This window comes from Mytilus trossulus, chromosome 11, assembly GCF_036588685.1.
Source record: "Mytilus trossulus isolate FHL-02 chromosome 11, PNRI_Mtr1.1.1.hap1, whole genome shotgun sequence".
NCBI lineage: Eukaryota > Metazoa > Mollusca > Bivalvia > Mytilida > Mytilidae > Mytilus > Mytilus trossulus.
In genome coordinates, this window is record NC_086383.1 from 12,160,205 (window position 1) to 12,304,383 (window position 144,179).

The 144,179-nt window shown below is 31.9% G+C and overlaps 5 protein-coding genes and 2 long non-coding RNA genes across 9 annotated transcripts; 6 read left to right on the forward strand and 1 right to left on the reverse strand.

Annotated features, from left to right (window-relative positions):
- The first annotated feature begins 278 nt into the window (after positions 1-278).
- LOC134690736 (PHD finger protein 20-like protein 1) lies at positions 279-24,137 on the forward strand. 3 transcript variants are annotated; one of them, XM_063550784.1, is made up of 18 exons: positions 279-389; positions 7,768-8,129; positions 8,458-8,623; positions 9,206-9,290; positions 9,527-9,615; positions 10,679-10,868; positions 11,621-11,653; positions 12,889-13,097; positions 13,435-13,603; positions 14,712-14,837; positions 15,167-15,373; positions 15,697-15,804; positions 16,326-16,495; positions 17,094-17,193; positions 18,003-18,201; positions 18,646-19,129; positions 19,995-20,124; positions 20,910-24,137. In XM_063550784.1, exons 2-18 carry the CDS (start codon positions 7,780-7,782, stop codon positions 21,038-21,040), a joined length of 2,946 nt encoding a protein of 981 aa, XP_063406854.1. In that variant the 5' UTR covers positions 279-389; positions 7,768-7,779; the 3' UTR covers positions 21,041-24,137. The 3 variants fall into 3 exon arrangements, with proteins under 3 accessions (XP_063406854.1, XP_063406853.1, XP_063406855.1); XM_063550783.1 differs by having other exon boundaries at positions 336-454; XM_063550785.1 differs by lacking the exon at positions 11,621-11,653 and having other exon boundaries at positions 338-454.
- A 1,230-nt stretch (positions 24,138-25,367) lies between these two features.
- Positions 25,368-32,813, reverse strand: LOC134690739 (stromal cell-derived factor 2-like). Its single transcript, XM_063550788.1, has 6 exons — positions 32,697-32,813; positions 29,360-29,475; positions 28,809-28,891; positions 27,859-27,998; positions 27,418-27,499; positions 25,368-27,026 (listed from the first exon to the last, which is right to left on the reverse strand). The coding sequence occupies exons 1-6, from the start codon at positions 32,761-32,763 to the stop codon at positions 26,852-26,854; spliced, it is 663 nt and encodes a 220-aa protein (XP_063406858.1). The 5' UTR covers positions 32,764-32,813; the 3' UTR covers positions 25,368-26,851.
- A 5,698-nt stretch (positions 32,814-38,511) lies between these two features.
- On the forward strand, positions 38,512-56,354 carry LOC134690737 (neurogenic locus notch homolog protein 3-like). The gene is made up of 10 exons (XM_063550786.1): positions 38,512-38,858; positions 39,791-39,871; positions 40,735-40,842; positions 43,935-44,042; positions 46,042-46,149; positions 47,798-47,905; positions 48,821-48,909; positions 51,702-51,795; positions 53,230-53,446; positions 55,009-56,354. Exons 1-10 carry the CDS (start codon positions 38,555-38,557, stop codon positions 55,016-55,018), a joined length of 1,227 nt encoding a protein of 408 aa, XP_063406856.1. The 5' UTR covers positions 38,512-38,554; the 3' UTR covers positions 55,019-56,354.
- A 6,444-nt stretch (positions 56,355-62,798) lies between these two features.
- LOC134689730 (adhesive plaque matrix protein 2-like) lies at positions 62,799-73,552 on the forward strand. The gene is made up of 9 exons (XM_063549697.1): positions 62,799-63,339; positions 66,840-66,947; positions 68,093-68,200; positions 69,722-69,829; positions 70,116-70,223; positions 70,677-70,712; positions 71,856-71,963; positions 72,750-72,887; positions 73,440-73,552. The coding sequence occupies exons 1-9, from the start codon at positions 62,853-62,855 to the stop codon at positions 73,550-73,552; spliced, it is 1,314 nt and encodes a 437-aa protein (XP_063405767.1). The 5' UTR covers positions 62,799-62,852.
- A 2,242-nt stretch (positions 73,553-75,794) lies between these two features.
- LOC134690741 (uncharacterized) lies at positions 75,795-79,584 on the forward strand. Its single transcript, XR_010102004.1, has 2 exons — positions 75,795-76,005; positions 76,634-79,584. It is a non-coding gene; the product is annotated as an uncharacterized LOC134690741 (long non-coding RNA).
- Positions 79,585-94,343: 14,759 nt separating this feature from the next.
- On the forward strand, positions 94,344-97,660 carry LOC134689731 (perlucin-like). Its single transcript, XM_063549698.1, has 4 exons — positions 94,344-94,421; positions 95,366-95,473; positions 96,842-96,935; positions 97,428-97,660. Exons 1-4 carry the CDS (start codon positions 94,344-94,346, stop codon positions 97,658-97,660), a joined length of 513 nt encoding a protein of 170 aa, XP_063405768.1.
- Positions 97,661-137,718: 40,058 nt separating this feature from the next.
- On the forward strand, positions 137,719-139,440 carry LOC134690742 (uncharacterized). Its single transcript, XR_010102005.1, has 3 exons — positions 137,719-137,810; positions 138,777-138,884; positions 139,408-139,440. It is a non-coding gene; the product is annotated as an uncharacterized LOC134690742 (long non-coding RNA).
- Positions 139,441-144,179: the final 4,739 nt, after the last annotated feature.

Consider the following 144,179-nt stretch of genomic DNA (forward strand, 5'->3'; position numbering starts at 1 on the left):
AAAAAGTCAAAATTTCGAGTTTAAAGTCGAAATTATTATAAATTTCAATTTTTCGATTTTTTAAATTCGAAATTTCGAATTGAAGTCGAAATTTTCAGATTTTGAAATTAGAAATTTCGAATTGAAGTCGAAATTTTCAGATTTTAAATGTCTTATATCGACTTAGAAAAAAGTTTAAAGACAATTTTATTTTTACCATGTCCTAATACGCTTCCGTATCTTTTCGATGGTACGTTGCAACTCATAACTCGTGTTATATTCGTTCGGTAATTAGTTACATTACTTACAGGGATATTCCGAATGATGTTTACAAAACACAAAATGGAGAAAAATGCGTCAAATGTTTGCAGCTAGTGAATTGCTGTTAATGTGAACAACTCATATGCTTGGTAAATATAAACTGATAATTACAATTAGAAATTAGTGTTTTACAGAACTGGAGACATTCAAAGAGGTGACACAGTTGTATTTTATCCTGTCACCAGTTCGACCACGCCGACGCATGGCGGCATGACATGATGTTTTTGTTTACATAAGTCATGTCTCATTTGTATCTAAAGGAGGAAAAGATAATACATAAAAATAAAAATGTATTTATAATTTAAATAATTTGAATGGTAATCGTTCTTCCTGTATTTCTTTTATAATATTTATAAACTAAAAGATGATGAAAATAAAGAAAGGTTGACAGGGGAAGTAACTCATGATCTTTAAAGGGAAATTCCGCGATTTTTTACTTATCATCTAATTATGTTCATCTTAACTTAAAAAACACATTTGCAAAGTTTTAAATTTATATTCCTTCTAATAACGGAGTAAATCAAGTATTTGTAACTTTTTTGGATGAATTCTAGAGTGGGTCGTGACGTATTAACCCGATTTGTTGAATTCTGGGAAAACATAAAATCTGTTTAACTCTTATAGCTTATCAACAATATATGTAATTAAAAGCGCACAGCTGACGAATGGTCGTAGTTATTAACCACAATATAAGAATGAACGAAAATGAATATGCATATACCATTTTGTATTGATTGAATTAAACTCCTATAAAATTATCTCTAGCTAAATGTTTTCGAATAAATTTCATTAATTATTGTTGAGATTTTTTTCATAAAATATTTATTGAACATTTTATGATATTGAACTGAAAATATTTCAGTTCTATTTACCGTTATTGTTTTGATAATCATTTCAATGCAACTAATGTGTGAGCAAAGTGTGTATATTATTTTTAAAGGTCACCGTATATTTCTCGGCTTGAGGTCTATTCGTTTACCTTGTAGCTATTTAGCCGCAGGTGTGAGTTCAAGCGTACACAGGTATAAATGTTGTTATTTGGAAAGGATAAACAGAAAGGATTAGAAAGAGTATGATGTGGTAATCCACTAAGATGTAATACACGATGAGAATAAAGATACAATAATTAAATTGTGTAAATTAATTGAAAGTAAAATTCATATTCTTAATTCCGAAAGCGTATAAAAATAACAGGAAACAATTTTGGATTACTTTCTTAGCGGCAATTGGCGTAAAGATTCAAATATGAAGTAAAAAATAGTAGTTTTAATCTTTAATAAAACTGAATGCAATATTACCCAATTTGATATACCATTGCACATCTGTTTGATATTAGTGACTTTACCGGAATTTTTAACTTGTATTCAAATCTTAAGCTAAGGCATTACTTATTTTGGAGTTTTGTACATTTAAAAAAAAAATTCTATGATAATATTTGTGAATTGTTGAACATGATAGCCGTCATTAATCCAAATAAGTAATACAGTAGTTGTAATAAAACTTATATTTTAGACATGCATAACTGATATTGACGAATTTAGAATAGTTCGTCCCTACATCATTGTTCTTGAAACAATCATTATTAGTATACATGTAAGTTTCCTGACGTATAAGCGCCATTGAGGATGAGCTCCAGGGAAAGCAGACTAGTAGCGTTTCGTTAGTTTATTTGTTAGGAAAGGAGAGGAAATGCAACCACTTGTATAGATAAACGACAGAATTACCATACAAGCATTTATAGTCAACAAAACCAGAAAGAGTTCCCATCATTGGACGGGGAATATGCAGGCTTCCAAGAAGGAACAAGTGACATGTCTTACTCTGAACAGTTAGAAAACAGACTATCGACATCGACCGCTTGTTCTGAAACTGCATGCATATATACGTATACATTTATAGTGATGAGATCTTGCGTCTGACAAAAACTTAATTCCTTCATGGTTATATCTTGCCATACGTTTTTATTGGTTTGTAAGGAAATTACTCATAATCGTTATTCGAAAATCCTGTTTGTGAAATGTAGATTCATTTCAATACAGAAATTTCGTCTGTATGTTAAGTTTCACAAGTGTATAACACGGAGAAGCTCTGAAGGTACATTACTCCCATTTTGTTTGGGTGTGAACCATCGATGTTTACAGCAATATCAAAGAATAAGATGATGATGGTAGAAAGAACTATGGGCGTCATTTGCCAATATTACATGCATATCGGACTAGGATTTGTCAATCTGTATGAAAAGATTTCAAATACAACCATATCATTGAGAAGAAATGTTTACAGGCTATACTCTCGTACTAGTATTACAGGGTTCTTGTGGCGTTCACCTTACACACACAACTTTTTAACGATATTTAAAAAAAAAACAGAACCAATTTAATGTCATATTTCCCTATTTTTTAAATATAACTAAGTCTTTTATCTGACAAGAACACCCCTATTTAGCGGACAAGTAATTCATTCTTTTTTCTGTTATCGAATACCAAGAAAGAAAATAAATCCTGAAACTAATTTGAAACTTTGATATTTAATAGTTTCCCAGCAAAATATTCCCGTCCTTTAGGGATAATGAGTGTTCGTCCAGTGGCATATATAACAATTGTGATGACGAATTCCTTCCTTTGTTCGAGAACAATCTTATTGAAATGTAAATCTGTGATTTTACTATGTCCACAACTTCGATTAACCAAAGCAAGTTATACATCGACCTGTACTTAAATCAAATTGGTTCTCTTATTCTTCTTCTTCTTCTTCTGGTATACAATAGTCTATCTACATTCGATGATTACATATACTGTTGGCATACGTGGACTAGTCTATTTACAAAACTTTTACCCCAATTTATTCGAAATATATTTTTTTCTTATGTTCAATGTATACATGTATATATTTTAAATTGCGCTATAGTTCCGAAACTTTTTACCCAGTGGAATAAACGAATCGTCGACAAGTGCATACATTTTTTTAAATCATTTTGTTCTGGTATGTTCCAATCTGTCCTTAACTATTGACAATGAGTATATTTTTACATTTTCCAAATTTCACCCTTGAAAAATATTTAATTAGATTTTAATTTCAACAAATCTTATTTTTTTGGTATCATTTTTATTTTTATGAATAATATTCTTTACACCAGATATGTTATTTATAAACAAGCGTATGAGTTTAGTAATGACAAGTAAGACAGTTGTATATGGACCATAATTTGCTATTGGGCTCCGTTTCCTATAACTATAGAAAAGTGATAAAATGTGAATTACTGTAAGAAAAGTTGCAACTACATCTAAAGATGCCATTATTTTTATCAACATACAAGTGTATGCTACTCTGCCCTAGAAAAAAAATTAAAATATACGAATTTCAAAGATTCTACAACCGTATTTTTGTGTCGTTTCTCGCGTTACTTTTTGCTTCCGAAGAGCATAACGCTGACTGATTTATAGATAATCGTCACCGGCAAATTCGTAACTTTTGCTTTCAAATAACAAAGAACATCGACCAATAAGAATAGTGAGAAGAAAATGCTGAGAACTATAAGTATTTATGTAGCAGATGTAAGAACAGTCATGACAGTGGCGTGATTTTTGTGTCCGATTTCGTAACGCAATTTTAAGATGATGTAATCTGCTTTGTTGTAATAGAATTCTTTAAAACAATATGCAAATATGAACTCTCGCGAGATGTTCAAACAGGTAAATCCGAGATGATTTACATTCTTGTTTTGATCTTCGTAATAATTAAGTAAGAAAATTACGTTGTCGTTATGCGTTACATTTCACACGAAACAGAAGTCCAGTTATTTATTAAAATTGTTTTTGTTCTTAAGTTCTAACCATTTCCGGTCATACGTGAAACATGTGACTAACATGTGATAACGCCATTATGGCCGGATGTACGAAATACTAGGTCTAAACATTGTTTTTGTTTCCAACGGGATGTTAGCAAACATAATCTGTAGACTTGTTTCGTCTTGTTTAAAAGAGGAAAATACAATTGTCAAAGAGATTGCGCCGGTGGTCTGTTATTTTTCCTATGTGCATAATGTTACATACGATCCTGTGTGAAAATAAATGCCCAATGACTTGACAAAATCGATTTCATATTTGACAGACGTTAGAACACACTTCGTTTCCCGATAATGACGTGAAAGGTCCTTGGAAAAATCAATCGAAATTACGTCTCTTATCATTGTACCAATGCTCGTTGGATTGATTTAACTTCAGCAGTAAATATTACTGGATATTTTAGGTGAATAAATATAATTTAATAACAAATACATGTTAATATACCGTTACACTTAGAATGTACAAAGTTGGAATCTTTGTCACAGTTTTTAATTAATATTTTTTATTTATGTTCTGCAAACACTTATCAGAAACGCAATAAACTTGTCAAAAGAGAAGTAAACTTTTACCATGCATGACTTGAAAGGAAGTACTTTATTGATTTTAGCCCACTAAAGTAGGTTAAAATGTGAAACAATGTAGATGGTGTACTGCAGGTCACAAGTATCACATTGTGCCTATTTTAAAGATTTTAATTCCAAGTTAAAAGTTTTTTTCTTTACTGGGTTTAAAGAATGTTACGTATACATTGCCAATGATTTGGAATAAATTGTATATAACTGGAATATCAAAACCAAATATAAATACATTTTTTTTGCTTAAACATCAAGATACAACGATTATGGTATCCTGTATCAATGAAGAAAATATGGAAAATTCTGAATAAATTGTACTAATTGTTTTCAAACCAAGCACATATTTAGGAGTTTTATAATACTGTTACTCTTAAGATGGATTTTAAGAAAAAGTATACTGTTCAGATTATTTTAAGCAGATTTTGCAATAAAATAAAACTAAAAAAATGCTTTCGGTTTCTTATGGTTTCCTGTCAGGTTTAAATTTTTTTTTAATATAACATTGAAAATAGATTTTAAATATTAACATGAAGCAAGTAACACTAGTAATGGTGTTTATTTATGCCTTTTGAATTATATTGTGCAAAATAAAGAAAATAAAGATTGGTTTCCTGTTTGGTTTCATGTCACGTAAACGGTGAATCAAAATTATTAATTTTTTCTCGAAAAACTCAATTGTTCCATTCATACTATTCTAACATCAACACAACCCACAAAATAAAAGTTAAAATTTTAGAACTTATAAAAAAGGATACAAAAAGAAACCAAAGGCCGAATACCAAATTATGGTCCATATTATACATTTGATAATTCAAAATGGAAATTTATAAGTTATCGGCCGTGTACACTGATCAATACCTGCAGAAGTGAACCGATGCATGAACTTGCAAGCCCGACAGGAAATCGCTTGAATACCTGGACGTGTCACCTCACACCCCTCACAATACCTTTGGAAGTAATACCTTTAGTCATGCTGGTGATCAGATGAGGGAAGATAAGAATTTATTTGAATAAAAATTATTACTTTAAAGTATTATGAACAAATAAGATTTTCGAAAACAATTTTCACAGAACATTTATTTATGATTTCAACTTTGACTTTCTACCTAATTCCAATATAATTAACAGTATAAAAACAACAGACCACAGTAATTTAAAAAAAGATAAGAATATGTTCCGTATCAAGTTAGTTATAGTCGGATAAAACAACCGTACGATTGACAAGATATCGACACGCAATTACGCCTACATCGGTTACTGTAGTTTTGTTTCTTTGTGGTTTATAGACATATCGGTGTTATAAATCGGGAAAGAAAACAAAATGGCTGAACGAAGAGAATTGATACTCTAAATTTAAAATAGATGGTGATCGCTTATCTAGCGGAATAAAACTTAAATATCAATGAATTTGAGCATTTTTATACAGAACAAACATAATATCAATTTTTTATTTTTTTGAGAAGTTTCCTTTTAATATGAGGCAGGCATAACCTGTGAATGGGGACAAAGTCACAGGGACTCGGTTAGCAGATTAAAATTTTGTAAATCAATGTTTTTAATTCATTTTTTATTATTTTCTGTCTATTTGCATTACTATATTAACGTATTTAAAGTTGCCATCACTATTTCTTTGTTTTCTGGCAATGTGCAGTTTACTATCCATATCTTTATACTGAAAAAACCTAAAGGGATCTAAGTCGCCATCTTGGATTGCCTTCCCTACCTTAGATAAAAAATAATAAAAATATTAATAAATTACTATATACCTTACAACAGCCTCATTTTCTTCCAAAATTCTTCTTCTATCACATGCATATTTTGATTTGTGGATTAACAGAACCCTTATGCAGTTTCAGTTGCATTCGTGTCAGAATATTCATATTTCCTGACAAAAGCAACGTATCATTCGGAAACTTTCGGGTTGATGCGTTTACTACAACAATAAATCCTTATAAACTTATGTCCCTGTGGACAAAGTCTGTATGTATTATTTTTTTTAATTCAATCATGTTGATAAAAGAAACCGAAATACCGTACGTAATGTTCCCGATTCCCTGTTCTGTTGGTAGGGAATTAGCTGTGATGTTCTTTAAGTCATGTAATTTATGACGTCATATTCGATGTAAACAAAAGGAACGCTTTCATCAACGTTTTTTCATATCAAACAATTATTAAAATTGAATTTGTATTGAGATCCAATCTTATATTTTACTAGACTGATAAATATAAAAAAAAATCAAAGTCTCATGCAAATGAGACAGATATTTGCGCAAATGCGGAGAAACTTGAACAGGAAGTAGATCTGAAAATAAAAGTTAACGATTTTGAGTTCATTAGTAGAATGAAAAATTCGGGAAATTTTCCCGATTTTTTTTTTATAGATTTTTCTACCATAATTGGGGACTTCGTCCCCATATAATTACATATATTTTGTTATTTGAACAATATATATATGTGATGGACTGTGAAACTCAGTTCAGGAGATTGGGAAATTTTGGTTTGGGGTAAAGATCTCAGATCAAGAATGTTTTATATCAACATCGATTTTTATTTTAAATGCATTGAAATGCAACTCCCTCCAGAGTCGTATACTTAGCGTATTCGCCTGACGATATTGGGATATGTGTATTTAGTCAGACCTTTACGGGAAGTTGGGATTATATATAGAAAAACCGACACTGATAAAAATGATAAAAAATGTCAAAATGTTCAGACGTTTATAAAATCTGTGTTTTGGTCATGTTGATAAGTTGATGTTATATAACTGTGTCAACACGTTAATTATGAGCTTAAGAAAAATCTGTAAATTTCTGTCAAACAGAACTTTTTTCACTTCAGCAACATACAAAGAAAGATAACTTGTGTTTGCAATGTTTTGAAGTGAGAAATACAAAAGATGTATGCTACTCCCAGCAAATTGGTACCCATTGTCAGCTGTCTTGGGTTCGTAGGCTAAAGTATTTATTTTTGATATGTCACTCTGTAAATCTAAGATTTATTTAAAATCATTGTTCTACAATTATGTATAGATTTTATTCATTTCTTAGTGTATTTAAGCCATGGAAGGTGAAATTGAAAACCCAATAGAAGTACCAAGCTCACCCTCACACCCAATTACACCATCTAAAACAACAAAAAACAGAATGGAAGAATTTCCCAGTAGAGCCTCATCAGAATGTAGCAGTAATAAAAGTAGCTCAGAGAAAACTCCACCTCTCAAACATTGTTATGAACCTCGTAGCTCTGTTGTGACTGGAGACCTGTTCCATGATAATGCTAGTACCTGTTCCAGTTCATCCTCAACAACCACCTCGTCTGTACCCCCACTTAATAAGAGGTTCCCAAGCAGACAGGGCATTGTATGGAGAAAAGGCGAGAAAATAGAGGCAATGGATTTTATTGAAAAATGGTAATTTGGGCATAAATTTCAAATATGTATATCATGTAAATATATATTGATTTAACCTTTATAATGAACTTGAAAAATAAACTAGTTCGAAAATGATTTTTTATTGTATTGCAAACCATGCATGAAATGTTTATGACAATAAATATTAAAAAAAAAAATTTGGTGGCTTTACATACTGAAGGTTCACAGAACCATATTTCTTTTAAAGTTTGTTAGGTGTTTTGTTATTGATTGTTTTCTCATTGATATCTACGTACCCTGTATCAACTTTAATTCATGCACCATTTTCATGATTTGTTAATTAAATCTATCTGACAATCTAATTCAGGTACCCAGCAAAGATTATAGAAATTGATGAAGATGATATCGCTGTACTTGTACATTTTGAAGGCTGGAATCAACGCTATGACCAGTGGATGGACATGAGCAGTGAAAAGATACGACCTAAAGCAAGGCATTCTGGGAGAAAAGAAAAGAGAAAATCACTTAATAATGTAGGATTTTTAAAATCAATGTTATTTTTGGTTTAATAAACATGTATATAACATGTATAATGAAAATATTAACAAGAACATTTTCTAAACTAATACGTGTCTGAAGAGATTCGAAAGATACCAAAGGCATGAAAGGGACATTTAGACTTATGACTGAATAATAAACCTCATGGCTTAAAAAAAGACAAACTGCAGACAGAGTGCAAGTGCACAAAACTCAACATTAAAAATTAGTTCTGATCATAATCAACAAGAACTACACCAAAAAACTGGGGTGATCTCAGGTTCCCCGGAAGGGTAAGCAGATCCTGGTCAACATATGGCACATTATCAGTTGATGTAATGAAAAGGATACACTGTGGATTTATGTAATTTCTTGAGTACTTATTTTCCTAGATTCTGGGCAACTTGCATTTACTACAATACTTCCATTCATGGTTTTCGTGTTCAAGACGATGAGATATTTGTATTTTATTGAAAATTTATTAATTCATTTTTCAATTACATGTATACAGATGATACCCATGAAAAATTTGAATCTCGTATATGTATTTTTCCAACATTGTTATGAATTAATTTCAGGAATTTAAAGTTGGAGATCAGGTGTATGCTAGATGGACAGATTGTAAAATGTATCCAGCAAAAATAACAGCCATACCAGCTGAAGGTAATAGTCATATTTCAATACTATAGAAAACGTTGTGAAAAAAGTTTAAGAAATTGAGGATTGGCAATATCACTGTAATGATTAATGGAACATCTAGATTTTAATCTCATTCTATGCAATTTGAATAACATTAGCGATATATGGGGTGTATCTGCTTTATTTTCATTATAAGATGTTTTTTTTTAAGGACAATAGTATGATGTTTCAATGTTAAATGTACTTAAATCTTGTTATAGATACCTTTGAGGTTATTTTCTACGATGGTTTCAAGAAAATTGTACAAGGGATGAACGTAAAGCCAATGCCACCTGAGCTGAAACAACAGGTAAGAGAAAGAGATGCAGTACTGTTTGCTCACCTGGTCTGTAAGAGTATTGGTATTTATTCACCTGGTCTGTAGGGGTATTGGTATTTGCTCACCTGGTCTGTAGGGTTTTGGTATTTGCTCACCTGGTCTGTAGGGCATTGGTATTTGCTCACCTGGTCTGTAGGGCATTGGTATTTGCTCACCTGGTCTGTAGGGCATTGGTATTTGCTCACCTGGTCTGTAGGGCATTGGTATTTGCTCACCTGGTCTGTAGGGCATTGGTATTTGTTCACCTGGTTTCTAAGAGCATTTGTAATTAAGGCTGCCATCTTCATTGTTTTATTTTAAACCCAATTTTTTTTTTCAGATCCTGATCTGGAAATAAAAAAAATAAAAAAAATGATTTGATATCAGTATTTAGGAAAAAGTTTGCGCTATGTTCTCACTAGGTTAAAAAGTTTTAACACAATTATTACATTTAGAATAAAGAAATGTTTACTTTATCCAGGCAACAGAAAGGAATTAACATTAATCCAGAATCAGCTGTTAAATGTATGAACAATTGCACTGGAGAATTTAATTTTAATTTTTTTAAAACTTGCATGGCAAACAATGTCTTAACATGTTTTTTGCGTATCTGATATTAAAAGATAGATTTATATTACATATTTTTGTAAAAAGCAAACCTAATAGTGTGAATTCATTTATTTTCATGGGTACAAATTTTCTTGGATAATTGATAGCATGGTTTTACCAAAGTTGGCACATAATCCTAAAGATAATTGTAATGTGTTGAGCATTTGAATTCATGGTTAACATACATGTACCCACTTAAATTGGTATCCCTGGAATAATAAGGAAACAAATAAAACCACAAAAAATACTGAACTCTGAGGAAAATTAAAAAAGGAAAGCAAATGACAATATCAAAAGCTCAAACACATAACAACTATCAAATTCCTGACTTGGTGAAGAAATTTTCTTATGTTGAAAACGGTAGATTAAACCTGGTTACATAGCTAGCTAAACCTCTCACTTGTGAATAGGCAGTCATTAAGTACAATTTTTATTTGTTTGTCAGAAAATAGAAATAGTCCATGTGTTGCCCAAAGATACGAGAAAGCGATCATCAACAGACAATGAAGAGGGCAGGAAGAGACTTTCAACAGAAAGTGAAGATGGTAAACACAGACTGTCAATGGAGGGCGAAGAAAAACCACTACCAACAGACATTGGAGACTTTAAAATAGAACCTCTGACAGAAAGTGAAGGTATGTTTGTTAATCTGTATCTTCCTCCTTTTATTAGGAGCACCACCATGTAAAGATAGACATTTAACACACTGTATTGATACAGGTTTAATGTGAACAGTTGCCTATCCAGCATGTCCAGTTTCCCAGCCTGGCTGTGACCGGTCTTACTACCAGAAAGTTAACCTTCTAAAAGGTACACATACAAAAAAGGATTTAGATTAACAAAGGGTATTGATCCTTAAAAAAGAAATTGTGATGCACTCTGGGAAATGGGAATGTTACAGTTTTGAAAATTCTGATGGGTTCAGATTAAAATTTACCAGACTTCAACTTAATTTTCAATGACCACATGTATGTTTATTTATTTAAAAAAAAAAGAAGTGGTATTATTGCCAATGAGACAACTTTCCACAAAAGGATGACACAAAAATTACAAACTATAGGTCACTGTACGGCCTTCAACAATGAGCAAAGCAATAACTCTGTTAGTTCTATTGTCCAATTTAGTTGTTTAATCCTCTCACTTTAATACACCAGTATACTCACGAGTTGTTAAGTTTCCTTAATTTATGTTTTTGAAGATTAATCCGATAGTAGTGCAAGACTACAGTTTCTGTTTTAATGTAGTATCTTACAAATAATAAGCCTGTCTGATGCAAAGCTGCAATTACAAAGTCAACGCTTTTATTAATTTCTAACTTCTGGGGAGATATTTCTGACTTAAAATAAATAATCTTTTTGTTCCTTATTTCTTCTTTTACTTTTTAAAGGAAGGAAAAAGAGGTGTTATCAAAGTGAGGAAGGTAACCTAAGGAAGAATTTTTAATACACTTTACTCTGATTCTTTATTATTCGTAAAATGCTTGCCGCCGATTCTTTATTGTTCGTAAATTGCTTGCCTATTGTACTGTGGATAGATAGTAGTATGATATTCAAGAGTTTTCCTATTGTTCTTTGTATAGTTGTATTTTATTCAAGAGTTTTCCTATTGTTCTTTGTATAGTTGTATTTTATTCAAGATTTTTCTACACTGGATTTTAAGCAACCAACAATCAATCAATCAATCAATCAAGATTTTGCCTTTATATTACTACATGCATAGTATTGTTGTATCCTTACAGAAAATTGACATTTTGAAATTAAAATTCCAGGATATGTTATTATTCTGGATGACGTTTTTAAAGTACATTTATATTAAAGCTCAAATTGTTACATTTTTGTATAAATATTCTAATGGCATAAAAAAGAGAGAAAAAGCACTCTGCAGAAATTATGTATGCTTAGGCAACAATTTATACATGATTGTTTTCTGTAGAATCGACTTGTGTGAAAGATGATTATTTTCAAGATTTTGAAAAAAGCAAATTAATTTAAAAAAAATTCAAAAAAATCCCTGCCCCCTTTTATTATGTCAGGAGACAGGAAACAGACTTATATAAAAAAAGAAGATGTGGTATGATTGCCAATGAGACAAATTTCCACATGTACCATGTGTACCATGTGTACCAGAAACCAAATGACACACACAATTAACATATATAGATGACTGTACGACCTTCAGCAATACATAAAGCACATACAACCATGACAACATAGTCAGATATAAAAGTCTCTGAAATGACAAATGCTCTGTTGTTTGATTAAGTTTCCAAATCTAGCAATTGTTGTCATTCACATAAAGCTTGTGAAATGAGTTATACATGGTTATTCATAATTTGCAATTAAATGATTGATAAAAAATTAGATATTGCTAAATATATTTGCTGTAATTGAGAAAAATAATTGCTTTACTTTTTGTTTTATTTCTTAATTGGCCTCTACATTTTTATTTTTGATGAAGTGCTTTGAAAGTTTTGGTTTGACAGATTTATCTCTTTGGATGAGGGCTAGGGAGAATATATACTGAAAATGATAGTATACTGGATTGTTCATGATTTACAACCAATCATAGTCGTAAGTTTTTTTGTGAAACCAACTCCTGCATTATACATGTAATTAGTGAATGAAATTGATTTTTTTTTAATATTCTTCCTTTTAGCTGCACCCTCTGGATTTGAAATTGAAGCTGCTCCTGTTGTTCCTTTGGCAGAAGGACCAGTGGCTAAAAGAGCTAAGAGAGAAAGAAATCCTGAAACCAGGAGAAAAGCTATGGCCAAGAAAAGACAAAGGATGTTTATATCAGGGTCATTATTTGTCAGCAGACGGCGACCTAAACCTAAGCCAAAGAAGTCACCCGTTAAACGAGGGGTAAATCATAAATAGAAGTTCCTCATAAAACATGGGGTTAAGAGACCCGACTAACTAAAACATGCTTAGATGTGGGGTAAATTATAATAAGATGTTATTCGTAAAACCAGGGTTAAAGAGACCATACCAACTAAAACTGTTGATGTCCACCATGTTTGTTATATAGTTGTAGAGGGCGCCCTTAAGATTCAATATTAATGTCAACTGATACGTATCAAAATCAAAAGCTTCTTTACAAATCTCTTATTTCTTTTGCACCTGTAAACAAGGTAAATAGACGTAGTATTATGAGAAACTTCAAACTTCAAAATTTTAATCTACACATATTTTTTTGCAGGTACTGGCAAGGCAGAATTTACCTGTGGGAACACCCATTTCTTCACCTAGTGTTCCCGGTATATCTTCTACTCCTAACATTCCTATAGCATCGTCATCTAAAATCACAAGTTTGGCTGGACACTTCCCATCAACACCCTCATCATTATCTCCAGTTACATTAATATCAGGTGAGTTATGTCCCTTTTTACTATAGAGACTAAAATTACTTTCCAAGCAACATGTGAATACGGAAGTGAGTTGTGTCCCTTGTAAAAATAAAGCTGAATTTGAACTTGCACAGTTACATCTGTATCTTGTAGTGAGTTGTGTCCCTTGTAACCACAGTGGCTTAATTAAAAATTTTCACAGTTGAATTTGTATCATGAAGTTAGGGACAACATCAAAAGTTCAATGTAGGATAAAAAACTTAATTTACATAGTTTTTTCACTGACCCCCTACCCCTCTCCTAACTTAATTTGGGAAAAAATGATTACCTTTAGGGATATATGTAAAATCAATTTTAAATTAACAAAACTTGCAGCAATGTTAACCCCTCACCCCCAAACTATTTGATTTAAGTTTTACATCCTACATCGATCTTTTGATTTCGTCCCTTAGGTGTGTTCCATTAAACTACAGAAGCTTTATTAGTAAATTTCCCAGTTTCATTAACTGGGTACAGATGCGCATTAGTTTCTCCATAGGCCGTAATAGTAACTTTTTCTTCTGTTGCTCAGTCCATATCGTTAACTTTGATATGTGTGATGGATCGTTAAGAAGCTGAGACATTTTGACATATGTGGTTAAATTTTCGGGGTACAAAATGAGATTACTTTTTCCGTAAATTAGCACACCCCGAGTATCCTTTTGTGATGCGGCTCCCCATGGTAAATAATCCAATTTTTAACACAATAAGTTCTTTGAAAATTTAATACTTTGAACACATTTAATAGCTCCATAGATTTTACACATTTATTCTGTGTTCCCCTACTTTCTAAATAAACTCAAATGGTTAAGCTCAGTCACTTGTTTATCATAGAAAAGTGTCAAATATCACTACACAGAGAATTTTTGTTTACACATGACTTTTGAGTTCCTCGTTTCAAGGCGGATTAGGGATGTTGTCCCAACTGAGTTGTGTCCCTTGTTACCACAGAAGCTAAATTAAATAAAAATACAAATAACATCTGTACCATCATGATGTGGTTCAAAAAATGAAAAAAACAAATATTTAAAACATTGTTACTGTATCTAAAAACTATTTGATTTATAAAAAATCTCCTTGTTTTTTATAGCTGAAAAGAAGAATAAGAAGAGAATTTTATCCCCAGCAATTTCAGAGACCAGCAGTGAATCTCAGTCAGAGGATCACATGGCTAGAGCCAGACGTAGGAGTCGATCATCTACAGCCGAAGATAGAGGTAACAAATACTGTGTAATGTCATGTTTTTGTTTGTCAGAAGTAATCAGAAGTAGCCAAACTGACTACTTTAAAGACTTGTGAACTACTCCTAGATAATGTAGTTCTTACATTTGAATATTAATTTTAGTAATATTCTATTGAAATTTTGATAAGCCACTTAAATGAAAAGTGACTGAATGTTAATTGACAATTCAAACGAATTCAATATCATAATGAAAATGGTATCACAAACACTGCTGGGTGTATGAAAATATAAAAACAAATCTACCTGAGATATCAGTTTGCACAGGACTAATACCATTTTAAATAAATTGATGTATTTTGTAGCTGCTGTGATGTATACTCCTCCTACTATAGGACTACCACCAAAAGGTTTTGTCGTGGAGCAGGACCACAATCATTTTAAGTGTATGTTTGAAGGATGTAACAAAGGATTCCGTAAGGAACAACTCCTTGATTCTCACATCAAGTATTATCATATGGACTTTATACGGCCAAGTCTTATACGCAAAAGACGGAAAACATCAAGTATTTGTAAGTATGACATTGTCTGTCTGGAAATGATTTGCCTAAGTTCCTTTGTGACATAAATGTCATATTCAATATTTATAGGTTGACCCTTTTTAACGATTTGTAATTTTTGATAGGCCATATTAATTTTGGAAAGATTTAAACAATTGTTTCAAGTCTTTCCTAAGGCACCATCCCCATAAACAAGAAGTAGCACAGATTAGCTACTAAATTTACAAAAGGTTTTTAACACTGAAATATAGGTACCTGTAATTATCATGACTGAGTACATGTACAAATATATGAACTGACATATTTGGGTTATATCATAGCACTTTATTTTATAGGTTCCACTGACTCCGATACATCACAGGTTGATATAAAGAAAAGACACATGTCAGCTGACAGTGCTCTACAAACAATCAACCAAGAACATGAGGAGGTTGATGTAGATGGTTTGTATTTATACCCATGTCAAAAAAGATGTTATGGTAGAATAGTTATAAAAATTTATGTGTCATAGCTGTCCTGCCTTTTATTTTCTATTAATGGCATACAGATTCTTGGTCCTGTAGAAATTGATATTGAAATGCCTGGTCTCTCTCAATTTTTAAAACATGTGATTTCTTCAATTTGTCTTTGTTTGGATTTACAAGTTTTGAAAAAAGGCAATTAACTACCGACCCCTTTATTGACTAAGGGTTTGAATGAATACTGCAAAAACTAACAAAACACATATCTCTTACAAATTTGTAGTTATTTTAGACATGCATAAAGCAGAACATAGAGAGGAGGCCATTGTTGAAACAGAACCTAAACAGGATGATAGAGATAAACGAGGGGAGAAACAGTATTGATCTTAAGCTTTCTTTTTTTTTTTTTGCTACTTAACTAAAGGGCAAATCAATAAATATAACAGATTGCTGTTTGACACCCGATTTATTTATACAACATACAAATTTTGTTATAATTTTAGACATGCATAAGGCAGAACATAGAGAAGAGGCCATTGTTGAAACAGAACCTAAACAGGAAGTTGCTGCCATGGTAATGGACGAGTCCATTGAAACAGAGGATGAATTAAGCAAGGATGAGGTGGTTAATTGTATTTGTATGGTCAATGAAGAAAATGGCTTGATGATTCAGGTAAACTTAGATATAAATAAACTATTGCCTTAAACTCTGCTGAAGTGAGGATAACTAATGATATAATTGAGAATGGTAATAGGAAATATGTCGAAAAGACAACAACCTGACCAAAGAACAGAAAACACCCAAAGGCCACCCAAATGGGTCTTCAAAACAGCAAAATCTAGTACCAATAGGCATGCTTCAGCTGGCCTTCAAACAAAGTGTACTAGTTTAGTGATAATGGAGTCATACTAAACTCGGAAATATATAAATGACGTTTGTTTGTGTGTATGAATGAACTATCAAACCAACAATACAAAAAAAAAAGCAACACTTAAATGTTACCCTACTGCCTTTCTAACAAACAATGAGTGGCTTGATTCTATGCCATTAAACTGAGAATGGAAATGGAGAATGTGTCAAAATGACAAAACAACCCGACCAAAGAATAAAAAAATAAACACAGCAGAAGGCCACCTGACCTACGGGTCTATATCTAATATTTAGGTATTGCATTATGTAATAGTAAGACTGTAATCAATTATTAGAAGGCTTTAGTTGTTTTCAACAAATCCATTTATGTTGTGATGATAATGTTTGCTTTATATTTTAGTGTGAAGTATGCCTGTGCTGGCAGCATGCTCTGTGCTTTGATTTAACAGAGGAGACATTACCTAGAAAATACATTTGTTTTGTGTGTAAAGATCCACCTGGTAAGTCTATAGACTGGTGCCTTGTTTAGAAATTGTTAAAAGTATAACAAGGGAAGTAATTCAGTATCTGTTAAACATTAACTGTTCAGCTTCTGGAGGGATGCCGCCATGACCCCTTTCTTTCAATTTCTTTTCATGCGGAAAATCACTGACAATAATTTATTATTTTTGTTGCAACTCAAAGTGATACCTTTTAATCTTGAATAAACAGCAAAACTATAAATTTAAGAATTAGTTTTTTTCCAAACTCCTATGTGAAATATAAAAGGAGAGCACTGGAAGGACAAAGAGGTCATAAAAATGAACCTATTCAATGATGAGGGGGGATAGGAGGGGTCCTGATCCCGAAATCCCGGACTTAAAAAAACAAAATCCAGAGGTCCCGAAATTTAAATAAAGTAAATCCAGACGTCCAGAAATCCGAAAAAAAGGATTCCCGGATCCCGAAAAGAGTCAATTCTGAAATCCCGAGCTTAAAAACACCCAATCCTGGAGTCCCCATAAAGGTCCTATCCCCCTTCAATGATAATTGGCATGTTCTTTCAACTTTAATGGTGTTACACAGGATTCATTATTATCCCTGGGATATCAATTTTCTTTGTTTCATGGGTACAAGGGAACCAAAAATTTAGATGTTCAATGAATGATAAATTCTGTTAAGGTTTGTATGCACAATTTGACAAAACCACAAAATTAAATATCTACAAAAAAGAAAGTCTTCCTCAGTTCACCAAAATATGGTACATGTACAAATGAAAATAAATGAATCCAAGTTTTTGGTCAAATAAGTATTTATTTCTATATTCCAGCTGTGAGAGACAGTTGTAGGTATATCCATGATCAGGATTGGTTAAAGACAGGAGAGTTGGCTCAGTTTAACTTTTTACCACATAAGATGAGAGATGACAATAAGTGCCGGACAAATCAGGCAACTCACAGCCTCGTAGCTGACACGCTTAACATCAGTAGTGTGATGCATGGTGTGAAACAGAAAATACTGGCTTTGGAGTAAGTATGACACACTTAACATGCTTAACATTAGTAGTGTAATACATGCATGGTGTGAATGGTGTGAAATAGAAATACTGGCTTGAGAGAATAGAGTAGAGATGCTTAACACCAGAAGTGTAATACATGCATGGTGTGAATGGTGTGAAATAGAAATACTGGCTTGAGAGAATAGAGTAGAGATGCTTAACACCAGAAGTGTGATACATGGTGTGAAATAAAAATACTGACTTGAGAGTATAGAGTAGAGATGCTTAACACCAAAAGTGTGATACATGGTGTTAAATGGATAATACTAAGTGATTTCTAACTTCTCGACCTCTGGATGATTTATACCCGTTATTATGTGGATTTATTTCTTCATAATAAAATAAAAGTTTGAATAATTTAATTTTGTATCTTTATTTACTTGTGATAAAGATTAAAAAATCTTAATATTTGTAGAGACAAAAATCATCCAGAATATAAATTATGGAAGAAAAACTGGGATGAAGAGCCTGAAGACATAATAGCAGACGAACATGAAAGTGTTACCATGGAAATGGATGATGAAAAATGTGAAAATCTGGATCATTTAGAAAGTGCTGCAATGATGAACTCTGAACGAGGCAAAACATCAGAAAACTCTATAAAGCCTGGCTGTCCAAGGGATAAAAGTGCTGAGGTCAGAGGTGATAAGCATGGCAACAAGCATGGCGACAAGCATGACGATGAAAATTTGATTCATGATTCTATGGACCATGGAGCTCAAAGTGAGGAGGAGGCTGGAAAGGACAGTTCAGGTGAAAGTTCAGTGAATGCTGATAGTGAATCTACATTGTCTGCACCAGAGGCCATTGCTCATCAAAACATGCAGGATCATGAAGCCTCCATGGCTGAAGAGAGCATTCAAGGGGAGATAATTGAAGAAAAAATGGAAATTGAAGAGGTCAGTAGAAATTTGTAGTTTAAAGGGATTACATAGTTTTAAAAGTTGATCCAGTACTTATATCAAGCATTTATTCCAATACATGATCTTCCAATGGTTGTTTTTTTCCAAGTAAAAACTAGACATCACAAAAGAACCATCTTTAGATCAAAATGTTTGTTAATGCCTTTTTGTCAAAACATGATTACTGTGGATTCATTATTATTCGTTGGATACAAGTTTTCGTGGGTTTCGTTGGTACAGATGAACCATGAATTCAAATGTTCAACGAATATCATATTTTCAAAAGACTGTATACAGATTGATAAAACTGTGAAATCAAATACCCACAAATATGGAAATTTTCCGAAAATCCTTGAAAATTGATACCCACGAAAATAAATTAATCCACAGTATAATGATAAAACATGATGTGGTATGATTGCCAATGTACACCAGAATAAAATTGAGAATGGAAATCCTGGATATGTCAAAGAGACAACATCCCCGACCAAAGAGGAAATAACAGCTGAAGGCCACTAAATGGTCTTCAAAGAAGCCAGACACATTTATAATTATTGCTACTTTGTCAATTTTGTTTTTTCTTCTTGTGTAAACACATCAGCAATGAAATGCATAAAAATGACATCCTTCTACAATGAGACAAATACCAACCAAAGTCTAAATGACATAAATGTAAGCAATATCACTGTACAACCTTCAACAATGAGACAAATCTACATGACATGGATGTAAGCAAATATATCTGAAATTAATCAGATTTTTAGGATTTTGAATGTTTAAACATGAAACCTTTTTGTGGATATTGTTACCTCAGTTGCTTTTGTCTGAAAATCTTGAAATATGTACTATTTATCTGTTACAGGTCGAAGAAAATGTTAACGTTGAAAATGTGGATCCGTACGTGAACTGTGAGAAGAATCTGTTACATCACATTATAAAGATGCAGTCTGTGTTAGATGAAAGGCTTGACTTGATAGAGGAACAAGTTTCAGGTAAAAAATATGGGAAAAACACCAACTGACACACTGGGGAACCAGAAAAAAACCTGTTGTATTAAGCAGGCTATCCAAATACTCAGGTATTTTCTGCAAGGATAGGTGAATTTTGGGACCAGAAAAATGTGTCTGTTAAGCAGGATCTTGGGATACTCAGGTGCTGAAAAAACATATGAAAAAGTGAAGAACAGCATGTAAAAAGCATAATAATAGCAAATTTTAAAGTATTTGATTGATATTTTTGATATTTTTAGGTTGCATAACTTCCACTATTAAAGTGGCATTAACTGCCAAATTTATTTTAAGCTAATTATATAATAGGCCTTTTCACAGTTAATGCTGCCCTTTTGAAACGGGGTAGATTTTCATTGTAGAGGTGAAAATTCTTTGAAATATATGGGTAAACAACATTGAAACAGAAAAGTTGCTTGTAAACATACATAGGATTTCCCTTATTTCTTACTATTCCCACCTCCGTCAATAAAATCTACCCGCTTTTCAATATGGCTGCATAACCATGAAATGGCCTGTAGACTTAAATATGCAAATCTGATTAATAATATACATAAATGCCTTCTAAGGTCAACTTAATGTCTTGCAATTCAATAATGAATCGGCAATGTGATTCAACTTATTTGGAAAAATTGAAACCAAACTGACTGTTTTTGACATATAATTTAAAAATGTAATGCCTAATCAAAGAAAAAAAGGAGAAAAAGTTTTAAAAAAATATTGATGGTATATATAGTTACATTGTATATTATACTTTTTTCTACTTTCAGCTTTGGAAAGTACTGATACTGAAGATCAACCGTCCGACATATTATCAGACCTGCCATCAATCAAGAAATCACTACACATGTTACAGAACGATCTCGTCAAAGTTAGCAGGATGGCCGCTTATCATAGATGATACGATATTACTACACATGTACAAAACAGTCTCGTTAAAGTTAGCAGGATGGCTGCTAATCATAGATAATATGATATTACTACACATGTACAAAACAATCACATTAAAGAATGAAGAATGGCCACTTATCATAGATGATAAGATATCACTACACATGTACAGAACAATTTCCTCAAAGTATAAAGGATGGCCACTAATCATTGATGATACAATAACATTACAAATATACAGAACAACCTCGTCAAAGTAGGAAAGATGACTGCTTATCATAGATAATACAATAACACTACACTTGTTCTAAATTGATCTGGTCAAAGTATGAAGAATGGCTGTTTATCATAGATGATACAGTAATACTACATGTGTTATAAATTAAATTGTCAAAGTAGGAAGGTTCGCTGCTATTCATGATGATACAAAAAACTTACACATGTTACAGAATAATCTGGTCAAAATAAGAAGGTTGGCCGCTTATCATAGATGATACAATATTAATTATGTTATAAGGAGATATAGAGATAATCATATACAAACTTGTGTAGGAATGCCTATGCTTGCAGTGTAAAGTTAGGGGAATGACACATATTTCAGGATGTTAGATATATGGGGTAGAAAACTGGGATGTGAAATACATGTATAGGGGGTAAACAAGGTTGGGATTTGAAATTTGGAAACAGTGGGTATGTTGGATATAGGTGGTAAAAAGTGTGATATGGGACATACCAGGGTATGAATAAAAAAAAAGGTGAGAATTGGGAAATAAGCATACCTGTGAGACCCCCTCCTAAGGTAAAGAGGATTTATTTACTTTTTGGGGTGGTAATTTGACAAATTGTGATTTAAAATGTCAGCAGAAAAAAAGAATTTTATACTATATTGTATATTGTCATGTTTGTTATCACTATGGAATAGAAATTTAAAAAGATACAGAACCTTGTATTAAATTCAATAGACAAGCAAGTTGGACTAGTTACAGGGAGAATCGAAAACTATTTGGATCATTGATGTACAAGATGTTTTTATATAATATTTATACATGTATTACATTGCTAAAATCCAGGTCATTTTTGACTCTGTTTAATTGTAACTGTTGTCTCATTGGTAATCATACCACATCTCCTTACAGATCATTATTATTTAAATAGTGCTATTTTTATTTCTACAAGCATTACAACAGTTTCAAATTTTCAATATTTTGTAATATGTACATTGTGTCTGATCTGCATAATCAGTTTTGATTTGATAAATTGTTATTTTTTAGTATTAATGTATTTTCACATCACAGAGCCTGAAATTGTATATTTATTGTATGATCATGTTGTAAGAGGCCTGCCATAATACATGAGATTAACATTGTACCGTCAATTTGTTATTTGTTTGTTTTTTCTCACTTTTCTTCACATTTTCATCTTTACACATTTATATTCATAATGTTTGGGTGCATTTATTTATGAACAAAAGGCAGCAAGCTCCATTTAATTTCATTATTGAAATATTGTATATATATTACTGTTATCCCTTTCCTCCATAATGATGCCTTTCGATGCTAGCCCTTTACTCCATAATGACGCCTTTTGACGCCTGTGTAGTGCCTCAGTAGAAATGTTTTGCCAACGAAAAATCTGTATCAGACTTAATAATATTTGTATCTAATATAAAAAGCATATTCATGTGAATATCTGACTGGAATTTCATTGATTAAACATTCGTTTTCACAATGCATTTATACTTTAAACCTAATAAAAAAAAATATTGAAAAAATTCTATGCGAATCAATCATGTAAAAATAAAATCCAAGGAGGGAAAGGGTTAAATGTTCATGCATTTATGATTTTTATTTGGGGGGATTGGGAGGAGTAGAGGCCCAGTACAATAGTGCTAAGATACTTTGTGTTCCACTGTATTATACATGCAATTTTGTTTTTTTGTAGTTTTAGGAAATAATATTAAAATGTTCGTCATTCCAAGCATACAATTGTACTGTAAAAATTTCAAACATGCAATTTTGGATAAAATAAGAATTGCATTTTACAAATTCTTTTAGTCTAACACAAAATTTTGTTATACATATGACCATCTGAATTTGACAAAAAATGTTTATATCTCTATAAAGTTTTGAGTTTTAAGTCTTGAATATAGAATATGATAATTAAGAAATATATTATAATGAGTGATAGCAAAACAAATTTATGTAACGAGTTAAAGCAGTGAATTCACTAATTATTCTTATATTTTCATCTGATCTGGCATGGCTGTCTTAAGGTGGTACCTAACACTTTCACTAAAATTAATTTGGCTCGTTTAATTTTCATAAAATTTTGACAAAGTATTTACTTTGATCCTTTAACAATAATATAAAAAGAATCACTAATTTTGAACCAACCGTTTTGCCAGAAAATTACACTGGTTATATAGCAGTTTGACAAACACCAATTTTGATCATTGAGAAGCTTAATATTCCCTTTACAACACAACATAATTAAAACGTTTAGCTGATTTTACAGCGTTATCTCCCTGTAGTGTTAGGTACCACCTTAATTTCTAAATTTATTGTTTATACTAAATATAATTTATTCATCTTATATACTATAATATGTTTTATCTGGTATCTTGAAATACTATCAAGTAATTATTTTTTCACTAACATAATGAACATGCTAGTCTGCAATTTTAATTTTTTTAATTAGCTAGCTTCCAATGTTATTAACTTTTGGAAATACAAAAATTAACTTTTACTGTTTCAAACTAATACAATCTGTCCTCGTACAAAGCACCCTATAATCTACCTCGTAACAGTCATGCCAGTTCAGGTAGAAGTATTTCTGTAACACATTCAATATGAATATCTGCACGCTGTCTTGTTTAATAAGACAGCTTTTCTAAATATTTCCATAACACATTAAGTAAGAATTTCTGCATTTTGTATTGTTTAACCCAGCTTTTGAGCTAAGTTTTATTAGCATTTATGTAAATTGTAGAATCTTAACTTACATATTATTGTACAATGAATTTTGTACCTGTTACCCTTATATTGTTAACTGTTTGTGTTGTTGTATAAAGATGTCTGTTGATTATGAATTAAAATTCTTACAAGCTGTTTTCTAATTCTTTGTATGCATGCCAAGGTTTTAGTCATTTTATTGTTTGAATATTGAAAAGTAATTAAATTTCACACAAATTTGCTTATGAACACGCTAGATCAGAAGGATTATGCTTTTCCCTTCCCTACTTGCAAAAACTAAGCAGAAGTTTCAGAGTTGTCTCCCTTTCCTGGATTGTCTGATTTGAAGCTGAAGGGATAGTTCTTTATACAGGATATTATTAATGCGATATATGTGTGAATCCTGCTTTGTACTAGATCAACATGCATTTGCTAAGCCAGATTTTTGACATGTCACCCTGTCTGGCACATATTATTCTGTCTTCAAGTCCATCTGTATTTGCCCCTTTCTCCTTAATGCCACATGCTAAATATACCACACACAAAAAAAGTGGCATAGGCTATGTAGGCTTTAAAGTTTTTACCCCATTTACTGGTCCAGGTCTTGTCATTGCAACTCCTCTGTAACAAGACACCAGAATTTCATGGAACTTTTTGATAATAAAGACATACTATGAAGATGTGCATCTCGACAGGATTTATGAATTATTTTTCATTTACAAGTTATACCCCTTTGAACATAGCATATCAGCCTAAATATACTACTGCTACAGTTAGTTGTCACAACTCCATTAAAACCACACAACAGAATTTCATTAAACTTTGAAGTTAATAAGGACATAAGATGTAGATGTGCATATACACAAGAAATTTGTATTAGTTGACTTTTGTAGGAGTTATTAGTGATTGAACTTAGGAATTTGGTGAGATTTTGTTAGCTCAGTGAATATATGGGGGCACAGGCATGAGTGATAGCTCACAAATATCCTCTAATAGAATCAGAAGCAAATTCTGATTTTAAAGTCTTTGGTTTTACACATCTAAGGATCTAACCTGTTACCTCCTATACTCTTAAAGAGGGACAGTCAAACAGAAAATAAACTGGCAATGCCATGGCTAAAAAACCCCAGACAAAACAGACAAATGATAGTACACAAGACACAACATAGAAAACTAAAGACCAAGTGAGCACAAGACAATTGAGGCAGTAAAATGAAATTTCCAGAGAAAACAAATGAAATGTACAGAAACCCTGAATGCAGCTTCTACAAAAACTTTGACTATTTAAATCTGTGAATATATGTGAAATGGTCATTCCATAACAGTCAACCAACTCATGATGGTGTCTGTATTCAAACCAAAATTATTAAGCATATGAAAAGCAAGTTTATATATAAAATAGTTTATTTAAATTATTAGTATAATTTATAAGTAAGACACATACAATCTGACACACAATAACCTATTCATTCATACCCTCATTTGAACTTGTTCAAAAGAATTCTCTTAACAAAAACATGACAGAGTATTTATATTCTAAAAAAATACTACCAAATTTTAGACAGTAAAATTGAAACATTTTTTTGTTTCACGAATGGTTTTCTTCAATTGAAACTCTAACAAACAATACAACATTATATGTCCATTCATTTATAGATTCAATCATGTTTTAATCTGACAATAGATTCTAAGAATTCCCACATTTGATTTTGCACTACAACATGTTAAGCATATGATTTACATTAAAAAATATGGTAAAAAAACATTCAAATACAAATATATCCCATACAAATATAATATCCCTCTCTGGTAATTAGACAAGCAAGACAACACATTGCAGTATGAAATATTGTAAATCAACTAATGTTCAGGAGCATTATATTTTCACAATTTTGCCATTACTAGTACTTTTTTTGGGGGATAAAAGGTCAATTTCTATCCAATAGAGCTCATATGCAAAGTTTGTACCAAAGTTTTAAAATTAAAGAAACATAATTTATCAAAATTATAAAGTTTAATCAAACAAGTATTAAAAAGTTCATACCTGTAGCCAGGGGGGTTCGGGTGGTTTGGACAACCCCCCCCCCCTCCCCCCCCTTGAAAACAAATAAGCACTGTTAAAGTCAATGTTCTGTTCGAATTGTGACTGTTAAAGTCAAGTTTGTGAGTCCAACGAACCCCCCTTTGGAAATTCCTGGCTATGGGCCTGAAGTTGTACCCATATTGTTCAAATGCAATGTACTTGGCTCCAATTATACAACCATTCACACTTTTTACATGAGTTACATCCCCTTAATCAAATTTTTCTAGTACATCTATAACATGAAGTTAAAATGTCAGTTCTCTCTGTAAATTTTCTACATATTTTTTTTATTCCATTCTTGCTATTTGACCTTTTGAGAAAGTCATGTAAATCTGTCTGACCAACATTCAACTGACCACTGCTTCTTTGCAGGTCAGTTGACAAAAGCCATGTGGGGGATATTACTTTTTTAACAGGACCAAACATTCAGGAAATATGAGAAGAAGCAATGAAACTTTAATACAGTAAATATTAAATGAAGATTGGAATGAACATCAAGTAAAAATCTGAGACTTTTGAATTTAAAGTATCCACAAAACCTTAAAAATACTGTAAACTCAGAAATTAATGTGTGCATTTATAATTACTAATCACATATAACTACTAAAAAGTGTGAGATCTTATAAATGCAATTGCAAAACTTGTAAGAAGGAAAATTACTTCTGACGTTCAGACTGTTAGATTTTATCATTATGCATTTTTTCTATCGATAAAAACATCACAATAATATCTGAATTTGCAGTAACCAAAAATAATAAATTGATAAAGTCATCTAATAAAGGTGAAATCAGAATTCATCATGTCCAGGTGTTCTGACTGTTGGGACTGCAGATTCTGTCGGCTTGATAAAGATTCCCTCGGCAGCCTGCCAATAATTAAGTTCACTTGGCGAGGGGTAGGCACAAATCTCTTTCTGTCCGTGGATTGGTCGACCAAATGTGTCACCGGTTACATGTAAATAGCTGTAAAATATAAAAAAAATAAATGAAATGTGCAACAAGAATTATAAATTGAAAAGTGAAGTTGACATTTTAATAACCAATTTAAACACATAAAAAGAAACCAAATTGTGACTTGGATGGAGTTGCTGTCTGAACTTGTCTCATTTGCACTCATACCACATCTTCTGATTTATGTAAACTGAAGTAAACAATGTAAAGTCTTTTGAGTCATGTGTCTGTAGTACATTTCAATCTTGATGTATCTTTGTACTATTTAGTTTGATAATTGTGAATTCAGAGAGATATTCATAAATCCAGGACTTATGGAATTGCCTTAGTGAGAACCCTGTTAGTTCAACCACAAATTATGGTAATTAACTTTCAATGGTATATTTAAATGCACTGTACTTACTTTTCTGTGACTACATTTTTAATCCTGACTTTTTGGTTTCTGTCCCAGTAATTACCAGAACATATAATGACCCAGTGATCACCTGTAAATACGTTAATAAATCTAACATCACATGTTATTTAGAGAACTATAAGCAGAGCCCACAAAATGATACCACCTCCACCAATTATTGAAATAGAAAATAACACATAGGTTCATTTTTCATTACATGGTTAAGAAATAGAAAATAACACATAGGTTCGTTTTTCATTATATGGTGAAGATTCTATCGAGATATAAATGTGTACTGCAGAGTGCATTTGTTTTCTTTTAATCATTCAGAGACAGAAATGAAAAATTCAGCATGTTTTTCATTTGTTAAGGGGCATAACTCTAAAGCTTTAAAAGGTGTATGGATGGACGCATGTATATATTACAGGTTTTACTGTATTATAAACTGACCTTCATCTCCTACTCCATTTTCTCCAAAGGCTGTTACTTCTAAATTTCTGGACAATGGTGACTGGAAATGGTGACTGTGTAAATTCCTGTTGGTATTCAGATGTAACAATCTAATGGTCTGTCCACATTTGATTGGCTGACTGAAATTTAAAAAAATTTAAAGTCTAGTTGTTCATATCAATCCTAAAATTTAAAAAAAAACGGTAAATTGAAATGATTAATATTTGATTAGCAACTGAATTGTAGCCATTTAACACTTTGCATACCTCTCATGGGATACATTTCTGCAGCTAATCATAGATGTGCTAGACTAAACAAGATCATGAGGATTTTAGTAAAGAAATGGTTACAGACAATGAAGAAATGGACTGGTCAGTTCAAGATCTAGATGTGACACTTTAGAGGTTATCCAGCATGTGAATGCATTGGATTTCATGTATGTATATCATTTACATTGAAATACAAGCCAAGTCTTTATGAACAAATCTTTTTGACATACATTGACATACAACATGTACAAGCCTGAAAATCAGTCCCAAAAAATATTTCTTAAAATATATACCTGTACTGTAAAAGCAGAAATTTTCGTGGAGGATTTAATTTCGTTTATATTTTGTGGAGATAATTTATCCATGAAATGAAATCTTATACAGACACAAAACCACAGAATTTTAACACCACAAAAATGAACAGTATATGGCTTGTCATGCTTGTGAAAATTGTTTACTTCCTTTATGTACATGTACCTACCCTCTTTCACATTGTTTGCCTGTCTTGCCTATAACTTGCCAGTACATGTACCTACCCTCTTTCACATTGTTTGCCAATACATGTACCCACCCTCTTTCACATTGTTTGCCGGTCTTGCCTATAACTTGCCCGTACATGTACCTACCCTCTTTCACATTGTTTGCCTGTCTTGCCTATAACTTGCCAGTACATGTACCTACCCTCTTTCACATTGTTTGCCGGTCTTGCCTATAACTTGCCAGTAACTATTGTGATCATCTGAAGATTCTACACCTGTTACAGACTGCAAAAGAAGTAAAAGCAATAAATGGTTTGAATCTAAATTTTCCTGTATCTCTCCCTTCTATCTCCATTTATCCCTTCAATCATGGGCCTTCAATTCATCTTATCCATACACATATGGAAGTAGATTTAGATCTTTCTGCAACATCCTGATTGAAGGAGTGTGCCCCTAGCTGAGCCCTTTTCTGAAGTAAAGTTTTTTAAGCTGACTGCATGCTATTAAATAGTCTATGAAGCCAATTAAAGGATTTTTTAAATACCTAAGATTTAAAAAGGAAAAAACTTTGCATTGTAAGAATTTTTAGTTAGCAAAATTTTAATGCAGTTTTCTCTACAAATACAATAGTTAATTTGAATCAATATCAAATGGTAATACATGTATCATTATTATAAATACGTTTACACACAACTATTTCTCAAATTACAGCAAATTCAAATTCTTGACCACTAAACCTACATATGTACTTACCTGTTGACCACTGCCTGACCCATACTTGACATCATGAGAATGTAGCCGTATATTGTGGTATGGATTGAAGAGTTTTAATGTTGATCCACAAGTCACATAATGGTAATCAAATCTTCCTGTCAACATAGAAAGTTTATATTTAAATCATTTGAAACTCAACATGATATAACAAGAATGTGTTCATAGTACAAGGATGCCCCAATGGCACTATCATTTTCTATGTTCAGTGGACTGTGAAATGGGGGTAAAAACTTTTAATTTGGCATAGTGATAAGAAAGATCATATCATAGAGGATATGTGTACAAAGTTTCAAGTTGATTGGACTTCAACTCCATTAAACATGTTAAAAAATCCCTTGATTAAAAACTTTAATCTGAATTGGGATAGATAGATGAACAGACAGACAACCTGACACACAGACCTAAAAACATAATGCCCGTGCATAGGGCATGAAAATAAGAAGATGTGGTATGAATGCCAATGAAAAACTCTTCACAAAAGACCAGATGACACTACACATCACTGTACAGCTTTCAACAATGGGGCAAAGCCCATATTGCATTGTTGGTGTTGAAGGGCCACAAAATTACAAATGTAAAACAATTCAAACGAGAAAGCTAACGGCCTAATTTATGTACAAAATAATGAACAAAAAAAATATATAGATATATATATATATATGTCATGTATGTATTAAACATGGAAACAAATGATAACAACTGAATTACAGGTTCTTGACTTTGGACGGGCTCATACAGAATGTGGCATGGTTAAACTAGTTTGAAAGCTTAATCCCTCTCCCTAACATGTGATGTAACAGTACAACATGAGTTGAAAAAGTGTCAACTCATAAGATGGACACAAAAAGAAATGATATACAAAAATAACACAAGACCCTTAGTTAATAAAGTACAATCAATCTTCAAAACACCCTAAGGGCGCCACTCTAGAAAGCGCCAGTGCCCTACCCTCTGTCTCTGAAAACAGTGTATCAAGTAGAATTTCTGACTGGTGCATGTGGTAATGCTTTGATCAGTGACACTGTTAGCAGATTAACCATGACTTATAGTTATTAACTGCTATGGCCTTAGGTTCATGTGGCAATTATACCACATCTTCTTATAAGTTACAGTCGTCTCTCGTTATCTCGAAGTCAGTCGGACCGGAGAAATATTTCGAGATACACATAGTTCAATTTCAAACGAAAACCGGAAGTTTGACTGAACAAGGGACACAACTCTTGCTTAGCTTGGTAAAGCTAAAATAAATCCGGGTGAATATAGGAAGGGGATCGATATTCTGGTATCAGATCGATGTATTTGTATGTCATGGTTTTTCGTTATTATAATAACATTGTTTTACTTATTCAATTGTTTCAGTTACAATTGTTTCCTATGGCTTTTATCCGAGAGAGTAATTTCCAATCGATAGTTTCGTTATTCAGGTCGTTTAAAGTTGACAAAATTGTTTATTCTCGGATACAAAAGACTTTAGAAATTTTAGATTCCTCTTCATTTTGTTTTATCTCACTCTTTCTTTTAATAAAAGAAAATACAAGATAAAAGACGCCGATTGAGTAGTGTTTAGGTGATCATCAACGGAAGTCATAATCCTTACTTTATACACACCCAAGATCATAAGTGTAAATCACAATAAATTGTTTTGTAAATATTTTAAATACTTTTTCATGAACATTAACAATGTATCACTAATTATTTATAAAAATTCTATAAAAGATAATCTTAGGTAAACACTCGTAGAAAAAGCATGTCATAAATCAATACAGTGGTCAGTGACTGGAAATTTATTTACACGTGTATTGTCAGATTAACTCTTCAATCCATTTAAATGCTGGAGGTCATGTTTTGACATATGTGTATTAGTTCGAGATAAATAATGAATTTTGAATGCTTTTGTTAACCTTGGGATCGTAAATATAGTTCGACTCAACCGAAATTTCGACTCATCAGGAGTCGAATTACATACATTTATATGGAACAAAGTTCGGGACCACGTGAAAACTTCGACTCATCCGAAATTTCGAGTCAACCGAGTTCGAGACAACGAGAGTTAACTCAGTGATATTGTTGGCTTTTTTCAAAACTACCTCTGCCCTTTTTTATTGGGAAAATATGCGTCATTTTCATCAAATTGGGAAATTTAAAATAAACCTCAAATTTGACTGAAACTTCAATTTACCGACTCCCTTTCAAGAGTCAACTCTTGCATTGAAATAAGACCCCTTATAGTCAGTGATTACACATAAAAAGATCCTCAAATCTGCACATATAGGCATTTTGGGCATGAAAAATGTTCAAATGAGTGTTTTTCCATTTGAATTTGTGCACAAATACTACTAAGACTGCACTGTTTGGGAAAAAAGTGGTCTTTTTGGGAATAATTTTCAGCCATTTTTTTTTCAAATTGGGATTTTTCTCCAGGAGAAAAAGCCTTTATTCTCCACTAATTTAAGGCAAACAATATCACTGTAACTGTATATTAATGTACATGTCCTAGTACTCCACTTTCTGTGCCTGTATAGTTATCCCTGGATATATATGAATGTATGTATGTATGTACTGGTAAATGCCTCCAATATCCGAAGAACCCCTCGAAAGCTGCGATGGTACAGTGGCATCCATGCACACTCCCTAACGGGATAAATGGAGATGTGTCACTAACGTATATTTATACGACAATTATTTTTACAAGGACAATCAATCCCCACCCAACACAAAGGGAGTCTGTTATTATGGTTGAGGAAGCCGAAGTACTTGGAGAGAACCACAGGGCCACTCGGTGGAAACAGACAAACCAGAGAATATTAGAAGATTGATCACCAGGTCAAAGTAGGGGACAACTTCGACCAACCGAGGCTCCCAACGTACCCATTCTAATTTAAACTCTGGTCTGGAGAGGGTGAAAATTATCCTTCTAATGTACTGACATTTTTAGCACCCCAAGTGAGAAACGAACTCAGGACCTTCAGCACTGAAGCCATCGGTCTTTTAAAACCAATAGACCACGAACTCACATAAACGAATAATATTGTACCCCTTTTGGAGAATAAGGAAAAGGGAATTTTATTTTGAAATGTTTTCACAGTTGTTTAGCTTGCATTTGCTGATGAGTGTTGTATAGCACAGGCATATTTACGTTGATAGTGATTCTTGCAATGGATAGAAACAAGTGCCTGTGTTGTATAGGCTTGTAAGTAACTGTACAGCAGATCAAGTCTCAAGGATTTATTTCTAAAAAAAGCTTACGACCTACAGTGGGAGTGTCAGATTCAGGCTCGTATTTCTAAGCTGAAATCGGACATTTTATATGTTTTACCTTCTATCAATGAAATGAGAAAAGACAGTAAGATACATGAAATTATTTCACTGGATATGAACGCCATGGTGTCAGTAACGTCTACGTCTATGAAAACTCCAGAGAGGAAAAACTGGAATTCCCCGCTTCCGGTTGGAACACGTGAAGTTTTTTCATTGGTTGGTTTGGGAAAATACCCTTTACTTGTATCTATAAACCGAAATGATAAAAATATGCAAAGCAGGAGAAACTAACAATAATGTTAGTTTTGTTTCAAACTATATGTATTAAAAAATGCCAGACGCAATAACATTTTAATTATAACTATACCAAATTATCATCATTATGCCAATAAACAAAAAAATAAAATAGAAAAATGTAAAAAAAAATTGGCATGCCAAAGTGTACAAAAACAGATATTTTTGAAATATTAGAAAATCATTTCAATATTAATCATTTTCTATTCTTAAAAAAAGATATCCAAAACTGATTTTCAAATATAGAAAAGTAAAAAAAATTTATGTAAAAAAAATACCGTATTTTCTTATATTAATAAAAAATGACTTTTTAATAATAGAAAATGAATTTCTAATATTAGAAAATGTCTTTTTGATGTTAAAAATTGATTTCTTAATATTAGAAAATGATTTAGTTATTGAACAAGTTAGTGGTTGGTCAAAACCTTTTAGTGGGGGAGATTTTACTTTGAAACTGTGAAAGTTGATTTCTTCAATGTTAGAAAATGTTAGATTTTTCAATATATGAGTTAGAAAATTAATTTCTAATATTAAAAAAAATAATTTATGAATAATGGGAAAAGGACTTTAAATATCAGAAAATGAAGTTCGAATATAAGAAAACGAATTTCGAATATTAGAAAACGAATTTCGAATATTAGAAAATGAATTTCTAATATTAAAACAGGTATTTCTAATATTTAAAAAAGGAACTTCTTATATGATTAAATTACTTTTTAATATAAGAATTTGATTTTTAAATATTAAAAAAAGAATTTCTAATATCTAAAGAGGAATCTCTAATATTAATAAATATCTGTTTACTATTAGAAATATTTGTTTTTAATATTTAAAAAGGAATTTCTAATATTTGAAAGGGAATTTCTTGTATTTATAAAAAGAAAATCAATATAAGAAATTAATTTTTAAATATTAAAAATGCATTTATTTTTAATATTTAAAATGCATTTTTAATTATATATAGAAATAGTGTTTTTTCTTTTTATATATACAAAAAATCATTCTCTAATATCATAAAATGATTTTTTTTATTTTAAAAATATATTTTTTAATTTAAAAAAAATAGCTCATTTTGTCAAATTTGGCTTTCCATAGGAGTCAGTGACCATGATGACATGTATCATCTTTTATATCTTTTTGTTATATTTTGCCATTAAAAAAACGATAATTATGAATTCATAATCCCTGTTGTCATTTGGGGGAGGATAATGTAAATATTGCATACATTGCATGACCATTTAAAACAGCTGCAACATGCATTCGATAAGGAACAAACGAAATATCACCACTAAGGAAATGGTGCAAAATTACAACGATTTCATGTTTGGTAAACTTTGGGAAAACAGTATGAAAGTTTATTAGAAGGAAAACTGTATTAATTATTTTTTGCCATTTATATGTTACGGATTCGTAATAAATATTTAAAAAAAGAAGACTATAGAGGACTTAGTTTGGTACATTCATTGGCTCTAAAGTTTTTTTCTTTACCTTTACTATAAGAATTTTAAGAAACTTGTTTCATATGACTTTTATTTCCATGAGTGTACATATATATATATCGCTCGTCTAGTACATATAAATGTAACATGTATTTCTATTTGTGTCCATCTAATGAGTAATATAAAAAAAAGAAGATGTGGTATGATTGCCAATGAGACAACTATCCACAAAAGACCAAAATAACACAAACATTAATGCCCTTTCAACTGATTTTTATAGTTTGATTTTATTATGTTGAACAGTTACACCCAAGTTGTCCCAAGTTAGGAAAGGGTTGGCTCAATCAATTGAGCTTAAACCCATCACATTCTGTATGTTCCTGACCTGGCCTGGAGCCCGTAATTCAGTGGTTGTATTTGGTTGCTATGTAACTTTTTTTGATTTTGATTTATTATTTTGTGCATAAATTAGGCCTTTAGCTTTTCCCGATTGAATTGTTATACACTTGTCATTTTCATTTTGAGGCCTTTTATAGATGACTATGTGGTATGGACATTGGTAATTGTTGAAGGCCGTACGATGATCTATAGTTGTCCATTTCTGTGTCGTTTGGTCTCTTGTAGAGTGTTGTGTTATTGGCAATCATAGCACATCTTCTTATTTCTATAGTGTAACTTAAATGAAAAACCCATTCAGAATGATGGTTTACCATCCATCAGTCGCAAGTTGATCAGACAGTTTTGGCATTTACAAACAGGTCTTCGATCTTCGTTCCTCGTCACAAACCAAAACCGACGGAAACATTTTTTTTTGTACTGGTATGGATAGTTAGCCCCATATTGACAGAAACAAGTGCCTGTGCTGCTACATTAAAAACTATTGTTATTATGATTTTTCACCAGAAGTATCATTTATTCAACCAAGTCATCAACATATGACAATTTTGAATTGTATTTTTGAATATATGTTCACAATGAATTTTTTTTTAAATCACAACAGAACTGCTTAAGCAAGAAAGGTGCTAATTTCCAGAGTATATGGAGCGCGTTACACTTCGGAATATCTCCTTTGTATTCTCGGAACCATTCCTGATAAACAACCCGTACTAGAGAAAGAAAATAAAAAAAAAAAAGTTATTAATTAGATGTATCTATGACAACCTGCGATTCATAGACATATCCTCTTTTTTCATTATTACTACAGAACACACCATCAATGCAATTTTAGAAAACGGAATATTTAGATCTTGGACAGAAATCAGTCTTACCAGTAACAGTCTGAGTTCAAGCAGTCTATTCTCCGACGTTATGTACAGAACCATGTAACAAATAAAGAAAAGGTTTCTCTCAAGAAACTCGTTAGCGGAATTACGATTCCTTTATAATTACCGACCGTTTACTTTCCCTGGATCTCTTAATGTTGATTCGAACCAGAACAGAATAGCTGAAGTTTACTTTGAGGATGTCAGACTAATGAAGTCTGTTTTGAATTTTCAGCTAATATCGTTAATATTTGTAAAAATCTTGTCATCATGTCGATACATGTGTTCATGAAAATCACCAGGCTGACATTGTCGACAAAATATCCCATAAATACGACAACTAATATAGTGCTTTTGAGCCGGGAATTACCTTTAATCTGATTGTGCTTTATGTCCGATAATTTATTTTTCCCCCGATACTTTTGCTTCTTGTATGCTGATTTCCGTCTGTTTGGCTTTTTGTCCGAAAATTTGACTTTTTGAACGACACTTTTGCTGTGTGTCTGTTGCTTTCGGCCCGTTTTGCTTTTTGTTTGATCATTTTGCGTTTAGTGCGACATATTCTTCTTCAAATTCCTCTTTTTGTATCCCATATGAAGACATTAATAGCGAGAAAGCATTCAACACAACAAATGAATTCCCTATTGAGTGATACGAAAAGTCATGTGGTAAGATCCACGGAATCTATGAATACATATTGGGATAAAATTGAAAACCGTATGGATGATTTTGAAAGAAATTTATCAAGCAGATTGCTTGCATGATTGAAATAAAAGCATGCGAAAAAATTACAAAAGTGAAGGACCAATTTCAGAAAGAAACGGAAAACATTATCAATGTAATAAATGCTATAAATGTATTTAGAGGGAAGTAAAATTGGATAAAGGTTTTATTTTTTGTGATATAAAATTTGAATTATAATGATATATCAAATGTGTTCAATAATTTTTTGATCATTTTGTTAATATATCTGATTTATTTATTGATTGTTGGTGTTTTTACGCCACTTTTAAGCGCCAGTTTTTTTTTGTGGAGTAAGCCGGAGCGCCCGAAGAAAACCACCGATCGCGACAATCCCAGTCACTTAAGATTGAAGTCGAGTGCACCCGCACGATAGGGGTTCGAACTCACAACATCAGTGTTTACTGGCTAGTGATTACAGAAGTAGAACAAATTAGCCCACTTGGCCGTCAAAGCCCCTCAATATCTCTGAAAATGATGTCATACATATGTTAAATTCTCTCTTATTATAAGTAATTGGATAACTATATTTGGTATGTGCGTACCTTGCTAGGTCCTCATTCCCGTCAGACAGTTTTCACTTGATCTCGACCTTATTTCATGGATCAGTAAACAAGGTTAAATTTTGGTGGTCAAGTCCATATCTCAGATACTATAAGCAATAGGTCTAGTATATTCGATGTATGGAAGGACTGTAAGGTGTACATGTCCAACTGGCAGGTATCATTTGACCTTGACCTCATTTTCATGGTTCAGTGGTTATAGTTATTTTTTTGTGTTTCGGTCTGTTTTTCTTATACTATATGCAATAGGTCTACTATAGTTGGTGTATAGAATGATTGTAAGGTGTACATGTCTAGCTGCCAGGTGTCATCTGACCGTGACCTAATTTTCATGGTTCGGCGGTCAAAGTTAAGTTTTTGAGTTTTGGTCTATTTTTCTAATACTTTATGCATTAGGTCAACTATATTTGGTATACTAGTATGGACATATTTTATGATCTATATATCTGTTACACACGTTTTATTTGACCTTGACCGCATTTTCACGGTCCATTGCTAAGTGTTAAGATTTTGTGTTTTGGTCGTTTTTTCCTAATTTATAAGCAATAAGTCAACTGTATTTGTTGTATGGAAGAATTGTTAGCTGTACATGTTTGCCTAGTATGGTTCTTCTAACCTTGACCTCATTTTTATGGTTCATTGATCAATATTTCGTTTTCTTGGTTTATGTTGAGTTTATGTGACAGTTGTAATAAAGCTTTATATTTAGGTCTATCAACAAGATATCAATAATAAGTAAAGAAGGCGAGACATATCAGCGTGTGCACTATTGTTATACAATGAAGACCAAAATTTTTCAATCAGTTTGATTGAGGTTTGAAGCTTGCATGTCAGTAACTGATATAGTTGTCCTTTGTTAACATGGTTAATTGATGTATCATTATCATTTTTCTTTGTTGTTTCTTCTGTTACATATTCTGAGATCAGACTCTTTTTAAAACTGATTTTATTGTGCGCATTGCTATGTGTTTGTTTATTCTAAGTTTACTAGAGGTAAACGGGGAGGGTTGATATTTCACAAAACAAGTTTAACCCCGCGTCAAGTCAGGAGCATTTGGTCTTGTAAGATAGAATTGTATACTATTTTAAAATTTAGTTCATTTGTTTGTTTTGGAATTAAGTGTTACGTCTATTTTCACTGAGCGAGTACACGTTTCCGATGAGGGGACCAGCTGAAGCCCGTCTCCTGGTGCGGGATTTTCTCGCAGTGTTGATGAAAAATGGTGGCCTTCAGCTGTTTCTCCTATTTAGTCGGGTTGTTCTTTCTTTCACACATTCTCCATTTTATACAGGTGCTGTTGTATGATGTCCAATGAGAAACAAAATCAAGGACGTTTCGAATCACGTTTACGAAAAAAAAATGACGTATTTCCTTTGAGTCTGCATCATACGATTGGGTTTGATGCACTTTGACTTGTTTTATATTATTCGTTTCATACGTATTTCCGTTTATTCTCTTAACTGTATACGTATTCTTATAACTAAGACCCTCATTTAGATCCTCGTACAATTGGAAATTTAACACTCATTCAAATCGTTCAAAGGTTGATGTTTCGTAAGTACATATTTTGTCAATTTCGTAATGTATAATTAAAGTATTTGTTCATAAAAAGAAAAATGACAACCGACGGACATGTAGCGTATTTTACACGTACTGACAATCCCACATATACCCCGGAAATTATAACATTCCAAGAAAAGGAAACCTTAAATGACGATGGATTATTCAAAGAAAGTGAACATAAATTGCATGATGATCAATCTGACAAAACTTGGCAGTTCCAGGACAGCAAAGATATGCAAATCAGTAGAAATAGATGGAGATTTGGAACGGTATTGTTTATATTAACGACACTTTTGTGTTTGGTGTTAACAATTTATTTTGCTACATCCAGTTCTTACAAAAGTATAAATACTCATGGTAAGTCAAATGCTATTTAGTATTGTACACGTTTTATCTTATTTGTGGAACTATTGATTGTTCACTCCTTCCAACACAAATATTAGATATTCCCTTGTTCTATCAACAAACTAATAACCGTAGATAGTTACCTTCAATTGGTAAAGTTCAACTGAGAGTACAATGTGAAGAATATAATAAGCATACGTCTGTGCGACCCCAGACGTCAGTAATGTATGTAACCTAGAATGACAGTTTCAGGCATAGCATTTGGTCAAAATATATATAAGAATGAACATCATTCAAAAACGATATATTTTACACGCATTAAGGTCTTTGAACAATTCAGTGTGTAGTAAAATAATTTACTCATGTTTAAATATAATAACATTAACGGCACTAATTTACATGCGCCAGATACCTTTATAAATGACTAGATCTTAAATGTGGACTAAACATAAAAACTGCGAATCCCTAATGCCAATATACAATACAAAATTCATATAGATTTATTTAAACATTGACGTTGGATAGAATAAAGCTGTATCACCATATGAAAGTTTGATTATATACTTCTCGAGTAAAGAGAGTATGAAGGTTGTCTTCATATGTTTACGAAGAAAACGAAGGTTCTATATTCTATTGACAAAGTTGACCGTAATGAGTTTGGCTAATTATATTGGGTCTCTTTTGCTCTTTCTTTGTAATCGTGTCAGCGCATTCATACACCTTAAACTTTTAAAAATTCTGGCTACAGAGCTCCTTGAGAATGTTATTTAAGACAAGGGATTCGGACTCATCGTCATAAGTTCAGTTTTATTTGTATTCTCATCAAGGTGTTCGGTCATTCTCCTATTACATTGTTTGAACAAATTCCAACTCTGATGTCCTTAATTAAACAATTTTGCTTTCCTTCCATGAACCAATTCAATTTATTTATTGTTTTGTTAAAGGACACTCAAGTTTACAACAAAAGACGGAGAATATTACAAAGAATAAAGGATTTACAGAGACGAACGGTCATACAACTAAAGGTATAGTATGATGTGCATTCTTTCCACTACCGAAATTGTGTTAAAGTAGAAAACATATAGACTAAATATTTCTTGCTTAATCACAAGTTTTCGGAATGAATTTCAAATTAAAGAAACAAATACTTGTCCAGCTTCACATACATTTAAACATAATCGACTTCCGAATTTGGACAAGAATATATTTTGAACACTGTCTGATGACCACGGCAGTTTATAGCATAACAAACACTAAAATATTTGAAATGTTATACCAAGGTCAAGCAAAAAAAGATATTCAATTGAAAATTGTGTGTTAAAATTTCCTGAAAATCTCAGATAATAGGAATATATAGATTTTTTTTATCATCACAAATTCTGAATAGGAAAATAAACAATTTTATTTGTCATTTGGTTTTATATGTATGTTCTTAATGTAATATGGAGATTCGAACATCGTCAAATAAGTCAACTTCTATTTATATCATCTGTTTATTTGTTTCCTTTCTAATCCGCCGTGTCAGATATATACTAGAACTTAATACATTCTGAGAAATACTTTAAAGGTGTTCCCCTAATCACTGTAATTAGTTAATAATGTCATAAAAAAATAAAATTCCACTAATGACGAAACGTTAATTTCAATATGAGGTACGAATAATGCCGTTACCTTAAGTTTTTTTTTTATTAAAAGCAGCTTAAATGCTTCATATTTAATCATAGAGATAATTTTTATGATTTGATATACAGAAACGATTTTGCAGATTAGACCGGAATGTATACTGTTTTTTTTTTACATCTTTGTTTTTGGTGCTTGTTAGATTATAGTCTCACAACTACATATCCATATTATATTAAATTGTTAATGATGCATTGTTTTATTACAGAAGATGCATGTGTCAGTTCCCCTTGTTTAAATGGAGGAACTTGTTTAACAGCTGGATGTAGCTACTATTGTATATGTCCAAAAGGTATCACGGGATATAAATGTGCAGGTAAAAAATATTAAAAAAATAAGGATGTACTTAGGTGAAGTTTTCGAATTTTGTATCAGGTGCTCAGACCCATTTATCTTTTCACTTAATAGCTCATAAAAGATCATTTGCCAAAACTTTTGTTCCATTTGATTTTAGACCCAAATATTACCAAAGCATATAGAAGGTAAAAGTCCGTTATATTTTAAAGATCGAATATCATGAAAAGGAATTCCTTGACCTATTAATATTATAGCTTATTTTGTACCTTAACTAACGCTCTTCATACTTATAGAAACAATTTTGAATTTCTGATTTTCTTAATTTCATCTTGACTACGATATATTTACGACATAATGTGTTTGAACTTTTTAATTTTGTCCTTTGAATACGGACTTTTAATTTTTATAATTCCTCGGAGTTCGGTATTTTTGTTATTATTAGACAATACTTGGTGTTAACACCTTTATTTAAACGAATAAGCAGTACATTTTGTTTGACTCCTGCAATAACATCAGCACAATTTTAGAGTTAATAAACTTGATAGTCTCAATGGTATATGAAAATAGTGAGGTTTTACCTTGATAATAAGGTTCATGCTAAAATGTTATGTAAATTATTGTGTAATTTCGTCAACTTCTCTGTTTCATATGATTAAAGTGATAGCATTTTTGGGTGTCTCTTTTGTTATCTGCAGTTCATGTCTATCTATTTGTAATCTATTGACTTCCAAAAATATTGAATGAAACGGAAAAGGATTTCTATGTAGTATTTTCGCATTTATTAGCGATAAAAGAGGGACGAAAGATACCAAAGGCAAAGGGACAGTCAAACTCATAAATCTAAAACAAACTGACAACGCCATGGCTAAAAATGAAAAAGACAAACAGAAAAACAGAAAAACAATAGTACACATGACACAACATAGAAAACTAAAGAATAAACAACACGAACCCCACCAAAAACTAGGGGTGATATCAGGTGCTCCGGAAGGGTAAGCAGATCCTGCTCCACATGCGGCACCCGTCGTGTTGCTTATGTGATTACAAATCCGGTAAATAGTCTAATTCGGTAGGTCAAATTCATGAAAGGGAAGGGGATTGTAGTTACGACGTGAGGAACATATCCGATATCATTTGTGAAATGGTTATTCCATAACGGTCAACCAACTCGTGATGGCGTCCGTAAAATTTACGAAGGGATGATTTCAACTTCACCATTTGGAACTCTTGATTTAATAGCTTCCTTGTGAGCAGTAACCCTCTATCAAGAAAATCATGATAGGAAATACAAGCACGGGAATATCGTATCAATTGAGAGATATATACCCCGTATGCAGGTGCTGCTGGAATGTTGCTACTTAGAAATGGAAAGTTCACAATTGGAAAGCTGAAATCATCTCTTTTGTCGTAAAGTTTTGTTTTCAACCGACCCTCATTGTCAATTTCTAGATAAGTTAGATACCAAAGAGATATTATCAAATTATATACAATGTACAACATATGCCACGTATGAATTGTTAAAGTTTGTCCAATGGTGTGATGAATGTAAGGTTAGTTGGTAGGCTCGGGAACTCACACAAAACCAAATGCTATTTCATTTTTTTATCATGTTCAAATCTCATAAGCCTTTTTGATATTCAAATCAAAGAGAAAATGTAAAAGTGATTAAAAAGGCTCATTCTTAAAAATGAGCAAGACAGGGAGAACGTCTCATGTTATGCAATGGAAAATAAAACTTCGTCAATACACTGGAATGTGATGCGACAATCATACAAGTGGTTTAACTAGCTATAAAACCAGGTTTAATCCACCGTGTTTTCTACACAAGAAAATGACTATACCAAGTCAGGAATATCTTTTTCTTTTAGAACTTTCCTCTGAGTTAAGTATTTTTAGGGATTTTAATTTTTTCAAAATATCAGATTTTATTTTACAATCAGTTACACGACTAATACGGTATGTAATGATCAAAGACAAAGAAAACATTTCTCCAGTAGGGTAAATGCACGGATGAATAAGGAATTCGATCATGTCTGGTCAAATCTTCATCATGTTTTGATTTTAACGCTATATAGTAATTAAATATTTGACATACCATACAAACTACAGAAATTAACCTGATGTATTTTATCTGTAATACTATGATGAAAAATGACAATGAATATTTATATGAATAAATTGCACCTTTTTTTTGAAGACTTAAAATCAAAATATATGAAATGTTTCATTCAATTATGATACTATACTATATGTGGATAACAATCTTTAAATGCCTGCTTGAAGAAAATGTTTAATAATAGAAGAATACTTTATAGTATAAGATAGTTACATTTCACAACCATGATACAAGTGGAAATTTCCAACGTAGTTATATTACCACTTTTAAATAACAGTTTAGCACTTAAAGCAATCGACATGCATCGTGAGACTGTCTTCTTAATTAAGTGTTGTCTAATCGCCTCAAGTGTTTGTGTGGATTGTACCATTGATACAGAAACTGTAACAAACAACTTGACACATTTTGTTATTTACAAATAGCCCCGAAAAGGGTTAAGTGTAATAATTCCACATTTATTCGAAAAATCATCATAGATTTGCATTTATATACCAAAAAGTAAAATCACAAAAATACTGAACTCAGAGGAAAATCAATTTGGAAAGTCCATAATCACATGGCAAAATCAATAAACAAAACGCATCAAAAACGAATGGACAAGAACTGTCATATTCCTGACTTGGTACAGGCATTAAAAAAGTCATCCCCAGATCAGCTTTATTTTCATCTCCACGAAGATCCAAAGGCTACAATGTTCATAAAACATTTTTGAAGTTTAAATGATAAACAACCTATTCTAAACATTTTTTTTCTGTTGTCCAACGACTGTTTGTACTATAGAATTCCTTGGCACACATTTAAAAAATCCGCCTGACATTGACATCTACGTTTAGACATCTTGTTATTAATATTAAGATATATATATAAACCTATACAATGTAATCTTATACACAATATGTAACAGAAACTAATTCTGCTCTTGCTTATTATTACAAGGACACCATGCACCTTTCCCTAAATAAAAAAAAGTAAGATGTTTTATATTATCTTTACAGTGACTCCATGTACAAGTTCACCCTGCTTAAACAATGGAGAATGTGAAGTAAAAAATGATACATACCAATGCGATTGTCCTGTTGGTTTTAATGGACCTGAATGTCAAGGTGAATGTATATATTTAAATATATTGCATATAAAACGAAACTTCTAAATGAAATAGGCCCGTTGTTTAGCTTTGATCTGAATCTCAAGGCAGATAATGGTGGACTCTCTGCATGCAAAATCAAAACATTTTCTTCATGACTACTTTTAATGTTGTGTCATGTGTACTATTGTTTGTCTATTTGTCTTTTTCATTTGTAGCCATGGCGTTGTCAGTTTGTTTTAGATTTATGAGTTTGACAGTCCCCTTTGTATCTTTCGTCCCCCTTTTAATATGAAGAGTTAAGTTAGATATGAAAAGAAGTTGATATAAAACACAAAATGACAATTTTTTCTTTCACTGTCATTCTGAATAAACAAACTGTAATGATTTAAGATTGTATAAGTAGAAGAATGTAGTATTCACGATGATGTGTTAGACCTGGTTTTCGAGATATATTAAAAGTAAATACTTATTGCCTTCCTCTAGCTTACATATGGGTATAGCCTTTTTTGTTTTCTGAATAGAAAAATAGTTCTGATTAAAACATGAGACAAATGGGCACACAAATATATTTCAAATAATGTCTGAAGTAGGTGCTTATATAAAGTGAGAATGAATGAATGCACAAACGGAAACAATAAAATAAGACTACATTAATTTAGTTTACAGATTTTTTAATCTCGTAAATATATTAGGAAGAAGCATATTAAGGTAATGCACAGAAACTGAGGAAACTGCGTTTACCGGTTGCCACGACAAGGTAATGCACAGAAACTAAGGAAACTGCGTTTACCGGTTGCGTCGACAAGGTAATGCACAGAAACTGAGGAAACTGCGTTTACCGGTTGCGTCGACAAGGTGATGCACAGAAACTGAAGAAAATGCTTTTACCGGTTGCGTCGACAAGGTAATGCACAGAAACTGAGGAAACTGCGTTTACCGGTTGCGTCGACAAGGCAATGCACAGAAACTGAGGAAACTGCGTTTACCGGTTGCGTCGACAAGGTAATGCACAGAAACTGAAGAAACTGCGTTTACCGGTTGCGTCGACAAGGTAATGCACAGAAACTGAAGAAACTGCGTTTACCGGTTGCGTCGACAAGGTAATGCACAGAAACTGAGGAAACTGCTTTTACCGGTTGCGTCGACAAGGTAATGCACAGAAACTGAAGAAACTGCTTTTACCGGTTGCGTCGACAAGGTAATGCACAGAAACTGAAGAAACTGCTTTTACCGGTTACGTCGACAAGTTAATGCACATAAACTGAAGAAACTGCTTTTACAGGTTGCGTCGACAAGGTAATGCACATAAACTGAAGAAACTGCTTTTACCGGTTGCGTCGACAAAGTAATGCACAGAAACTGAAGAAACTGCTTTTACCGGTTGCGTCGACAAGGTAATGTACAGAAACTGAAGAAACCGCTTTTTCCGGCTGCGTCGACAAGGAAAGCGTAAAATGATATTCATACATCAACATTCGGTCTCACATTCAGTTAAATACTCCATATAAATAATAGTAAACAATTCGTGAAATAATCAGATGAGATTTCTATGCTAGTATCTTAAGGATGTTTTTAAATTTTTGTCAGATTTTCGAAATCCTCTGGTTTTATCCATTTGAATGCCTTAAAAACTTTGCCCATGGACCCCCATTTTTTTTTATAAATCTTTTACATGTTTTTATACACTGACAGATCGTATCGGTCAACACATTCTTTTAAATCCGGTTAAAACTAAAGATTTGTTGTCGATTAGTGTCAACTGATACTGCGATAGAAATCGTTGAAATGATAAATTTTGTTTATTAGGATTATATAAATTTAAGACATAATAACAAGGTAATGTTTTTCTTATTGAAGCACATGTTGTATATTAGACTTGGTTGTGTCTACTTAGGTGTATGCCGCATAATTATTGTTCAAATTGTTTGAAGAGATGTTACTGTAAAATATTTAATGTGTATATTTTGAATTTAAACCATGAAAATATCTACTGACTAATGTTGGTTTTTCTGTAGAAACACCGTGCTCTGTGGAACCTTGTTTTTACAATGGAACATGTTCTGTCCTTGGGAGTTTATTCAGCTGTGCGTGTACGGAGGGATACAATGGATCAAGATGTGAAGGTTGTTGAACTATGTTATAGTGTCGTACACGATTTAGTGGGGTAGACGAATCAGACCTTTAAATGTTTTAATTTATTCAAATGTTAAAAAAAACTGGTCATTTATGTCTGAGTTGTCTTGTGTTAAGTCACACAAGCTCGCGTACACGTGCGTCCGATATATTGTAATGTCTCCTTTTAATCTTTTTGCAAAGGCTCAAAACGCAAAATTGTGTGCTTTTTATTTTTAAACTGCCAATCAAACATTTCACACTTTTTGTGTCATTGATGAAAATAAAACGAACTCGTTAAGAGTCAAGTAATATGGTCTATTCAAGTAATGTATATGTTTTAGTGAAGATAAAGTACAATTGAGTTTATTAATGAGAATTTACTGCCATTGAGATAAGGAAGTTATCAAAGTTAAATCATGACACATCAAATTTAAGATTCTTGATTGAGGTCCATATTTTCCTATCGTGAATGTTGTAGGACAATTTTACATCGTTATTCTTTAATCTGTTACCGATAAAGAGGATATTCTTATTTATATTCAAATAAAAATGAAAAAATACAGGTATCGAAGAAATTTAGTAAGCTAAAGACAAAACAATCACTTAAATTGTTAATCCTCAAACAAGGATAATTCTTTAACTTCGTTAGCAATTTTAACTTCAGATCTAAAAATATAAATATGTTATCAACTCGATGTGCACAACATTCAATATCAATGAACAGTAGAAAATAAAAAAAGGGTTTGGGTAAATTAGAAAAAAAACCCATTTTTTTGTAAAAACGTCAAGCTAAAATTCTAAAAACTTATGTCAGAAGACCAATATTTCCTTTTGTTTACCATTAGGTTGTCTAAAACAATAGGAGGATTAGTTTTAGACGTAAAAATCAACAGATTTATTGACCTCATGCTCCTGCCTTTTGAATTAAGAAATAATGCACGAATACACTGATAAATAGAAAAATAATTTCTAAATATACCTCAAAACTGTTACTCTATTTGTTCTATAAAATTGTCAAAAAGTGCGTTTAAGTGATCCATGTTAAATCAATCATCGATTTTCTTTTTATAATGTCTCGACGACACAATACACGTGCTCAAGTTGAGTAGGGTCAAAGTCTTGATAATAGGTCATTCAAGGAGGAAGACTATATATTTTATTTCCTGATGTTCATATTTTTACTATAGGGCCTGTTTTTGACAAACTTGTTACACCAATGCCCGATGAGAAAGATTTTTTTTCCTTTTATTATTATAAGATTATAATGATATTTCCATATTTTTATATTGGTTCTTATAACTCTCGCTTGGAAAAAGATATATACCAATTAGTACGATCTATATCATAAACACTTGAAATGAAGAAATTGCCATTGATAACCATCAACCATGGACCACTAATACATACTCTTCCTGGTATGTATCGAAAAAGCATAATTTTGAATTTTCAGTATGCGTTTATTCGGATATTAACAGTGTTATTCGGTCATTCTTATTACCCGTTTTGAAATTCCGAATTTGAAATGGTATATTAATTGAATCCAAGACCAATTTAAAACCTGCTACTTACTAATTGCTTTGTAATCTAAATAGATCACTGTATCATATTACTAGTATTATGATTCCACTTCATTGAGTCTATTTTCTTTTTTTACAGTAACGCCATGCGCCAGTTCACCATGTTTAAATGGCGGAAGATGCACACCTACCGGAAGTAGTTTTATTTGTTCCTGTCCAACTGGATACTTTGGAAATCAATGTCAAGGTCTGTTATGCAGGAATGTTTTTGTAATATATTTGTCAGAAGTGCGATTAATTTAATTCATGATGGACAAAATATACTAACTCAAAATTTAAATGAAATTGAATCATAAAACTATAAAACTATTTTAAAGAACTCACAAAAGGTACCAGTAATTACAAAATCTAACATCTGGCGTCAAAGGGATGACATTATTTGGAATGCAATATATTCCATACCTAAATCATTAAAACAAGCAAAGAAAGAACAATTAAAAAGACAGTATTTAGGAACCTTACGACTGAGCACAATGAAACAAACTTAACAAGAAATAAAATTGAGAATGGAAATTGGAAATGTTTCAAAGAGACAAAACAACGAAATAAACATAAACAATAAAGGAAATTGAGAATTGAAGTTGGAAATGTTTCGAAGAGACAAAAAAAAACCGACCATATAGCAGAAAACAGAAGAAAGCAACTAAAGGGTCTTCAGCACAACGAAAAAAACCTGCACCTGGATGCCGGCTTCAGCTAAACCCTAAATAAAAAAAAGTTTACTATTTTAGAAACATAGATGTTTTAAATTCGGTTTATTTCAAATACGTTATTATTATTGAACACTTAGAGCTACTTTTATAATGCTCGTAGAGTAAAACCTTGATTGGCTTCCTTGCTTTTTTTGCATAAACGTTTACCCATGCCTTTTTATTAAGATTGGCATCTTGAAACAATGTATATAGGCATAGGTAAACATGTGTATGTTATAATTAAACTTAAATGGAAGAGTCTTGATCTACAAGCATTTGAAAATTAGCTGTAATTGTGTTGATAAGTTCCTTTTTAATGTACAGCTACTCAAACTAGAATTCACTTCCTTTCTGAATCCATCAATAATATCAGCGTTTTTATTTTGATATCTATAAAATGCATTTTACAGTTCAAAGATCATGCCAATATGGTTGGAAGATGCATGAAGACAAATGTTATTTCTTCAGCAGTAGCAACAATAATTGGAGAGATGCCAAGGTTGGGAATTTCTATACATTAAGAACACGTAACATTATTCTTATATATTACTTTACGTACTTTGATTTACTTTCATTGAGTTACTCCCCTTTGGTATCAGTCTGATATGATTGATGTAAACCCAATATATAATTTGTATCATTATTCACGTGGAATACAAATGAACAAGCTGTGCCTTTGTTTGTCATTCTTATTATCACCATACGGCCCCAGAGAATATTACAGAACATGAAAATACTAGTAGTCATTTGAAAGTAGTATGTACCATGATAGTTTTATACGTAACTTATATTTATATACGATATTCTATATTGCACTAAACAGTAATTAATTTGAATTGAAAAAAAAACCATATGAAAACAATACAAACAGAAAACGTGTCTTCATATTTTAACATTTTTGAACATTCAAGAAACCGCCATTGCTAATCAACTTAAATTCTGCATGGATTCTTAAATGCATATGTCGAATCTTATATTTTTTTTTTGTCTGATTGCCTTTTTTGAGGCAATGCATTTATCGTTGTTGTTTAAAGTTGGAAAGCAAGGTTCTATCCAGGGATTTAATACACTTGACTGGTTCCCGATCCCAATATTAATAGATATAGGAAGATGTGGTATGAGTGCCAATGAGACAACTCTCTATCCAAATCACAATTTGTAAAAGTAAACAATTATAGGTCGAAGTACTGCCTTCAACACTGAGCCTTGGCTCACACCGAACAACAAGCTATAAAGGGCCCCAAAATTACTTGTGATTAGGTGTAAAACCATTCAAACGGGAAAACCAACGGTCTTATCTATAAAAAAAAAACGAGAAACGAGAAACACGCATAAATTACATAAACAAACGACAACTATTGTACATCAGATTCCTGACTTAGGACAGGTGCAAACTTTTGCAGCGGGATTCAACGTTTAAATGGTACCAAACCTTATGTTACACATATACCAATACAACGTGAGAACGTATGACTATTAGCAAATAACTGGAACGTAGTACTTGGAACCAGGACATTATGAAATGAAAATGAGGGGTTAGTGTACAAAACTTAAAATTCCTTTAATGAATAAGACAACAGTAGTATACAGCTGTTAAATATTTAGAAATCGATAAAGCGAAGACAAATCTGAGCCACAAATCGAAACCGAGGAAAACAGATCAACTTTAAGAGGAAATACTGAGGAAAAAAGAAACATTGTGCTGCATCAAAAACAAATGCCGACATACAAAGAACCGGACTTTTAAAAAAAACTGCCATATTCCTGACCTGGCACATGTGTACTGAAATAAAATGCTGGGTTAAAGTTAAACCTGGATTTTATGGCATGCCTAACCTCTTGCTTATATGGCAATGTTGAAACATAAATACAATGTCAACATTACTTGACAGGAGTACAGAACAAATTAACGGAAGAACACTCTGGAAAGAAAACTACGCAAATCAGTAATACAATAGTGTATAACAAAATGTGAACCACAGAATAACAACGAACACCTCCCATGAATTCACAACAATACACGAGAAGATTGCGAATAATGTGGAATCATTATTAATCGGTAGATACCAATGTTCGTAGATTTCGTTGGTACTGGTGAACCACGAAATTAAATGTCAACGAATAAAAAATTATTTATAGGCATGATTCACTAAATAATTCAAAATTTGGTGACTATGTGGAACGCATCTATCCCATCGAACTAGAGATAAAGGTTACTACAGATACAGTTAAGTCGGCCTCATAGCTTGACTTACATCTAGAAATTGACAATGAGGGTCGGTTGAAAAAACGACAAAAGAGATGATTTCAGCTTTTCAATTGTGAACTTTTCATTTCTAAGAAGCAATATTCCCGCAGCACCTGCCTACGGGATATTCAATACAATACAATACAATACAATATTTTTTATTGTCAATCAAGGACGCCCTAAAAGAGCAGTATAATTACAAACAATTTGTTACAATGATTATTATCAATTCTTAATGATATACAAATGACAAAATTTAGAATAAAGAAAATAAACACAAAAGCAAAGTTAAAACCACAGATATTTATATATGCATATATTGAACATGTAAAAATGTTATTAAGCTGTTTATGGATACCATAAGGGCCATACAATTTGAATTTGGTCTATGCAGGATTCACTGGGTCAGCAAATTGGCATTATTTACATTTTTATCAACTTATCCATCTCAGTACAGAGACTGATTATTAAATTACATAGGTGTTGTAGAACTTCTAGATTCTCACAACCCATTAGCCATATAAACATATTTTCATCGTTACATTTCTCAAGATTAGGATGAGAAATACAAAGTTCTTTAATAAATGTCATTCTGAATTTTTTTTATATATATCTCCCAATTGATACGATATTTCCGTGTTTGCATTTCCTATCATGATTTTCTTGCTAGAGGGTTGCTGCTCACAAGGAAGCTATTAAACCAAGAGTTCCAAATGGTGAATTTGAAATCATCCCTTCGTAAATTTTCCGGACGCCATCACGAGTTGGTTGACCGTTATGGTCAGTTTATTTTAGATTTATGAGTTTGACTGTCCCTTTCTTTCGTCCCTCGTTCATGCAGACTCCGGCAAAACCACGAAATTAAATATCAACTTACATTCCTAAATCCACGAATTTGGTACCCACGAAAATAATTGAGTCAGCTGTAATTGATAATTATCAAAAAAACAAGACTTCCGAACATCCTTACCACATTTATGTTACACATTACGATCAAACGTACACTTTTTTTAATATAACATTCAAAACTGTATTTTTTTCAGAGTGATTGTCAATACCTTAACAGTATGCTTGCAGAACCAAAACAGATGAGTGATATAAACTTTCTGAAATCAAATGCGAAAAAGTTCCGGAAAAGTACGTATGGGCAATTGTAAAACTATTTAAAAGAATTAAATTAAGTATAAGGGTAATATAAGAATCCTGTCAAATGAAATCTATACAACCATGCATTATTGTGTAAATGCATTGGTAGACATAAGATAACTTCACATTCGTTAAATTTTATACCTTGACACTAAGATTTCAATTCCTTCAGGTAAATTAACCTTAGTTGTGTTTGGTTTATTTCCCGCCATCTGTTGGTCATATAGCTTTTCAATTGTTGACGGTTAAAATTTATCCTCAGCATTTAAATATTAAGTTCCTGTTGAATGTAAACCCAAACAATAGTTGTGAAAGGTACCAGGATTATAATTTAGTATCCTAGACGCGCGTTTCAACCAAGCGCTTCTAACGCATGAACTCTAGACAATTTTAACCTTGTTTAATTATTCTTTCTATAGGACTAGTTCAACTGTACAATTTTGTTTCTGATACGTTCACCCGTTGAAATATATTTGCAAATGTAGCATACAATCAGTACGTACAGAGGTGTAGATTATTTGAAAAAAGTAAAATCACAAAAATATTGAACTCCGAGGAAAATTCAATCGGAAAGTCCATAATCACATGGCAAAATTTATTGAAAAACACATCAAACAACTGTCATATTCCTGATTTGGACCCGACAAATGTAGAAAATGGTGGATTGAACTGGTTAATAGCCCTAAACCTCTACCTTTTACAACAGTCTCATCATAATCCGTTTTATAACAATGATGTATGAACAAAACAGACATAATAAATGAAATAGTCAAAATATTGTTATAGCAGTTATTTGATTGTTACTGGTGTTTTCACGACTAGCTGATTTGAATTATTAATATTCCATTCGAACACACATTACCAGACAATCCAATAGGTAAACTCTGAAAAGTGGTTCAATTCGCCGTTTCAGAATATAAAGGACTATGGGTTATCTCATTGTTCGTACACCAAAATGAAAATAACGTTACGTCATTGGTTGAATTTCCATTGTGTAGAGCGTTTTCAACCAATCACAACGTTTTGGTGTACGTTTTTGAAAATATTACCCAGAATGCTTTAGATTCTGAAACGGCGAATTGGGATAAAATATTGACAGCTGCTTGCAAAAATCCATCATCTTCAACACATTTTGAATATCTCCTTTATGTTGCTCTAATAAGGTCCCAATTATTGCTATATGTTATGGTTTATATATTTGACTTCTAAAACAATACATTTAAAGAATTTGACGTGCGCAATTTTAAAAGTATATAATATTATTATCACCTAAATAAATATACTTTTGTATAGGTGCTCGATAGGTTTTCATACATTCTGATCTATCAAGTATGAGATATTTAACTTTAGACTTTCACATTAATTTAGTGCTTAATCTTTTGCGCCAAACACATAAATAGTTTAACACGTAAATCTATTTTCCAGCTTTTTGGCTTGGAGGATCAGATAAAGTTACAGAAGGTGTGTGGGTATGGACAACTAGTGGACAGGGGTTTACAGTAACAGATTGGCATACACGTACTGTACACGAACCAAATAATTCGAATGGAGAAGAACATTGTCTGGACATGCATAAAAACTTAGATTATGAATGGAACGATGACAAATGTCGGAATGAGAATAGATTCATATGCGAAAAACCGTGAGTGTACTCTAAATTTTCTAAATTAATAAATACTTTGGAATCATTTTTATTTGTTGTATACTGATTTCTGTGCGTTCGTGGGTACAGGTGAACCACGTATTCAAATGTTCAGTTAATAACATACTTTCAATAGGCTTTAAATGCAGAGATGGCAAAAATCACGAATTCAAATATCTACGAAAATGCAAGTTTTCAGCAATTCACGAACATAAGTGAATCCACAGAACGTTACATTTGGTAATTATATAGGATATATATTGCAAAGATTGGAACGCTTAATCGTTCATATGGCACGAGAACACAGTTTTTTCATAAAGCATTTCTTTAAGACATTAAACAATGTTAAACTCAAATTAAAAAAAAATAAGCAACTCCTTTATATTAAAAAGATTTTTAAAGTGTAATGTACTACCATAGGGACAAATGATATCAAATTATAGAAAATACTGCCTGTTTCAACTTAAAATATGGACACTTTTATGTTACGGGGGTCTAAAATTCAGTGGGACAGCTTCTGACACATTGGTTGTTAACCCTTTTTAACTGGATCAAATCCCTACTTAACATTAAGATTCGGCACACAATGTTTTTGACATGTAATTTCATTCTCTTACTCTCTTAGAAGTAAATTTAGAAAGTGTATGTAAAATAAATTGCAAGTTATATACTGTCCCCATTATGAACCCTTTATCTAGAGACAATAACTGTGTCCTCAGAACTTATATATCGGTACTTCGTTTAAACATACTATTCCTGAGGCATTGAAATATCAATTTAGCCCAATCGCAGGGAACCTATAATGAAGGACTTATGTAGAAGAACATTAATTTCACAAAGAATGAAACCAATAAACGAGTCTCGTTTTCGTATTCGACATTTTGTTATAACCTAGATTATTTGAGTTCTCATTGACATCACATATTTGATAATCGACATTTTTACTGTCTATTTACAATTCTTTTTAGCACGTGTTATGTGCGCTAAAAAAAGGTCAGACTTATTTTATGGTCTCTTCTGATATTCCCATTCGTTTGATGTGTTCGAGTGTTTGCTTTTGCCATTTTATTAGGGACTTTCTTTTTCGAACATTCCGAGGAGTTCCGTATTTTTTTCACTGCAAATAAAAATGAATAAGTAAAATTACAAAAATACCAAACTCAAAGAAAAATTCAAAACGAAAAGTCCCTAATCAAATGGCAAAATAAAACATATCAAACGTATATATAACAACTGTCATATTCCTGACTTGGTACAGGCATTTTTAAATGTAGAAAATGTTGCATTGAACCTGGTTTTATTGCGTTAAACCTCTCATTTGTACGACAGTCGCGTCAAATTCCATCATATTGAAAAAGATGCGTAAACAAAATGTCACAAATAGGGGCAAAACAACAACAACACGAACCCCACCAAAAGCTGAGTTGATTTCAGGTGCTGCTCCACATGTGGAAACTCTCGTGATGTAAGTGAATTACCAATATAATAACAAATGAATAAAAGATAAATGCACAATCATTCACATTAAATACACGCCTATATCTTTATAATCCTTATTTCAGATTGGAGTAAACATTATGACAAAGACAGACCAGAACACGTGGTGACATTTAATAGAACATGAGCATATACCTGTAACAATTTTAATGTTACTTCTGTTTTCAATTTTATGTTTATCTGTATCGAGCATATCTGTATATCTGCATAATTCTTGTAAAACGCTTTTGAAATGGGATCACTCAAATCAAATCTTTTACTATTGATATAGTGGTGCAGCGGAGAACAGATTTTTTTTGTACCTCATGAAATGGTGGATTGATTCTTTTTTTTATAGCGCTAACCTTCTCACTTGTATGAAAGTTGCATCAAATTCCGTTATTTTTACAACGAGCGTGAACAAAACAGACATAATCGGTAAAATAGTCAAAATATGGTTAAAAGCATCTATCAAATTAAAACTTACATAATAGTTATTGAAAAACTGGTTATTATCGTGATAAACGGACTGCCCACAGAACAGTGGTATTGACTGAGGCAGCAATAATGACCTCGCATTATCGCTGTCTCAGTCAATACCAATGTCCTGTGGGCAGTCAATATATCACGATAAATTTCACACTGTTCAAATAACCAAAAATAATGCATTACTTGTTATGTTTCTAATTATTGTAACGTTGTTACATACCTACCGTCATCTATTATAGTGTTATTAATATATAACTGGCTGTTACTGTATTGGCAATGGTATAGATTCAAGACCCGTAGGAGAATCTATACCAGTGCCAAAACAGAAACAGTCAGTTCAAAACACTTTTATTCAATAATCCATCTTTTCAATACCGACTTGTTCTGAATGCTGTATTACATACATCAAATGTGAATATTTGGCTAATATTTCCAATACGGACTGGCAATGAATCCTGAATTACATGCACAATATATGTTTATATGTTATTCAGGATTCATATGAAATATTTGACCCGACTGAAAAGCAATATAGATCACGTGATTTATATGACCAGGATGACTTCATCAGTATTACACATGCCGTTTTGGTAGTATTATGGCTGATTAAGTACCAAACTGCTCCACCATCCTCACAGCTATATATGTTTTATAGTATCATATTGAGACACTTAAGATTTTCACTGTGTAACAATACGGACATTAAAGGTATTCAGGCAAAGTTGACTTTAGATGAATTTGGCCATTTATTTTAGATAGTTTTGTCATATAGCTCTTCAACGGTTTCGGTACTTATACATCTTCTGATTTCAAATATTTGTCTTTAAGCGTTCCTGATGAAAGTAAATCTAGAAAAGCGCTTCGGACGCATAGAATTATTCAAAGTGTTGTTTTCAATTTTTTTAGTATATATTTGTATTATACAGTAAATCATAGAAACTGATGAACGACTTATTAATTTCTTTGTGTCTGTTTGAGGAAATGTAGTATGCCATATCAAATGTTTAATGATTGAAAACAGTAGGATTTCAAATTGGTAGAGAACAAAAAGTGTATATGATTGCCAAATCATGTTCTAACCTTGATAGACAAAACGTGTTCATCTAGATGGAAATACTTGCTCATTAAAACCAATTTTCTATGAAAACCTACACTGCTAGAGGCAAAATCATGTTCTAACCTTGATGGACATAACTTATTCATCTTGATGGAAATACTTGTTCACCAAAACCAATTTATTATATTATGGTTCTTATATAATTTACATATCTACAAATAATCTGAGTTAATTTAAAAAAATACATATGCCAGTGCGATACGTAAAAATTAAATTTGAATGCGATACTTTTATCTTTCACTCTACAAATTGTGCCAGCCGTAGACAGTAAACTACTTCTAAAATATGCAGTACTGAAAAAAGCGGTGCCCTGATTCATCGCGGCCATCGACTGATTCAGCACATTTTGATCCTTTTCGTAATAATAGGTCACATCTTCCTTTAAACCTCCCGATAAGTGTTGTCAGGGAAATACCTTCATAATGAATGTCGGCGGCGGCGAAGATGTGATATGGCGTTGTTCAATTATGACGTTGTATGTTACTCTTTCCCTAGATATACCATATATTTGGAGAAAGCAACAATATGCCAGTTGAGTTGTTTGGTGTTTGTAAGGTCACATTTGCCAAAGATTATGAATCTGCCAGAGATTTGGAACCCGCCATAGATTTGAGTTCTACATATATAAAAAGAAAAAAAAATATTTCTGCTGTTAATAAACAGGCCGTTCTATCAACAGGTATAAAATTCATATTCCATCGCCAAAAAATCCCCTTCCTACTGAAAATCAGATGGTCAATTAATGTGGTCGAGAGCCGTGGTGTAGTGGTTAGTGCATCGGACTACTATTACAAAGGTTTCTTGATCGATCCTCGTTCCGGACAGAAAATTTCAGGGACTTAATTTCTCGGCTCTGCCATTGCACCAATTGCGAGTATGGGTTTGAGGAAGCGATGATAGTCTGTCGGAAGGGGACGATAAATGGCTGACCCGTGTTAAGAGAGAGCAATATGTCTTGCACATAAGAGACACCCTTGTAGACTTTGAAAAAGAGCAGGTAAATGCCGCATATGGCACCCGTCGAGTTATTTCTTTGTTCAGTTCGGTAATGATGGAAGGTTATTATGGCAGAGAATGAATATCAGATATGATTTCTGACACACTTTTGTCATAATGTCAAATCAGCTCATGATGGCGACCGCTAAATTTCTGGAGTGTTCACCTTAATTTGATTTATTCATAGCCCTGTCTTAGCAATTTATGAGAAAGCAGTTTTCCTCGTTCAACAAAATAAACGTACTTTGAGATAGCTCTAGTCTAAGAGTAACGTATCAATTGAGACACATATATGCCATATGCTGGTGCCGCTGGGATGTTACTACACATAAATGGAAAGATGACTATAGAACAATTAAAATCATCGCGTTTATCATAAATTTTGGTATTCAACCTACCATCAGTAGTAATTTCGAGAAAAAGGTCTAAATATGAAGCAGATTTATCTGTGTCGGTAGTATCTTTTATTTCAAGTTCACTTGGATATATTACATGTATATGTATATATCAAAGGTGCTTTGCTATTTCTTATATATAAAATAGAAGATATGGTATGATTGCCAATCAGACAACTCTCCACACGAGACAAAATGACATATGAATTAACAGCTTTAGTTCACTGTACTACGGCCTTCAACAATAAGCAAAGGCCATACAGCATAGTAAGCTTTAAAAGGCCCCGAAATCACAATTGTCAAATAATTAAAACGAGGTAAACTTACAGCCTAATCAATTTGCAAAAATGGTCCATGCTTTTTTTTGATTTTTTTTTTAACACTTGAATATTAATTTATTGCACTAAAGCTGTTAACAATGACCTTCCGCTACAGCTTTAACTGTAAGGTACCCTGAAATGGTTAGTATTAGTCCAGTCAAACCAAGATGTAACCTCAAACTAATTGCAACAGAAAATGTTTTAGTTCTAATCTATAACATTATGCCTTTTATATACACAGAAAAAAGTCCCATAAAATCTAACTTCAGGAAAACTCAAAATCAGCATTTTTAATTTCCTATGGAAAATAACATTTAAAGGAGAGATAACACTTGCAAAAATTAGTCTTTTTTTAGTCAGTTTTTTGTTGTTTTTCTTGAAATTTATGTAAAGTACAATACTTTATGGGGTTATAAGTTTGTATTTGACTAAATTATATAATCTCCTGCTCATGAAATGTACAAAATTGAAGTGTTATGGGTAGTTTTATTTTTTTCATGCATTTTTTCATTTAACAAATTTCAAATTTGAAGCTTTGTCAGTATTTTGAAAAAAATAATGTGAAAATTTGGTATTGCCTATATCTTTATATTATATTATTTTAGCAACTTACTTATTTAAAGAAACTGTAAACCACAAAAAGCAGAACACATGCTTACTTTATTTTTTATTAAGTTTGAGATTCTTTACCTTGTAATGTTGAAAAATTCAATAAATGGGCAACTAATGAATTACGAAATCTAAATTACAGCTTGATAAAATATATAAAAACACCTTTAGAGTTGTTTGTTATACTCTAAAGACATCTTAAAAATCAAGAATCAATACATTCTGATGAATAGAAGCGGTAAAATTATAATTTTGTATTAATATTTAATGATATTTCTGCCTTTTTGGCAAGAGTTATCTCCCATTTCACTGCAAATCTCGATAGGAATTTTAAATGGTGATTTTTTTAGTCTCCCTCAAGTTAGATTTTATGGGACTTTTTTCTGTGTATATCTGTGGTATAATGCTAAAGATTAAAACTTAAAAATCTTCTGTTGCAATTACTTTCAGGTTAGGGTCAAATTTATGCTAGATTGACTGGACTATATCTATAAGAACAGGGTTTCATATAGATAAGTATTATTTTCTTAAATGTTTTTTTAGAATATTACAATTAAATACAATGTTCATTTATTATGTAAAACAATTCTGTACCCTGATCTGAAATTAATGATATACTTTTCTTCAATACATTTAATCAAATTAAATAACGCCTATATAATACACTTATCCGAAATTGATTATCTGGTGTCAATTATATCGTTCAAAATTATACTGCTGGTGAACGTTTCGTCCCCGAGGGTATCACCAGCCCAGAAGTCAGCACTTCGGTGTTGACATGAATATCAATTATGTGGTCATTTTTATAAATTTCCGGAATATAAAACTTTGAATTTAGAAAAAACTAAGTATTTTCTTATCCCAGGAATAGATTACCTTAGCCTTATTTGGCACAACATTTTGGAAATTTGAATCCTCAATGCTCTTCAACTTCGTACTTGTTTGGCTTTATAAATATTTTAATATGAGGGTCACTGATGAGTCTTATGTAGACGAAACGCGCGTCTGGTAATCATGGTACCTTTGATAGAAACGTCGCACGCTACTGGTGTTACTTTGGTGAAATCACGGACAAGACACATTCATCTGGTTAATTTATAAACATAAAAGATGATATGATATTGTATATCATTTTAAAGCTTTTAAACTCTTCTTTCAGATTATTGCAATTTTGAATATGTAACAGACCATTTTCATTAATTTAAACTCAATGAAACCTTTATTTTGAAAAATGATTTCTTTGTCCCATGTTGCGCTTTTAGTTTTGTGAAATTCTGAATACCGTAAAAAACATATAAATATTTTTACCAAACGATATGAAAATTTGTCTATAACAAGCAATTTATAAGTGGGCGATGACGTAATGTCGATTTTCTCTCTCGAAAAGACGGAAATATATATAAAAAAAGGGATCAAGATGATACAAAGTATGTGTCCCTTGCACGAAAGATTGCTGAAATTTTTTAAATTGTTCCAAAAAAGGGAATTCCAGAGCAATCCACATACCGAAAGTGAATAATACTTATACTAGTATTTTGTACAAGGATCACACTTTCGCCTCATGCAATAATCAGGAATTTTTAAAACAAATTCTTTTTATTCGAGTTGTTAAGCAATGTCCGACATTTTGTCCCTTTCAAACCAAATTAAACGTAGGGTTACGTTTTCTGTTTTTTCATGATGTTTATTTGATACAGTGTCATTCGCTACATAAATTTTTTATAATGGATAAAAGTACAAAAAAATATCTCTATTTTGATATTAAATTCCCATAAATTAAATCTAATATACGAGATATCAGATAAAACCAAAGTGTCCGATACAATGTCCGCACATACGATTTTGACGTTATTTAATAAAATATGCTTCTAACGTTCCGTCTAATTGTCATGATTGTGAGATTCACAGACGATTTGGAATACGACTTTTTCATTTTGTTGCTTAATAAGAAAACTTTAAAACTAATGTTAAAGCTCTACCGATTCGCGGAACTGAAGTGTTTTCCGGACTATAATAGTTGGATCCGCTATAATACAAATTAATAGAAAAAAAACCAGCTATAATAATTGTTCTCGTTAATTCCCTTGCATATATTTGTGCAGAACTGCCACGCTGCGTATATATATGCTTTAGTGCAAAAATGAATGCATTTGCAGTGCATAGTTTATCCATAAAAAAGAAATCGATTGCCTTTATAATTAAAATGTATATAATTAAATGGTTTCAATTCAAGTTACTTTTTTATTTTTTGTTTGTAAATAAAATTAAAGCTTAACATATTTTATCTAAGAAAAATAAAAAATCCTTTCTTAGGAAAGAAATCAATCCTTTAAAATTTATTGTAAAAAGCCATCTGAACAATATGCATTCCAACGTTTTTATTTTGTCTCACGTATTTGAGTGTGTAACGTTTGGTGACACCAGTATCGTGCGACGTTTCATAACTATTAAGAGTGTGTGATATCGATTTTCTTGATCGGATGGTTTACCTGGTTTAAAGGTGAGAGAGAGCATGTTTTTTAAAGGATGTATGTTGGTTTTGGCGACTTTATATCTTTTTTATTTGGATTTTTAACATATTAGGTAATTCTTTTCTTTATTTTTCTTTATTTAGTTAAAATGTTCTAGAAATATCTTCTTTAAGAGTGTTTTATTTTTGGAGAAATTAAAATTTAAAGCACTTGGACTGTAGTATATCCTTGTAGATTGCAGGGTCTAAAATATTTGTCAAGTTCAAATTTAAAGAGATTGAATACATTAGTAGATTTATTTCTTTGATTGGATACATAGTATGATTTGTAGATAGCAAATCCTATAATTGTCAGAATTATATTGAATCCGATATACTAATTGTCTGTTATTTTGTAGCCTATTACAATATCTTTTAAGTTAACGTTTTTGTTAAAATTCATTTGAAATAAGATTTTATTAATGATTTCCCAAAATTCTTTTAGAAATTTATATTCGATAAAAAAGTGTCGATACGTGTCTTTGAGTTGACGAAGTTGTCAAAACGGACTTGTGTCGTTTTTCCATTTGTAGAGATTTTCTCTATTCGGTGAAATGCAATTGACACACGTTTTAGTTGCTTAAATTTTCAATTTTTATGTTTTTTTTGTTTATATTGATAAATAATCTGTTAAAATTTACTTTTGACATGATGGATTCTTCCGTAGCTAAAATTTTTAGCCATGAGGTTGGAATTGAGTTTTTTATTCCCCACCTACGATAGTAAAGGGGCATTATGTTTTCTAGTCTGTGCGTCCGTTGTACCGTTCGTCCGTCCGTTCGTCCGTCTGTCCCGCTTCAGATTAAAGTTTTTGGTCAAGGTAGTTTTTGATGAAGTTGAAGTCCAATCAACTTCAAACTTAGTACACATGTTCCCTATGATATGATCTTTCTAATTTTAATGGAAATTTGAGTTTTTATCCCAATGTCACGGTCCACTGAACATAGAAAATGATAGTGGCAGTGGGGCATTCGTGTACTGAGGACACATTCTTGTTACTTTTTACTAATTTCTGCAATCCAATTTTTAGTGTTTCGCAGTTTTTTAAATATTTTATCTTGGGCAATTTTTCCATTATCGTCAATAATATCGTTAATGTAAATAAAATCACTTTGTATCGAATTATTCATAATAAGCGGCTTGTTTTGAAATTTTATTAATTTATTACCCCAGATAACTTGCTTTCTTATTTTCAATTCTGTGGTGTTCGTTTCATGAAATAAAATCCAATTGTCCATGTTAATATATTGTCAAAACTGCGGTAAGGGAACACATGTGTCATATTAATACACCATTCATTTCATCGCGTGACCATAAGTAAATTTTATTATTATGTGTGTATTTAATAGTAAATCATCGAAACTGAAAGTTCCTGTCTAACGGGAAAACTACTTAACTACTTATTATCATTTTCAATAAATTTTGTTTGATAAATAAAATGTTTATTGATGAAAACGAAAGTTAGATTTGAGATTGGAACATAATACAGGGTGCGATGGCTAAATCATATTCTAACCATTACGGAAATACTTGTTCTCCAAAAACAATTTCCGATGAAAACCAAACGTATGAAATTATAGATGACTTTGTATTGTCGAAAACAAATTATGATATCTTGAAAAACGATCAAAATGCCGAAATCATTAATAGAAACAAAACCAGTGGAAGAATAGAGCAAAGTGATTGTAAAAAGGAGCATATTTTGAATAATAAAACCGGCGACGAAACTCAAAAATATTATTATATCGAAGAACAACACGAGACTTCTTGTAACTCTGACATTTACGAGAGTGTAGAAATTCAAGCAGTGAAACCTATTCATTGCGCTTCAACACATTTGACTTTCAAATCTTCGCGAGGAAAACGTTTAACTTGTTTTATATTTGGGTTTCTTTTGTTGGGTGTCATAGTCGGTATGACTGCGTTTATGTTACTGAAAAATAATTCGCAAGATCCCGACAACCAAAACACTCAGGCTCAAGGTAAGGTAGTTTTTATTACATATTTTTTTTTTAATTTAGAATAAAGATTTTGATTAGATTCTAGTTCACATTTAATAAGAGTTTAAATGGTTTATGAGATAAGTAAGAGATAAAACTTTTAGCCTAAAAATATATAACTTCCACTACTAACAAAGCATTGCAATTAGAGAAAAAAAGTATTTTTATCTGAGCGTCATTGATGAGTCTTATGAAGACGAAACGCACGTCTGGCTTATTAAATTATAATCCTGGTACCTTTGATAACTATTCCATAATATTTTGAAATTAAAACAAAATCTACATTACTTACAATTATTTACAAGTTTGCTCAATTCACAATGATTCGCTTACTTTGAATATACCATTCTACTCTTTGAAGTGATGTTAGATAATGATGTCTCCCGAACTTTCTTGTGTTTTACTCCTAAATATCCTACGCTTGTTAAAGAAGCAGCCAATACACCTTAATTTGGTAAACCCGACTATGAGCCAAACGCACACGTACCGACCTTGAGGCGAACACACGACCACTAGACACCTTCGATTGGCTGAAGAGATATATTCGCCAGCATAGCATCTAAAGATCGTTTTTATTTTCGGATGAATTGAAGCTAGCTTTATTCTATCGTTTGAGGAATATCTGTGCAATATACACTTCTTATAGTTTTAATAGAATACTTTATATAGATGTTCCAGACCGTATGAGTATTTGGACCGTACGCGTACGGTCTGGACCGTATCCGTACATTTTCAAAATACGCATACGGTTGGACCGTACGCGTACGGTCTGACTTATATTTAGAAGAAGGTCACGTTTATAAGATACAAATGTATCTAACAGATCAACATAACTTGTATCTCAAATTAATGTAAAAAGTTCAATAGTAATTGAAATAAGAAAACCAACATTATAACAATAAAAAAAATCACGTTTATTTAATCTATTAATCTCCTGTATTTAGCATGTCAATAATTCATACATTGAAGCCAAATATGCTTATTGAAATTGAAGTTATCGGAAGGAAACTTAGAGTGGGACAATCGTTTTAGAATATTTAGGAACTTTACAAAAAAAATATGTAAAGAAACGTGCATGAACAAATTAGGGTACTGTAATTTTAACAAAATGACGTTCTTTGTGGAAGTCAGTGTCATCTTGAGTAGCAACTAAACACATATTTAATTTCAATTGTTCGCTTAATCATTTTATGGATCAATGGATGACAGTTGTTATCCATTCGTTTGATGTGTTTGGTCTTTTGATTTTGCCTTTTGATTTTTGATTTTCCTTTTTGAATTTTCCTCGGAGTTCGGTATTTTTGTGTTTTTACTTTTTATCCATATACATGTAATAATAACAATTTGTATAACTAAAAGTAATGATTTTGATAAATATTTGTTTAAATTTAACTCATATGATCCCAAAAATCAGCTGGACCGTACGCGTATACTCATACGGTCCGACCGTACGCGTATGGTCTAAATACTCATATGGTCTGGAACATAGATACATTGTCATGTACATGGTTATTGAAGTATATACAACAAAATCGATAATCTAAATGTTGAACGAAACTTAGGGCAGGACCAATAATTAAGGTTGAATCAAATTTGAATCATTTAACCAATGATTAAACAAGAAAATAGATTTATTCACAGCCCAAGGATGAACTACTGAAAATAACATAGGGTTAAATTTTAACCAAATGTTATGACATTTTACACTTTGTTAAAATTTAACAAAGAGATCAACAACCGGGTGCAGGAAATAACACACATAAATCCGGAAGATAAAAGGAGCTTTCCGTTACATCCATCGGATTTTCAATTCGAGGAAAACTACTTAAATAATGATATTAATTATTAAATATATATCTGTAATATATAAAAATATATATTAAATGTGTCAACAAATTATCTGATAATTTATCCAAAAAAAAATAAGGAAATTTTTCTGTATACTAACATTAGTGACTTTATTTTTTTTTTGTATTTAGTAATGATGTTTCTACTGTGGGTTTGGTTGGATATTGTGTCAAGTCTTATCGTTTGTGGTTTTAATTCTATTTCTTCGGTATATGTCATATATGTATTATTAATCAGTACAGTCGAGTTAATTTCGTTCTCCTTAAATAAACTGTTGTGTTAGTCCAAATAGTTATAACGTCGTCACAGCATTATTTTAAAATGGTATTTCAACATGTTCAATACCTTCGTTATCCTGATAATTGTTTGGACTATACTAAGTCTTGTTAAAGTAATTTAAATCAACGATCTTGTTATATATACTTGTATGCATTTCAAGATTATATTTACGTCATAAAAGTACGTTACTGTTTGTTGCGTTGTTATCAAATAGTTTTTATGTATGTCTTTTTCTTCATTTTTATTTGTTTTGTTGCACTTCAGTGATTCTGTTGTTTCGATGTTTTTCTCTAATTGTTGAAGTGTTTGGATAAGTTTTAGTTAGTACCGGTACTTGTTTTCTCTCTAAATTTATAATATATTAATAATGTTTGAATAGTGGTATACTAGTGTTGCCTTCATCGTGGACAACTTAATGATAACAGTTACCCGATTTACAAATGCAGAAAATAATCGAACGTGTAAATAACCTTTTTTATGGACTTGCACGCTATTCTGTTCTCTGTCCTAACAGAGTATTCAATATTCTTTCATTCAGTTAGTTTCTATGACAAAAACATAGCAAATAAAAATTAATTCTTGAAGCGTATTTAACTTTTGATTAAAACAATTTCCAGGAACGAAATAAATCTGATGACACACTTGAACGTAAAAGATATAAATAAATGTCCAAATGAGAATAGAGACAATATAAATGGTATCAATGTCAAAACAATCAAATTGAATGAACATGTAGTTAAGCAAAAATCCAACCTGTAGCCAGATGTTTGTCTGTATAGTTTTTAAAATTATTATTTAGTTGAACTGTTTTATTACTAGAGAAATCTGTCTGGATCTTAAGAAATATTCTGTCTTTGCTGTCATTGTCTTTTAAAGATGACATTTTGTATTGGTCGAGTGGTCACAATGGTATTGCACAGATTATATACATCTTATATCTTAATTTCATTTGGGATTTCAAAAATTTAGTGCTTATCCTTGGGAACGAATTAGCAATCCGTTTTAACGTATACGTTATACGTGGGAACGGAAAAGTAATTCGTTATAACGGATTAGTAATCCGTAGGAACGGATAATCAATCCGTTTAACGGATTAGTAATCTATGGGAACGGATTAGTAATCTATGGGAACGGATTAGTTACCCTTTGCAACGGATTAGTAATCCAAGGGAACGGATTCAAAAAATAAATAACGTGTCCCTTCCAGGGCTCCGTACTTATTTGAAAATGAAAACTAAAGTCAGACATTGTTTATATATCAGCAACTTGAAATTCTTGTTTTATCATGTCAGATGTAATACAATCTGATATAAAATTAAACGATAAAGTAGCTAAGTTATTTTATATTATTACAGTGACACCATGCACCAGTTCACCATGCTTAAACAATGGAGAATGTAAAATACAAAATGATACATATCAATGCGAGTGTCCTGTTGGTTTTGATGGAACTAAATGTCAAGGTAAATACGTTTAGTATACAAAAGTAAAACTCATAAACTTGATTGCATCCTGGCTTTATCAGATCGGAACACAAAAGGTTGATACTTATAGATTCATTTAATCATTACTGTGAGTATCACGAAAGATATGTTGATCCGAATGTTAAGGTAATACTATGCAAATGTGGACATATAAACACAAGTGAACCTGTTTTTCTTGTTTTTTCCTTTCGGAGAAACGGAATCTAAGTATCGAGGGAGTTACGATCAAAGAGGGATTTAGCATTATATTCATCGACACAATTGTCCTCTTCGTTGATAATGATTGCAGATGGTATTAACAGTTTCTTTTTTTCCTCGATATAAATTGTTAAAAATAAAGACAATTGTAAAGTGCTCCTATTTAGGAGGATTATAAATGCAAGAAATTAAACAGGAGATGTCTATGTTTGAATACGAATTTCTTTGAATTTCATACTGACCACACTAAGGGTTATTAAACAAAACATTTTTTTACCAATTTATTCAAAACTATGTATTCTTACTTTAAAAGGGTTTCGGCATTCATTTAATTGGTATGCCTACTTAAATAAAAGTTTTTCACGTGTACATGCTGTACAAAAATAAATAATTATCATGTGGACATTTCTATTCTGTATTGAATATCTAGTGTTTGTTTATCTAATTATCTTAAATCTCCTAATTAAACATGTTCATCATAAACCGATACCGAAACCGAAACGTATATTTCCGGTAGCTAGGACCTTCTATATTCTGTATGAATAACACGTGATATCTTATTATAAGCAGATGGTAGAAGATCCTAGTTACCGGAAATCAACGTTGATTGGTCGAAATATTTCAAGATGTCAAACTCCCGTCATACTTGATGAGATTAAAAGTAAAATGTATTGAATGTTGAAAAAAGTGGATTATCTGTACATAGAAAGGTCGTTGATCCTAGTAAGGCACACGAAAATAGACATAGTTGATTATGATTAACCCGACGTAAATGAGACATTGTTCAAAACAATAAATGTTATACCTGTAATCTTTAATTTTGTACGGGAAATATAACGCTAATGTAAGTATTAAACATGCTTTGAATGGTATTTAAATATTATCATGCAATTGTTTCGTGATAATATATTCGTTTTTGATTTTAGAAACACCGTGTTCTAGAGAACCTTGCTTCTACAATGGAACTTGCACTGAACATGGTAATTTACCAATCTGTACGTGTACTGATGGATACAATGGATCAAGATGTGAAGGTTATTAACTTTGTCAGCAGATAAGCGACTAATTCCCCCTATGTTTATGATATGATTATTGGCGTCTGGAATTCCGGTTTGTATAGGTGTCAAAATTGCGCTCTCTAAATATATTAAAGCATAAGGAACATTTACCAAACTTGAAATGATAATGCCCAATTGAAAGAAAAAATCCTCGGTGAAATTGGAATTCATTTGGCAAAGAATAGACAAAGGAGATGATTTCAGCTTCCCAATTGTGAACTTTCCATTTCTATGTATTAACATTCCAGAAGCGCCTGAATACGGATTATATATCTTCAAATTGATACAATATTACCGGGCTTGTTTTTTCTATCATGATTTTCTTGATAGAGGATTGCTGTTCACAAAGAAGCTATTGAACAAAGAGTTCAAAATGGTGAAGTTGAAATCATCCCTTCGTAAATTTTACGGACGCCATCACGAGTTGGTTGACCGTTATGTGATAACCGTTTCACAGATGATGTGGGATATGTTCCTTATGTCGTAACTACAAGACCTTTCCGTTTCACAATTGTGACCTACCGAATTAGAGTTTATACTGGATTTGTTATCAAATAAGCAACACGACATGTGCCACATTTGGAGCAGAATTTGCTTACCCTTCCGGAGCAACTGAGATCACCCCCGGATTTTGGTGGGGTTCGTGTTGCTTAGTCTTTAGTTTTCTATGTTTTGTCTTCTGTATTATTAGTTGTATGTTTGTCTTTTTTTTTAAACCATGACGTTGTCAGTTTATTTTCAATCTATGAGTTTGACTGTCACTCAGGTATCTTTCGTCCCTCTCTGCTAGGGTAACAAGCAACACAGATGCATTTAACTTCCGACACACTTATGGTTTCTTACTTTAACAAGATGTATAACATTTACAGTGTTTGGTTAGATCATGCCCAATAGAAATAGAATAAAATCTATTGGAACTAACGTCTGTAGATAGAAAAAAATCTTTTAACTGCAAACTGAAAGCATAACTTGTATAAATATCTAAAATTCAAATGGTTCTACATCAAATCGGGACATTGTTTTGCACAAAAGAAAGATAACTATATATGATAGATAGAAAACAAAGACCATAAGAAAATATACCAGTAAAAAAGCAGTCTTAGACAACATAATAATACAGGAGTAAAAACGTTCTAGAAAGAATATTTCTCTAAGCAATAGATAGTCATCACTTAAGAAAAAATGGGGTAATTGTCAATTCGAAGATATACAAATTTACCTGTATAAAAATTAAACACTTAAAATTATTGGTATTCACTCTAGAATGAAGTGAGTTAAAAGTTGACCTCTCAACATGCAAACTTATATTATTGCGAGTTGTATTTTAATTGTTACTACAAAGCTGGAAATATTGTAATTTATTTTTACTTGAACGAGGAATTTGTTCAACTCAATGAATTAAATATTGCACTCAAAGTACCAACAATTCCTATCTCAGTATAACTTAGGATATTGATTCTTACTTTGTACTCAAATAAATTTATCATATTTTCTAAGCCACACCATGCCACAGTTCACCTTGTTCGAATGGGGGAGAATGTACACTAACCGGAAGTAGTTTTGATTGTTCCTGTCCAACTGGATACTTTGGAAGCCAATGTCAAGGTGGATTACTTTTTAATATTTAATCATATATATAGCATTGCAATCAGATTGACAAATATAAATTTTAATTTGCCACTCCGACTTGATAATGCAATATTATGACAAAATTTGGATATGGATGATTTTAATATCTGTCAAAATTCAAAGTACAAAATTTATTAAAGAAAAACACAAATGGAATAATATACCTTGTTGTATCTAACATGGATATCCTGATATATCCTAATATATCCTAAGATTTTGATCAAATGATTGCACTTCAATACTGTTATTTCATTTTTTCTAGGAACACCATGCCACAGTTCGCCTTGTTTAAATAAGGGAACATGCAAGCCCACTGGTAGTAGTTTTGTTTGTTTTTGTCCAACTGGATACAGTGGAAAGCAATGTCAAGGTGTGTTAAGTGAAGCTATAGATTGACTTCGTTTTTAAAAAATTTAAAGATGGCACAAAACATACACTTTTTCCAGTAAGTGACAAAATATGATTATTTTACACAATAAGTTTTGTTTTCATTGAAAATAAATATAAGAGTGCTTTCTAAAACAATATTTGTTTTATTCGTGTCTGCAAATGACAATAATCGGAAGAAGCTACTGCCGGTACGTAAATATTGAAATACGAGTTACATTTACAAGACTTAAAATATTTCAGTCAAACATAAAAAGAACGCCAAGAGAGATAAGGATACTAAACTTTCCTACTTACATTCACGCGTCATTTTTTATAACTGCAAACTTTGGATGGCGGTACGGATTTTATCACTGTGAAACAATTTTATCTCAATATATTGTTGGATATTGATACAATGATTGTACTTTAATAATGTTATTTTATTTTTTTATAGTCACACCATGCCACAGTTCACCTTGTTCGAATGGGGGTAAATATACACCAACCGGAAGTAGTTTCGTTTGTTCCTGTCAACCCGGATACTTTGGAAACCAATGTCAAGGTGGTTTCGTTACTTGGCGTTGTCAGTTATTTTTCGATTTATGAGTTTGACTGTCCCTTTGGTATCTATCGTCCCTTTTTTTATATGTTTCATTTCTGTATATATAGACAATGCAATTTGCCATAGGAACTCCTTTTACGGCTAAAGCTGTACCACTTTTACTATGAAGATTCCAAAATTATATCCTAGAATGGAAAGCTTACATGCACTACTATTTTCTCAAAGGTCAAGATATTTTCAACACTTCTATGTTCCGAATTTCTAAGAGTTTAAACTTATAATAAAATTCTGTAAAACCCATACCTTAACTTTAATTCACCTTAGAATTCAAGGCAGCCGCTTACAATGTCAATGTATATTGGTAGCATTCTCTATTAGAAGATACATAGAGATCATATGTGGAAACAAGTACGTTATCATAACAAACTATCTATAAATATTATATATCTCCCCAAAGGAGGCGTGCTGTGTGAAGCAGCTGTATTGACAAAGTGTAACCTTAAATAGTTGATCATTTTTATCATTGCAATTATATTGTCTAATACAGATTTTATTTTGTCTCATAGTGGCCAATGCTAACATCGGAAGTGCATATTTTACTTCAAGAAAACACTAATGATATCATAGACCATGTTGAAGATACTTTTGCACAAGGCTTTTAAGGCGGTTCGTGGGTACAAAAATTTCAACAAGAAATTAAACCTTTTTGTTTTCATTACAAATTTTATTTATTACACTTTTAGTTATTACACTGATTCGGTTTGGCCCAAGATGACTTTTAAAATGTTGATATCATTGAAAAAGCTCCAAATTATCTCCCCTTTTTGCAAAAATGTCATTTTTTTGGCATTAAATTTGAAATATCTTTTTTAACTGATCGGTGACCTATATTTTGTTTTCAAATAACACCGCGGTAACTGCAAACATTTCTAAAACAAGTAGTTCTATATTGACTGTGTTAACCACTCATGGAATCAACAAATATAAACCTGTGTTAAGCAACTATTCTTATATATTCTATTTTTTTTATTAAAGGTTTGCAATCCAATAATTTCATCTTATTTTTTCTAGGGACACCATGCCACAGTTCACCTTGTTCAAATAGGGGAATATGCAATCCTTCTGGTAGCAGTTTTGGTTGTTCCTGTCCAACTGGATACAGTGGAAAACAATGTCAAAGTGTGTTTAATTAAAATATAAGTTACTTTTGGTTTTCTTAAATTAAACATAGCACAAAAATACATTTTTTTGTAACCTTGCCCAATGAATTTTGTTTTCATTGAAAATAAGTATAAGACCGCTATTCCCCCAAAAAATCTAATTCGTGATTACTTCTAACAACCATCAGAAGAAGTCATTGTTGGTACGTAAATATTGAAATACAAGGTACATTTTTACAAGACTTTTAAAATACTTCAGTCAAACATAAGAAGAACGTGAAAAGAGACAAGGATACTAACAATTCCTACTTACATTCACGCGTCATTTTTAGTTACTGCAAACTTGGAAATGTAGGTATTGATTTTCTCCCGACTATGTCGTGCTCATAAAAATAAATACAGGATATTTTCACCTACACGAATAGCTGATACAAATCAAGCAATTGAATAATGAAGTCAATGTTTCATAAATCTTATCTCAATACATTGTTGGATATAGATTCAATGATTGTACTTACATAATTTTATTTATTTTCTAAGTCACACCATGCCACTGTTCACCTTGTTCGAATGACATGAAATATACACCGACCGGAAGTAGTCTTGTACAATCAAAAATAGTAAAAAAGACCTAGTTGTGTGTACATCGGCATATGACTAGAAATGTTCATGACAAAACTGCAAAATTATTGTTATACTGTGTAAAAAAATTCAAGATGTAAAGGTAACACCAAATATAATCGCGATATATTTCAAGGTTTAGGGATAATGATTTCACCTAGATTCTGTTATTCAACTTTTGTAGTCACACCATGCCATAGTTCACCATGCTTGAATGGGGGAAGGTGCACAACAACTAACAATGGTTTTGTGTGTTCCTGTCAAACTGGATTCTCTGGATACCGATGTCAAAGTATGTTTCAATATATTAATCGACAGTGGGGTTTATTTAAATCAAAATGGAATGAAATTGTCATAGCATTTAAAAAGACATAAGTTTAAAAACTGGCTATGAGGGTAACACTTTTTTTTAATTATAAGCCGCTAGCCTATTGTTTTGTCCCGCAAGAGTACAGAACCCTTAAATACACAAACAAAGTTAGATGCTGGTAATGTTTATTTCTTAAAACAAATGAATAAAAGGTTTGTAATGCTCTTGTGGCAAAATATAAAACAATCGATGGCCATAACTAATAGAAAACTCGATAAACCTTACGACATTCCACAAATGGCACAAAGAAATTTTATAACATAGAGTATTTCGAAATCCTTGAGGTAAGCACAAATAGCTTTGTGATATCGGTCTGGCATTTTTCTAAATACGGTTATATTTATGAAAATGTAACCCTTCTTGATTTGCGTTAGTATATATATCATATCATTTAATATTTTGTAAAGTGTGCTCTCATTGTTAAAAGGTGAATTTTCCTACTCCAATTTGGTCGACAATCTCGTTTTTTTTCTTTCTTAATTCTCAATAAATCATTTTTTACAGTTCGACCGTCATGTCCCTCTGGTTGGAAGATGAACGAAAAAACATGTTATTATTTTAGCAGTGAAAGCACAGATTGGTATACAGCCAAGGTTGTCAAAATTTGTCTACTTTAAGTATCTACAATTAAATGTTTCAAAACAATAATTCAAGCTACTGAACCTTCGGATGAAAGCAGCAGTAAACAAACTTTTGAATTGATATTATCCATTTTTTTAAGGAAAACTAGAGAAGTAGTCTAGTGATTGGAGATACATAACAAAGATTGATTACCCAAACATATAAAGGATGTTCGCTCCTATTGTTTTAAAATTTTGCCAGATATTTGGAATCCAGGAATCCACGTGAGCGAGTGTTATTTTGTGTTACCTAACGAAAACAAATGTAATCGTATATCAATTACAGGCGTGAATACCGATTATGAAATAGAAAATATTGTGCATGTAAAACTAAGACGCTCATGTCTTTGAAGAAAAGTACACTCTTGCTTAGCAGATGAAACCCTAATTTGTTCAATTGCTCCAATAAAAAAAGATTAATTAATAAATAGATAATAGAATTTTAAGAAATCAATAGAATATAGGCTATGAACATTTTAAATCATACCACGCAAACCTTTTGATATTTATCTCCTCGAGATGGTTGAAAAAATATTTTAAAAGCGAGATTCCTTACATAGGTTCCAACTCCCTCTGGCAAAGTTGACCTTACACGAATTTTGCCATCACTGTAATGTTCCTTTGGTTGCATAGCTCTTCGATATTCAAGTTGTTTGATATTTATCAATCGTTTCTGATTATCAATTTCGTGAGCATTTTAAAATTTTAAAATTTTAATATTGAGGGTCAATAAATCTAGTTATCAACAAGATAAAACAGATAGAATTTGCAGTTCTATGTTCACACATCATTGTAAATATAACGTAATTTGAAAAGATTGTCGTAAACGTGAGAGGTTAAGCGCTATAAAACCGGGTTCAATCCACCATTTCCTACATTTGAAAATGCCTGTTCCAAGTCAGGAATATGACAGTTGTTGTACATTCGTTTGATGTTTTTTGTCATTTGATTTTGCCATGTGATAAGGGACTTTCCAATTGAATTTTCCTCTGAGTTCAGTATTTTTTTTTAGTTTACTTTTTTATGTAAATGTATTGCTCAATGTTATTGTCTTAAATCAACGTATGGTATATCAAAATATAATTAAATGGTCGAAACACGGTTGAAAGTTTTAACCTCTGAAGAATTATTAAATGTGGTAAAGGTTATTCACAATTTTTGTTTCTTTGAAATAGTTATCAAAGGTACCAGGATTATAATTTAGTACGCCAGACTCGCGTTTCGTCTACATAAGACTCATCAGTGACGCTCATATCGAAATAGTTATAAACCAAACAAATACAAAGTTGAAGATCATTGAGGATCCAAAATTCCAAAAAGATGTGTCAAATACGGCTAAGGTATTCTATGCCTTGGATAAGAAAATCCTTAGTTTTTCGAAAAATTCAAAGTTTTGTATACAGGAAACTTATCAAAATGACCACATAATTGATATTCATGTCAACACCGAAGTGCTGACTACTGGGCTGGTGAAAACCTGCTATTGAATGCTATGAATTTAACACAGTTTTTCAACATTACGTTGAGTTGTTTATCGTGGTTTACATTTTACTCTCCAGTCTTCTTGTCAATGGCGTAGCAGTATGCTTGCAGAAGTAACAACACGAAGTAAGATGACGTTTATAAGGACAAACGCACAAGTAAATGGGGAAAGTATGTACCTGCCATTGGAAAATTGCATTTGTTAAAAAATTATTTCTTACAAAATTACACCCGTGAGGTGTATCTATATTAAAATAATATTAGTGCGTAAACGTGTTAAACATGTTCCGAATGCCTTATGCACACGAGGATAATAAATAACAATCAATTTTAAGAAGCTAAGAATATTTATTCATATATCAATGAATCAAATAAACTGATTAATAAATGTACTAAACCTCATTGATTTTAATGTACAGTTAATGGTTCATACTTCGAAAATCTCTTTTATAGCTTCACTTTCCTTCTGGTCTCCAAGCTTGTTTTTTGGCAAACATAAGTGTGTCAACTACGCTTTATAAATGCATCCCTTTTTTATTGCCATAATATATTATGTTAAAAATGGTTATCTCAAATTCATTTATTTTATATAACTTTTAATAAATAATTGTTTTTGTGAAAAGTGCTGTCTTGAGTAACACGTCGTTTAGTTACCCCGATTTTGTTTTTTGTCCATGGATTTATGAGTTTTGAACAGCGGTATACTACTGTTGCCTTTATTTATTCATTTTTTAAACAAATGATATTTCAGCTTTTTGGCTAGGTGGATCAGATCGAGCTTTTGAAAGTGTGTGGGTATGGACAACTAGTGGACAGATGTTTACAGTAACGGATTGGCATACACGTACTATACACGAACCAAATAATCTGGATGGAAACGAAGATTGTCTGAACATTCATAAAAAATTGGATTTTGAATGGAATGATGACAAATGTTCAAACAATTATCGCTTTATATGCGAAAAATCGTTAGTATATTTTGATTTTTTTTTTATCCTTTTCTACATAAGAAATTTCCTGTACATTACAGTTGTAATCCATTCGTTAAATAAGATTAAACATTTGCTTAGATACTTTTCGTTCCCTCTTAGTTCGGTATTTTTGGCTATTTTACTTTTTACATTTCTCTTGAATTTGATAGTTGTAGGAAATAAAAATATTGGTTGTTTCATGCCACCATTTTGTTTTATTTGTTTTATTTATATTTTGAAAGCCCGAGGTAACATACAGCTTGCACACAGGACAACAGTCAGAAATTTGATGGGTTATCATTCCAGTGATCAACCCAGTGAAGGGTTATCATTCCAGTGATAGTTTTGATGTTATATGCAATCAAATTCTTTCTGTAGCACTGGACAGGATAAAATGCTACATATGTCATGAAAACAAAAAAAAATTCTACACAATTATTGGAAAATTGCAAATTTAATAAAAACTTATCATGATATTACTCGAAAGCAAGCTAGTAATTCAACAAAGCATGCTCTTTTAATGCAAATATTCAAAGTAGATTTCGAAAAATGTTTCAATTATTTGATTGCTCAAAAAACTCACAATCAATATACATTCATTTCAGTGTTAAAATTTTAATTTTAGATTGATTTGAGTTATGAAGCAACACAAGAAGAGACAACGAGTTAAAGTTTGATATGACAGTTCTACTTGCTGATTAGTTAATTTGTGGTAATAATCTTTCGGCGTGGCTCGATATCTAACCATCTCGCCATAGTGTTATTTTGCTTTCATGATGATCATTTTTCGTATGCTTGTCTTTTATTGTTTTACATATGTGCTGTGTTTACAGATTGGACATGCCAAGTTTTGCCTTTTCATTGTTGCTTGCGTATATAGGGATTACGATTATAAACAATTTTGACTGCCAATTTGCCAAAATAATGGTAATTTACAAATGAGAGGTTTATTTAACGTATCATGTAAATATAACGGAATTTGATGAGACTGTTATTAAAGTGAGAGGGTTAGCGCTAAAGAACCAGGTTTAATCCACCATTTTCTACATTTGAAAATGCTTGTACCAAGTCAGGAATTTTACAGTTCTTGTCCATTCGTTTTTGATGCGTTTTTTTATATGATTTTGCCATGTGATTATGGACTTTCCGAATTGATTTTCCTCTGAGTTCAGTATTTTTTTGATTTTACTTTTAGCTAGCCAAAAAAAACCAGGTTTAATTAAAAAAAATTGACATAAGGAAATGCTTGTATCAAGTCCCGAAGATGCAATTCTTTCCCTTCGTAATTAAGCTATTAAGTTAAGGAACTTTCCGTCTTTAATTTTTTTAATCTTACTTTTTGTTACTGTAAATACTAGACAAGAAGGGATATTTGTTACTTTCTGTGTTAGTAACATATATATCTATCAATAACATTGAGAATGGAAATGGGGAATGTGTCAAAGAGACAACAACCCGACCATAGAACAGACAACAGCAGAAGGTCACAAAAAGGTCTTCAATGCAGCGAGAAACTCCCGGACCCGAGGCGTCCTTCAGCCCCATAACAAATATGTATACTAGTTCAGTGATAATGAAGTTTATCAAAACGATATATATACTGTATAGCATTAGTTAATGATTCGACCACCCTTATCAAACCTTTTACTTCTAGACAAAAAAAATAAACCAATAAGAGCTACCTTAGCATTCACACGATAATTATGTATGCAGATTTCTTTTAAAGTATTTAGAGCTAGTTAAAAAGACAGCCTAGTCTGCATGATTATCTTTGTTAGAGTCTTCAAAAATTTGTTTTGTATATGTGACTCTTTGTATTTCTTTTGTGCTTATAATGTGACTCTGTACTTTAAAAGATCCCGTTACTATGATATTTGTCTATAATATGTCATTATGATATATTTCTATTATGAATTACTATATACGCGTTGAACCACAAACGTCAAAATCAATCAATGGCGTAGTGGAATTAATAATTTTTTGATTCTCATAAATTCTATGTATAACTTTTGGACTAGTTTGAATCTCGGTCTATTTCTGTAATTTATTCTTACATACTTTTGATTTTTTAACACTGTATGCGTACATTGCCTATGTTAATTCTAAAATTGTTTGTATGCACATTGAACGACAAATTTATGTGACGTATATAATTTTTCTGACGTTAGACACTCAAATCAATCCATGTGTTCGTAGATAGTAGATGTTTTTGTGTCCTATTAAATTGTTCCTTTTAAAAGTTTTGGATTCTCATATATTCTATGTATAACTTTTGGACTAGGTTGAATCTCGGTCTATTTCTGTAATTTATTCTTACGTACTTTTGATTTTTTAACCCTGTATGCGTACATTACCTATGTAAATTTTAAAATTGTTTGTATGCACATTGAACGACAAATTTATGTGACGTATAAAATTTTTCTGACGTCAGACACTCAAATCAATCCATGTGTTCGTAGATAGTAGATGTTTCTGTGTCCTGTTAAATTGTTCCTTCTAAAAGTTTTGGATTCTCATAAATTCTATGTATAACTTTTGGACTAGTTTGAATCTCGGTCTATTTCTGTAATTTATTCTTGCATACTTTTGATTTTTTAACCCTGTATGCGTACATTGCCTATGTAAATTTTAAAATTGTTTGTATGCACATTGAACGACAAATTTATGTGACGTATATAATTTTTCTGACGTCAGACACTCAAATCAATCCATGTGTTCGTAAATAGTAGATGTTTTTGTGTCCTGTTAAATTGTTCCTTTTAAAATTGTTATACGATGATGACTGATGTACCCATATTTTGACTATTTTATCAATTGTGACTGTTTATTTAACGCATCATGTAAATGTAGCGGAATTTGATGAGACTGTTATTAAAGTGAGAGGGTTAGCGCTATAGAACCAGGTTTAATCCACCATTTTCTACATTTGAAAATGCCTGTACCAAGTCAGGAATATGACAGTTCTTGTCCATTCGTTTTTGATGCGTTTTGTTTTTTGATTTTGCCATGTGATTATGGACTTTCCAAATTGATTTTCCTCTGAGTTCAGTATTTTTGTGATTTTACTTTGTATTACCCTTCCGAAGAACCTTAGATTATTCTGGGGTTGAAGTCATAAAACTTTGTTCAGTGCTCGGAGCAAAAAAAGCATGCTAAAACATGAAATCCAGCATTATTATTGGTTGATTATGGAGTATGAGTACAAGATTGACCTGAAAACTTTCTGACTTCAAGGCCTGAACGTATTGATATGTTGCTAAGAATTTTTTAAATTTTCTATGAAGAGTTCTTTTTTACCTTATTGTCTTTCTTTACTTTTTTACGCAATGTTGTCATATTACCTTTAAAATTTGTGTTTAGTATGTTCATTTATAGCACTTTTGTATGCATTTGGATTGCTGTGCCCCAATCTTACCATTTTTTGCTTATTAAGTCTTTGTTTTTTCTAACATATTTTGGTCAATAAGATAAAACTATGTGACTGTGAAACACTTGAGGGTTTAAGTTAGCTATCACACAAGATTTAAATCACCATTTTGTAGATAAAGAAATGCCTGCTCAAAGTCAGAATTATGACAGTTGTTTTACATTTGTTTCCATTGTAATTTGAATTGATTTTTGCCATATGATAAAAGACTTTCCGTGTGAACTTTTTTTGGATGTTGGTATTTTTGGTATTTCACTTTTTCCTCTTAAGAAAACTTTTATCTGTGTTTGACTAGCCTGGTATTTTTTTTAATGAGTTTTATTATGTTATACGTACCTATTTCATATATATTTCATTTCAAAAACAATTTGTAAAAATTTTATTAATAAAAAGACATTTACATATAATTTAACTGTTGTTGCCATTTTCCCTAATGTCTACACGAGTCTATAGCGTACTATGGTTGAGTAAAGTCAATCAACATGATCCGAACTATTCATAAGTTGACTGGATGTAATTAAAAAAATACGTGTGACTAAGTTTGAATTTATCGGTCGTCCCACTGTCTATATCATTCTGCTCAGCTCTTAATAAAATTCCATATCACGGACAATACGTTGACCCGGTCTTATAACTTTCACCTAGATATATCAGCAAGCAATAAAGGACTCTAAAAGTAACTAGTGTCAAACCATTCAAACGGGAAAAGCAACAGTCTAATCTATATGAAATAACGAGAAACGAGAAACACGTATTAACAACACACAGGCACGACATCTACTGTACATCAGATTCATAAGAACAGGTGCACATATTTGCAGCAGGATTAACCGTTTTAATGATTCCAAACCTTCTACCTTTTCTGAAACAGTAGTATAACATTACAAAATAGAAAGACACCCCTATAAAATATCAATTGGAAGGCTTAAATCAATCAAATACACGCAAATTAACACACAATGATCGAATAGATTTCATCTGTGGTACCTGAATGTAAATGCATAGTTAATAACAATTATAAGGGATGAATAATTAAGATCAGAAGTAAATAAACAGGTTGAATCACAGTTAAAGTATGATACAACTGTGATTTTTTTTTTTTTTTTAGAAAATCATCATTTTTGAAAACGCCTGCGTCATATAATACACAGGTAAATGAAAATAAATTTATTGTTACAGCTAATTTCCTAATGCATGTAAAGTAAAACTTTGGTTGGCTTGCTTGCTTTGTTTGTATAATTGTTTATACAAGCTTTGTAAATAAGATTGACATCTTTAAACAATATATATAGTCATAGTTTAACCTGTATATATATAATATTTGAATTTAATTGGGTGTTATCATAATGATTGTACAATATAAAAACAAAGCAAGCAAGCTTTCATAAGTCTTGCTCGACATGCTTTAGGAAATTAGCTGTAAGTTTACTTCTTTTTCTGTGTGTATAAAATCTAGCGCATAGGAATACCAAGACATTTCTTAATTATCATTAAAACTAATCTTGGTACATATGGGGTGAGTATCATCAATAAAGCTATAAAGTTAGTGCTAAATAAAAATAACTGTACAGTTGCAAGAACAGTTTTAATGAGAAATGAAATAAATTTGATGTTCATAGTACGAAGAAGTGAAAAATTGTAGTAATTCTAAATAATCACAGCTTTTATACAGACAAGATCTATTTAAACAATAAATAACAGAAAAAAAACATTACAAATAGTTTCAACAGGTCATATTCATGATATTGTCACGGGTTTGGGTAGCGTGTACGTGACACATTTAACTCTACTAATAAAATAAGGATGTGGTTCATGGGATTGGGAAAATACGTTAATCAAATCGAGAAATAATGTAATACATGTATACAATATATGATTTATTTGACTTCTAATGCTATTTTTATGACAGGATTTCAAACGTTACAATAAAGTTAACTTTGTTCTTTAGTTGTCTTTTTCTTTACTTTGACTTCATGAGCTAATCTTTTTAAACGGGTTAGTCTGCCTTGTACCAAATATTCGAGCCTTGTACCAAATATTCGAGCCTTATATCAAATCAATATATCGAGATTAACCCCGTATATGAATAAATATATGTACGCAAATGTTCTCTTTTCGGAATTATGTCCGACTAGAACTAACTTCAGTCACTTTAATGTTGAAGTATAAATTTATATTTTCGTCCTGAATAGCTTGTTTCTTCTTGAAATTTGTAATAAATTATGAGAATCACCTCAGTAAAGTTATTTTAAAGCTTAAATAAGCTATAAAATATATATGTTTTTATATTAAAGTCATTAAATAAAATAAATTTTCTCTGTACCTTTTCTTTATGTGAATTCTGTAATTTTCCCCGTATGTCTTATCCTCTTTGATTGTCGAATCCCAGAACCCCGAATAAGCCAAACGCTCTTGTTTTTATATGACGATGCTATGTAGCTATAGCAATTGCTAAAATTTAGCTGTCCCCATGGTGTCCCCATAGTTACAGCTAAGAGTGGCGCGAAATTCGCCATCTCTTAGGTAACGACTAGAATCTCGTATTTTCATCCCAACACCGTGTTACTTCTTTTTACTACCAATATAATACAGCTTTCGTTAAATAAACCTCAAATAAACTTTATTTCATTGAAAACTATTACCAAATATAGAATCAGGATAAATTTACCCATATCGAGCCTCTGAAAGTTTCCTTCTATTTTCATCCAAGTACGCACATGCGCAAAGTTAACTTTCGAATACACATCCTCTATGGAATTTTGTACATCTGGAGTTTGTAAACATTGACCGATAAGACAACAATTTGAAACAAAAATGAAATGTTGGCATGCTTAAAAGTAAGACAAGAAGAAGTCCAACCGACGTATAACCTCTGAAACAGCTGCCATGTGCTTAAACGAAAGAAATCCTTTAAAACCTGAAAACCAGATGTCCCACTTCGTACACAAACTGTATCATGTAGGTTGACTCCTCCACATGTGCTTACATTTACCAATCTCATATACCAAATATTTATGTAAATGAAATATACCATTAACTGTAACATACGTTACGTTAGGTATAAGTAATGTGCAAAGTTAATAACTTGCACAACCTCTTGTAATAAAAGGGGGGGGGGTCAGTTTGTAGATCATTACAATATCAATAAGAAAGGACAAGTTGAGAGTACTCACAATTGCTGACAGCTAGTTAAAAAAGCCAAAACAATTATTAATAAAAAAAAATAAATGCATCAGAGACTAAAATCAACTAAAACACATCCCAGAGATTTAGTATGTTAACGTCATGAACAGTCAAATAAGACATGACTTGTGCAATGCCAAAAATGAATGTATCAACAAGTAGTAGGATAATTAGGAGTGACTTCTTAATAGATAAAAATGAACGTGTGTGTGTGTGTCTCTCTCTACATCCCGTTTGAAAAGAAATACCCCTTCAGTTATTTTTTAATTTGCTAATGACAAAATGTGCCAATGTAAACTATATTCAGAGATCTAATTTCAACATTGGTACGATAACCCTTACTAATAAGTTGGTTTAAAGGTTACACAGATCACATAGTGATTTTCGCGCTTTAAGCACAATATTACCGTAAAAATTAGGAAGTGATATACCATTTTTAATACAGGCAAATTTACTAATCAAATATGTGTGTCTACGAAAGAATTTAGTAAACGTTTTAAGTAATTTATGGTAACGAAATCCCTGAAACTACTTGGTAATTTCTTAGTGTCTGTATGAGAAAATGTTGTATTACATATCAAATGATTATTTTTGATAATAGTAAAATTTTAGATTGGAAGGGCCAAAAAGTGTATATGATTACCAAATCTTGTTCTAACCTTGATAAACAAAACTTGTTCATCTTGATGGAAATACTTTCTCACCAAAACCAATTTTCGATGAAAACCAAACGTATGAACCTGTAGTGCCAGAGGGCATTGTAATATCGAAGAGCAATAAGTATACCTTAAAAAACATGAAAATGATAACAACATTAATACACACGCAAACAGTAGAACTATAGAACATTGCGATTAAACAAAGGAGCGCAATAAACTTCTAAAAGATTTACTTTTTTGGATAAAAACACTGAAAATGTTAAACAAGATAATTATCATATCGAAATAGAAACCTGGACGTCTTGTAAATCCGATATAAATAAGAGTATTGACAGAGTTAACAAAACCCAGGTTTTATGAGTATTGCCCAGCCTAGTGGAAAGTACTTGGAAAACGCGGATTTTACTAGGTTTTATTGGGTAATACTGTGCATTACTGGATATTGTAAAGAACCGATCACGATTTGAAAGAAAATTCAGTGATCAAACACAAATACCATGCATTTCAGATACATTGTATTTATAAACATCATTTGATCCTTTAAATAAGTTCAATTGTTTGAGAGTCTTATTATACAAGTGTATAAATTTTAGAAAGCATTATGCTAGCATATCTGAGACAAGTTTACATAAGGACACAATTGACAAATATTGATGGTAAAAGCCTTTCTCGATAATTAGGCCAAACATCACTCTGTCTAGATGGGTCAAACTGTTAACATAAATCCCACAATTGTTTTTTAAATGTACATAACTGATATCAATAATGAATATAAATATGTAAGAACATTTACTTTAAATAATTTACATGTACATAACTGATATCAATAATGAATATAAATATGTAAGAACATTTACTTTAAATAATTTACATGTACATAACTGATATCAATAATGAATATAAATATGTAAGAACATTTACTTTAAATAATTTACACGACATAACTGATATCAATAATGAATATAAATATATAAGAACATTTACTTTAAATAATTTACATGTACATAACTGATATCAATAATGAACATAAATATGTAAGAACATTTACTTTATATAATTCACACGACATAACTGATATCAATAATGAATATAAATATATAAGAACATTTACTTTAAATAATTTACATGTACATAACTGATATCAATAATGAATATAAATATATAAGAACATTTACTTTAAATAATTTATATGTGTTATATTTATGTCTTGTTAGTCTTGTATGTATTGTTAGTCTTGTATTATTTTAATTTTAGTTTCTTGTGTACAATTTGGAAATTAGTATGGCGTTCATTATCACTGAACTAGTATGTATTTGTTTAGAGGCAAGCTGAAGGACGCCTCCGGGTGCGAGAATTTCTCGTTACATTGAAGACCTGTTGGTGACTTTCTGCTGTTTGTTGTCTCTTTGACACATTCCCCATTTCCATTCTCAATTTCAGATTTATTTAGTAACTATTCAGATTACATAACAACAATGAGCTTTTTCACTACCTTGATGACATTACCCTATTAGGTGTTTTTAAGCAATATAATTGCCTAACAATTTAAATTTACGATTTACTAAAACACTGCAGTAAAATACATTTTTTTTCAAATCTGGATTCTGAAAACAATGCTTGAAAATTAACAAGGTATCATAAATTTTGCAAACCTTGTATTCGGGTTATACTTATATGATTCTTATATAATTTACGTAGACACAAATACTTAAATGTGATTGGTCTGGTAATGTCCTTCCTTGTTTTACGCTTCGAACATTTAGCTGTTGTAAACTTATGTTTACACTGCGTTGATTTGAAAAAAAACTATATGTATGTGCGATACGTTAAAGGTTAAAGGTGAAACAATAAAAAAAAAATGAGAATTTTTCATGTCAAATATTTAGACGGTTGATAATTATAGAAAGTATATAACCATGTCTAAGACAGCATAAAAACGAAACTTTTTACCTACAAATCACAGGACTTGTCAAAACAGGTGTTTACAACAAAAATATTTTTTGTTTTTAACAAGCAAGCCGTTCTTTCAACAGTTATATAATTACCTTTCCATCGCAAACAAGTACCCTTCCTACTGAATATCAAGTGGTCATTGTATGTTTAAGGTGGAACCCAATAAATAAAGGCAATAGTAGTATACCGCTGTTCTTAACTCATGAATCCATGGACAAAAAACAAAATCGGGGTAACAAACGAAAACTATGGGAAACGCATTATATATAAGAGTATTTTTTGTTTTTAACAAACAAGCCGTTCTTTCAACAGTTATACAATTACCTTTCCATCGCAAACAAATACCCTTCCTACTGAATATCAAGTGGTCATTGTATGTTTAAGGTTGAACCCAATAAATAAAGGCAATAGTAGAATACCGCTGTTCTTAACTCATGAATCCATGGACAAAAAACAAAATCGGGGTAACAAACGAAAACTATGGGAAACGCATTATATATAAGAGGAGAACAACGACACAACATTAAAATGTAACACAAACAGAAACGGACTAAGCATCAGAAAAAATTCAATGAGAATAACAAATATTACATAGACACAAAATACATGAATTTGGGATATATAAGTACCGTGACACGTCTTATAGTAATGTGAATTCACACTCAAAGAAAAAAATAGAAAACAAACGACACAACGGAAACACAACGTTAAAATCTAACACACACAGAAACGAACTATAATATAACAATGGCCATATTCCTGACTTGGTACAGGACATTTTAAAGGAAAAAGTGGTTGATTGAACCTGGTTTTGTGACATCCCAAACCTCCCTCTTGTATGGCCGTGTGAAATAAAACATTAAAATGACAACACAACATTACAGGACTACACCTTCACCAAAAATGTATATGGCTTGTATAATTTTCATAAAACTTTGGCAAAGAATTTACGTTGAGCCCGCAGCAAAAATATAAATATTTCCAAAACAAAATGAACAACCGTTTTATCAGATTTTACCTGATTTTTCACCGTTATTTCCCTGTAGTTTTAGGTACCGACCTGCTAGGGCGTCTTAATTAAAATTGATCACAAAAGATTTGATGTCAAAATGAAGTTTTTATCACGCTTTTTTGCAAAAATATATTAAAAGTAGGGGCCACCAGCGTTTTTTTTCACGCTACAGGTTGTGCAAAATTGTCAGATTTTGTATAGATTATGCATGGAAAATCTAAATTTGTGTGATAAAATGAAAATGTACTATCAGAACTTTAAGATAAATTGTGAGAAGATTGATCTTATAAAATGCTTTCAAAGAAGGGAAAAATGGGGTCACCGAACTTGTTTTCATTTAAAAAAAAGTTTAATTCATAACACTTTTTATTATAAAATTAATATATCTGAGTTATCTCCCCTTATTTGGCAAAGTTGAAAAAAATTCAATCAAATACAAAAAAGGTGTTTCTGAGAAATTATAGTCGTGATTATGAAAGTATTTTACAAAATTAAATACTACTCTCTAAACTTGCTCATTTCATTTAATGTCTAGACCAAAATTATTTGCTTTTCTAAAATCCAAGATGGAGGAAGACACCCAAGCCACCTTGATCATGATTTTAAATGAGCATGTTTGAGGTTTTGTTAAATATATTCGTCGGATTGTTGTCTCTTTGACACATTCCTCATTTTCAGTTTCAACTTTATATTTAAGAAAATAATTGTAACGTTAACAATATGATTATGATAATCTTAATTCAATATATGAAACGCCAATGAATATTTATCATAGAACCCACCTTCTTACTATCTACCTGTATGTCGGTAAAAGGACGTCATTGAGCATCAACTACGTGTAGTCAAAATATGATTTGAATTACATGTAAAAATTTAATTTTTACAATAACTTATTAGAGTTAAGTTTAAGAAGTTGAGTACACTTCCACCTCACAAAGTTTAGATCAATTTGAAAAAGGCGTTATACAGTAACTCCTATAAATTTTCCATTTATGACACAACTACTTAACTACACGTCATGTCCTCAGTGTTAGATTGAATACAGGATTTTTTATGTATCAAATGTTTTTTGTTAAACATATATATTTGAGATTAGAAGAAAATAAATGTGTATATGATGGCCAACTCATTTTCTAACTTTGATGGAAATACTAGTTCACGACAAAAAACTAAGAACAAAACGTATGAAACTTTATTGCCAGCGGACTTAACAATATCGAGGAGCAGTTATGATACCTTACAAAACGTTCCAAAATCAAACAACATTGTTAAAAACACGACCAGTAGAGCAATTGATAAAAGAGAGGAGCACAATCAAACTTCCGAAAATTTTACTATTTTGGATAATAACCATGATAACACAGCAGAGGTTTAACAAGATGTATATTATAGCGAAATACAAACCATAACGTCTTGTAACTCTGACACATATGAGAGTATAGATGATCAAGCAGTGAATCCTACTAACTGCGCTTTAACACGTTTGAACAACATTTGTAATAACCAAATGACTGTCAAAAGTCGGCGAGGAAAACAATTGGCTTGTTTCATCCTTGGATCTTTTGGTTGGTGTAATAGCTGGAACAACGATATTTCTGTTGCTGAAAAACAATGGTATTTATCAATTTTAAGTACATATTTGTTTACCACTCAAATGTTACTTGCATACCTATTTTCTCCTTTTTTCATAAGAATAAAATTAAGATTTCAACACTTTCTAGAGGAAAGTATAAGAGTATGCACTTGAAATAAAACTAATTGCCTAAATTTCTGTACCGTTCGTTATATACTACGTACAAGGAACTAAAACTAGAAAGACAGTCTTCCATAAAATTTTAGATTAAAACAAAATATACACTACTTAAAATTAATCTACTAAATTGTTCAATCCATAATGAATCGCTTTCTTTGAATTTTTCTTTTACTCTTTGAAAAAGAGGGACGAAAGATACCAAAGGGACAGTCAAAGTAAAAAAATCGAAAAAAAAAGTTATCGTTCACCATGTAACAGTCGGCAGGAAAGTGTGTCTCCCGCACACATAATTCTAATCTTACCATTCTTTGGTTATAAATCTTAAATGACACATACTTGGGATAAAAGCAGTCTTCAACTTTTCTTACATTTGGTTATCACGACCTCGGATAATGTCGCACCTACCAATTCTGAGGTAAGCAAACTAACACAAGACCATCGATGAAAAAATGATTGCATGTAGAGATGTATTCACCAGCATAGCAGCTAAATATTGACTTCCTTTTAGGATGCATTGAAGCTAGGTTTTTTTCTGTTACTCTCTATTTGATTAAAACAAAATTGAGATTGGAAGAAGAGAATGAAACGTGTAAATGGTGACCAAATCATGTTCTTACCTTGATGAACATACTTGTTCACGACAACATCTCTACCGTTTGAATCATATCGTTTTCAATGGACACTTATAATTATCATTGTCACGTACATATAAAACAGAAGATGTGGTACGTTGCCAATGAGACAACTATCCACAAAAGACCAAAATGACACAGACCATAACAACTATAGGTCACCGTACGACCTACAACAATGAGCAAAGCCCATACCGCATAGTCAGCTATAATAGGCCCCGATAAGACAATGTAAAACAAATCAAACGAGAAAACTAACGGCCTCATTTATGTAAAAAAAAATGAACGAAAAACAAAAATGAAACACATAAACAAACGACAACCACTGAATTACAGGCTCCTGACTTGGGAAAGGCACATACATTAATAATGTGGTGGGGTTAAACATGTTAGCGGACCTAACCCTCCCTCTAACCTGGGACAGTGGTATAACAGTACAACATAAGAACGAACTATAAAAATCAGTTGAAATAGGCTTAACTCATCAGATGGACAAAATACAAGTGAACGTGGCCGGGTACTTATACATCCCGACACAAAAAGACGCAATGAACAGATTTGAGAGTACTCGCAGTTATCTGACAGCTAGTTCAAAATCACTAACAACTAATAAAAAAATCATGCATCTAAGACAAAACTTCATATGGAATACTTTGTAGTTATTTTTAAATACTGGTTCTGTAAATTTTAGACAGTAAACTTCAAGTTTTGGTATGAATTAGATGATTTAAGGTAGTTCAGGGCTATACCGCCATCTTGAATTGTTCAATCACAGTAATAATAAATTATTTGGTATTTTAATTTTTTTTCTTTATTGTTGTTGTAGCCAGTGTAACAATTTAGTAAACGCTGCATTATTACACTGGCTCTGCAGAACAAATATACATCTTGTTACATCAAGAATCTTAATGAAAGAAAGGATTTCCCCCAGCAAAATAACAAATAAAGCAGGAAGATAAAATGTAGTTTCCTTTACATTCATTTCATTGTCAGGTCTAGTATATCCTGTTGTTAAAAGTGGGTATCAATCTTTTTTTTTTGTTCAAATATAGGATTTCGCATTTTTTTTTCTATAAATGAACTTTATCTGATTCTAACTACATAAATGAAATAAAAATATTGGGTCACCGTTTATTTAAGTTCACAATCTGCCTTAGAAAGAAGCATGCATTTTTGTTTCGGTACTTTTTTTTCTGTTGAACTAATAGGAGAAAAATGTAATATCGAAATAAAAAAAAAAGAACTCAATTACATAAAACGCTTGAATTTTAAAAAAATTTAGTTTTAGCACAGCTTATTTGGAAAAAAACCAATTAAGGTCACCATTGTGTTAAAAAAGATTTTTTTATGCCAAAAAAAAATGGCATTTTTTTCACCAAAGGGAGATACTTTGGAGCTTTTTCAAGGATTTAAACATCTTAAAAGTGTTCTGGGCCATCACGAATTGATCTTTTTGGTTGAATTTTGTACAATACTTTTTAAAGTAATAAATATTAGAGTAATAAAAAAAAATTGTAATGAAAAAAATGTCCTTTTGCTGAATTTTTTTTAAGGCAAATATCTCATGTTGGAAATTTCTAAACCAAAAGCTTGTCTTCATATCAAATTGTTTTCATGACGAGTGTCTTGCAAGAAAAAAGTTCTGTATTCCCTCACACGTAGCTTCTGTTTTTTCGGGTTCAATGATTCTTATTTATTTGTTTTTCGGTCATTGATTGCCCTTCTTTATTCTGTAGGTGTTGCATTTCTTTAGTTATTTAGCAATTTGTTATTGACTTGATCATGAGTTAAAAAAACCAGTAGCCACATATTTAACTATGTGAATTAATTGTTTGCTTTATCCTATATATTGTTTTTTTTTATGTTGTCCCTAAAAACTTCAGTCTTAACACTGAATCTATACATGTTGATGTGAGACCAAAATATTGTCAAAAAATTATTCAAACAGAACTTCCATTTTCAAATTATGAAAGGGTCTGAAAAACACCTAAAGAGCACGATTTTGCATCATTAGTTCTATAGCTTAAGGAGCCCTCAGCGGCTCCATAACCCTTCATTTTTTTAGCCTCACTCCGCTCCGCTCTGCCTTAATTATTTGCAATACTTTTAACAGACAAAGGCTTACTTCAGTCAAATTTAAATATCTTGTGTGTATGCAATATATGTATATAAATGAACTCATCATAGATACCAGGACTAAATTTATTATATACGCCAGACGCGCGTTTCGTCTACAAAAGACTCATCAGTGACGCTCGAATCTATATGCAGTTTGGAATTCAGAAAATAAATTCGTTTCCACTAATGATGATGATTAATTCTGATTAAATGCTACATAATGACTTGACTATTCATGCATTGTTTATAATAAATAATGAATTTAAAAAATGGTTTGTTATCAAAAACTATAAATACAGTTGGGAAAAGAAGTAATGAAAAATCTTGCTGCATCAGTGCAGAACATAAATAACCTGTCCTATTAGTTTACAAAAAATAATAACCGTTCACACACAAATCCATCTGCCACACCTCCCCGGAATATCAAATATTCAATGTCAAAACCCCCTTTTAATTCCTATATACCTATGTTACAACCCTTTCTCCGCTTAAAGAATAAAACAATCATACAAAATAATTAATCTTAGTTTACCATTCTACTGCAGAAAATGAGAAGTCTTTCTGATGGAATATTATAAAAGGGTAGTAACTCTAATTTGCTTTTAATAATCAATAGTGTTTCAATGCTATAAAGTTAGTAATAATATTCAACCAAGAATAGCATGTAACATCGTGCATCTCAAGAGGGCATTGTCAATATAATAACAAATAAACAAACTTATATATTGTTATTTTTTCTTCTATCTCATTTGAAGTATTTTTGTGATTTTACTTTTTGAAGTGTCTTGAAGTCGTTACATATCCATTGATATAAAACGACAGAAAAGCAGATTCTGCAAAACAAATGAAATGTTTTATTTTCCCATTTTTGAAAAATGTGTATACAATAAATGGCAGTTAAACCGTTTTCTTTTTAAGAAACAACTTTTTACCGATATCATGATCTGATTATTTTTTATGGTTTATTCGCGCTTTTTTTAATTTAGAGACAATGTATATATTCTTAAACTTAGTGTTGAATAGACATGTATAACTGTTTTGTTTTTTTTAGATACTGAATGAGATATTCTCTACTGTGAAAGTTTTAAAATGAATATTGCTCATTATCATAAAAAAATCAAAAGAGAGATTATTCAAATATATCGAAGTACAAAGTTGAAGAGCATTGAGGATCCAAAATTCAAAAAAGTTGTGCCAAATACGGCTAAGGTAATCTATTCCTGGGATAAGAAAATCCTTAGTTTTTGAAAATTCGATGTTTTGTAAACAGGAAATTTATAAAAATGACCACATTATTGATATTCATGTCAACACAGAAGTGTTGACTAATGGGCTGATGATACCCTCGGGGACGAAACGTCCACCAGCAGTGGCACCGACCCAGTGGTGTAAATAGTTATCAAAGGTACCAGGATTATAATTTAGTACGCCAGACGCGCGTTTCGTCTACATATGACTCAGCAGTGACGCTCAAATCAAAATATTTATAAAGCCAAAGAAGTACAAAGTTGAAGAGCATTGAGGAACCAAAATTCCAAAAAGTTGTGCCAAATACGGCTAAGGTAATCTATTCCTGGGATAAGACAATCCTTAGTTTTAGAAAATTCAATGTTTTGTTAACAGGAAATTTATAAAAATGACCACATTATTGATATTCATGTCAATATAGAAGTGTTGACTACTGGGCTGGTGATACCTTCGGGATAAACTTTAAAAAAGAGAAGAATGCATTGTTAATGGAGAAAGTGATATCCTAGTAATTGACTGTAATAAAAATCCAACACCATTATAAGAAACTTTTTTTTTATTTAAAACAAAAATTGATATATAAGCCTTCCTGTGCTCCCTTCAGCGCTAGGCGTGTAATTGCCCTGAGGTAATTTAAACATTACCCATAACAATGTACGTTAATTTATCTATTGCGCATGCTAAAACTTGTATTTGAAAAATTTCATTGAATTGTCTCGTGATAATATATATGTTTTCTTTTAGAAACGCCGTGTTCTAAAGAACCTTGCTTCTACAATGGAACTTGCACTGAACATGGGAATTTACCTATATGTGCATGTAGTGATGGATACAATGGATCAAGATGTGAAGGTTGTTACATTTGTTAGGTGATAAGCAACGAATTACAACTATGTTTACAGAATTAATGTTTGGTGTCTCGGTGCAAACATTTTGCTTTCTGGATACATGTTTCAAAGCATTAGGAAAATTATTTATTAAATTTGAATAGAGTATGCCCAATAGAAAAAAAAACACACTATTGGTACTTGGAATCAATTGAGCAAAGGTCAGGGTAACACACAGTACAACAAAAAACATAAAACCTTAGCTATAGTTATGTTTTGTGGAGTTAATTTTTTACTAAATGTCCAACATTTTCGATACGTGATTCGAAAATACACAATAGAATCAAAATGAACAATAAGTTCTGATAGCATTTTGTTATCTTTTGAAGCATGTTTAATTTTTTATCAAGTCTATAAAGCCAAAACTAGTTGACCTGCATACAGTATTTGACACGGTAAAACCATATTTGAGTACACACGGCATATTCATTTAGATGGGAAATGGTGTACTTCCCCCCAAAAAAACCCAAAATATGTATAAGCTTTGAATTTCAAATATTTTGGCCATGAGCATCATTAAAGAGACATGAATTTTCCTCGGAGTTCAGTATTTTTGTGTTCTTTCTTTTTATATTCACGAAAATATTTGTCAAAATCGAAAATACATATTGTACTCAACGGAAACATTAATGATATCATAGATTATATATTTTTGCCCACAGTTTGTAATAGCCTCGGATACTGCAAATATTTTTAAACAAGTAGTTCTATCTAGACTGTGTTGAGCAACTATTCTGATATATCCTAGGATTTTGATTACATATTAGCACTCCAATAATATTATTTTATTTTTTCAGGGACACCATGCCACAGTTCACCTTGTTTAAATAGAGGAACATGCAAGTCAACTCGTAGTAGTTTTGTTTGTTCCTGTCAAACAAGATACAGTGGAAAATAATGTAGAAGTGTGTTTCATTAAAATATAGGTTAACTTTCGAGGTTTTAAATTAAAGATGGCACCAACAATAAACTTGTTTTTTTAAATAAATGAAATATTATGGGTACATTACCCAATGAATTTTGTTTTCATTAAAAAAAGTATAAGACTGCTATTTAAAAAAAATACTCTCATTCGCGTCTGCATATTACAATCGTCGGTAGGAGTTACTGACGGTACATAAATAATGAGATATCAATATAAGTTACATATAAAAGACTTTTAAAATATTTCAATCAAACGTAAAAAGAACGGTATAAGAGGTAACGATACTAAAATTACTTCTTACATTCACGCGTCATTTTCTGTTACTGCAAACTTGGAAATGTCGGTACTGATTTTCTCCCGGTTATGTCATGATAACGAAAAAATGTAAGAAGCTGGTTCAAATCAACCAATTGAATATTGAAGTCACGGTTGTAACAATTCTTATGTAAATATATTGTAGGATATTGATACAATGATTGTACTCAAACAATTGTCTTTTATTTCAAAGCCACACCATGCAACAGTTCGCCTTGTTCGAATGGCGGTGAATGTTCTCCTACCGGAAGTAGTTTTGTTTGTACCTGTCAAACTGGATATTGTGGAAAACAATGTAAAGGTGGGTAACTGTATATGATGCATTTCTTTTACTATAGACAATGCAATTACCCATAGGAACTACTTTTGGTTTTTTTTATGGTTCAAAAATACACTTTTTCTTAAAATAAATGACATAATATGACTACTTTACCAAATGAATTATATTTGATTGAAATTAAGTGTATGACTGCTAAAGAAAAATCCTCTCATTCGCGTTTGCAAATGTCAACCATAGGATGAAGTTACATCTGGAACGTAAATGCTGGAATACGAATACAATGTTCCTTGTTCTAGCCTTTGAAAAACTTCAATCAAACGTAGAAAGAGATCGGGATAGTCAGGCCGCAATACCAAACGAAAATCGACGAACAATAGAAATATATTAAATAATCTAAATATAAAATGTAAAACAAAACATATTTCCCAAAACATATTTCGTCATTTTATATTACAGGGATAACAACTTATATTTGAACAACAAATACAAGTTGTGTGACATACGTTCTGTTTGCATGCTAGGGAAGTGTACGTTTACTGACAGTTCCTGCGAATACAACAATAATAAAATAGACCATAGATATAGGAAGATGTGGTGTGAGTGCCAATGAGACAACTCTCCATCCAAATAACAATTTAAAAAGTAAACCATTATAGGTTAAAGTACGGTCTTCAACACGGAGCCTTGGCTCACACCGAACAACAAGCTATAAAGGGCCCCACAATTACTAGTGTAAAACCATTCAAACGGGAAAACCAACGGTATAATCTATATAAACAAAACGTCTACATTAGCATTAGCATATGACTAGGAATGTCCACGCGATAACTGCAAAATTATTGTGCAATTGTGTTATATTATTACTGTGTAAATAGAAGTGAAGGAAGCAACAATTCAAATCGCGATATATTTCAGGATTTTAATATCATTATTGCACTCTGATTCTGTTATTACTGATATTTTAGTCACACCATGCCATACCTCACCTTGTTCAAATGGGGGAAGGTGCACACCAACTAGAAATAGTTTTGTTTGTTCCTGTCCAACTGGATACTCTGAAAACCGATGTCAAAGTTTGTTTCATTAGAACATATGACTAATATATTAATCGACAGTAGGGTTAATTCAATGCACAATGGAACAAAATATACATAATCATTTAGAATAAATAAATGTATAGTTTTACTGTTAGGGTGTGTAAAAACATGATATGAGGGAAAAACACTTTTTTTATGAAATGCCGCTAACCTTTTTCTGTTCCAAAAGAGCAAAGAATCCTAAACTACACACACAAATTAGATGCTATTAATTTGTAATTCTTAAACCAAACGAATAAAACAAATTGAAATGCTCTTGTGGCAAACATAAAATAAATCAATGGCAATAACTAATAAAGAAAACTCGCTGAACGTAACGACATTCTACATATGACCACAAAGATATTTACTAACATAGAGTATAACAACATCGTTAAGTTAAATAGCTTTATAATGTCTGTCTGGAATTTTTTTTCTAAACACGGTTACATTAATGAAGAATTAACCATTCTTGGTTAGATTTCATATACATATATCATATTATCTATTATTTTGTATAGTGTGCTCTCGTTGTTAAAAAAGAATTTTCCTGCTTTTATTCCGTCGACAATCTCATTTTTTCCTTTCTTCGTTCTTAATTAATAGTTTTTTTACAGTTCGACCTGCATGTCCCTCTGGCTTGAAGATTCATGAAAACAGTTGTTATTATTTCAGCAGTGACAGCAAAAAATGGGATTATGCCAAGGTAGTAAAGATTTGTAATTCTAAGTTCTTACAATTAAAAGTTTGAAGCAAAAATTCAAACCACAAAACATTCAATCAGAAGAAACAGTAAAAAAAGTTATGAAATATTTGAAAGAAAACAACAGTTGTAGTCTAAAAGACAGATAGATAATCTAAATATATTAATTCGCTTGTGATATTTCCAAAGATTCCAAATTGTCTTACAATTTGTCTATAATAATGGTCAAATATTCAATATTCATGATAAAGAACAACAATAAGTCAAATTCGAGTTGGACATTTGTTTTTGCCATGGATTAATTGGCCAAGCAAAAAACAAATACTTAACCTTTAAGGTGTTACACGATACAATATCCTTGTTATTGGACTTATCGTTTTTTATCTTGGTATCCTCTCTCTCTCTCTCTCTCTCGTTATAAAACTTTGAATAATCGATAAGTTTTTTTTTAAAGATTTTCTCAATTGATTTATGATTTTGGGGCACCGGTATACTACTGTTGTTCGTGTCCAATCCAATAGCATTACACAGTTGTTTTTGTCCTTTTTCCTCAGATGGATATCGTACCGTTTGATGTTGAATGGTTCAAATTAAACGCAGTTTTTCGACATTACGTTGTAGTGTTCATGTTTGTTTGAATTCATACAAATTTGTATTTTCAGATTTTTTGTAAAAACTTAGGCAGTATGCTAGCAGAAGTTACATCAAGAAGTGAGATTGTATTTCTTAGGAAAAATGCAAAAAAATATGGTGAAAGTATGTATCTGCTATTGATTTTTTCGTAAGGAACGTTTTTGTCGTGTGCAGGTTAAGTTTCAATTGTTTTAAAACTTCTTGAATCATAATAGGTTTATCAAAAGTGCATTATTGAACTCCACGTATGATAAACGTTACTATAGGTATACACACGAGAACCCAACAAGAGCATTGACTTCTAAAAACATTGTCGTAGATGTGTTCTCCTTGGTTTTAGTTAGTAACCCGGATTCGTTTTCCTTCGATCGATAAATGACTTCTTAAGGCGGTATTGCCCTTTTTGTCGTGCGTGAGTTAATTCTCATATACTTTTAATTTTGTTGAATAATAATATGTGAAAGTGCTTTCTTGAATTCCACGTATGATAAACGTTACTATATATATACAAACGAGTGAACAACAAGAGCTTCGTAAAATCATTGACAAACGCAATATAAATAGTTTCAACCGTCATTTAACATGTTTAATATTTTGTAATCAAATGTTTAACAGATTTTTGGCTAGGTGGATTAGATCGAGCTAATGAAGGTGTGTGGTTATGGACAACACGTGGACAGGGGTTTACAGTAACCGATTGGCACACACGTATTGCACACCAACCAAATAATCAGAATGGAGACGAACATTGTCTGAACATTTATAAAAGACAGGACTACGAATGGAATGATGGACCATGTTCAAGAAGTTTAAGGTGTATATGCGAAAAACCGTTAGTATATTTTTAATGGTTACATTTTTAAATAACATTGGTTTTATTTCACTGATAAAGAATTATATTTAAAAATCTAGAAGATATGTAAATATTAAATTTACGATTTTTTTCTAAAGACAGTTTACATACAAGATATTACACTTACTGTGAACAACTAACATTTACAAACTGCTTGCAATAAAATCTTCAAAACTGTGTATCATGTGGGCTCAATTTGTTACTATGTATTGATTTGAGTTAGTAGAAACTGATCATCGGAAGAGTAATATCATCCTTGTACTATGCTATTCACAGACTTGTTCATAGTTAAGTTCTGATGATTAAGATTTGTGCAGAAATAAAAGTGTTGTAATAAAATATTGTTCTGTTATGGCTGCTTTAGGTATTTACAATTGAATTGGGCAAAAGTATCAGAAATTTTCGAAAGCTAAATGATAAGTTTTATTTTTCTGTATTTATGGTATATAGAGCTATAAATAAGCCAATGCATTTTCCTTTTTGGTACCGTTTTCAAAAAGAGACTACGAAAACAATTTCAGTTATTTGATTGAACAGACATTTCATAATTGATTCATGCCTATTACAGTGTTACTTTAATTTCAGATTGAATTGAGTTGAATATTGAGGCAAGAACAGACAATGGGAAGAAATACCTATTATTGCAAATGTTAGACAGGGCGTGATACTTGTGAATGCAAAAAATAAAGACCGGAAGTGATACATGCAATTGCAAAAATATGACCAGAAGTGTTACGTGATACTGCAAAAAATAGACCAGAAGTGATACTTATTACTGTGAATATAAGATTGGAATTGATACTTGTTACTGTAAATATTTAATTTAAGGCGGGAAGGGAAACTTATTACTGTTTATATTAGACAGAAAGTGATACTTGTTACTGTAACTGTAAAAATAAGACTAAAAGATAAACTTGTTATTGTAAATATAAGACCGGAAGTAATATAGGGTTATTGCATGAATATTGGGGAATATTGTCCCGAGTAGAACTGTATATTGCACGAGCTGGCGAGTACAATACATGTTCTACGAGGGACAATATTCCCCAATATTCATGCAATAACCCTTTTATTGTATCGCAATATAATATTTGAAAGTAAAAAATTGTTTAAACTAAGATTTGTCGTTGATGACGTCATGAATTGTGAAGATTTATTGCACTAGTGCAATATTAGAATTTATTGCACGCTAACTTTTTGTTACTTTCTGTGGGGAATATTATATTGCTATACAATAAAACTTGTTATTGTAAAAATAAGACCGGAATTGATACTTCATTCGTCAAAAATATGATTGGAAGTGATACTTATTACTTTAAATATAAGGTGGAAATTGATAACAAAAAATTCTTGAATTGATACTTGTTACTGTAAATATCAAAACTTAGGTGACAAGCGTCACCTTTTGCTGTTAAGGAAGCTGGCTTGTCATGTTTTAGATTTTTTGTCAGATTTTCGGAATCCTCTGGTTTTATCCATTTCAATGCCTTGAAAAAATTTGCCCGGTGACCCCCATTTTTCTTTTTATAAATCTTTTACATGTATAATGATAAGCCATCTGTAAAAGTCTTATCAAATTTTAATTTCTTTTTAACAGTTTTTGAGAACTTCAACTTGTCAATAATAAAGCTATGAAAAGTCAAGAGAGAATATTTTCCCGCCAAAATTTCAATGGCAAATATCTCGAAAACAAGCACGGTAACCTATATATTTGTTTTGCTCTTTGGATTCCTCTATTAATCCCCTATCTATATAAACTAATGTTTTGAAAAGTTAATTACTTTTAAACTGAGAAGCCTGCTTTTTTTCGAAATCTACAAGGGTGTCTCTAATATGCAAGAGATATGGCTCTCTCCGTCTAACCTTACCGGAAAGCTCAAACGAACGCCTAACGGATAACTTTTTTTCAATCCGTTTATGTCCGTTAGACAACCGTTGTTATTCATTAGACGTCCGTTGTTATCCGTTAGACGTCCGTCCATATCCGCACGATTTATCCGTCGACGTCCGTTCTGTCCCCTGGAAATTTTGAGCATGTTCAAAACTTTGAATGGACGTCCAACGGATAAAACGTCCGTTGAACATCCGTTAGGCGTCCGTTTTGTACGGTACCCGTCCGTTTCGTTTCCGTTTTGTATCCGTAACGTGTCCGTTATACATCAATTGGAGGTCTGTAAGATCAATTCACCAACGGACTTCTACCGGACGTTAAACGGATAAAAATTATGTTGAACGAATGAGAAACGAACTTCTACCGGACGTATAACGGATAAAACGGATGATGAACGGATCTTAAAAGGATAAATGCCAATTGAAAATGTCGCGTCAAAAAGGCCAATTATTGGTATGTCAGATTTCTTAAGGTTTATGAATTCTTATTATTCATAATCGACCTTAGAGTAAATGCGATTCTTCACAATCAAGTAGCTCTTATTCAGGTCAGACACTGACCTTTTGTGGTATTTTGAAGAATAAACCAAAACCAGTTACACCTTAACATTTTGAATATTTATGAAATGTACATGTATTATTATTGTCGGCTTTAAATTGTTCATCCGTTTTATCTGTTACGCTTCCGTTAGGTGTCCGTTTTATGTGGTACTCTTCCGTTCGACGTACGTTCGACATCCGTTCTGTCTGGTACGTATCCGTTTCTCATACGTTGCATATCCGGTGTGTGTCCGTTAGGCATCCGTTTCACGTCTGTTTTATTCGGTCAGTACATCAACGGACTCCCAACGGATAACAAATTTGTCAACGGACAACTTTTATTTTCATCCGTTAGTCGTCCGTTCGTGCTATCTGGTAAGGTGTGACCAAGTCTTTAATACCGCTTAGCCATTTGTCGTCATCTTTTGACGGACTGTCATCGTCTCCTCAAGACAAATTATACGGCAAGTGATACCTGTTACTTTAAATTTTTGACGAAAAGTAATACTTGTTGATTTTTCTTTGATATTTATCAATTTATATCAACCCGATATTAATGTATTAATACAATGTTTAACACTATTCAGAGATAGTACTCTAGAGAAAAATGTTTTTCCAAATAATGGTATTGTTGTACCGGTACGTAATTTTGGAGTTTCCATTTTTAGTGTATTATTTATTTTTGTGTGCTTTATTTAGCACTTTTATTGGAGGCTGGAGTTTTCTTTAAATTGTTTTTTACTTCTTTGTCATTCCATCATCTTGTTTTTTTGCCTGGCTTCGTCATTTTATCTTATGTTAACTTTTTTCTCGCACTTTGTTTTTAGCATTCCTGGTAATGGGTTTAAGTTCCGTTTAGGGTTGTTTGGTATTTTGTTTAAAAATAGCTTGTGATAAGACTATTGCAATAATGGATACAACTAGAGCATTTTGAATAAAATAGGAACATATTGCTATCAGATGTATTACCTCTGTGCTGTGTATTTTGTTCCTAATAAACAAAAATGATAAAAACTTTGTTATTTAACTGTTTCGTATCTTTTTCTGAACGTCTACACAACTCAACTAGAGCTAGATTCAAGTACAAAAATAAGAATTATTCATAGACTGCTTTAAATTAAAAGCTACGTGTGATTGGATTTGAACATCATAGTCCAGACCAGGAAAATTGATAAAGGTGTACAAGGCATCTGCGTGAACTTAGTCAATGAAACCAAACATGTCTGTGTAATCAAACGGATGCAATTATATGGTAAATATTAACACAACAGGAATACATTAGAGTTGCACAGAGAGGTAATGGTTCTCAAAGGCAAATTTCACAAGAAAGATATTGTATTAAAACGGAAGAGAAATATTCTAATCGGACTTCAAATTTGAAATTGAATATAAACTGACAATTAGCTGGCAAAATCAAAAATATCCCATTAGATAAACATCAGTATCAAAATCACAACAAAGACAACATAATACTGATCATCAGAAACACCAATCAAAAGTCAAGGAAAAACAGACAATGAAATAAAAAATTACCAAATTGATAAACAGTATACAAGACATAATACAGTACCAACTACTGAGCAACACTTAACCAACATCAAAAGAAATAAAAAAGATATTTCATTAGAAATGATGTTGTCTAGATTTAGATATTTCAGTATTACATCAGTAACTTAACACAAAAAGTAACGCCATAGGGGATGAATATTTTTTCTTTTGTTAAATTTTGGACGGTGATGTTCCTTTTGCATCTTCTTACGGTGTTTTTATTTGCAAATCGTTCTTTATGCACATGTCTGTAGTGACGTATTGGATGTCATATTGAAAAACCTGTTCGTATGGATACAACTTTACATGGTATATACTCATACAACAGGAATACCTTGTTCTTAAGTTTTATATTTGCTACCCATTCACTACTAGGAATTTCAAATACTATAAGTGTGTATAAATTGAACGAAGAAAATAAAACAAAGAAACATAAACGGTAAAACAATTCAATAGTGCGAATCCCCGCCAGGGAAATGCAAAGAAAAACATATAAATTGTGCACTATAAAAACATATATAATATGTATATGGCAATAACACATACAACCAGAAAATTTTGAAAGAAAAGAGAGAACATATTTCTATCAGTTGTTGCACAGAAAAAGGATGTTATGGTTTCAAAGGCATACGATACAGTTTTGATCCTATACTGAAAAACCTGTCCGTGGTTCCAACTTTGCATGGTTTATACACATACAACAGGAATACATTGGATTTGCACAGAAAAGGGATGTTATTGTTCAAAGGCATACGATACAGTTTTGATTCAATATTGAAAAACCTATCAGTGGATGCAACTTTACATGGTATATACTCATACTCTAGTTACGGAAACCGGACCAGTAAACATAAACACTTGCAACGGTATACCAGTGGATGCACGTTGTCAAGGCAACAGCATGAACGTTGTTAGTGAATAGTTATCAAAGGTACCAGGATTATAATTTAATACGCCAGACGCGCGTTTCGTCTACATAAGACTCATCAGTGACGCTCAGATCAAAACATTTAAAAAGCCAAACCAATACAAAGTTGAAGAGCATTGAGGACCCAAAATTCCAAAAAGTTGTGCCAAATACGGCTAAGGTAATCTACTCCTGGGCGTAAGAAAATCCTTAGATTTTTAAAAAAAATCTTTTTCTAGAAAGCTTTCTAGAAGCTAACAACAGGAAAAGCAACCTTCTTGGGCCGAAAGAACATTTAAAGATAGGAGCATGGAACGTACGAACCATGTATGAATGTGGAAAGACTGCCCAGGTAGTTAAAGAGATACAATCGTACAATAATGATTTTTTTGGAGTAAACGAATGCAGGCGGACTGACTGTGGATATGTTACAGGTGAAACGATTATATACTCAGGTAGAAAGGATAATTAACATCATCAAGGGACTGCTATCATCATGAAAAAAAGGCTCAAGGTGCACTCACGGAATGGTCACCAGTAGATGAGAGAATTATTGTTGCAAGATTCCATTCCAAATATGCCAAAATGACAATAATACAATGTTATGCACCAATAAATAATGCAGATGATGAAACAAAAAGAACTTTTTATGAGAAACTCCTAAGTATAACCTGCAAAACACCACGACATGACATCCTTATAGTCTTAGGTGATATGAATGCTTAAGTAGGAAATGATAACTTAGATGGAGAAAGAGTTATGGGCAAACATGGACTTGGCACTATAAACGAAAATGGAGAACTACTTGTAATTTTTTGTGAAGATAACGATCTTGTTATTGGAGGTACACTTTTTCCACACAAAAACATCCATAAAATCACATGGAACTCCCCAAATGGTCGTGACAAAATCAGATAGACCTTTTGATGATAATCGGAAGATGGAAAATCTCACTTTATGACATGAGAGCTATAAGAGGAGCAGACTGTGGTAGTGACCATCACTTGATTTATGGTAAAATTAGACTGAAGCTAAGAAAAGCATTAAAAAATAGGACCACCAGGAGGGAAATATTAGACACAGTCAAATTAAAACAACCTGAAACTCTCAAGAAATTTAAGATCGAGTTGGGAAACAGGTTTCAAGTGTTAAAAAACCTACAAGACAACAAGCCAAGTACCGTAGAAAGCTTACAACAGGGATGGAGAAGGATTGAAGCTGTGTTTAAAGAAACATCAAGAAACACTCTAGAGCTCCGACAACGTGAAAGGAAGAAATGGATAAGTGATGACACATGGACTAGCATTCACAAGAGAAAAGACATAAAGGCAAAATTGAACAGCACAAAATCAGAACGAATCCAAACTACTCTAAGGAAAGAATATTCAGTCACAGACAAGGAAGTAAAACGTAAAACAAAAGCAGATAAGGCAATATACCTAGACACACTTGATAAAGAAGCAGAGACAGCAGCTTTTAAAGGAGAACTTAGCACTGTTTATAAAATCACGAAAGAACTGAGGGATAAGCACATGAGCTCCAGTGCACCGTGTAAGTCTAAGGATGGTAAAACACTAGCCTCAGAAAGTCAACTGGAGAAGTGGACTGAACACTTTAACGAAACATTGAATGCTGAACACCAGGCATATGTTCCAGTTATAGAATAGTTTGGAATGGATATTGGGGAAGTATCAAGGGATGAGATCACGAAGGCAATACTTAGACTCAAGAACGTGAAGTCACCTGGCTTAGATAAAGTGACTGCAACAACTGGCATGGTATAACTTTGCTGTCAGAGGAAAGAGCAGGCAGGGTTTAGATCAGGTAGAGGATGTATTGACCATATATTAACAATCAGAAATTTAATAGAGCAAAGTATAGAGTGGCAAAACAAACTAGTCCTAAATTTCATTGACTTTCGTAGAGTCTTTGACAGTATTAAAAGAAGTTGCTTATGGGCCATCCTTAGGGCATATGGTGTACCTTTTAAAATAATCACCTTAATACAAGCTTTCTTCAACAACTATGAATGCTGTGTATTACATAACGGTCAACAGTCAGAATGGTTCCAAGTAACATCTGGAGTACGACAAGGGTGTGTAATTTCCCCTATCTTATTCATTACAGCAATAGATTGGTGTATGAGAACAACATTGGGTAATGAAATCACAGGAATCAGATTGACCATGATTTTTTTTTTGGGGATTTAGATTTTGCTGATGATATCCAGCAACAGACACAACCTGCAGAACAAAACCACCAGACTGAATGAAACAGCACAAAGTATAGGACTGACTATAAATGAGAAGGAGACCAAGCTCATGAACATCAGCAGTAACACAATACAACCAGTGTACTTCGGACATAACATCATAGAAGAGGTTGAGGACTTTACCTATCTTGGAAGCATGCTAAGTAACACCAATGGAACAGCAAAAGATATAAGAGCCAGAATATGCAAAGCCAGATATGCATTCTGCCAACTACAGCCCATATGGAAGAGAAGGTCAATCAGTCTGAAAACAAAGATCAGAATACACACCAGTAATGTCAAGTCAGTCCATCTATATAGGACAGAATGCTGGAGAATTATCCAATTAGACATGAAAAAGCTTTCCTCATTCCATAACACCTGCTCGAGGAAGATCTATAAGATAGTCTGGCCCAATACTATTTCCAACAAAGACCTGTACCACAAAACAAATCAGTGTTGTATTGAAATAGATATTAAAACGAAGAGATGGCGTTGGATTGGCCACGTATTGAGGAAAGGAAATGAAGATATCACCAAGAATGCTTTGAGATGGACACCTGGTGGTAGACGAAAAAGAGGGAGGCCAAAAGAGACCTGGCGCAGAATGATAGAATCAGAGATGAAAGACCTTGGGAAAACCTTGAAGGAGATTGAGAAGAAGGCAAAAAACAGGCAAATGTGGAGAGTACTGGTTGAAGCCTGATGTGCTGACAGGCGCGAAGAGGATGAGTGAGTAAGTGATACTCACACACTAGGGTAGCTTGTTATTGCACAGAACAGGGATGTTATGGTTCTGAAAGGCATACCATAACGTTTTGATTCCATATTGAAAAAAACTGTCAGTGGATGCAATTTTACATGGTATATACTCACACAACAGGGCTACCTAGTTGTTGCACAGAACAAGGATGTTATAGTTTCAAAGGCATACGAGACAGTTTTGCTCCTATATTTAAAACCCTGTCAGTGGATGCAACTTTACATGGTATATACTCATACAACAGGAATACATTGGAGTTGCACAGAACAGAGATGTATTGGTTCTAAAAGGCATACGACACAGTTTTGATCCCATGTTGAAAACCCTTTTAGTGGATGCAACATTGCATGGTATATACTCATACAAGAGGAATACATTGGAGTTGCACAGACCAGAGATGTAATGGTTCTAAAAGGCATACGATACAGTTTTGATCCCATATTGAAAACCCTTTTAGTGGAAGCAACTTTGCATGGGATATACTCATACAACAGGAATACATTGTTGTTGCACAGAACAGAGATGTAATGGTTCTTAAAGGCATACGATATACTTGTTATCCCATAGTAAAAAAAACTGTCAGTGGATGCAACTTTACAAGGTATATACGCATACAACAGGAATACATTGGAGTTGCACAGAACCTGGATGTAATGGTTCTCAATGACATACCATACAGTTTTGATCCCGTATTGAAACAAAGCTGTTCGTGAATGCAACTTTACATGGTATATACTCACACAACAGGGATACCTTGTTGTTGCACAGAACAGGGATATTATGGTTGTCAGAGGCATACAATACAGTTTTGATCCCAAATTGAAAAAAAACCTGTCCGGGGATGCAACTTTGCATGGTATATACTCATACAACAGGAATACATTGGAGTTACACAGAACAGGGATGTTATGGTTCTCGAAGGCATACGATACAGTTTCGATCACAAATTGAAAAACCTGTCCGTGGATGCAACTTTACATAGTATATACTCACACAACAGGGACACTTTGTAGTTGCACAGAACAGGGAAGTCATGGTTCTCAAAGGCATACGATACAGTTTGATCCCAGATTGAAAACCTGTCCGTGGATGCAACTTTACATGGTATAGACTCACACAACAGAGATACATAGGAGTTGCACAGAACAGGGATGTAATGGTTCTTAAGTCAAATTTCACAAGAAATTGTATTAAAACGGAACAGAAAGATTCTAATCGGACATTCAAATTTAAAATTGAACATAAACTGACAATTAGCTGGCAAAATTAAAAATATCCCATTAGATAAACATCAGTATCAAAATCACAACAAAGACAACATAATACTGATCATCAGAATCACCAACCAAAAGTCAAAGAAAAACTGACAATGAAATCAATCATTATCAAATTGATAAACCGTATACAAGACATAATATAATACCAACTAGCATCACTTAAAGGGCTCGCAGGTCTAAATCATTTTTTTTTAAATATAGGATTCGCTATATTTTTCATCGTCACCGTTCATTTTCGTTCAAAGTCTGCCTTTGAAAATGGCATACATTTTTGTTAATGTCCTTTTTTCTGTTGAGCTAATAGGAGCAATAGCGGTAATATCGAAAAATAAAAAGAACAAAAGTAAAGAAATCGCTTTAATTTTACAATTATTTAGTTTATGTACATCTTATTCGAAAACATCAATAAAAACGTCACCGATGATTTAAAAAAAAGATATTTCAATTTTAATGCTAATTAATGGCATTTTGCACCAAAGATAATTTGGAGCTTTTTCAATGATATCTACATTTTAAAAGTCACCTGGGGCCAACACGAATTTATTTTTTGGAATGTTTTTTGTACCATATGATAAAGTAACAACTATTAAAGGTACTATATAAAATTTGTAATGAAAAATATATGTTTAATTTTTTTCTGAAAATCTTAAACCCGCGAGCTTCCTTAACTAACCTCAAAAGGAATAAAAAAGATATTTTATTAGATATTATAGAATATTATAATATTAGATATTATGATGTTTAGATTTAGATATTTCAGTCTCAACACAAAAAGTAACCGCAAACGGGATGAATATTTTTTCTTATGTTAAATTTCGGACGGTGATGTTCATTTTGCATCTTCTTACGATGTTTTTATTTCCAAATCGTTCACTATGCTCATGCCTGTAGTGACTTCTTGGATTTCATTGACCGTCATCTGTGTATCACAAGACAATTATGAAGTCATGGATTTCATGAATTCAACTGTGACTATGTATTTTTGACAGAGCGACAGCGATGGCTAAAAAACAACGATCATAATGGCTTACCATGTAAAAACTATGATAAAGTTAAGCTTTTATCAATCATTTCGATTTTGATTAGGACAATTAAGGTAATTTCTATGTCCAATGTCTATAAGGATAGAGCGTTTGTGTTGGCTCTTCCTTGCATCTCCCTTTTCTTGTTAGTAAACAATCAGACGAATGACAATGGGTTTTTTTCAGAGTGAGAGAGGTGTTTAGGTGTTATACCACCAAATCATGGTACTTCACATCCGGTTGCATACGAAAGTAGGTCTAAAAAAATATTCCCTTGAATTTGACCGTTGTTGGTAATTAATCCTACATTTTATTGCAGTAAAACTATTTCTGTGTCATAAACATATGTCTTGGGTATTTCAAAACACCATTATTTTTTATTTGTGATTTCTTTAGAAAATTTTGTAATCTTGAGGTTACATGGTTACTAAATCTTGTACACAGATAGAATAAGGGGAGAAATTTGATTGGTTAACTTCCAATGATGGTTATTTTCTTATATGCAATGAAATGTTATGTGAAACTTTTTCTATAGAACTGGACAGGATAAAACTTTACTCATGCCAAGTATTTCTTTATTTGAAACAAAGATAAATTCTGCACAATTTTTTGAAAAGTGCAAATTTAACACAGACTAATAGGGGAAAATCAATGGTGGTATTACACCTTTACAAAGCGAAAGTAGCACGTCATATCAGAATGTTATTTAAGTCTAAGATACATGATTTTTATTAGTTGTTATTGGCTTTGAAGTAACTTTCAGTAACTGCGAGTACGCTCATATCTGTATTTTGGTTGTGGGGATGTATATGTACCCGTCCACATCCTAACTGGTTTCATTCAGTGTATTGTTATTTGTATATATCTTAGGAGTAAGCCTTTTTCTAACGGATATTAATAGTTCGCTTTTTGTGTTGTACTGTTGCACCCCTGTCCCAGGTTATGGGGGTTGAGCGCCCACAAACATATAAATATGCCTGTTCAAAGTCGACATTCTCGTAGTTTAGTGGTTGTTATCAATTATTGTTCTTTGAAAGAGGATAATTTACACATAAATATAAAAACAATTTATTCAAGTTTTGCAATAATTGAAAAATGTATCAAAATGTTGAAATTTTTCGATTAAGTTGAGAGCTGGATGTTTTTGGGCTCTCACAGTGGCTTTTCTGTCATTTTTATATTTCGTTAATTGTTTTATTATGAATTACGACGTTTTTCAGTAGAATCAATGTATGTTTGGCATGAAGAGGCCGTTTATAACCGACCTCGCGGTATGTTTTTTCTCATCGCTTAAGCCGTATGATTGCCTGTATAATTACTTACAACCGCTACGTTTAAACCTTGACGGATAGCTGTCTCATTGGCAATCATATCACATCTCCTTATATTCATATTGATGTACTTCTTCTGTTTTGGCGAGATCTAGTTAAACAAATCTGAGCGTCACTTATGAGTTTTATTGGTGTTTCAAATTATAACATGGTACCTTTGATTCTTATTATTGTAACTCTGTTACATGTATACGTGACGTCATGTGTAAGTATTTTCAATTCAAAATAATACACAAAAATAACCCCAATAACGATAAATCATCTATGTGTGGCTGATACAGTTTCATATTCAGACACTTTAGATTTTCATTGTGTAACAATAAGTAAGTTTTATGAACGGTTAACCTTGCTTTTAAAACAGGTTTAATCCACCATTTTCTACAAAAGACAATGCCGTTACCAATTCAGGAATATGACAGTTGTTATCCATTCGTTTGATGTGTTTGAAATTTTATTCTTGCCATTTGATTATGAACTTTCCTTTTTAAATTTTCCTCGTAGTTCAGTATTTTTCTGATGTTTACTTATTATATTTGTATCAAACATAATAAATCATGAAAACTGATATTTCCTGTCTAGTCTATCGAGTATTGATAATTTCAGAGTGTATGTTTGAATACATATTGTATGATATATCAAATGTTTATCGATTAAAACAAAGTTGATAGAGAATACAATATGTATAGGATGGCCAATTCATTATCTTACCTTCATGGAAATAATTGTTCATAAAAAAACAATTGTCGATGAAAACCAAACGTATGAACCTTTATTGACAGAGGACTTTGTTATATCGAAGAGCAATTATAATATCTTGGAAAACGTTAAAGTACTAACAACTCTAATAAAAACAAGATCCTGGGAAGAATAGAACAAAAGGATCGTTTAAAGAAACACATTTAAACGTCTGAAAGATTTATTATTTTTGGACAATCACACTGCCGAAGATAATCAAGATGATTATTATATCGAAATACAAACAGAGCAACTCTGAATACTCTTATCCTATCTTTCTATGTGTTCTACTCTTAAATGTCACATGATAATACAACTATTCTAATGTTTGGTTGACCCGATCCAACCTTGAGGCGAGCACAATGTCATAGGACAACAGTTTATAAAGAATTGGTTAATGAGAAATATTTCCCATAATAGCAGATACAGGTCGACTTTATTTTATGATGAATCGAAGCAAGTGTTATTCTATTATTGATTATCGTTTAAAGTATATTGGTCCAATGGACACTTATTGCATTCACTGTTCTACTAGTTTATCTTCAGGTAGATACATTGTCAGGTGCATTGTTTTGCAATAGACGATATTACAGTATCCTTATAGCTGCAATAATATGTTGACATTAGCTCTAATAAATAAAACAAAAAATGGTTTAAGAATTATTTATGTCGAATAGCTAGACTGATTATAACTATAAATGAATATTCATTTACAAGACACGTTAATTAGTTGACCTACAAAAGACAGGGATTGAAAGATATAGATTTGTACGAATTAAATATTTACCGGGTTGGTAAAAACATGAGCAACACGAACGGTGCCACATGTGGAGAGCAGGACCAAAGTTCCCTTCAGAAGCACCTGTGATCATCCAAAAAGGTTTTGGTCAGGTTCGTGTTGCTTAGTCTTCAGTTTTCTATGTTGTGTTGTGAACTAGTATTTGAATGTTTGTCATTTTCTTTTTTTTAGCTATGAAGTTGTCAGTTTTTTTTTCTGGCTGTGAGTTTGAATGTCCCTCTGGTATCTTCGGACCTTCATTTTTTTTTTATCTTAAATCTCTGAAAAAAAATCACCAGGAAAATCAAAATGTCAATTAATGATATTTGGTCATGATTTTAAATGATGTGTTGTCATATAAATAGGTAAACAATGCATCATTAATATAATCATGATAATCTTGTTCAATATATGATACTTCCGTAAATATTCATATAAAATCTACCGTCTTAATATCTAGTTGAATGGCCACTTAAGCCTCACATTTAATTTATTGACTATCGACTTGGTGTATTCAAACCTGACATAAAGTACGTGTTAACATTTTTTTTCTCATTTTTTGTCTATGAAGAAATAACATAAAAAACGTGATGTACACTAAATAACCTGCGCAGTGGGTTATTTTAAAGTGTGCAACACTTTTTTTATGTTATTTCGAATAGACAGACAAAATATTACAGTTATTTCTTATAATTTAATTTTAAATTCAATTTTAAACCGGAGAATTAACCATGAAAAAACGATGATAACGTCATGGTCGCATGACTAAATTATAGTAATGAGCTGATAGATAAAACAACATCAGCCAATCAAAAGACGCGTTAATCTAATATTAGTATTTTTAGTTTAGAGTTATGTTTGAGTGTTACACTTACATAACAAGGCGCGTTTTTGGCGTATTGAATTTTAAACCTGATGCTTTTTGTTATCTATTTATCATGTTTTTATTTGTCTAATATGTTCTCCTATTTATTTGTATTGTAGTCCTGTAATATTATGTTGTCATTTCAATGTTATATTTAACTTTGCCATTAAAGTGCGAGGTTTGGCATGCCATAAAACCAGGTTCAACCCACCACTTTTATTCCCCTTTAAAAGTGTCCTGTACCAAGTCAGGAAGATGGTCATTGTTATATTATTGTTCGTTTCTCTGTGTGTTGCATTTTAACGTTGAGTCGTTTGTGTTTCCTCTTATTTTTGAGATATTGAGATAAGACGTGGCACGGTACTTGTCTATCCCGAATTCATGTGTTTGGTTTTCATGTTATATTTGTTATTCTCGTGGTGTTTTGTCTGATGCTTGGTCCGTTTCTGTGTGTGTTGCGTTTCGGTGTTGTGTCGTTGTTCTCCTCTTATATTTAATGCGTTTGGCTCGGTTTTGGTTTGTTACCCCGATTTTGTTTTTTGTCCATGGATTTGTGAGTTTTGAACAGCGGTATACTACTGTTGCCTTTATTTACATCACATCGTGATAAAATCAATGTGAACTCGGATAAAGCATAACGCAAAACAGCCGATATTTTTCTGACATATATAATGAGAAATTACATGTTTATATCAAAGGTGTTTCGAAATTACATGGTTGTTACAAGTTAACAATTATTAATAAATATGCGTGTACATATACTGTCAAAAACTACGTTTACGGAATACATGTTTCCTATTAATAAACTCTATATTTAATTGTGTTACAATAAGGAAATTTTATTATTATATTTGTATGAAGCACAGTAAGTCGTGGAAAATGAAACTTCCTGTCTAAAGAGAAAACAACTTAACTACTTGTTTTGTTTTGAGAGTCAGTTAAGGTAAATTTTGTTTATCTAATTTGAATTGATTTATACATAGTAAAATGTGAGATTGCGAGCGAGTATATCATGGATGAATCAAGTTCTAGCCTTGATGAAGATACTAAACCAAAAACTATTTTGAATGAGAACCAAACTTATGAATCTTTATTGCCAGAGGACTTGGCCTTATCGATGAACAGTTATGATAGCTTACAAAACGTTCAAAACTCTGAAAGCTTTGATCAGAATACGACAAATGGAACAAAAAAGGTCAGATTTAAGACTAAAACAGAGTATTTGATGGAAAGATCAAGTTCTATTTATGATGAAAATACTGTATTAAAAACTGTTTTGAATGAGAACCAAACGTATGAACCTTTATTGCCAGAAGACTTGGCCTTATCGATGTGCAGTTATGATAGCTTACAAAACGTTCATAATGCTGAACCTTCTGATCAAAACACGACAAATAGAGCAAAAGTAGTCAAATTTAAGACTTCACGCGAGTATATCATGGATAAATCAAGTTCTAGCCTTGATGAAAATACTGTACCAAAAACAATTTTGAATGAGAACCAAACCTATGAACCTTTATTGCCAGAGAACTTGGAATTGTCAATGAGCATTTATGATAACTTACAAAACGTTCAAAATTCTGAACCCTCTAAACAAAACACGACAAATAGAGCAAAAGTAGTCAAATTTAAGACTACATGCGAGTATATCATGGATAAATCAAGTTCTAGTCTTGATGAAAATACTGTACCAAAAACAATTTTGAATGAGAACCAAACCTATGAACCTTTATTGCCAGAGGACTTGGCCTTATCGATGTGCAGTTATGATAGCTTACAAAACGTTCATAATTCTGAACCTTCTGATCAAAACACGACAAATCGAGCAGAAGTAGTCAAATTTGAGACTTCACGCGAGTACATCACGGATAAATCAAGTTCTAGCCTTGATGAAAATACTGTACCAAAATCAATTTTGAATGAGAACCAAACCTATGAACCTTTATTGCCAGAGGACTTGGCCTTATCGATGTGCAGTTATGATAGCTTACAAAACGTTCATAATTCTGAACCCTCTGATCAAAACACGACAAATCGAGCAGAAGAAGTCAAATTTGAGACTACACGCGAGTACATCACGGATAAATCAAGTTCTAGCCTTGATGAAAATACTGTACCAAAAACAATTTTGAATGAGAACAAAACCTATGAACCTTTATTGCCAGATGACTTCGCCTTATCGATGAACAGTTATGCTAGCTTACAAAACGTTGAAAACTTTGATCAAAACACGACCAATGGAACAAAAGAAGACAGATGTGAGACTAAAACAGAGTATTTGAAGGAAAGATCAAGTTCTATTTATGATGAACATACTGTATCAAAAACTGTTTTGAATGAGAACCAAACGTATGAATCTTTATCGCCAGAGGATTTAGTATTATCGATGAGCAATTATAATAGCTCACAACACGTTAAAAAAACTGCAAACTTTGATAAAAACCCGACAAATAGAACAATCGAAGAAGGGGATTTGGTAAAGGAGCACACTCAAACTTCTGATAGATTTACTCATTTGGAGAATAACCCTATAGAAGTTAAACAAGGTGATAACTTTATCGAATTACAAACCCTGACTTCTAGTAACTCTGATATATATGAGAGTACAGAGGGTCGAGATCTGAACACTACTAATTGCGCTTTTACACATCTGGCCAGCAGTTTTATCAAGCAGATAAATTCCAAAGGTCGTCGAGGAAAACGTTGTCTGGCTTATTTTATATTTGTGGTTCTTTTGGTGGTTGTTATAGCCAGTACCTCTTTGTATTTCATGCTGAAAAGCAACTTGCCAGATCCCGACAAGCAAAACATTTCGACTAAAGGTAATTTATCAATTTTCATACTTTTTATTTTAATATTTGTTCACCACAAACGTATTACTTACAAATCAATCGATATGATATGAGTGCACTGACACAACTCTCTAAACAAGTCACAATTTGTTAAAGAAAACCCATTATAGGTCTTGTTGACTCACACTAACCAGTAAGCAATAAAGGGCCAAAAAATGACTAGTGTAAAACAAATAAAACGGGGAAAATATATCTTATCATTTCGATAGGGTATAAAACCACGATTTTGAGTTTCTAGAGTATAAAAACTTGCACTTTAGATAATACTTTTCGCATTAACATCTGTATCTTTACTTCCATATAATATAGTTGTTCTTAAAATAAGTACACAGTATACTCTCAAATAAAAAAAATGTTGGATTAAACCTCGATTATGATCGTTTATAATGTAAAAGTTGGCAGATTAATATGTCCCCAACTTCTATTATTCTATTTATACTACCATTCATTCTCCCCTATTAGTCATTGTTAAATTTACACTTTTAAAAAAATGTGCAGAATTTGTCATTGTAACATATAAAGAAATACTTGGCATGAGTAAAGTTTTATCCTGTCCAGTACTATAGAAAAAAATTCACATAACATTTTATAGCATATAAGAAAATAACCATCATTGGAAGTAAGCCTATCAAATTTCTCTCCTTATGTTATCTGTGCACAAGGTTTATGGCATAAAAATATTTTTGTCGAACTATTTTCGTATACAACCGGATGCGACGTACCATGATTTGGTGATTACACCTAATTCTATAGAAATACATAATAAAAAAATAATGCTTTGAAATACCCAAGACATATGTATATGACATAGAAATGTTTACTGCAATAATCTATAGGATTAATTACCTACAGCAGTCAAATTCAAGGGAATTTTTTTTTCGACCTATTTTCGTATACAACCGGATGTAACGAAACATGATTTGGTGGTATTACACATTAACAACCTTGTGGTGAGCACATTAACACGAGACAACCAATAATAAAAGGATTGTTTGATGAGATATATTTCTAGTATAAAAATAAGGAGATATCGTCTGATTTTCAATGAGACAACAATCCATCTGATTTCAAAGTTGATGTCAGCAATTATAGGCAACTGTAAGGCCTTCAACAATGAGATGAACCCACACTGTAAGGTCGGCTATATCCTTCTTCAACCATGATCAGTTTTGTAATAGTACACCATAAGAACACAATATACATAATGACAAAATTACTAATTAATTATGAGCGATGTGTTGACTAACACGAGTACGTAAATAATATGAGAGATATGTTTTATATATACCTAGCAGTTAATCAATAAATTGTATCATTAAAATCCTTGAACTATTGACCATCAGGAAATAGATATGTTTTATAAATACCTAGCAGTAAATCAATAAATTGTATCATTAAAATCCTTGAACTATTGACCAACAGGAGAGAGATATGATTTATAAATACCTAGCAGTTAATCAATAAATTGTATTATTAAAATCCTTGAACTATTGACCAACAGGAGAGTGATATGTTTTATAAATACCTAGCAGTTAATCAATAAATTGTATTATTAAAATCCTTGAACTATTGACCAACAGGAGAGAGATATGTTTTATAAATACCTAGCAGTTAATCAATAAATTGTATCATTAAAATCCTTGAACTATTGACCATCAGGAAATAGATATGTTTTATAAATACCTAGCAGTAAATCAATAAATTGTATTATTAAAATCCTTGAACTATTGACCAACAGGAGAGAGATATGTTTTATAAATACCTAGCAGTAAATCAATAAATTGTATCATTAAAATCCTTGAACTATTGACCAACAGGAGAGAGATATGTTTTATAAATACCTAACAGTAAATCAATAAATTGTATTATCAAAATCCTTGACCTATTGACTAACAGGAGAGAGATATTTTTTTTTATAAATACCTATCATTTAAATCAATAAATTGTATTTTTAAAATCCTCGAACTATTGACCAACAGGAGAAAGATATGTTTGAAAAATACCTAGCATTTAAATCAATAAATTGTCTTTTTAAAATCCTTGAACAATTGACCAACAGGAGAGTGATATGTTTGATAAAACCTCGCAGTAAATCAATACATTGTATTTCAAAATCCTTGAACTATTGACCAACAAGAAACAATAAACTTCGTTATTCATTTTAGGGACATTATTTAGTAACACTGACCAAAATCTGACCTCAACTAGGTTTTTAAGCAGATTCCGTTTATCAGATATGACCTGAAGTGACTATTCCGTAAGATCAATAAAACCAAATATGTTTTTGCTGAACAGAAATCAAGTGATGAAAACTGCTCACATACAAAATGCTAACGTAACCGCCGTAAGTACAGTGGCGTAACTTGATGTACTAAATTCAGTGAATGAACGTTTGAGAAGTGTTTTCCTTAGTGCAATAATTAAAGGCCTATCTAAAATTCAAAATATGTTCATGTATAATTGTCTGGATATTTAGGGGGGGGGGGGTAATTTAATTATCATGTCCATATTCTAAACTTTTTTTATAAATATAATTTTTCTGGTTTTCCCTGTTATTTATTTATTGTGTCAATAATTTTCTGTAATTTATATTTTATCAACTTATTATTCTCATATCTTTATTTTGTAAGCCTCTTGTTATGTTATATTGGTTTATTACTTATATTTTGATTAAGGTTGGTTGAAAAAGTCAACTTAATTTTTTCCTGTTTTTTTAAAATAATTCAAATTGAAATTAGAAAATGTTTAATTTTATTGCTTGTATTTTGTTTGTTAGGCGTACAGTCTTTCATTATTCATTAATTTGTTTGCTTATATATTTCAAGAAAACAACAAATAAAACTATAAAAGATATATATTTCATATTGATATAAAATTTAAGCACATAAATGATTAAACGGATAGTAGCTACGATTTTTATTAAAATATTGTACAAAAAAGTTAGATTAAAACCATTACTGGTTAATTTCCATTTAGCATTTATAAGTTTTTTAACGTTAAACACCTAAATTTATTTCTTGTTTATAAACAATAATTCGATGATAAGCCAATCCTTATTCATATAACCTATTTGACCTTAACATTCAGTTCCCAATGCGGAATAGAACATCGTGCATCGAAGGGATTAGTTACCAAAATACCAGAATTATGATTTAATACGCCAGACGCGCGGAAAATGTTATCTCGAAAATTGTTATCTCGAAAATTGTACGTGAATTGACAGTTTTTGCGAAAAAAAAAAAAAGAGGTGCCGACAAGGTTTTGTAAATTAGAAATAAAAAAAAACGACGATGAGATCGGTCAGTAAAATTACTCTGAATTCCTGCACTCTGGCAAAGTCAAACAGAACTAGCCGATGGTTTGCGTAATGTTTACATTTCGTAAATACATGTATTCCAAATGACGTGAAACTCAATCGCAACGTGTCCATTATTGTCAAAAATATGCTTATAAATTTACAAGCAGTGATCTCCCACCTTTGAAGAAATTAGAAATCAACTTCCTACAATTTAGTATTATTCTTCAAATGTATCCTTCATGGAGGCCCCGATTCAACGCACAAACACGTGTATACATTATCGGCATGGGTGGGTCATACAAATTTAATAACACGTGTATAATATCGCCATTGTTGAAGAATCTTGGATTGGAATAATATGCCTGATTTTTTGTATATATTTGATTTTACATAATTCGATAAATGGCGTCAAATATGTACGTTTGATATAAAGAAATTATTAAATACGTAAGAAAAGATAAAGCACATGTTCATATCTATTTATATCTTGGTTAGCTCACTCGCTATGTCGGCAAAGGTCGGAAAGTAAACCCGATGCATAATTAATAAGACGAAAAGTCACGCACCACGATATGAATTATCAATTATTAACACTTCTGTAGTTAATGAAAACGTTCTAGCGATCTTATTGCTTATTTTTAGTACATATCTTTGATTTCAGCAGCTTTAAAACTTGTCCATAATTTTGTCAAAGTAGTAGTAACTATCATTTTACATAAGGAAGGATTTATAATTGATTTATAAAATTATAATAACTCAAAGAATCTCAAAATATTTACAAAAACAATTTTAAAAAAAATTTCCCAAAATATATATTTACCATATGAGTGAATTTCTACTTACAAATGGCATTTTGCCAATATAGTGGATAGACTGTCACTCTTTATACCAGGGATTGCTTTTACAACGAAGGATTTTGTGTTCTATGCAAAATCTATAGAAGATAGAGAGAACGTAAAAAGCACATAAGTCAATAGTTATCAAAAGTACCCGGATTATAATTTAGTACGCCAGACGCGCGTTTCGTCTACATAAGACTCATCAATGACGCTCATATCAAAATAGTTAGGAAGCCAAACAAGTACAAAGTTGAAGAGCATTGAGGATCCAAAATTCTAAAAAGTTGTGCAAATACTGCTAAGGTAACAAAAAGAGATTTCTGTCATGAATTATATTCTCGTCTACAATGTTGGAGAGTGTTCTTTGTTGCATATGCATATAGACCATATAGTTAAACCGCCAAGGCTCTTTATGGTTTCTAAATGGAACAATATGTGTAATAAATAAAATAACATTTAGCGGAGAGGATGAAAGTATATAAATAACACACAGCTGAGTGGGTGATAAAGCAGATCGGTCCCCGAGAAAACATTGTCAACAGCGGCGAAGCCAAGGTTAACAATGCATTTTCGAGGGGTACCAATCTATTCTATCACCCTCTCAGCTATGTGTTATTCAAATTATTATACTGAAGGTCCTATCATTATTGTCTTTTAAAGATGAATTGTATTCAAAAGTATTTCCAATGACGTCATATGCATACCAATGTTATGGAGATTAAAAGTGAAACAAGAAGTTTAATTCTTAACTTTTTACAGTCAAATTAAAAAATCTGTGCCAAAACCTTGAACTTAAGAATTGTCTTTGATAACCTAATGTAATTCAAATCATTATTCTTTAAATTATCGATGTTTGATTAGTCTAAACGAGAGGGTGACATCCCCCCCCAAACAAATGTCACCCGCTCAGCCATGTGATAGAGTAAATCAACACCCTCGTATAAGCCAATCAAAATATTTAATTTTAGTATAATGAAAAAGATTTTAACCCTATAAAAAACGTTGTCAATCTCGGGTAGCCTAAACCCAGGTTCAATGCACCATTTTCTACATGTCTGTACAAAGTCAGGAACATGACATTTGGTATCCATTATATACTGAGCAACACTTTTTTTTCAATTTTTTTTATGTTGTTTCTGTATGTTTTTTTTGGCACCAACGTTAAGAAACACACCATTGGTAAGAAAAACACATACAAAATTTGAAAAAAAGCATGGGGTGTCAACCAGGCCTCTCCGATAATCACCGTCAGACAGCTCTTGGAATGGTTGACGCCGACATGAGTGTTGCTGACATCGTGGCCCAATTTAATGTGCATAAGTCAACAGTTTAGAGACTAACAAACATATATTAACATATTGCAATAGCACAGGACAGGTCAAAATGTCGTTAACCAAAAACAACAATCGACGATGGAGGAGCGTTACCTTCGATTTACGTCAATACTTAACAAGTTTTTTCCGGCTACAATATTAGTGCATTCCAATTCTTCATTGATGCACTTAGAGCATGGCCAGGAAATTGATTTTGAATACCACTATACTCATTTTCGCATTTTGACCCTCCCGCGATCAAATACAAAAAATATTCTAATGAATGAGTGTTAAACATTCATGTTTCTTATGACATGTCATTATTCCATATTTTTATCATCAAAATTATATCTTGTTATGATTTTGGAATAAAATAAAATTTCATTTTTTTGTAGCTTTTTTTTTTTTTGGCTCAGTATAATTATATTACAAAGCGGATATTTTAATGTTATACATATATACTGAGAAAATTTCCTTATCGATACATATCGAAATACGAATATGATTAAACATTGGGAGATGAAGGAAAATTCCGGTTTCAAGAGAAAGCTGCTTTGTTAATTTCCGAGGGTTAAATTCAGTTATCAATATCAAATGTTTATTGATTTAAAGATTGGAGTTTAGATTGGAAGAGAATAAAACGTGTATATGATGGCCAAATAATGTGTAAACCTTGATGGCAATACATGTTTATCAGAAACAATTGTCCATAAAAACCAAACGTATGAACCTTTATTGCCAGATACCTTGTTAATACCGAACAGAAATTATGATATCTTGCAAAACGTTCAAAATGCGAACAACACTTATATAAACATGACCAGGGGAAGAATAGAACAAAGGGATTGTTCTAAGGAGCACAATCAAACTTCTGAAAGATTTACTTGTTTTGCAATAACCCAGCGAAAGTTGAACACGATTATTCTTATATCAAAATTTAAACTCAGAAGTCTTTTAACTTTGATATATGTATGAGAGTATAGACGATCAAGAACTGAACCCTTCTCGTCGCGCCTCAACACATTTGACCAGCAGTTGTAGCAAATGTTTTACTTACAAAGGTCGACCAGGAAAATGTTTGGCTTGTTTCATATTTGTGTTTCTTTTGGCTGGTGTCATAGCCGGCATGAGTGTGTTTCTGTCACTGAAAAACAATTCGCAAGATCCCGACAACCAAAACACTCTGGCTCAAGGTATTTATCAATAATTATTAATGTATTACTCATTCTCTACTTACATACCTATTTATAGATCTTAAGAGAAAATTATTCCAAAAACAATCTATAATTGTCCTTTCGCACTACTAGAAGGCATTACAATTCAAAAACAGTCCTCCTTAAAAAAAAATAATCAAAAGAAAACCTACATTACTTGAAAAATAAAAACAATTTACATGATTGCTAAATGCAGAATGATTCTCTTTCTTCGTATATACCCTTGCGCTTTTTGGAGTAACTATTCACCATACAGAGTCGGCATCTAAATACGTCTTCAGAACACATTATTTTGATATTATTTTTCTTTGTATTTCACATTGAATTTCATTATTAAACATTTAAACAAAACCAAGTCTTTCTGAGCAGAACAATTTCTACAGGAATCTTGCTGTGTTAACTTTGTATTTATTAAATCACCAAAGGAAAATGTAATAACTATATCGAATTAATGAATCAACCCCTTTTCTAAATTAGCAAAATAATATTTGTACGAATTTGACCCCCCTCCCCCCCCCCCCCGGAGATATATATATATATATATATTCCATTCTCAATTTTATATAGTTTTACAATATAATACAGATAGACAAACTACCAGGGACTAAACTGTATTTATATTTTACAGTCAATTAAATATTCCTCTTTATATAAGGTACACAATGATTTAACCATATACTTATAGGAGTCTTAATGATAAACAAAATATAGGATTTGCCCAGAAAATAATTAGAAATGAAGGAAGAAGATACAATCGGGTTTCGTTTACATTCATCGCTTTGTCAATTCTAGGAAAACGAAGTGTATCCTGTTGTTTTAATTACTTTGACCCTTATTTATGGTTAAAGTCATATGAAACGAGTGCGTGCTGAAAAATAATGTTTATCCAATTCTTGAACCAATGCATGTATATATCATAAACTTAGTCCTCTGTACATGTTAATATCATTTTTTTACTCAAATATATCGTATAATCGTCAATTATTTTTTCTCTCTGTCTGTTATGATTTAACAAATATGGCTGCTCATTAAATTCCGGGTTTTGAAGCCGAAGTTTACCGATTGTCACCTTATAAAAAACAAATAACAAAAAGCATGGGTATTGAGCGCGTGTTCAACATGTACAATCAGGTAATAGATTATTTTAATGACAGATTCATGCGTATTGCGATCACCGGATTTTTTGACGAGGAGGTTTACGCTCAGGTCACTATGCATACGGAAAATATGTCCGCGAATTGCTTCCTGGAAGCAAGCAATTAGAAATAAGTAAACTTCTTCTAAATGTGGACAAATTCAAGAATTTTCCTCAGAAAAAGGTATATGTGTTACCTATTTGTTTTTTTTCTTTCATTTTGTTACATAAATAAGGCCGTTAGTTTTCTCGTTTGAATTGTTTTACATTGTCTTATCGGGGCCTTTTATAGCTGATTATGCGGTATGGGCTTTGCTCATTGTTAAAGGCCGTACGGTGACCTATAGTTGTTAATGTGTGTGTCATTTTGGTCTTTTGTGGATAGTTGTCTCGTTGGCAATCATACCACATCTTCCTTTTTATATGTACATAAGTTGTTTAATGAAAACTATCCATTAAGTTATAAAAAAACATATACATATATTTTTTTTTAATTTGAGGTTGCATATGACTTTAACAACTTTTGACCGTGGTGAGATTCATTCAACAGGACGTAGGAGAGTTTCTTTTTTAATGTAAATTGTGACAAAATTACTATAAAAGAGGGACGAAAGATACCAAAGGGACAGTCAAACTCGTAAATCTAAAACAAACTGACAACGCCATGGCTAAAAATGAAAAAGACAAACAGAAAAACAATAGTACACATGACACAACATAGAAAACTAAAGAATAAACAACACAAACCCCACCAAAAACTAGGGGTGATCTCAGGTGCTCCGGAAGGGTAAGCAGATCCTGCTCCACATGCAGCACCCGTCGTGTGGCTTATGTGATTACAAATCCGGTAAATAGTCTTATTCGGTAGGTCAAATTCATGAAAGGGAAGGGGATTGTAGTTACGACGTAAGGAACATATCCGATATCATTTGTGAAACGGTTATTACATAACGGTCAACCAACTCGTGATGGCGTCCGTAAAATTTACGAAGGGATGATTTCAACTTCACCATTTGGAAGTATGGACGACCTGTTGACGATAACAAATACTTAGGTAATAAGTGATATTTTCTTATCAACACTTAGCTTTTTAATAAATTAAGGTGTTTCCTTAAATTTTTATTCTGTTAAATCATTTAAAGATTCTTTAAGTAATATGAAATAAGTGAGTGGTGGAAAAAAATGTTTATCCAATTCTTGAACCAATGCATGTATTTATCATAAACTTAGTCCTCTGTGCACGATTTTTACCTTTACGCAAATATATCGTATAAACGTCGTTTTTTTTTCTCTCTAAGGTCCATTCAATAAAAAAAAGGTTGTTATAATGATATAGCATGTCGTAATTTCGACATTAGATGTCGTTTTAACGACATTGTTTTGTCGTAAGAACGACAGGTTGTGTCGAAATACCGACACGTTGTGTTGAAATACCGACATCGCTATATCATTATAACAATCTTAGCCTTGTTACTTTGTGAGCATTAAACATGTTAAAACAATATTGGAAACAACATTTTCATTTTTATTTTAAGAATCAATCATAAAAATCAAATCAAACTTGATATACGTATACACTATAAGGTCCTATTCAAGTGTTGTAACTTATAGTTTCAAATTGGTTAAAACATGACCGCCAAGGCACTTTAAAAATGTTCAAAATATTCTTCTCAAGAACACTAAGATGACTGAGTTTAAACTTTGTATAAATATACATTGTGTACCTAGTATCCGACGATGTCTTTAAAAAGAGCTGTTGCGTTTGACATGATCCGAAGTTAAATATGGCGGCCAGTGAGGACAAAGTTTGTATCAAAACCTTATTGTAAACATATTCATTTTCTTTTTGAGAATGATAAACTCTGAATTCAGCCTCTATAATATTTGGCATGTTTGTGATTTGTCAATTTGTGTATTGATGTTTTGTAACTTGTCGATTCGTTAAATGTCGATTTGTAAATTGTCTATTTGTATATTGATGTTTTTAACATGTCGATTTGTTAATTTTCAAGGTATATACGTGTAGTATACAATAGTTAACAAGGTATATACGTGTAGTATACAATAGTTAACAAGGTATATACGTGTAGTATACAATAGTTAACAAGGTATATACGTGAAGTATACGATAGTAAACAAGGTATATACGTGTAGTATACAATAGTTAACAAGGTATATACGTGTAGTATACAATAGTAAACAAGGTATATAGGTGTAGTATACAATAGTAAACAAGGTATATAGGTGTAGTATACAATAGTAAACAAGGTGTATACGTGTAGTATACAATAGTTAACAAGGTATATATGTGTAGTATACAATAGTAAACAAGGTATATACGTGTAGTATACATTAGTAAACAAGGTATATACGTGTAGTTTACAATAGTAAACAAGGTATATACGTGTAGTATACAATAGTAAACAAGGTATTTACGTGTAGTTTACAATAGTAAACAAGGTATATACGTAAAGTATACAATAGTACTCATTACCTCGATTGGCACTCTTGCTTTATAAGATTTGAACACAAAAGTTGATAGTAAATCAACTAATCATAGATACCAGGACTGAATTTTGTATTTACGCCAGACGCGCGTTTCGTCTACAAAAGACTCATCAGTGACGCTCGAATCCCAAAAAGTTAAAAAGGCCAAATAAAGTACGAAGTTGAACAGCATTGAGGACCAAAATTCCTAAAAGTATTGCCAAATACAGCTAAGGTAATCAATGCCTGAGGTAGAAAAACCTTAGCTGGTGATACCCTAGATATAAATAATTACTGTGATTATCACGAAAGTACAGGTAAACATATGCACAAGTGCACCTGTTTTTCTATTCTTTTCCTTTTGGAGAAACAGATTTTAATTATCGAGGTAGCTATTACTCGATTTATTTCACTTGACTGGGCGGAGTTTAACCGGTTCGCTCAAAATAAACCAGTCCATCTATAGATAGGTGTATTAGGATAAACTCATCAATAAAGTGTCCAGTAATTCTGTTGTAAATTCCTTTGATGACACTGATAGGTGATTAGAAATCAGTAATAATTATAACGGCAATCATCCTTATCACACACATCTTCAAATAGACTGTCCTTATGGAAATTAAAACTTAGCTCCGCCCGAACAGTTGAAATAACATTGGTAATACGAGCAAAAACGCATTTAGCATTTTATTTTCATCGACACAATTGTCCTCTTGATTGATAATGATTACAATAGGTATTAACAGCTACTTTATTTCCTCCATAAACAGTAGTTTGTATCATGGGTGTTTTCTCTCTCAATCGATTTATGTCTTTTGAACAGCGATATACTACTGTTGTCTTTATTTAACTAAATAAAACACAAATAGTATAATAGACATATAATAGTTGATTATTATTACCATGAAATAAATGAGACATCGTCCGAAACAATAACTGTTATCCCTGTACTCTTTAATTTTGAACGGAAATATAACTTTAATATTAGTATTAAGCATGCTTTGAACTGTATCGAAAAATTATCATGCAATTGTTCCTTGATGATATATTCTTTTACTTTTAAAAACTCCATGTTCTAGAGAACCTTGCCTCTACAATGGAACTTGCACTGAACTTGGTAATTTACCAACATGTGCTTGTAGTGATGGATACAATGGATCAAGATGTGAAGGTTATTGATTGAATTGAATATTGATTTTGTTATCAGTAAATTAAAAGTAACTAATAATTACTAGTATGTTATATACATATACATATTCATAGATCTACAATCTGTCGATACCTGTAACTTGGCATTGCACAAGCTCATGTTTTTTCTGGCTGTTTATGACGTCTTTACATTAAATCTATTGGATATTGGATGTATACGGATTGATTGTTTAGTCTTAGATGCATGATGTTTTTATAAGTTGTTTGTGGCTTTGAACTAGCTGTCAGATAACTGTAAGTACTCTCAGATCTGTTCATTGTGTCTTTTTGTGTCTAGATGTATAAGTACCCGGCCACGTCTAACTGTATTTTTGTCCATGTGATGAGTTAAGCCTTTTTCAACTGATTTGTATAGTTCGCTCTTATATTGTACTGTTATGCCGTTGTCCCAGGTTAGGGGAAGGGTTAAGATCCCGCTAACATGTTTTACCCCGCCACATTATTTTGTATGTGCCTGTCCCAAGTCAAGCCTGTAATTCAGTGGTTGTCGTTTACATATTTGTTTTTCGTTCATATATTTTTATATAAATAAGGTCGCTAGTTTTCTCGTTTATTTTTGGAACATTTTTATATTTTTACAATGTCTTATCGGAGTCTTTTATAGCTGACTATCACTACTGGACGTAAAAACAACTGTCCAAACCAGTAACAGTCGTTGTACGACTGTCTTAGTCTGTAAAAGACAAATAATGACTGTCGAATCTGTCATATTTCGTTACAACAGTTCATGCATGTCTGTCCCAACTTTTCTACGGGTTGTGAAAGTAAAAAAATGATACCATCAGGCATTTCAGAACTGTTGCAGTGGTTAACGGTGTTGTCACAGTCAAAATCTATTTATAACAGTCTTTCTAATAATTGTGGCAGTTGCATAATGTCCGTCCCAACCTTGGGAGGGACAGTTAAAATTTGTTTGTGTCAACTTTTCAGACGTTGATGCAGTCAAAAAAAGTTTGTCACAACGTTTTTAGAGTTGAGACAGCCGTTAAATGTGTGTTACAACTTTTTAATGGTCGGCACAGTCATTAAATGTTTATTAAAATTTATAAAAGGTTTACCCAGTCGTTAAATGTTTTAAACAAACACTTCATAGGTTGATACAGTCGGTAAATGTTTGTATACAAATATTTTAGCGTAACGGTAATCCGTCAGTTTAAAAAAACCACGTCTTACCCTGCTCTCAAGATTTGATTTTCTTGTGAAATAGTCCATTACTTTTACTATTATCGTCTATTGTGCGATTGTAAACTTGTTTGCTGTTTATTCGTTTATTTTGCGATCGTTGTTTGTCTTTTGTCGTTTTCCATTTATTGCCGTAGCATTGTCCGTTCATTTTTTACAGTCATGTACGTTTGACTTTAAATAATCCTTTTGATATCCTTACTTTTTTTTATAATTATCTGTTTTATAACATTTTTGTTCATAACTGGTTTCAAAAACCAGAAGCTTTCGTTTAAAATAGAGTTTTAATATTATTGCAGAAGAATGAGAAGATGATAATGGATTCATTCAAATTTATATTTGAAAAAGTTTTGATAAATTCTGCGCAATACACCTTTTCGCTATTACCCTACTTGGCCGGCCGACCCGGCCGTTTGACCTTTTGACGCACACAACAATCACTTTTCCATTGTGGCGTCAGATGTTTTGTTGTATGACGTCAAAATTTTACGGGAACATGTATGATATCCAGTAATGGCGGACAAATAGCGATAAGGTGTATAGAAAAATGTACAAGGGTGTACCTGAAATAAATTTAAAGATTATGACTAAGTTACCCATATTGTACAGCAAAATAAAACAGTTTTAATTCGAATTACACCCGAGGGATATTTCCGACGATTAAAAAAATATTTAGTAAAATCTGTCAAGTTTCATTAAAAAACGGAAAACAATTCTTCACCGTAAACGATTTACTCTCTTTAATTTTGTGTCGGCAAAATAACCCTGACCTCAGGTCGACAAACTTTATTTTTACACAAGTACCTACAGATGTTAGACCACATGTTTAATAACCTGAGCTGGAAATTACAATCGGTGAGTAGAAATAATCAATATTTTAAAGCATGTCTATCGAATAATCATGGATTCATAATTTTGAAGGGAAAATGTGCACATTTGTCGGCTTACAGACCTTACAATTTGTTCTCATTGGTGGATCTAGGGGGAGGGTTCCGAGGGTTGGAACATCCCCTTTTTGTCCTGGGTTGGAACCCCCCCCCCCTTTTAAAATGGCTGGATCCGCCACTGATCCTCCGGAATCTATATTGAGGTACTCTGATAGATTTACAAATAAAAGTTCACATATGGTCAGTTTTGGTCAACGCGGTCAAATGATTTTGTTGTACAAGTCAGCTTGAGGTATGAATACTACTGAAATTTTGTTACGTATCAATATTTTGAATTAAAGGAGGACATGCTGGTATCCTAAATTTATGCGAACAAAACTTTGTTGTTATTATATTGCAATATTGCTATCAATTATAATTGTACATTGAATCCCAACATTAAAAATATGGCTGATTAACTATGCGGGTATATAACTTTACAATTTAAAGTTCACATACGGTCAGTTTTGGTCAATAGGGTCAAATAATTTTGTTGTACAAGTAAGCTTGAGGTATGAAAACTACTGAAAATTTGTTACGTATCAGTATTTTGAGTAAAAAGAGGACAAGCTGGCACCCTAAATTTATGCGAACAAAAATTTGTTCTTATTATATTGGAATATTGCTGTTCATTGTATAATACATTGAATCCTGACAAAAAAAAAATATGGCTGATTTACTATGCGGGTATATAGATTTACAAATTAAAGTGCACATATGGTCAGTTTTGGGCAATGTGGTCAAAATTTGTTGTTCAAGTCAGCATGAGGTATTAAAACTACTGAAATTTTGTTACGTATCATTATTTTGAGTAAAAAGAGGACATGCTGGCACCCTAAATTTATGCGAACAAAAATTTGTTCTTATTATACTGTTATATTGCTGTCCATTGTATTATACATTGAATCCTGACATAAAAAAAATATGGCTGATTTACTATGCGGGTATATAGATTTACAAATTAATGTGCACATATGGTCAGTTTTGGTCAATGCGGTCAAATAATTTTGATGTACAAATCAGCGTGAGGTATTAAAACTACTGAAATTTTGTTACGTATCAATGTTTTGAATAAAAGGATGACATGCTGGCACCCGACATTTATGCGAACAAAAAAGTGTAGTCATGTGTTTAAATGAATTAAACTATTGCAGATTGTCACTGCATAGTTCAAGAATGTATTACTAACAAGGACGTATACAACTAACATCAAATATACTTCTTTCCAAAGAATAAAATGCAAATATGGTTGAATTTGATAGGTATTGGAATATATATATTTAGTGCCCGTTATCATTGTAACCGAGATCGTTTTTATAATTGATTGATAGTCAGGTCACAGATAAATTTGTGTTACAAGCAAGTTTTATGCGTACGTTATTTTCAACTAATTGGTTTTGTATTTAATACTGTTTATAAAACGGAAGAATGAATTTTACTTTATTTTCGATGTTTACACTACGAAACAAAGATATTAAAAATATTTTTAAAAAATCGTTTAGAGCGGTCCTGGTTACAAGTTATCTTAGTGTTGAGCAGACCAGTCAAAAGTTAACTTGGGAACAGGTCTGGTTTGATCGGATTTGTCAAAGCAAAAGTTAACTTATGTTAACTTTGTGGCAGGACTGGTTTCGAAGTTAACTTATGTTAACTTTGTGGCAGGACTGGTTTCGAAGTTAACTTATGTTAACTTTATGACAGGACTGGTTCCGAAGTTAACTTTATGACAGGACTGGTCCCGAAGTTAACTTATATCAATAGCGGACTTGTTTTCAAATTTACTTTTTGGCAGACATAAAAACAGTCCTAGGACCAAGTCCGCTAACTAGATTTTGGTCCTAGGACTGGTCAGAGCAGTCCTAATTTCGATCACAGGTTAACTTTGACCAGTCAAAATGACTGGTTATCAAGTTAACTTGCTGTACAGGTTATGTCTGCATCCATCTGTATATAGATATGAATCGACGTTCTATATTACCACACTAGTGCATAGTTGCATATTCCAGGGAAAATATAGGCTTTGGGCCTGTTAAAATTGTGCATCATAATAAATCATTGAAAGTCATAAAGGACACCGTTCCCCTCTCCGTATTTTAATGTGTATGTCGTTTGATCCCTTAATTATTTTGCATACATCACACTGAGTGGATTACAAAAAAGGTTACTCTATATCATCCCCTTTTTTGTGAGAAAATTTGGTCGATTATATAGGGAATCACTCAAGCATGACTGGATCTGTGCCCCTTAGGGGAGTCAGCGGCCCATCTTTATGAAAAGTTCTGGAGCTGCCACTGACCTATACATCATGTAGTGTACATATTGTATTTGATAATAAAATTGAGAATGGAAATGGGGAATGTGTCAAAGAGACAACAACCCGACCAAATAAAAAACAACAGCAGAAGGTCACCAACAGGTCTTCAATGTAGCGAGAAATTCCCGCACCTGATGTATTGCTAACTCAGGTCCTAAATTTGCATGAAAAACTTGTCACTGGACATTTTATAACAAACAACCAACCGATCTTTACATGTACGTATCCATATAGATGTGTTTCTTATCATGCTTATACCGGATTACTAGTATTTCCCTGGTTTTGCTTTATCACTGATAGTTTTTGTTCTATTAAGAATTGTGACGTCACAATTTCCATAAAAAAAAAACATGCATAGTACAAAAACTTATGATTTGATCATAAAATGTTATGAAAATTATTAACTTTAAGATTAAATAGTGACTTATTTATCTATATTAATCACTATAATTTGTAAATACTTTGAACCTAAACTATATATTTTTATGGGAAATTTTTATATAAAGTGTGCCCTATTAGCATGGTTAGCATGCATGTATGGCTGCTCAAATGAATTTTGAAAAACAATATTGTTTTTCAAAATTCATTTGTGCCATACATGTTATCTAACTTACAAGTAGTAACATTCAATGGTCTTTTTATTTATTCCGCAATGATTAAGGATCTTCTAATCATGAGTCATATTTTTTGACACGCATTCAATTGTGTTTTGGTTACTTTAGTGTTGCCTAATTGTTAGGGTTGATGCATCATTGATATATCTCACATCTCCTTTGATCATGTGCATTCACATACGACTGTAGATTTTTTGCATTTTCTACATAATCATGATAATTATTTTATGTTAACATTCAATATGTCTGGAAACATAACAAAACAATCTATCTGTTTGCATATTTGTTTATGTTAACATGGTATAAACTTTTTTATAGTATTTTATGTAGCTCAAAATATTTTTTATAGATATTGTATTATCCAGTAAGTTGTCATAACATTTACTGTGTTAACTGCATTGTACATGTTGTATCTACTAATTTATTCTTAATTTTTTTTTTTATTCAAATTCAAAATAAATAATTAAAATCTTTCTATTTACTGAATATTACCATGCAAATGTGACATTAAAATATGTTATAATCAGGATGTTAACACTAGATAGGTAATAATCAGAAATTCTTATATGCTTGATGTATTTAATATACAAATTAAGACACAATAGTTTATTGCCCTGGGGGATGACATTCAATCTGTTATTGGCATAATGATATGATTTTATAATAATTATTATGATTAAAATTGTCCTCTTCAAAATTTTGACAACTTTTATAAAACAAATTATAATTTAAGAAAAATATGAAACAGCAGGATATACTATTATTTAGGATATAAAAATGCAAATTTTAAAAGTTGAATATTGATCTATTCAAATAAAATTGGGTAAATAACTATATAAAATTAAAAAAAAAGTGTTGTCTAAGCTGCAAAGCATTATTTAATGCAAGCTGTAATAACAAATGAATAAGTAAAAAGTATTCAGGGTAACACAAAAGCTGTAAAAAGCTGAAAAAGCTATTAAACGACAAGGATTTAAAAAACATTAACTGGGATGGTTAAGACTTGGAACAATATATATTAACATCACAAAGGTTTATTCATTATATGCGCTGGACAAAGGTAAAGTCATTATCATATACATGTATAAAGAAACAGTGCATTTATTTATTTATTTTATTTTAAGCTCACCTGGCGTCCGTCGTCCGTCGTCTGTCGTCGTCTGTCGTCGTCTGTCGTCGTTAACTTTTACAAAAATATTCTCCTCTGAAATTACTTGGCCAAATTGAACCAAGCTTTGCCACAATCATCATTGGGGTATCTAGTTTAAAAAAGTGTGGCGTGACCCGGTCAACCAACCAAGATGGCCGCCACGGCTAAAAATAGAACATAGGGGTAAATATAAACGTTAGTACGACATCTAATCAACTGAAACCACAGAAGAGAATCCGATGTCAGTTTTTAGAATTTAATAAGACTGGAGTCTAAAGAATACATCAAGTTCTAAACCGTCATGTGAAAAAAATAAAAGAAGATTTGATTTCCCTTTCTGAAACCATGCGAGTTTTCTTGTTTTTAATATTTGAACGTTCACTGGCGCTAGTTATTTTGTCGGGTCTTGTACAGTACGTTCATCTACTAGTTTTTACATATGTATGGTAAATTGTTTGCGAAAATTTCGGTGAAAATATGAATTTTTCCCGCGAGGGATAATATTTTGTTTACCTCAATCATGAATGCTGACGTGCTATTTACATGTATGATGTGTATCAATTACAATTAAACATCAAATAGACCATTTCGTACAAATTACAATACAAAGTCGAGTTAATATTGAACTATTCAAAAATAAAATACGGTAAAATAAAATAAATTAAATTCAGATAGATTTAAGATTTGTTTTCCATAGCTGCAAAATATGTGTTAAATGTCTGATTATTTTTTTTTACATGTATAGAAATCAAAATGGTTAATACGGCAATATTTATAATTTTACAAGAAAAAAATGTAGCCCCAAATAAGAGCTCAGATTAAGTGTGTGAAATAAGCCTTCAAGAAAATATAAAGCAGTTTTTATATGGGGGTAAGTTTGACAAATGTGTGTATAAGGAGTTCCCCTCTAGGTTTAGCGTAAATCATGTATATTGAGCGTTATTATGAAGTAATGTGATTCGTAAAACTACGGGTATTGAAAACAACCGTGTATGCATGAATGATTTCACACCTAATTTAATAAAAAATAATTAAATTGTAATTTAGAAAATATTAAAAATTGTCAACCTTTAATTCAGTTATAAAGATACATTTTGTTACAAATATATTGGGTAACGTATTTCGATTTTTCTGTAAGTAGTTATCTTTTATCTAGTGAAATTCAGGTATCTAGTGCTGGTTCCGATTTTTTTTTCGAAGAGATAAGGGCAAGGAAGTGTTAAAAAAATATATAAATTCAGCACATTCACTAAATAAACGAGGAATACAAAAATGTGTTCAGCGGCAAATATTTCAAAATACCTTTTTTTAATCAATATGTATCTAAAATTAATGTATTAAATGGGAGTGATATTTGTCTCTCTTTGTCACAACCTTATATTTCACACAGAATGATTGTTTTACAAATAATTGAACCTATATCCCTGACTGTTAGACATTTTGTATCCGTGACTTTTAAGAGTACATGAAGATCAATGTTTGGACGTTGCTACGCTTATAAATTAGCTATGTCTATACAATGGTTGTAGCTATCATATTTTAACTGTTACAACTTTTTCTGCGTTTAAACAGTTTCTTTATGACTGTTTCAACGTTTTCCGTGTTGCGACAGTAATTAAATGACTGTTACAACTTTCAAATGGTTGCATCAGTTTTATTACGAGCTGTGACAACCCTTTGGGCGTTTAATCAGGTTTTTTTATGACTGTTGCAACGTTTTTCGAGTTGGGACAATTGTAAATCAACTGCAACAACTTTGAAATAGTTGTATCAGTCCTTTAATGACTGTTTCAGTTATTCTTGCGTTGTTACAGTCCAATTTATGTTGTAGACAAACACTTTTAAAGTTGGGACAGTTACACAAAAACAGCTGCAGTGAAATTTAACAACTGTTACAACTTTAACAAACATTATCAGTCTTAGAACGACTGTTACTGGTATGGACAGACGTTTTTTCGTCCTTTGATGTATGCGGTATGGGCTTTGCTAATTGTTAAAGGCCGTACGGTGACCTATAGTTGTTAATATTTGTGTCATTTTAGTCTTTTGTGGATTATTGTCTCATTGGTCAAAATCGCGCTCTCTAAATATATTAAAGCATAGAGAAAATTTACAAAACTTGAAATGATAATGCCACATTGGAAGAGAAATATCCGCGGTGAAATTGGAATCCATATAGCAAAGGTTAGACAACAGAGGTGATTTCAGTTCCAATTAGGAACTTTCCATTTCTATGTAGCAACATTCCAGCAGCGCCTGCACACGGAGTATATATCTTCAAATTGATACGACATTTCTCGGCTTTTACTTCCTATCATGATTTTCTTGATAGAGGATTGCTGCTCACGAGGAAACTATTAAACAAAGAGTTCCAAATGGTGAAGTTAAATTCATCCATTCGTTAGTGTTACGGACGTCATCACCAGTTGGTTGACCGAATTATACTTTTTATCGGATTTGTTTTAACATAAGTAACACGACAGGTGACACATGTAGAGCAGGATCTGCTTACCCTTCTGGAGCAGCATGGATCACCCCAGTCTTTGGTGGGGTTCATGTTGCTTAGTCATTAGTTGTCTATGTTTTTGTATTCTGAACTTTTAGTTGTCTGTTTGTCTTTTAGTTTTAAGTCATAGCGTTGACAGTTTATTTTCAATCAATGAGTTCGACTTTCCTTCATGTATCTTTCGTCCCTCTTTTATGGTAAAAACAACACAGATACGTTTATGTACATACAAACTTATGGTTTCATAATTTTACAAGATGTATAAGATTTACAGAGTTTAATTATACAATGCCCAATAGAAATAGAAAAAAATCTATTGGAGTTAACGTCTGTATATAGCTTTTGAATGCAGATGCAGACTGAAAGCATGACTTGTATAAATTAAAAAAAACCCAATCCAAATGGTGCTACATCAAATCGCGATATTGTTTTGCACAAAAGAAATATAACTATACATGATAAGCATTGATAGAAAACAGAGACCACAAGAATAGATAGCAGTAAAAAATAAGACTTGGACAACATAATAAAACAGTAGTAAAACGTTCTAGAAAGAATATTTCTCAATGTAATTGACAGTCATCACTTAGGAAAAAATGGGGTAATTGTCAATTCGAAGATACACAATTTTACCTGTATAAAAATGAAACGCTTAATATTATTGGTATTCACTCTAGCATCATGTGAGTTAAAAGTTGACCACTAGACATGAACACTTATATTATCGTGATTTTTTAAAATTGTTACAGCTGGCAAAATTGTCACTTATTTTCTCCCGACTATGTCGTGATCACAAAAGGAATGCAGGAAATTATCATTTGCACGAGCAGTTTGTTCATGTCAATGAATTAAATATTGCAGTCAAGGTACCAATGATAATTATCTCAGTACATTTTAGAAGATTGGTTCTTACATTGTACTCAAATAAATTTATTTTATTTTCTTAGTTACACCATGCCACAGTTCACCTTGTTCGAATGGGGGAGAGTGTACACCATCCGGAAGTAGTTTTGAATGTTCCTGTCCAACTGGATACTTTGGAAGCCAATGTCAAGGTGGATTACTTTTTAATATTTAATCATTGCAATCAGATTGACAAATATAGATTTTAATTTGCCACTCGGACTTAATAGTGCAATATAATGATGAAAATTTGGATATGGATGATTGCAATATCTGTCAAACTTCAGAGTACATATTTTATGAATCAAAAACACAAACGAAACAATATACCTTGTTGTATATACCATTGATAGACTGATATATCCTAAGATTTTGATCTAATGATTTGATCCAAATAAATTATTTATTTTATATAGGAACATCATTTCACATTCACTTTGTTTGAATGGAGGACTATGCAGGTAGTAGTTTTGTCAAAGTGTGTTTGATTAAAATATAGATGATCAAAACAAACTGTCTACGAATATTGTATATCTCCCAATAAAAGGCATGGTTTGAGAAACAGCCGTATTTACAAAGTGCAACCTTTAGTATTTGATAATTATTATCATTGCAATTAGATTGACAAATAAAGATTTGATTTGTCTGATAGAAAGAAAAAATCATTATGATGACAAAAAGTTTTGTCAAAATCGGAATTTCATATTTTACTTCAAGAAAACACTAATGAAATTATAGACCATGTTGTAGGTACTTTTATGCACGGCGTTTACTAACCACGGTAACTGCAAACATTTCTCAAACAAGTAGTTCTATCTAGACTGTGTTTAGTTTTTACTTCAGTTTCATTATGTATATCTCTTTCATATTCATTTGTTAAAATTTACTGTTTGCAATAGTGTGAATTGTTTTATATAATATGAATGTTCTTATCCTGGGCATACAAACAATGCCGTATTTGGCAAAACCTTTTCAACTTTTGATCTTCAGTGCTGTAAAATGTTGTATTTTTTTCGTCACTGGTGAGTCTCGTGTGGACTAGACGCGTTTTTGGCGTATTGAATTTTAAACCTGATGCTTTTTGTTATCTATTAATCATGCTTTTCTTTGTCTAATATGTTCTGCTTTTTATTTGTATTGTAGTCCTGTAATTTTTTGTTTTCATTTCAATGTTATATTTAACTGTGCCATTAAAGTGCGAGGTTTGGCATGCCTTAAAACCAGGTTCAACCCACCACTTTTATTCCCCTTTAAAAGTGTCCTGTACCAAGTCAGGAAGATGGCCATTGTTATAATATTGTTCGTTTCTGTTTTCTCTTATTTTTGAGATAAGACGTGGCACGGTACTTGTCTATCCCATATTCATGTATTTGGTTTTGATGTTATATTTGTTATTCTCGTGGTGTATTGTCTGTTGCTTGGTCCGTTTCTGTGTGCTGTTGCGTTTCGGTGATGTGTCGTTGTTCTCCTCTTATATTTAATGCGTTTCCCTCAGTTTTGGTTTGTTGCCCCGATTTTGTTTTTTGTCCATGGATTTATGAGTTTTGAACAGCGGTATACTACTGTTGTCTTTATTTAGCAGACACGGAACTAACACATATAATCCTGATATATCCTACGATTTTGATATAATGTTTGCACTACAGTAATATTATTTTATTTTTTCTAGGGACACAATGCCACAGTTCGCCTTGCTTAAACAGGGGAACATGCAAGACAACTGGTAGTAGTAATGTTTGTTCCTGCACAACTGGATACAGTGGAAAACAATGTCAAAGTGTGTTGGATTAGAATATAGGTTTACTTCTTTTGTTTTTTAAATTAAAGACAGCACAATGAATAATGTTTTCATTGGAAAGAAATATAAGACTGCTATCTAATACTATATTTGTTTTATTTGTGTCTGCAAATAAAAATTATCGTAAAAAGCTACTGCCGGTACGTAAATATTGAAATATTAATACAAGTTACAAATAAAAGACTTTAAAAATATTTCAATCAAACGCAAAAAGAAAGTGAAGAGATAAGGATATTAAACATTCCTAGTTACATTCATGCGTCATTTTTTGTAACTGCAAACTTGGAAATGGCGGTACGGATTTTATCACGATTAAACAATTTTATGTCAATATATTGTAGGATATATATACAATGATTGTACTTTAATAATGTTATTCTATTTTCATAGTCATACCATGCAACAGTTCACCTTGTGCTAATGGAAGTACATGTACACCGACCGGAAGTACTTTTGTTTGTTCCTGTCAACCTGGATACTTTGGAAACAAATGTCAAGGTGGTTACTTTAAAGGTGTCATTTCTTTAAATATGGACAATTCCATTTTTTCATAGGAGCTCTTTTTACGGCTTAAGCTGTACCACTTTTACTATGAAGATTCCCAAATTATATCCTAGAATGGAACGCTTATTTGCACTACTATTTTCTCAAAGGTCAAGATATTTTCAACACTTCTATGTTCCGAATTTCTAAGAGTTTAAACTTATAATAAAATTCTGTAAAACCCATACCTTAACTTTAATTCACCTTAGAATTCAAGGCAGCCGCTTACAATGTTAATGTATATTGGTAACATTCCCCATTAGAAGATACATAGAGATCATATCTGGAAACAAGTACGTTATCATAACAAACTATCTATAAATATTATATATCTCCCCAAAGGAGGCGTGCTGTGTGAAGCAGCTGTATTGACAAAGTGTAACCTTAAATAGTTGATCATTTTTATCATTGCAATTATATTGTCTATTACAGATTTTATTTTGTCTCATAGTGGCCATTGCCAACATCAGAAGTGCATATTTTACTTCAAGAAAACACTAATGATATCATAGAACATGTTGAAGATACTTTTGCACAAAACAAAAAATTAAACCTTTTTTTTCATTACAAATTTTATTTATTACACTTTTAGTTATTACACTGATTCGGTTTGGCCCAAGATGACTTTTAAAATGTTTATATCATTGAAAAAGCTCCAAATTATCTCCCCTTTTTGCAAAAATGTAATTTGTTTGGCATTAAATATGACATATCTTTTTTAACTGATCGGTGACCTATATTTTGTTTTCAAATAATAACCGCGGTAACTGCAAACACTTCTAAAACAAGAAGTTCTATATTGACTGTGTTAAGCAGGCAGACAACCAACACATATCATCCTGTGTTAAGCAACTATTCTTTTATATCCTATTTTTTTTATTAAATGTTTGCAATCCAATAATATCATCTTATTTTTTCTAGGGACACCATGCCACAGTTCGCCTTGTTCAAATAGGGGAGCATGCAATCCTTCTGGTAGCAGTTTTGTTTGTTCCTGTCCAACTGGATACAGTGGAAAACAATGTCAAAGTGTGTTTAATTAAAACATAAGTTACTTTTGGTTTTCTTAAATTAAAGATAGCACAAGAATACACTTTTTCTTAACTTTGCCCAATGAATTTTGTTTTCATTGAAAATAAGTATATAAGACCGCTATTCCCCCAAAAAATTTAATTCGTGTTTACTTCTATCAACCATCAGAAGAAGTCATTGCTGGTACGTAAATATTGAAATACAAGGTACATTTTTACAAGACTTTTAAAATACTTCAGTCAAACATAAGAAGAACGTGAAAAGAGACAAGGATACTAAAAATTCCTACTTACATTCACGCGTCATTTTTAGTTACTGCAAACTTGGAAATGTAGGTATTGATTATCTCCCGACTATGTCGTACTCATAAAAATAAATACAGGAGATTTTCACCTACACGAATAGCTGATACAAATCAAGCAATTGAATAATGAAGTCAATGTATCATAAATCTTATCTCAATACATTGTTGGATATAGATTCAATGATTGTACTTACATAATTTTATTTATTTTCTAAGTCACACCATGCCACTGTTCACCTTGTTCGAATGACATGAAATGTACACCGACCGGAAGAAGTCTTGTACAATCAAAAATAGTAAAAAAGACCTAGTTGTGTGTACATCGGCATATGACTAGAAATGTTCATGACAAAACTGCAAAATTATTGTTATACTGTGTAAAAAAATTCAAGATGTAAAGGTAACACCAATTATAATCGCGATATATTTCAAGGTTTAGGGATAATGATTTCACCTAGATTCTGTTATTCAACTTTTGTAGTCACACCATGCCATGGACAATGCTTGAATGGGGGAAGGTGCACAACAACTAACAATGGTTTTGTGTGTTCCTGTCAAACTGGATTCTCTGGATACCGATGTCAAAGTATGTTTCAATATATTAATCGACAGTGGGGTTTATTTAAATCACAATGGAATAAAATTGTCATAGCATTTAAAAAGACATAAGTGTGTAGTTTTACTGTGAGGGCGTTTAAAAACTGGCTTTGAGGGTAACACATTTTTTTAATTATAAGCCGCTAGCCTATTGTTTTGTCCCGCAAGAGTACAGAATCCTTAAATACACAAACAAAGTTAGATGCTAGTAATGTTTATTTCTTAAAACAAACGAATAAAAGGTTTTGTAATGCTCTTGTGGCAAAATATAAAACAAATCGATGGCCATAACTAATAGAAAACTCGCTAAACCTCACGACATTCCACAAATGGCACAAAGAAATTTTATAGCATAGAGTATTACGAAATTCTTGAATATTAAGCACAAAGTAGCTTTGTGATATCGGTCTGGCATTTTTCTAAATACGGTTATATTAATGAAAATGTAACCGTTCTTGATTAGCGTTAGTATATATATCATATCATTTAATATTTTGTAAAGTGTGCTCTCATAGTTAAAAAGTGAATTTTCCTACTCTAATTTGGTCGACAATCTCGTTTTTTTTCTTTCTTAATTCTCAATAAATCATTTTTTACAGTTCGACCGTCATGTCCCTCTGGTTGGAAGATGAACGAAAAAACATGTTATTATTTTAGCAGTGAAAGCACAGATTGGTATAGTGCCAAGGTTGTCAAGATTTGTCTTCTTTAAGTATTTACAATTAAATGTTTCAAAACAATGATTCAAGCTACTGAACCTTCGGATGAAAGCAGCAGTAAAAAAAGTTTTTAATTCATATTGTCAAATATTTGAAAGAAAACTAGAGAAGTAGTCTAGTGATTAGAGATACCTAATAAAGATTGATTACCCAAACATATTAAGGATGTTTGCTTCTCTCGTTTTAAAATTTTGCCAGATATTTGGAATCCACGAATCCACGTAAGCGAGTGGGTTATGTTGTGTTAACTAACGAAACCAAATTTAATTGTATATCAATTACAGGCGTGAATACCGATTATTAAATAGAAAATAGTGTGCATGTAAAACTAAGACGCTCATGTCTTTGAAGAAAAGTACACTCTTGCTTAGCAGATGAAACCCTAATTTGTTCAATTGCTCCAATAAAAAAAGAATAATTAATGATTAAATCTTAAATCTTAATAAATAGATAATAGAATTTTAAGAAATCAATAGAATATAGGCTATGATAATTATAAATCATACTACGCAAACCTTTTGATATTAATCTCCTCGAGATGGCTGAAAAAAATATTTTAAAAGCGAGATTCCTTACTTAGGTTCCAACTCCCTCTGGCAAAGTTGACCTTACACGAATTTTGCCATCACTGTTATGTTCCTTTGGTTGCATAGCTCTTCGATATTCAATGTTGTTTGATATTTATCAATCGTTCCTGATTATCAATTTCGCGAGCATTTTAAAACTAGAATATTTTAATATTGAGGGTCAATAAATCTAGTTATCAACAAGATAAAACAGATAGAATTTGCAGTTCTATGTTCACGCATCATTGTAAATATAACGTAATTTGAAGAGATTGTCGTAAACGTGAGAAGTTAAGCGCTATAAAACCGGGTTCAATCCACCATTCCTACATTTGAAAATGCCTGTTCCAAGTCAGGAATATGACAGTTGTTGTACATTCGTTTGATGTTTTTTGTCATTTGATTTTGCCATGTGATAAGGGACTTTCCGATTTAATTTTCCTCTGAGTTCAGTATTTTTTTTTAGTTTACTTTTTTATATAAATGAATTGCTCAATGTTATTGTCTAAAATCAACGTATGGCATATCAAAATATAATTCACTGGTCAAAACTGGTTTAAATGCATACGGTTGAAAGTTTTAACCTCTGAAGAATTATTAAATGTGGTTAAGGTTATTCACAATTTTTGTTTCTTTGAAATAGTTATCAAAGGTACCAGGACTATAATTTAATATGCCAGACGCGCGTTTTGTCTACTTAAGACTCATCAGTGACGCTCATATCGAAATAGTTATAAACCAAACAAATACAAAGTTGAAGAGCATTGAGGATCCAAAATTCCAAAAAGATGTGTCAAATACGGCTAAGGTAATCTATGCCTGGAATAAGAAAATCCTTAGTTTTTCGAAAAATTCAAAGTAGTTTTGTATACAGGAAATTTATAAAAATGACCACACAATTGTTAGTTATGTCAACACCGAAGTGATGACTACTGGGCTGGTGAAAACCAGCTATTGAATGCTATGAATTTAACACAGTTTTTCATCATTACGTTGAATGTTTATCGTGGTTTACATTTTTACTCTCCAGTCTTCTTGTCAATGGCGTAGCAGTATGCTTGCAGAAGTAACAACACGAAGTAAGATGACGTTTCTAAGGACAAACGCACAAGTAAATGGGGAAAGTATGTACCTGCCATTGGAAAATTGCAGTTGTTAAATATTTATTTCTTACAAAATTACACCCGTGAGGTGTATCTATATTAAAATAATATAAGTGCGTAAAATTGGTCAATACTTAACGTGTCTAACATGTTTCGAACACCTTATGCACATGATGATTCCAAATGACAATCAAATTTTAAGAAGCTAAGAATATTTATTCATATATTAATGAATCAAATGAACTGATTAATAAATGTATTAAACCTCATTTATTTTAATGTACAGTTAATGGTTCAAACTTTGAAAATCTCTTTTATAGCTTCATTTTCCTTCTGATCTCCAAGCTTGTTTACTGGCATACATAAGTGTGTCAACTACGCTTTATAAATGTATCCCTTATATATTGCCATAATCTTTTGTGTTAAAAGCAGTTATCTCAAATTCTTTTAATTTATATAACTTTTAATAAATAGTAGTATTGTTTTTATGAAAAGTGCAGTCTTGAGTAACACGTCGTTTATTCATTCTAAAACAAATGCTCTTTCAGCTTTTTGGCTTGGTGGATCAGATGAGGCTCATGAAGGTGTGTGGGTATGGACAACTAGTGGACAGAGGTTTACAGGAACGGATTGGCATATACGTACTAAACACGAACCAAATAATCAGGATGGAAACCAACATTGTCTCAACATTCATAAAAGATTGGACTTTGAATGGAATGATGAAAATTGTGGGATTGATTATCGCTTCATATGCGAAAAACCGTTAGTATATTCTTGATGGTCATTATTTTCTTCATAAGAAAATAGCGGTACCTTACAGTTGATCTTCATTCATTAAATGAGATTGAGCTTTTAATTTTATAATTTGCTTAGAGACTTTCCGTTTCCTCGGACTACTGTAGTTTTCCTATTTTACTTTTTAGATTTCCCTTGAATTGATAGTTGTAGGAAATTTAAATATTGGTTGTTTTAAGACACCATTTTTTATGCGTTGTTTTGAAAGAATATTTTGGAAATCTGAGTTAACATGGTTTCTTAAGATTGTACACAGAAAAAAATGGTTGAAATTTGATTGGTTCATATCCCAGTGATAGTTTTTATCTTATGAGCAATGAAATAGGAAATTCTGTCTGTAGTATTGGATAGAATAAAACACTACACATGTCAAGTATTTCTTTTATTGAAACAAAGATAAATTCTGCAATTTTTTTTTAAAATTGCAAGTTTAACAAGGCTTTATGATAATATTACTCAATAAAAAGCTAGTAATTAAACAAAGCTTGATATTTTAATGCAAATATTCAAAGTAGACTTCAAAAATGTTTCAATTATTTGAATGCACAAACAATTCACAATCAATATACACCTATTTCAGTGGGTTTTTTTTAAATTTCAGATTGATTTGAATTATGAAGCAACACAAGAAGAGAAAACGAGTTAAATTTGATATAACAGTTCCACTTGCAGTTTAGTCAATTTGTGGTAATATTCTTTCGGCGTGGCTCGGTATATAACCATCTCGCCATAGTGTTATTATGCTTTTACATTGGTAATTTTTCGTATGCTTGTTTTTCATTTTTGCATATTTGCTGTGTTTACAGACTAACCATGCCATATTGTTTTTTCATTGTTGCTTGTGTATTTGCTAAGAAAGTAAAATGCTGTACTCCACTGTTTTTCATTTTTACATATTATGTACATTGTATGTTTGTTTTGCTCGTACATTGTTGCCAAAATAATGCTATTTTAAAAGTAAAAGTTTTAGCTAGCCATAAACCAGGTTTCATTCACAATTTTCGACACAAGGAAATCCTTGAATCAAGTCACAAATATGACATTCTTTCCATTCGTCTAATGTGATTAAGCATTTGAGTTTAGGGACTTTCCGTTTTGAATATTTGGTTACTGTGAATACTAGACGGAAGGGATATTTGTAACTTTCTGTGTGCTTTGATATCTTTCAAGTTTATCAAAACGATACACATTTTTATAAAATTAGT

Coding starts and splice junctions, on each gene's coding strand:
- LOC134689730 (XM_063549697.1), top strand. CDS start 62,853: ATGGCTAAATCATATTCTAACCATTACGGAAATACTTGTTCTCCAAAA. Junction 68,201..69,721: donor CAATGGATCAAGATGTGAAG/GTTATTAACTTT, acceptor ATATTTTCTAAG/CCACACCATGCCACAGTTCA. Junction 71,964..72,749: donor CAGTGGAAAACAATGTCAAA/GTGTGTTTAATT, acceptor CAACTTTTGTAG/TCACACCATGCCATAGTTCA.
- LOC134690737 (XM_063550786.1), top strand. CDS start 38,555: ATGACAACCGACGGACATGTAGCGTATTTTACACGTACTGACAATCCC. Junction 44,043..46,041: donor TAATGGACCTGAATGTCAAG/GTGAATGTATAT, acceptor GTTTTTCTGTAG/AAACACCGTGCTCTGTGGAA. Junction 51,796..53,229: donor TGCGAAAAAGTTCCGGAAAA/GTACGTATGGGC, acceptor TCTATTTTCCAG/CTTTTTGGCTTGGAGGATCA.
- LOC134689731 (XM_063549698.1), top strand. CDS start 94,344: ATGGCGGTGAATGTTCTCCTACCGGAAGTAGTTTTGTTTGTACCTGTC. Junction 95,474..96,841: donor CTCTGAAAACCGATGTCAAA/GTTTGTTTCATT, acceptor TTGTATTTTCAG/ATTTTTTGTAAAAACTTAGG. Junction 96,936..97,427: donor TGCAAAAAAATATGGTGAAA/GTATGTATCTGC, acceptor AATGTTTAACAG/ATTTTTGGCTAGGTGGATTA.
- LOC134690739 (XM_063550788.1), bottom strand. CDS start 32,763: ATGGCGTTCATATCCAGTGAAATAATTTCATGTATCTTACTGTCTTTT. Junction 27,999..28,808: donor GGCAAACAATGTGAAAGAGG/GTAGGTACATGT, acceptor TTTAAATTTCAG/TCAGCCAATCAAATGTGGAC. Junction 27,027..27,417: donor AAAAATGTAGTCACAGAAAA/GTAAGTACAGTG, acceptor TATATTTTACAG/CTATTTACATGTAACCGGTG.
- LOC134690736 (XM_063550784.1), top strand. CDS start 7,780: ATGGAAGGTGAAATTGAAAACCCAATAGAAGTACCAAGCTCACCCTCA. Junction 8,624..9,205: donor AGAGAAAATCACTTAATAAT/GTAGGATTTTTA, acceptor AATTAATTTCAG/GAATTTAAAGTTGGAGATCA. Junction 13,098..13,434: donor AGTCACCCGTTAAACGAGGG/GTAAATCATAAA, acceptor ATTTTTTTGCAG/GTACTGGCAAGGCAGAATTT.